The sequence below is a fragment of the Platalea leucorodia genome (genome assembly GCF_965183815.1).
Source record: "Platalea leucorodia genome assembly, chromosome: Z".
NCBI classification, from domain to species: domain Eukaryota; kingdom Metazoa; phylum Chordata; class Aves; order Pelecaniformes; family Threskiornithidae; genus Platalea; species Platalea leucorodia.
Genome location: NC_138858.1, coordinates 71921885 through 72064010, shown reverse-complemented (window position 1 = coordinate 72064010; position 142126 = coordinate 71921885). Strand labels below are relative to the sequence as shown.

General features: G+C 46.6%; 4 protein-coding genes across 12 annotated transcripts; 2 read left to right on the top strand and 2 right to left on the bottom strand.

Annotated features, from left to right (window-relative positions):
* The first annotated feature begins 56307 nt into the window (after positions 1-56307).
* On the top strand, positions 56308-63603 carry XPA (XPA, DNA damage recognition and repair factor). Of its 4 annotated transcripts, none has more exons than XR_014230642.1 (6): positions 56308-56571; positions 56939-57058; positions 59176-59281; positions 60929-61094; positions 61504-61668; positions 61772-61848. XR_014230642.1 is itself a non-coding variant. In XM_082335719.1 (6 exons), exons 1-6 carry the CDS (start codon positions 56367-56369, stop codon positions 63493-63495), a joined length of 864 nt encoding a protein of 287 aa, XP_082191845.1. In that variant the 5' UTR covers positions 56308-56366; the 3' UTR covers positions 63496-63603. The 4 variants fall into 4 exon arrangements, 3 of the variants coding, with proteins under 3 accessions (XP_082191845.1, XP_082191844.1, XP_082191846.1); XM_082335719.1 differs by lacking the exon at positions 61504-61668 and adding an exon at positions 63347-63603 and having other exon boundaries at positions 61772-61889; XM_082335718.1 differs by lacking the exon at positions 61504-61668 and adding an exon at positions 62514-63326 and having other exon boundaries at positions 61772-61889.
* A 2054-nt stretch (positions 63604-65657) lies between these two features.
* Positions 65658-101042, bottom strand: NCBP1 (nuclear cap binding protein subunit 1). 4 transcript variants are annotated; one of them, XM_082336172.1, is made up of 23 exons: positions 100836-101041; positions 100567-100652; positions 99675-99775; positions 98223-98379; positions 96143-96250; positions 95498-95619; positions 94940-95009; positions 90056-90271; positions 88938-89035; positions 87498-87561; positions 84098-84208; positions 82766-82830; positions 81957-82019; positions 80553-80627; positions 79336-79439; positions 78364-78486; positions 77021-77123; positions 75574-75667; positions 72914-73017; positions 72157-72271; positions 69517-69660; positions 68992-69105; positions 65658-68104 (listed from the first exon to the last, which is right to left on the bottom strand). In XM_082336172.1, exons 1-23 carry the CDS (start codon positions 100867-100869, stop codon positions 67991-67993), a joined length of 2385 nt encoding a protein of 794 aa, XP_082192298.1. In that variant the 5' UTR covers positions 100870-101041; the 3' UTR covers positions 65658-67990. The 4 variants fall into 4 exon arrangements, 2 of the variants coding, with proteins under 2 accessions (XP_082192298.1, XP_082192299.1); XR_014230683.1 differs by lacking the exon at positions 65658-68104 and adding an exon at positions 69270-69434 and having other exon boundaries at positions 69020-69105; positions 100836-101042; XR_014230682.1 differs by lacking the exon at positions 65658-68104 and having other exon boundaries at positions 69020-69105; positions 69270-69660; positions 100836-101042.
* A 168-nt stretch (positions 101043-101210) lies between these two features.
* TSTD2 (thiosulfate sulfurtransferase like domain containing 2) lies at positions 101211-112334 on the top strand (the record flags this gene model as incomplete). 2 transcript variants are annotated; one of them, XM_082336456.1, is made up of 9 exons in its annotated part: positions 101211-101318; positions 101570-101898; positions 102963-103071; positions 104734-104859; positions 106825-106930; positions 108259-108377; positions 109034-109192; positions 110276-110414; positions 111771-112334. In XM_082336456.1, 9 exons carry the CDS (start codon positions 101211-101213, stop codon positions 112028-112030), a joined length of 1455 nt encoding a protein of 484 aa, XP_082192582.1. In that variant the 3' UTR covers positions 112031-112334. The 2 variants fall into 2 exon arrangements, with proteins under 2 accessions (XP_082192582.1, XP_082192583.1); XM_082336457.1 differs by lacking the exon at positions 109034-109192.
* A 4450-nt stretch (positions 112335-116784) lies between these two features.
* Positions 116785-135684, bottom strand: TMOD1 (tropomodulin 1). 2 transcript variants are annotated; one of them, XM_082336459.1, is made up of 11 exons: positions 135497-135684; positions 132803-132966; positions 130747-130903; positions 127413-127532; positions 124011-124100; positions 123369-123499; positions 121655-121762; positions 120277-120420; positions 119380-119524; positions 117642-117707; positions 116785-116862 (listed from the first exon to the last, which is right to left on the bottom strand). In XM_082336459.1, exons 2-10 carry the CDS (start codon positions 132920-132922, stop codon positions 117673-117675), a joined length of 1050 nt encoding a protein of 349 aa, XP_082192585.1. In that variant the 5' UTR covers positions 132923-132966; positions 135497-135684; the 3' UTR covers positions 116785-116862; positions 117642-117672. The 2 variants fall into 2 exon arrangements, with proteins under 2 accessions (XP_082192585.1, XP_082192586.1); XM_082336460.1 differs by having other exon boundaries at positions 116820-116862; positions 117648-117707.
* Positions 135685-142126: the final 6442 nt, after the last annotated feature.

The window sequence follows — 142126 nt, the reverse complement described above, 5'->3', positions numbered from 1 at the left end:
CAGAGCTGGGCTCCCGTGCCCCTGGTTTACCCCTGATCTGACCTGCTTGTCCCTGATCCTTGTGCCACAGGACCTCCAGGTACATGATCCTTCCAGCCCGGAGGGATGCCAGGCTCTCCACCAGCTGCTGCTGGGACGTACTTACCTGCCAGCTCCCTCCTGCCTGCCCGAATACCTGGGGCTGAGGGTCGGTCCCCAGGACTGTGGACCAGAACAAGTTCCATCAGTGCACCCAGCTGGCGAGGAACGCTTGCCCAGGACTCGTACCCCTGCGGCACCCGCCCGCAGGGCTGGGGACAGCACAGCCTCCTCGCCTGCTGGCACGGTGATCCTCAGGAGCCAGAGGATAAAGGGGATGGCAGGAGGTCCTAGAGGTGGGATGGAAAGGGTCAGTGTGTGCGCAGGGATGCGTGTGCACGGGAGGGTGAGCAGGCACAGGTACGTGGGTGTGCAAGGGTACTGGTGTGGGGTTGAGGATGTGCATGAGAGTTTGTGGGTGTGCATTGACATGCAAGTGTGCATACAAACACATGTCAGCGTGCACAGTTGTATGGCTGGACTCAAGGCATGAGTGTCCACAGGAATGGATGTGGGCAGATGTGTGTGCAGAGGAATGGGTGTGCAGAGAGGTGGATGTGTGTAGGTGTGCAGGGGCTGTGCATGGCTGTACAGCTGATGCTGCCCATGTCTTGGTGCCTCCTGCCAGTTCTCCCAAAACTCACGTCACCAGTACGCCACTGAATCTATCTCTGTGGAAAAAGCTTTCCCAAAGCCCTCTTGGCCATTGCACAAATGGTGTTTAAGGGAGCAAGGGGAGGTGGGAGATGTTCATCCTAGTGAAGCAGGGCTTCCTTGGAGCTTTCCAACAACGTTGTTTCTCTGGAGAAAAATCATTGTGCATGAGGATCCATTTGCATGCAGCAAACAAACCCCAGCCCTGGTTTCTAGCTAAATAAGGGGACCCCAGCATCTTTGGCCACCTGCTTGTTTGTGCAGCTTCCCAGAGATCTGGGAGGCAGCAGAATAAACTGAAGCTAGCAGAATAAACCATGAAGTGGCACTCTCTGAGGAGCCGTGTGTGCGGTCCCAGTAGCTGGATGCAGACATGTGGCAGTATTTCACATTGCATGCTGCAGAGTTTGTGCCGAAAGAAAAACCAGCCTTCCGTACTCATGTTCTTGAAGTACACAAAACACTAGGGTGGAATTATCCTGGAGGAACCAAGAAACTGGCTCCTTCAGCATGAAAGGAGAGCGGCGAAGCTGCCTCTCCTGCAGTGCTCTGCCCTCTGGCTCATGGGAAGCTATAACTGGGAATGAATTTTCCTATCAGATTTTCCAAAAGGCAGTGCGGTAGTTCAGTCACCTCTGGGGCTGTGTCTGTCTGCGCCATGCCAATTCCATGCCTCCAGAGGGCAAAGTCAGATCATGCTTCACTTTGCACTTGTAGCGGATGGGGAATGGAAGAGGTGTGCGCCGAGGTGAGATGGCGTGTGAACAGCTGCTTTTGCCCTCCCTGCTGGTGATGAAAATCTTTTTCCAAGAAAGCAGTTCCCTTGGCAGAGCCCAGCATGTAAACAGAGTGAACTGGATACCCAAACAGCATGTGCTGGCTCTTGTCCCTTCTCCCTTCCTCATCATGCAGGTTAAGCTGTAATGCTTAACATTGTGAAGAGGGAGTTGTTTAACGTGGTGGCCTGGAGACTATCCTCAATCTGATGTTATCATCAGCCTATTTAAAAACATTTTCAGCTCTCCACTCAGGGAGCAGCAGTACGTCCCGTTTTAGGCATTGGTGTCTCTTTTGAGTACCGGTTCCCATGGGGAGGGAACTATGGGGAACATGAAACTCAGACTCACCCAGGTGGGTCTTGGACCGCAGATCTCCTCCACCTATAAAGCAAAGTGGTGCCTGTTGCTGGAGCAGAAGAGTTGGTGATTTTCATGTTTGTGAACATTTTGTTTTCTCTTTCGATTCAGCTACACTGGAGGAGGGACAAAAGTGAGTGAAATGGAAAATGCCATGCATTGATTAAACATTTGGAGTTCATAATGCAATAGAAAAAGTATGATATCTACAGGAGTCTTAGCTATACAAAAGCTATAGCCTGGACTTTCTTTTGGTCCCTGGAACAAACTGTAGAGTCAGCATTTTTTCTGTCTAAATTTCCCAGCTCAGATCCTGCCTACACTGAGCTCTCTAGCCTTCAACTGAGCAAAGTGCTCACTGATTTTTGAGACTAGGCACTGCAGAGTGCACCCTGCACAAGGGCACTGTGCCTTGGCCTCTCAAGGCTGGAGTTTGTTAGTACCAGTAGGTGCCAGAGAATTGCCTCAGCCAAAATCCCATGGAAAAAATCCAGTCCTTTAGGCTTCATTCCCCACTCAGTTGCTCCTGTATTACAAACCACGCCATTGAGACCCATCAAGGGTAAACTACTGGGAAGCCCTGCTCTCCATTAGCCCTGTGACCTGAGTGGCTTCTCCCACCTCAACCAAACCAGAGCGAAGTGGGCATTAAAGGTGTGGACAGCCCACTCATAGTTTTGGTTCCACCCTCAGAATACCTCTCCTCTTTGAAGGAAGGAAATGTTTTGTTTTGCCTCTGTGTCCCAGGAACAGCAGAGCTGTATTTAGTGTGCCCCAAGTCAAGGCTTCAGCAGAGCCAAAATCCCAGATCAGATTGGCTGAATGCAAGTGAAGTGAGATCCACAGACCCTACAGCACAGCCTGCACCCCAACCCCAGCTGCCTCTGCGATGGGACGGCAAGTTTGGGTTTTTTACTGGCTCTGTGTTTGGTACAAGGACTTTGCTGCTGGAAGTGTGGAGAGCATCGCAGCCAGACGCTTCGTGACACTTTGTGACAAAGGAGCCCTACCTGCAGCTCATGATCAAGATCTGAGAGGGGACCACAGCCTGAGTCTCTTGGAACAAGACAGGTGATGGGGACATCCTTCATTCACGTTCAGAGCATGTGTCCACAAAGAAGTGTCCAAAGTCACCGAGCTTAAGACATCTTGCACCTGACTGGAGTTAGTGGGAGACAAAAGCAGAGAGGTGATGGTACGGATTTTGGAAACACTTTATATCCAGAGCGTGGCATGGGGACCAAGGTGAAACCTCTGAGGGAGAACTGATGTGCAGCTGCCACACGGAGTCCAGCACATGGCAGAAGATGGGCTGGAAAACAACAGACTAGTGGGATGTGTCCATTACATATTTGCCTCAGATGTTCACATGCCTTGTCTTGTGGGAGCGAGATTTCACTCTGCATCAGTGGCCTGGTTGTTTATCATCTGTCCTGTTGTTCAAAATTAATGCTGCTTCTCATCCCCTGGTTGAGTTTTCTACAGCAACTTGGGGCTACAGGGGAGAAAGAATTGCTTGCTGAGAGCATCATGTGGATGTAGCCAGGTTCATGAAGGAGGCTTGAGTTAGCTGTTGTAGTCATTCTTCTGTAGAAAAAAAAAAATAACCCATAGTGGTTTTAAAGCAGGCCATGTCTCAGGGCTGTGGGAGAGAAAATTTGACTGGGGCAAGAGGCATGAGGAACCTCAGTCTCCATCCAGCATGGTTCCACCCAGGCTGCTCTGGAGGGCAGCAAGAGAGGCCGCCCAGTGTGCTTGTCTGACAGCCCAGCAGCTCCCCTAACTCATGGAGGGTGAGCAGGATCTGCAGAGGGTGTGCTGTGACAGCTCAAGGTGCACGTGGGCAAGGCAGGGCAGGCTCTCTCAGAGCAGGGCATCACCTCTGCCTGCTCCCGTGGGACCCCCTTGCCCCACTGGGGGGAATTCGGTGGTGAGCGCAGTGGTTTTCTGTGCAGGGGAATTGGCACACAGCATGGGTGATGTGCAGGGTTGGTGCTGTAGGGTGATGATAGCGCTGAACTAGAAGGGAGTGGCTGGCAGGAGAAGAGGCAGAGCCTCAACCTAGAGGGACCACCAGAAATGGGAGCACGGGACCACTGGGAAGCTCACAAAGCCCAGCAAAGGAACCGTGCCGGTGGTGCACTAGGGCAGGATAGCCCCGTGCATCCGTCCCAGCTGAGACGTGACTGGCAGAGCTGGGGCCCAGCTGCAGAGGAGCTGCAGAGGAGCTGGGGAACAGTGTGCACGAGGCTGAACGTGGGCCAGGAGTGACTCTTGCTGTGAATAAGGCACACTCTGTACTGGGTTTCCTGAGGAGGAGCATGGCTTGTCATGCAAAGCTAGGTCTGTGCCAGCGCTGCCTAAACAGCAGGTTAAACACGCAACCTCGCTGTGCAAACTGGCAATGAGAGACTCATTTAGCTAAGATACGGAGCCACAAACCGAAGCATAGAAAACACTACATGTGACATAGGCAGCAAGGAACAGACACCTTCCTGGTGGAAGTGGAGTGGATCCAGCCTAAGCTGGATGGGCCATGACACATTCATTTGTCCTCCTGCCGAAGCATTTTTTAGAGCTGGTTTGCAAGAGAATAAGCTGCCCATTCTTGCCTTTGCACCACCAAGGAATCACTGGGAGTTGAGCAGATCTGTCGGATGCTGTTAAGAGGAGGAGCTGACTTTTTCTGGGAACATGCAAAGCAGAGTTAGGCTCTCTTCTGTAAGCCAAAAATCACTTGCTATGCTTTGTTTTTTGCAGGTGTTGTGAGGTTTGCATGGCTCTTGCTCCCCTGTAGCCTGTGCATTTCAGCACCTCATGAAAATCTTCCGGATGGGTATCTTTGAATAGCCATCAGGCTCTGTTGGCATGGAAATAAGTTCTTTCTATTTTGCCTATCAAATGCCTTATTTGGCCAGTCATTCAACAGTTTTGAGAGGTTTAATCCCCTCTAAGGGTGGCCTAGGTCTTTGGCATTCACACTCTGTGTAGCGAGGTTCACCTTTCCCCTCTGAGTCTTCCCTGCTGCTCGCAGCCTCCCGTGGTCACTGCAGGCGGCTGTGTGCACGGCATGGTGTCAGCTTTGGGTATAGTTTCCTCTATTTGTGTCCCTGTGTGATAGTAGCACTAAGGCTGTTGCAGAAGGCAGAGGGTAAGGAAAACAGCCAGCCAGAAGAAGTTATTCTGCACATGGGGCCACCGTCATTAGTGTTGCTCATGCCCCTAACTTTGGTAGGGCAGGCAAAGGCCAAGCAGGTAGGACATAGTGGTGGCTCAGATCTTGCAGGATGAACGTCTCCTACTCTTATGTTTCCCAGATGCCCTGCTGGGACCTGTCTGCTCTGCTGGCTCGCAGCTGGCATCACCACCATCTGGCGGGAGCTCCTGCGAGGGGCCCACAGGGCTGACAAGACCCTGAGGCTTGTGGAAGGGAAGAGTGGGTTGTCATCTGAAGCCAAATTTTGCTTGCTGGAGCACTTGTTCATCCCTCTTTGCGGCTAGTGGTGAAACCTGATGTTTGATAGAAAACGATAGGATGCAGCAGTTTAGAGAGAATTGTCTATTGATTGCTTTGGAAGCTGGGAATTTTATTTAAGAGTAATTATTTAAGTTAATTAATTGCCTTGTTGTGAACAAAATATCTTGGCAAATATCCTGCTTTACTTCAATAAGTCATTTGGAAAGAAATGTTGTTTGTTTTCTTTTTCCTTTGTTGCGGACAGAACCACATGGGCTTTTTCTAACCAGCACTTCAGCACGGGATGGAGAGCGGACAGGTCATTTTGGCCAAACTGTAGTGTTAGGAGATTAATTTCCCGACACAGGCGGGAGAAATTTCTTGGTGGTGTTCTTTCTTGGTCATGTTCTTCATGTTGCTCCACCCAAATATGGGTATTTAAAAGTCTTTAACAAATTGGAGTGGAGCTGTCCTATAATTTAGTAACCAGTTTCCTGCCCCGTGACATCTTCTGCACTGTAGTCCTTGCAGAGGACTTTCCCCATGGTCACAGGGACTAGGTCAGCCAAGGAGGGGAGCAAAGGAAAGAAAAGGTGTTGGGAGCAAGTAGATGCGAGCAGCGGAGGGGAACAGGTGAAGCAGGGGAAAGAGAAGGAGGAGGAGGAGGAGAAGCACCACGGAAAAGCAGGGAATGTGGAGAGGAAGGGTTGGGGCTGGAGCTGGAAGAAGATGAAGAGCCGTTGCTGGAAAACTGGTTGGGAGGTTTGTTTTGTGGAGAAGATCTTGAAGGGATGAACAAAAAAAGCTGTGTCCACCAAAGTGTCTTTTCCTCCAGGTCTTGGCCAGGAATCAAAGACTTTCAGCATCACTTTGGTACAAGCAAATAAACGTGAAAAGTAATGTCACAGCTTTCTAGGACTGGTCTACACAGAGCACAAAAAACTTCTAGTACTGTGAGCTGCTGTGTTGGGTTCTTTTCGTTCTTATTTTTTCCTTTAAACCAAGGAAAATCGCTGATGAAACTGTATTACTGTGCATTATTAAATGAACCAGATGTTGCCCTTCCTTGCCTGGAAACCGCAGCTTTCAGCATGCTTTGCACAAATCTACTTGATTAACAAAAATAAGGTGTTCCAGTAGGTAGGTCCAGGCACCCAGCGCTTTTGTGTGTGAGGTTTTTGATGCTTCGAGATTTTTCTGGGGAAGTCCTTAGCGACGACGCAGGTCGGAGGCAGAGCTGGGAAGCCAAGACAGCGGGTTGAGGTCCGCATTGGGGTTTGCAAGGAAGGGTACAGGCACAGCCACAGCGTGACCCTGCGGCCAGAGGCGAAAGCCCCAGCTTGAAAGGAGCTCCCAGTTAAAGATGAGGAGCCTCACTGGCCTCTTTCCTGGCCTTGAGCACAGCCAGCTGGATGCCCAGGATGGGGACTGTGCATCGAGCCCTGACCGAGGCAAGGAAAATTGTGCTTAAAATGGTGTGTGTGCATGTGTGTGCCTGTGCAATGCATAAAGCACCGCAGAATGGTAAATTATACCTGGCTATAGGGTGAATTGTGAGTACCACTGCCATCAGTGAATTCAGATGTAGGGTAAACACTGATGAGGGATTGGTAAGACCCAGCACTACCAGCTCCTGTAATTCCATGAGTGAGGGATGTAAAGAGCCTTTACTTAAAAAACAAAATGTAAAGTGGGGATAGTTTGAGCTTATTGGCACTGGCAGACAAAATCTGAATACTTTTACAAAGAGCTCCTGTTTTTTTCCCTCGGCCTTTTTGTTCTCATTGCCACTCTCGGACCCTTTAGCAATCACCATGGTAATTACCAAGTAATGCCCTACTTACAAGTCCCTACAGAAATTTGCTGGAGTTTTGCTTGAGCCCGTAGCAAAATGTCTAGCCCCAGATGAGGAGACAGGTTATTTCTCAAATTCCAAACTTTTCTTTAATAAGACTGCAAAGGCTGTGAATAGCTGGAGTCCTGCTGAAGTTAACAGACCTGTGGGGATTTACACTAGATAAGCATCTGCCTAGCATTTAACTGAGGCTATACATGTTTCCAAAAGCGTGTAGGTCATGATAATCTGGAGGGAAAGAAGTGTTTTTAAGTTTTGTGCTTCTATTAAAAGTATACACTGTACTGTGTGTATTTCCAGGGAAAGCAAAAACTTTCAGAAATATCTCTTCATTTTGGACAGTCTGGTCTTAATTATTCTGTGAGCAGTCCGCATTTCATGGGTGAAATCTGTGCCGCGGGACAGGTTTCCCAGAGGGACGGTGGGATCTCTGTCCTTTGGGCTTTTTAAAACTTGGCTGGTCGTGGCCCTGAGCAGGCTGATCTAACTTGGGGCATAACCCTGCTGTGAGCAAAAGGCTGCAGTTCTCCCTGTTACTGTGGGAGAAACACGATTTCCAGCGGTTTCTGTAAAATCAGCTCAAATCCTGTCAACTATACAGGAAAATGACCCATGGACACAAGCAAAATGACTTCTCAAAATGCCAGGCGGTCAGATCTGATTTCTCCCAGCTGGCTCTGATCATTTTGCTTATGCAGGTTACGTCTTTATATGCAAATCACAGATTTGCCACCATGCTGGACCATTATCAGAAAACAGATCTTCCAGAAGTTATTTAAACAGTCACTTCCAGGATCATGTTTTGGACAGGGAAAGGGAAGCAGAGTGACATCTTTTTGAGGCCTTCGAGTTTTCCTCCTCTTTATTCCACTGCAAGACAATGCAATTTTGCTATGTGAGAGTGTCTTTATTATTTTAAAAAACAAAGAACAAGGGAAAGGTGGAAAATGAAACGTGAAAATAAAAAAAAAAAGTATTTTTGCCTGTAACAAGTGTTTATTTAGATATGAACGTAAGAAAAGTTCTGTAGGGCAGGAACAGGCTAAGATCTGCTTCCAGCAAGTAAGTCCCAGAGCAGAAGGCTCCCTGGCCTGAGCTGTGCGCTAAGCGCAAGAGGCATGGGACTGACTTCGGCAGTCGGCAGAGAGAGGGGGGCCTCCAGAAGGTGCCTCCACCCCAAAGGCAGGAGGACCAGAGATGGGTTCAACTCAACCCAGCCCCGCTGATGCTCAGACAGCGAAAGCCGGGGTGGTGCACCCCACGGGCCACACGTGGTGCCCCTGATCCTTCTTGGGGGTCCTCGCCGGCGATCTTCGGGGCCCCTGCTCTGGGGTGAAGAGCAAGCCAACATCCCTGCGTGGACCAGAGCAGTGAGGGGGGGTGACTCACAGGAGGGGGGCACTGGTGCATCCCCTTCGCTGGGGCTGCCAGCCCACTGCTGTCAGCAGCACTGTGCTGCTCAGGGGCTCGGTTACCCCAGTAAGACGGGGTGGTCCTTGCTGGTTCAGTGTAAATAGCTGAGCACTGGAGGGAATTTCTTTCAGTCACTTGTTACACAGCTTCATTGAATGGGGAGTGTCAATTTTTTCTCCTCAGAACTAGTCTGGGCAACACTGACAGAGCAGTTGAAAAATAAGAGCTAATCCTGCAGGAATGACTCATTCTAGCATAGGATTTGCAGAGTGGGATGAGAAGTTCAGGTAAAACAAAGGGAAATGGAGGCCATAGTAAAACTCTGTGGTTTGGAGCACGACAGTTTAACTGCTACAGAGTCAAAGTTGGAAACCCCCTCCCAACAAATTGCTGTACTCAAAACCTTGGCAGTGTCTAGAGCAAGTCAATATTCGAGCACATTTGTTCTAGAAACAGAGGCTCTTTCCCATGGGAGCTGTAGATTGGATTGCTAATTACCATGGGACTGGAAAACAATTATTATTATTATTATTTTTAATTAAACACAAATAAAACAATGGCTGTCCCTTTAAAGTTTGACTTTGAAATATTTTCTGCATTTTTTAGCAGGGGTTACACTGGCCAAGTCCAAACAGAGCAGTACTGGAGTTTTGACAAAGGTTTAAGGTTATTTGCAACCAGATTTCTCTAGCAAAGACAATGTGGTAGCTGGGGTGAAAGCACAAGCCCAGCCTAAATATCTGGGCCGGGGAAAGGGAGGTTGGATTTTTGAAGCTATAGTAGACGTAGAAATAATTTTTCTCTGCATCCTTTGGCAAGTCTTTTAACTACATTAGCTTGCTTTCTTCACCTGAAGCCTTTGCAGACACATCCAACTGGTTGCAGAGTAGTAGCTCCAGAGTGTGGATTAGAGAAGGTAATTTTTCCATTATTATTTGAAACATTTCACCTTGTAAGATAAAGTTGCTGGTGTGGTAACAGCAAAAAGCAAAAGCATCATGGAGTCACAGGGAAGAGGACACTTTTCCATCCCAGCCTTTCCCACACCTGTTTGTTAATAGAGATGTGGCACTTGCAGAAAAGTTGCACTCAGATGAGGTGATCACTTAATAAAGGTCATATGCTACGGGGCATAAAACACTAAGAAGTTTTAAAGGAAGTTACTTCTGAAATGGCCAGAACATTAGCAGAAGTGCTGCAGCCTTTCAGTAGATGCAGGTCCTGTTCTGCAAGCCAGGAGGGGAGAAAACCAGTTGGCCTTTATGGATGAGGTGAGACCTGGTAGATCTCTTGGTGCTTTGCTTACACCTGGCAGGCGGTGAAATGCTGGAGTGCCTATGGCAGGGCTTCTGCAGAGCCAATTTGTGTCTCGCCGCTCTTTAGACTTTGCTGTGAGCAGATTCGAGCTGCAAAGGAGTCCCCAGGAGCAACAAGCAGGACAAGGCTTGCTGGAGCTGTAAGACTACCCATGACTAGGGGACCTCCGCAGGTCCCTCATGGGGCTCAGGCCAGGCGAGGCCGTGCGGGCTGCGGCTGCCGCCTCCAGCCAGGCTGACGCAGCGTGGGGCTGCCGTGCATGCCGGCGCATTCCCCTGCGGATTAGCCCTGCAGGCAGTGTGGTGCCGGAGGAATGTCCTCCCGGCGCAACCTGAAACCCGTGAAAAACTGGGTGCGTCGTGGCAGCTCTGGCAGCGCCGTGACCCTTCGGTCCTGGGTCGGGGCTGTGTCACGGGGGATGCTCTCTGGGTGCCCGGACCCTGGGGGACCTGGACCGGAGCAGTGGCCTTGCGCACTGTGTGGCTAGGCTGGAAGGAGCATCCCCCGAGAGCGAGGGACGCGGGGCGAGGGCACTGCTGGCAGGCTTGGATTCGTCTCCTGGTACGTTCTGCTGATGCCTGCGGCACCAAGGCTTGCTGCCGCTACAGAGCATGGCTGGTTATGGGGAAATGGGTTTTCATTTCAAAACCCTGGGGCTTGAGTGTCCTCTCCCCTCCGTCTTACGTCCAGCTGCTTGGCATAGCTGTCAGTGTAGGCGCTGACCTAGCTCTGGAGCCACCAGTGCCCTTGTCGGTGTGGCATCAAGAGGGGTGTGCTGCTGCGTGCCCTTTCCTACAACACCCCTTGGGCAAAGAGGGTTGTCGCTGTGGCTGGGGAAGCAACATTAGCTCATGTTGCTGCTTTAAGGCCAGGTAGCAAGTCCAAAATAAAACTTGGTCAACGTCTGATGGTCGTCCCAACTTCTTCCATCACAGAGTTCAGCCTCTCCCCACAGTGCTTGCTCAGGGGACTGACCAGAGCTGGCTTTCTGATCGCAAACCTTCGCCTGGCCCCAGGCGCTGCGCAGCTTGCATGGCAGTCAGATGGTGCTGCCTCACCTCTCTGCCGAGTGATGGGTGCTTCGGCACCGCGTGAGCCTCTGGGGCCGTGCCTGGGTGTGGAGGGAAGCGTATCTTGTGGGGCCGTTGTGCACGAAGCTGTTTCCCGATGAGCTCACGGTGGGGTCAGCGCCAGAACAAGGGCAAATGGAGCGTAAAGAGTGGTTTGCGCCCACACGCTGGCCTGATACAACCCATATTTGGTAACTGGGATTTAGCTCCTGATCAAATTCCTGCTGGATTATTGCTCAACTTCCTTGTAGGGGCAGCAGCCATGTGCAATAGGTGAAAGCATTTGGCCTAAAAAACACCTGATCCAGCTACCAGGCAATATCTTCTCGGACAGCAGCTGCTTTGGGCTTTGCTCCTGCTCCATGTCTGGAGCGGCTGCCGGACGCCTCTGCGATGACCGGGGATCCTCTCCCCTTACAGGCAGTTCAGCAGGCGCATTCCTGGCAGCACCCAGCTTTGCATGGGGGTAACCCGGCAGATAGCTTGTCCTGCTGCGTGAAGCAGAGACGTAGGAGCCAGTCCAGTATTAGATATGCTGGGAGCCTGAGGCTCGGAGCTTTCTTGTCCTCTTGCTTGATGGAGCCAGGTGAGATCTGTCTCAGCTGCCCAGCTCCTGTCTGGGCAGCTAAACACCAAGGCAGAGTCCCAGCTAATAGTCTGGAGATCCCATGGGATAGAAGGCCACACATCTGGCTCGTGATCTGGCTGAAACCATCTCCAGTCTTTGTTCACTACAAAGACCTGGGGGCAGGTGAGCCTTCAGGGCTGTTCAGAAGGAGGTGGAAAGGAAGGAAGGACGCTCTGAAGGCACCGCAGAAGAGCCACAGTGAACCCAGGGAGTGCCATTTCCATTGTGGGTTGATAGGAGGAACCTTCCCTGTTACACAGGACAACAGCTGTTGCCCGAGTTTGGAGTACCCACTATCACAGGTGGCCCTGGGACCTGCTGGTGACAGGAGTGGCTGAACCGAACTGCCCCCTGAAGTCCCTGGTCCCCAAGCCTGCCAAGCACCACCAAAGAGAAACAGAGACTGACTCATACCGGTGTGCAGAACAAAGCCTGGTAGGGCTGGGGGTGCAGCCACCAAGAGGCTGAAGCAAGGGACCAGGATGGTCCCCGAGGTGTGAACAGACCTCACCCAGATCTTCCAGGGGCAGAGCGTTGCTCTTTTACTCTGCCCTCGCTCCTGCACCATTAGGAGATGGTTCTGCATCAAAAGCATGGCGTCACCTTCCCTTCTTCATCCTGCCTTCCCTCCCCCGCGAACCAACAGAACAGCAATGGATATGGGACTGGGATGAATGGTTTTCCACCTCCTGCATCTTATGCCCCAGGGAGCCACGTACATTTTCATCCCAGACCCTCGGCTGATTCCTGGCATTGTCCTGGGCATATATGCCCTCTGTTCAGCTCCTGTTTCCTCTCTGTGAACCAGGGATAATGGTATTCCGTGTCCTTCCCCAGCAAGGTCTGGCACATTTGGCAGGTACTAGGTAGGAAACATCTGAATCCAAACCTCAGCACTGAGTCATTACCACTCAGGCCCTTAAAATGTTCCCGCGCAGCGGACTTTTCTCCCAGAACCTTTCCCAGCCTTCTAGGCATTGAGCATAGATGGCACAGTGCCGGAGAAAGACACTGTGCCTTTCCAAAATGATGCCTGAGGTTCTTCTCCATTTTTTTGTTTTTCATCATATTCCATTTCTTTGATTTTTTTTGTTTGTTTGTATGTTTTGGAAGCCTAGAGGGTTTTCAGGAGGGGTCACTTAGGGAGAGAGGCACCAGAAAGACAGACATTTCTTTCTGGTTTTATTCTGAGTCAGAATAGGAGGTTTGGTGCACAGATTTACGAAAAGACTTGGATCTAAGTCTGCTGCCCAAACACCTCTCTCAATCCAGCGATGGAGGCACCTGAAGCTCATAGGCATGTCACTTCTCCTGGGCTGTATCTATACTGCTGTGCAGGGCAGCTCGGGCTGATGGAGAACAATTTACCGCTGCTTGCAGAACTGGAGCTGAGCTGGGAAAGACCACCTGCTCCCAGTGCTCATAGCAAGTTCACTGGGGGTGCCTGGCACTGGCAGCCCCCAGGCCTCTCCCCCTGAGCCTGCATGGATGAGGATGGGAAGACCCTTGGGCTCCCAGGGCTCCTGGCCCCACAGGTGGGCTGTAGATAGGATGGCTGGCAGGTCCCGTGGCCCCTGGGGTCCAAGTGGACCCAGGGCACAGGGGGTGACCAGATTAGCAGCAGTACTAGGATATATGCACCCGTATGCGCAAGGATGAGCCCAGCAACACCTTCAGCTCTTGACGTTGAGCAGGGGTGGGGGACAGCAGCTAGCACTGCTCTGGGCACTCACTGACCGCGGTGGCACTGGTGGCAGGTGCCAAGTCCCTTAAGGGGCTGGAGGGGTACAAGGGTGGCTCTCCTGGATTGGCCGGCATCATCTTCCTGACCGGTGTGAGTGTCCACTTGCAGAGGAGCAAGAGCCAGGCCATCCCACCGCGAGCCGTGCTACATGCTGTTATGGGGCTGGAGGAGCCCCAGTCTCCAGCCGAAGGACTCTGAGAGGGTCACCTGGCAGTCACAGTTGCCCCTGCGGAAGGGGTCCGTTGTGCCCGTCCTGCTCCAAGGGCTTCTGGAGTGCAGTTACATGAAACAGCCAGCGCGTAAAATGCGTAAACACTCCTCTGAGCAGGAGCACAAGTGATGCTCACCTTGGTCCCTGTTTCTGGCCCATTGATCATTAAATAGCTTAGCCTTAGCGGAAAGGGCTCAGACACCTCCTCCCCATGCCCTCCCGCTCATGGGGCAGCGTGTAGCCCGGAGGAGCAGGAATTGCTCTGCAGAGAGAGGAGGTGTGACCCCTCAGGGTCTCCCTCAGGCAGAGAAGGGGTTGGCATGGGGAGCCCAGCTCACGAAGTGCTGGGCTTGGGAGGGAGAGTGCTCTGTGTTTAGGAGACAGAGCAAAGGTGCCCTCAGGAGAGGGGGGCATGGTGTCCGTGTGGCAGGATGCGGGCTTCCACTGCAGACCTGCTCCCAGTGCTCCCCGCCATTGCCCGGCAGAGGCTGTGTCCACGCATGCCTACTCGCACCAAGAAGGGCCAAAGGTCCAGCACGCACCTCAAGCACAAGGTGACCTAGCAGCTGCAGGAAAAAAAGCCGGATTTTGGGGCTGGGCTGGACTCTGACAGGAGAATGTATTCACAGATCAACACCTAAGCGTCCTCTCTGTGTTCATGCTTCATTACCAGCAGGCTTCTGAGTAACTTCTGGGTAACAAGAAACAATATTCCCCAAATGCAGCCCTGCAGTGATTCATCAGAAGAACCCTTATCTTCCTCTTTCAAAAGCTTTAGTCATTTTAATGAAGAAACAACTTCCTGCTGGCTGGATGGGCGGCTACCCAAGACAAACTGCAGATATTCAAAGAGAAGAGCCTGTGATCCATTAGTTGGCTAAGGGCTATTCTTCGGGCCCGAGAGCCAGGATAATCCTAGGTGGGAACATCCGCAAAAGGGTCAGCTGTTTGAGGCATTTTAGTGCCTTTACTTTGGTATCTAGAGACCTGCTGGGAAGTTGAACCCTATGGCAGACCTCCAGTGACCTCTTTCACAAGTCTTAGGGGTAGGCTTCTAAATCACTGAGGCACGTCTGAAGGCTTCGCTCTCTGTTTTCTCCGTTACTGGGCTTTCAAACAATTGCATCCTTGTCACACATTTGTCAAAGAGAAAGGGGGAGATGAAGAAAGAAATGTCAATAGTCTCAGGGTTTTGCTTACAGCTGCGTTAATGCTGAATAGCACACGGAGGTAGAAGGGATATCCTGAACAATGTCTGGTCTCCGGGCAGAATCCGTTTCCCATGACAGTGCCTTTCTGAAGCAGGAATGCCAGCATGAAGCAAAACTTGTTAAAGTAGTAAAAGAAGAGGTCTCCATTGTGTCCTGCGTGACAGAATAATCTTCCCTCAAGAACAGACTGCTGTCGTTTTCCCTCCCATCTGTGAATTTTGGCTTCAGTCAACTTTGTGATTTTCACAAAGTATAAAATTAAAGTCCTAAGCCTTAAAAGCAACCCAGCCAACCCTGCAGGATCTTCCTGCAGACATGTCCACAGCTGCGGACGCAGTTTTCCTATATGGACTCTAAAATGTCTGACTGCATCAAGCTGAAATGGGGTTCCCTGTTAGGAGATATACTTGACAAAAAGAAACAAACATTTTCCACATCTCCATCTGTTCCACTGGCTCAACATCATTCTCCTTTTTCAATGCTTTATTCACAGGTTATCGTTCTCCTCCTGATTTCTCTTTAAAGCTTTCCTCTCTGAAGTACCTGTGAAAACCCACAGACAATAATTTAGGCTTATCAGATGAGTAATGCTGTCTTGCTGCTGTCTCCTTTTCTCCAGCTCCTTGTGCCCTGTGCTTGTTCCATCTTTCTCTTATGTGTTTGTACCGTGGACAGAGGTGTCTCAGCTCACAGCTCAGCCTCTTAAGTGTTGTATTAATAATTAATCACAAGCGTCATCAGTATTGTCAACATCTCTATACAGGAACTGAACACACCAAATAAAAGCAAAACAAGGGCTTAGCAGGGAAACAGGGCAGTTCCTTTCCCCCATTTTCATTCAAAAAGCTACTGACCATCACGTCCTTTCCACTTATCTTATTTTTGTAGGCACGTGATTCCAGCAACACTCATCAGAAACAGGGCGTCCCCACAAGCAGCCCTGGGAGGGCTCACCGGTGAGTGCAGTGCTTGAGACTCAGCACGGACACCATTCAGGGCTTCTCCTTCCCACCCAGAAGCAGACCATGAATGCAGCTTTGGAAGCCCCTTTGAGCTCTGAGGAGTCCTGGAGCCTCTGGCTGCAGGCTCTTCATGTGCACCGGCAGCAGGACCGGGTCAGCCGGAGCGCTGGGTGGCACCGGGCAAACCAGTCCCAACCAAAGTGGTGCCCAAGCATCCTGCGCTGCCACAGTTGGACAGGCAATCTCGGGGCCAAGGCACAGTGAGTTTCAGATAACAGGCTTTCGCTGCTGCCACTGAGGGGTACCAACAGACTCCCCAAGGCCAAGGCGCTGAGCAACCCGTTCAAGCTTTGAGGTTAGCAGAAGGTTGGACCAGAGACCTCTGGTGGTTACTTCCCACGTACATCTTCGTGTGATTTGCTGATAAAAAAATCATAACAAGACCAGCAAGCATCAGTGTGAATGCTCTGTCTTCATATTTGTGTTCTTTTGACTCAAAATACGGTATTTTCCCAGTGGCAGATGATGCTTTCCTATCGCTGGAAGCAGGCATGGCAGGTTTTCTGCATACAGTCCAGCAATTCACTCCTCCTCTACGGTGCCAGCTTCACCCCTGACGTGGCTCCTGTCCTTAGCAGGCTGGTCGCTCCTCCAGGCTCACAGATGTTGTTCCCCTCTCCTGCTGCAACCACCATCAGCCGCGTGTAAGCCACTGCTGTGACTGCCTGAAAAAAAACAATTGCAGGTAAAAGGCCCTCTCTGAGCACATCCATTGGGATCCATACGGGCTCCAGGCAAAACCCATTTGTTGTGTTTTGACTGGAATAAATATGAACTACTTGCTGTCTGTGCTGGCAATCAGCTATCTCTTGAGAAGGCAAACACTGAGAGCATTATGAAAGCAGACCGGTAAGACAGAAGTTGCTATTTATAATATGACTGTGGTCTTGCCATTAAAGGAAAATCAGTTTATTTTTTCTGGGGATGGAGAAAATCCTAATGATGGGTCTGATACTGCTTTTAAAACAGCCTTTTCTAGAGTGGAGCATCTCTCCAGGTCCCCCACCACAGGGGAAAGGACACACATAGGGGAGGCCCAGCTGGTGGGATCCATGCTCTCAGCTCAACAGACTGCATAAATGACCCTGAAGACAGGGATTTTTAACTTCATGTGCCCAGGGCAAGCCCAAGCCCTGGGCACCAGCCACCACAGAGGAGAGGGTGTCAGAGACAGCCCTGGGACATGGCCGGTCTCATGTGCGGTCCCTGTCCAGGGACCACTGGGCAGGTGGGTGCTTCTGGTCTCCTCACGTTCCTGTCTTGTGAGATCAGGTCAGAGATCTGGTCAAGCATCCTGGCAAATTCGGAGGGAAGCTACTGTGTCAAACCTCAGTGCCAGTGCTGGTGGGACCTTTGCTTTGCTGATCAATGCTATCCAGTTTTGGCTCTGGCACTGGAGTGACTTGTTACAGCCTTTGCACACAAGCAAAAGAATTCCTTGTAACTTTCAAAGATACACATCTCCAAATCTGATGACAGCTCTGCACTGTTTACTTAGGGATTTCTTGCATTTTTGAGACAGAAGTCTGTCAGCAAGGAATCAGACCATGGATGACTTGGTTACTAGTTCATCAATACTTTAATTACGCTGCCTTAAGACTCAGACTGCCTCTTTTTGAAAGATCTGCTCTAGCTGGGTTTGGTAAAGGTAATACTGTACTGCAGTTGAAGCCTGTCCATATAGTTTCACGTATAGTGATGCTCCTACACAAACTCCTTCATTGCACACAGGAACACTGTGATGGCAGACAAGCAGGGTCAGCACCATGGCTGGAGTTTCCAGATGCACGCTTCGGCCAGTAAAGGTGTGCTTTGGGGGGAAACTAAATTATTTCTTGAATTTGATCCAAACTGACAAATAGCTTTAATTGAAAAGAGGGAAGTAAGAGTTCCTGAAAGCGGAAACATGTTTTGACATTTTCCGAATGAACTCCTTTGCTTTCTTGTTTCAAGAACTTTCAGTTTGAAACTCACCTTGAACTGTTTTTGGTTTTTTGGGTTTTTTTTTTAAATGAGTGAAAACTCTCTAAAAGGAAGAAAGAGGGAGGTTTCCCTCTGGTCCGGGTGAAGTGGAACAAACACTCTGGCTCACCTTCTGCCACGCACGGTCAGAAACTTGCCCTTCCTGGGCATTTGCATGCTCTTCACAGGGAGGATGGAGATCAGAAGCAGGGTGATGGGCACACCACCCTTCAGGCAGGGTCTTGTAGAAATTGTTCTTTAAAAACCCTTTTAATTGCTAATTTCTTTAAAGTATGGAGGGATGCAGTTTCTGATTACAATCCCACAACCGTTGTAATGTTGTTAGAAGTGAGCTGGTCTGTCTGTACTAAAGAGGCAAACCATGATCCTCTCTTAATTAGAGCTGCACAGAGAGGACCACCCACTCCCATGGCTGCCTGTGACCCATTAACTCTCCCAGCCATTGCTCAGGTGGGCTGCTCAGGTGGTTTCACTGAGTCCTTCTCATGCATTTCAGCGACGCCCCACTCTCTGAAAATTGCTGACTGTCGTGCGTCCTCCATGTGTGGGAGGTGTGGCACAACACCGTGTGTTTGCATAGGTGCCACTCCAGTTGTGCCTCTATCAGCTGTAAACTTCACCAGAAATGGCATCTTCTCCCAGATATTCGGCTACTTTACTTTGGAGCGATGTGCCGAGAACAGATGCCTGCTGGATCTGCGTCAGGAATAGTCAGAAATAGGATTTTCCACAGAGAGTTATTTTTTATCAGTTGCTTGCTTTTTAATCCATGTGACAGGTACATCACAGATCTTCAAGGGATACTAATTAGGCACCTAAAATGAGATTAAGTGGAAGATGCTGGCAAAGCCTTTTGACTGCTCTAATTACCATCCTGCTGTTTACTCTGTGCCTTTAGCTGGAGTTTGGGCAGGACTGGTGAGACTCCAGCATCGCTCATGGGTGTAAATTCGTGTGAGTCACATTTCCCTGGTTTCCTGCATGGCTGCTGCAGATTTCAAATGGAAGACAGGCAGAAAGGGGAGGAAGCTTAGCACTGCTTCCTCCACCCCGGGATCTCTTAGACAGTCGAGATGTTTCAGCGTTTTTGGGGTGGCTCATACATCGAGATTGTTGTTGTAGGTCTTCACATGTGATCTGCTGGCCGCCTTCACTGCAGTATGAAATCTGCAGTTTCTTTTCAAAGGATGGGAAACCCATACCCTTCTGAGGAGTATGCGATGGCAATAACCTCAGGTAGCACTTGCTTAACTCAGTCTACGTGAGTAAAATGTCATGCATCATGATATAAGAGATATCAAATATTATTTTCTTAACAGAGTTAGCCCACTCTGACAAGGATGCCAGGTGATATGACAGGGTGACTAGGTGGAAAATGGGGTACTGAAACTTAATTAGAGCTTCCAACCTCTTTCATGCTAAGACACAGTTCAGTTTAAAAGGAGATTGGGTCGTAGTGCGTGGATACAGTCCCCATGCTACCATCCTAAGGGCACTGTGTGCATGGACAGCAATGGGATATAATTTGGGAGGCAGTTCCTAAAATCAGTGGACTCACAGCTCTTGCAAGAACAGCACAAGACTGGGGCCAAGCTCCACCTGGGCCTTGTTAGACCTGGATTTAACAGATAGATATGCGAGTCCTCAAAATTTGTCTGGTAAGGTTTGCAACTGGAAAGAGAGACCTTGAGTGGAAAAACTGAGATGTCTGACAGCCTTTTCAAGAGAGTGAGAGTACGTGAGCAAGCAGAAGGGATGACTGCACATGCATGGGTGTGTGTGCATAAATTTTCCATTTACATAAGGACTGTTGGCAAAGGCTCTCTGGGCTTTAAAAGGAGAGAGGCCCAAAAGCTCAGATGACGTATGCTGGAGAGAAGAGAAGAGAAAGGAGCTGGTGGGCAGGCCTCAAACACATGCCGTGTATTTAGCTTGTCATCGTCGTTTCTGGGGCATTTCTGTTATGGGGGAGAAATCTCGGGAAGTGGAAGGGAGCTTGTGATTGATAACATGTAAAAGCGCAAGCCAGCTAAATGTACTGAAGTACTTCTAGGTGGGCCACCACCCTAACCTTTCCCTTGGGTGCAAAACCCCTACATTTAAAAAACAAAAGAAGTGAAATAATCTGTTCAATACACACTTTGTAGCAGCAAGGATCACTGTTTGTGCCGCTGTGCTGAGAGAACTGAAGGAGAGAAACTGTCAGCAAATCTGCGATGACCAGCCAGAGCAGCAACCTGGGATACGACAGCATCCTGCCCCAGTGATCAGGCCGGGGAAGCAGGCAAGGAGAACTCGGAGTTATAAAACTTCAGGAGAGGACTGGTTACTCATTGTGTCCTGCCTCTCTGTTGTCCGCTTCCTTTGTCTCTTCTGCGATGTGGTGCCATAAAGACTTTTGAGTTTAATTTCCCTAAGCCTCTGAGTGGAGACTGAAGCCAGCATACATCAACAGTCCCAAAATCTGACCTTTATTGGTGTCACTGCAGCATCAAGAGCAAGCACAGAGATGCTGGCTGCTGGGTGCTCCACACACGAGGGTTGGGGACACCAGCTCACTCGGGCAAGGCACTGGATGCCTGGGAGTCATCTACCAGGACAGGCTCTGCTGCAAGACGACATGTGCTGAGCCTCCCTGGGGAGGTCTCCAGGTGTCCCATTCTCCTTCTCCAGCACTGTTGTATCTCCTTTGTCTGCTGCCCCCAGGAGACCGTAAAACAATCCCCAAACTACTTCTAGTTTCTGTCTCATGGGGCAGAGATCGGAACATGTTTCAGCTTAACATCCTACAGCTTTGCCTGGCCTTTCTCCCTAGGAAAAGGAGAGGAACAGACATTCAGATAGGTCTAGGAAAGCCTCAGGGGGAAGGGGAGAAACCCCTCACTTTGGCAAGAGGACAGTTCCTTTCAAAAATGGCAAATCCTTTGTTAAAAGGTGGGAAACTTTGGAGGTGTGGGGTTTTTTTGTTGAAAAATAGTTTAGAAATTTTGTGCAGGATTTGTTAGAAACCATTTACGGTTGAAAGACAAATGCTTAAAGACTAGGAAAAAAAAGAAGAGATCTTCCATTGAAAAACCTGAAGCCCAAATGCAGGCTTACACACCCACGGAGAGCTGCTTCCCGGTGGGCAGAGCTAGCTGCCACCAGGTACTGCCAGATGACATCCCAATGGAGCTGCGCTCCGCAGCGCATGGGCACCGCTCACACACACTTCTGCGTGGGGGGGATCCTTGTATGAGCCGTTCCTCCAGCTTGCTGGTGACTCACAGGCACAAAAGACAGACGTATGGAGAAATACAGCCCCGTTTACCTCCAGACCATCTCCATAAACTTCCGGAGCCTATCTGTGCCATCCCAGCCATGCTTGGAGATCTCTCACTTCCACTTGTCTGCTTGCCTCCATCCTTCCGGAGGTGTGCAGCGATGGCACCACTGGCCTGTCTGCTGCTAAAGCCCCATCCCTTCTGCATTCAGTCCTCATGGGTCCTTCCAGGAAAGAGGACTTCACACAGTTCCCTCTTGAGGAGGTAGGGCAAGCCTGGCCCCTCCGCCAGCTCCTCTCACACCGCATAAGCCCAGGAGGGGCTTGCTTCTGCTCTGAAGCAGTCTGTGGGCTCAAGGCCTTTTCAAATAGTGGAGGAACACAAGCACACACCTACCACAAGGTTTTCCATTCAGCCAGTTAGCTGAAACAACAGCTGTTATCTGTGCTCTCTGCAGTAGAGCCAAAACCTGCCCGGGCTTCCTGATTTTCATTTTCCCTTGTCATCGCTGTGCAGCCCTTAGTGCAGCATCCCACTGTAGGCTCAGCGGATCCTTCCCAAGTCTGTGGACACTGCCAGGTGATCCACACTCAGCAACTTCATCGCTGCCTTTCCCGCTCTGCAGAGCTCCCATCTGTCCCTGTTTTCCCTGTGTCCTCCATGCCTCTTCCCACCAGCTGCAGAGCCTGGGGAAATGCCAGCAGCTGAGGTCTTATCCAAAGGCTATTTTGGCCATGACATGGCCGTCCCTCCAAAGATCTGTGACATGACAGGCTTTGCTCTACAGAAATCAAACACCATGAGCATTCATGACATAATTTTTTACACATGGCCATCAGGCACATCTGGTGAAAGGTTTAGCTTTGCTTTCTGAGAATTGTGTAACAGTCGCCAGGGGGGCAATAGCTGGGAAGGACAGCAAAGGAGCAGCTTTTCCTTCAAAACACAGTGTTGGGCACATTTCTTCTCAGTACAAGGCATGTGCACACCTACATTCCTACATCTCCCCACAGCCCAGGCTCTATCCTCATACAGGTACCCGTGCAACTTATTGCTGTTGAGGCTCATGGGACTGAGAGAGGTCTCAGAAGGATCACTGTGGAACTCCTTGACGAATCACAGAAAGGTTTACATCTGATGGTCTTCAGCCCAACCCCTTGCTCAAAACAGGGCTCACCAAAGCTAGGTCAGGTTGCCCAAGGCTTTGTCCTGTCAGTCTGGAGGATCTCCAAGGACAGAGATATCACCACTTCTTTGGTGCCTGTCCCAGACCTGCACCACGCTTGTGGAAGACATTTTTTCCTTGTGCCCATCCAGAATTTTCCCTGTTGCAACCTGTGTCCATTGCCTCTTGTCCTTTCTCTGAGGACTTGTGAAAAGAATCACTCTCCTCTGTAACCCTGTGAGGCAGTGGGTGACAGCAGCTAGGGACCCCCTCGACCTTCTTTTTCCAGGCTGAACAAGCCCAGCACCCTTCTCTTCCACCCCTTACTTTTTACTAAGTTGTGCATACCCTTTGCTACATCAAAGTATTTTCTTTTTTTTGCCGCCACCTCTTTCTTGTATAGTTTCTCGTTAATGTCTCTCCCATCATGGGCCGCTCAAGGTTTGGTAGCCCAGAAGGACCACTTCTGACCACCTTCAAGAAGAAAGTGAATGCCCTATGGAAGCAGCCCAGAGAACCGGCCAACACGCCACCATAAAGATCGGCAGATGTGCTCCAGAGAAATGCTAATCCCAAGAGAAAGCCCATTTAATCTCCCTGTTAGATCTCTTCTCTGCTTCTTTACTTCTGTCCTTCCCGCACTCCTCTTGCCGGTGCTTAGCTCTGAAGAGATGCACTGCTCTCAGGGCAGCAGGCTGTGTTACCTCCCTAAGAACACTTCGTCCCCGGCAGATCCTCTTTCCAGTCTCCACTTGGGTGAGCTGTTGAGTGGTTAAGTGTGGACTGAAGCCTCCTTGTCATAGCTCTGCTAGGCAGGCATTTCACTGGTGACATGGTGTGCATCCTGCCGGAGAGGAGAAGGCCCTTGAGTCGGTTGCCGCGGCGGAGCGTGCAGACCTCAGGGATCTCTCTTTTCCACTGTGCTTGACTACAAAACGTGCTGTGGCCTCAAGCGCGCACAACTCACATCTGGGATGTCTTAGAAGGCAATGAGAGACACAGCTCTTTCTGAGCCAGTAAGTCAGTCACGGAACAAAAGACTGGTTGTCTGGAACTACTTTTCCAGGACAAACCACAAAATATAACCTAGTTAGTGAGTGGGAGGATTTATCTGGTTTTGATGCTTGACAGCAACTCCAGTTGCTGCTGAAATCATCGGAACCCCTGCTGTCACCTGGATCAGGCCTCCAAAGCCCGTGGTCCTCCATGATAAGATGCTATAACAAACCATCCTGATACATCCTGGCAGCTTGGCTACCAGGCCACTAAATGTTGCCTGTCAAAAAGTTCCAGGTACTTGCTGGTGCCATTCTCATATGTCCAAAAGCCACCAGACACAACAGTGGAAAAACCAGAGAAAGCCATTTATGTGTAAAAACCTACCCTTTCTCATCACTTTGGGATTTCTAGGCAGGTCAGATTTTGTGTTGTTTGATTGTCCAAGGAAAGAAAAGCACTGAACATTCAGTGATTATATCTAATGTGACGAATGGGATTTTGGAGGTGCTTGAATAAACTGAATAGGGACACAGAAATACTCTGCAGCATGTTGCAGAGGTCTGAGAGGGACAGTTTCTTGCACATGCTGCAGAGAAGGTGATGCAGGACTACAGTGCACTAGAAAGGGACACAACTTTTCTGATTTCCCTGTGTTTCCTAGCCTCTGTCCTCCTTTCTGTGCTTTTTGTTTCATGACTGCAGGAAGGATGCTTTCTTTGAGGAGACATTGAAAACTCAGAAGCATGGATCTTTCTAAACTTTCCAGTTAAATATTTGCTGTCCCAGACAGAAAATGCTTCATTCATCAGTTATCTGCATGCTCCCACCTGGAAAAGAAGCACAGAGCCCCAGAGATCCTTCAGCAAACAAATTCCTTCTCATTACCAACTCCGTGGGCATGACTACTCTCAGGAAACTTGAAAGTCGAGCTACTCAGAAGTGCTGCCCATACATGTTTACCTTGGACTCTAGCTTCCCTCTTCAGACTAAATCAGGTACTTTTTGTCTGGTTTGCCTAAACAAGTACAGCTGAGGAACAAACGCTGGAGCATTCCAGGGGGTTCAGCCGTGCTAGCCCTGGGTTTCTGGCACGCATTTCTGCGGGACTCCTGTAAACTCCAGGTTAACCAGCAACACCCGCATGCTCCTCAGCACCGCACATAGATATCAGAAATACTGGCATGTTTTTTTTTAAGCGTACTTCACCTTACTCTTACACCCTGCTTCAGGCTTGTGCTTTTACATGAAGCACAGCTGACATATGCAAAAAGCTACTTTTAACCCAGGATCAGACCGTGGGCTGCCCTGTATATGGAAGCGGAGTATTTAAGGCCCTCAAACTTGAGCTGCATTGCTCTGAGAGGTCATCAGGTTAAGCTGGAAGTCGCAAAAGTGTCTGTGAAGTGCAAAACATTTGTCCTACAGCCTGGACTGGTCCTGTCAAGCTTCACAGTGAGGAGCAAGACCCCACAGTGTTTTGCAGAGCTCCAGTTGTGATCCCCTGAGCATAACAAATAGGCTGAAAGATGCAGCGTTCAGCAGGAGTAAATAACTTTGCCCTGTGCTGGGTGGAGCACGTAGTTGCAGTGTGGTGAGCTTATTTAAACTTAATATTGAGTGCGAGAGCTGAAACCAGCGTGTTAGGTTAAAACCATCCCTACCCCAGCTAGTGAACCTGTGAGCAATGAACGCGCTGCAAAGAGCAAAAAGAGCTTCATGAATAGGCAAGAGTGTTAGTGAAATTCCAAAGACTGATACCAAATGTTTTACTCTCTTAGCGATTTAGTATATTTCAACCCTCAGATACTAAGTGGTATTAATGTATTTCATAGCATCACAGAGAGAACCCCCATGTGCTTTTGCTCAAATGGTAACGTGGATTCATACCTGATACGACAACTGTGCTGTTGGCACGGCTGGAGTAGCCCTTGGGAGGCATCTGGGCCACAGATTTTGCAGCATTGCTCAATAGTCATTGTCTGGAGCTTGTACCTATACCGGAAAGCCCCAGATACATGGTGATACTGAAAGCAAACAGCCATTTTCCTGAGCCATACACGGTGATACTGCAAGCAAATAGCCATTTTCCTGAGGCAGACAGGTTTCTCTTGTGGCTGAGCAGTACTTGGAGCCAGAGCCTCATGACCGCAGTAGGCAATATATGCAAGACCATTTTGTCAGGAAAAAGAAAGTAAAGAAAAAAGAAAAAAAGCCAAACTAATAAAAGAGAGAGCAGGACATGTGTAACAAATGTAGCATGCTTTATTTACACATTTGTTCAGTACTGACATGGAAAGAACCTGGGCTCTCAGCCAAAGCTGGTGCCCAAGTCCTGGGAGGAAATCCTGCCTCTAAGCATCCTAGCCAGAGGCCAGAAGGCCATCACCAGCTGACCGCAAGGTCCTGCACTGCCCACGCTCCCACTGCTTAACGCATGGCAAACAGCATCTCCTTCCCGCGTGGCTCACGATCTTCCTGCTTTCAGTCTCACATGGGAGACAACACATGCTGCAGCACCACTGCGGGGAACAACTCCAGTCAGTACTGACAGAGTGGTACACCCATATGAGCATTAAAATATCGTCAGAAGAGCGTTTCTCTTCTCAGGGCAGCTGCAGTTCCTGTGTATATGTCAGGGGTGGAGGCAAACATCGCTTGCTGGCAGACTGGAGAGAGATTAGTGTGAGGCCATGGAGATGGTCGGTGGGGCTGGTGCACCTGATGTACTGAAGAGAGATGGAGGGAAGCAGGCTTTGTCAGCCTGGAGAAGAGACGTCTCAGGGAAGACCTAATTGCAGGTGTCCACTGCCTCACAAGCTGCCTCGCACCAGCCTCCTCTCAGAACTGCACAGGGGTGTCTTGTCTTAAAACGTCTTGGTTTGTCCCTTTTCATAAGGGACAAAAGGGACACATTGCAGCATGGGAAATTCTGGTTGCACATAAGGAGAAAAACTCTTTCCCATGAGAGTGGTGCAGCCCTGGCACAGGGCCAAGAGTGGTGGTGTTCAAAACTTAGCTGGACAAGGCCCTGACAAATGTGACCCCACTCTGAAGTCAGTTGAGCGTGGAGGGTTGGAGTGAAGACCTCCAGATGTGCCTCCCTACCTCAATGTTTCCGTGATCCTGTGTGCAAAGCCTGCAGCTCCCAGTCATGTGTTAATCATGCCTTAAAAATTAAGTTCTGAGTAATCCTGAGGATTATTTATGTGACCCTGGGGCTTACTCACATGAGTACCAAGTGTAGGACTTGCTCTTAATTGAAGAGCTAAACATAAGTCAGCAGCCCAGCATGATTATTCAGCCTGCAACAGTATCTGGCAGATGGGCACACATGCTTTCCATCCGTTCCTTCTCAGATGTTGCTCTGATATAGCATTTTCTCCAACACTCTGTAGCTATGTAGGAGAATGATTCAAATAGGCAGGCAGTTATCCATGTGTTCCTGGTAGGAAGAAAGGTCATTTGCCAAACCCAAACTGCCATTTTTGAGTGTCTTCAGGTCTATTTGCAGCGTGTGTTTCTGTTTTGTTTCACTTCTGTCAGGTTAGAGAACTGCTAGAAATGAAGTTTTACATCCTTGACGTCCTGTTGATCTCTGTATTATCAAAATGTGTGGAGGCACCCACAGGAATCCATAGTTCACCTTTACCAAGGACTCAGTGCTTTGTGATTTCTTGGGAGTGGGTCTTCTCAGCACCTCTGCAACTGGTTGATCTGCCTCAGTTCTTATGGAGCAGGAAAGCCACTTTAATTTTAGGCAAAGCTGGTTTCACTCACTCTTACTTATTCAAAAATTTCCCCTACCCCTTCACACCTACGTGTCCACAGGCACAGAGAGGTGTATACCCAAGCAGTCTGGCGAGGATCACTTGGGGTGACACGGTGGATGAGGGACGCCAGGTATCAAGTTCTCATTGAGCCTCCTGGGCCCTTCTTCATTGGTGATGGTAAGCTGGGTTTTCGGCAGGTCTGGTGTACTCTCTAGGATCCAGGGGTTCCTATGGGGTGATAGTTTAGCCTCAGAACTCTGCTTACTTCAGCATCATTTCTCCTTGGTTTGGGTTTCTTGAGGCAGCAGAAAGAGGAAAGGCACAAGTGTGTTCTGGGACCTTGTGGCCATCCTCCTGTTGTCAGCATACGGTCTCCTGTTGGTAAGTCACCACCTAATCTCAGCACAGGCCTCCTGGGCATGGCATAGGAAGCTGCATTCAGTCAAAACAAATTCTCCATCTCAACTTTAGTCCTGCTACAAGAGTCCTGTGAAATGTAACTAAAGGAGCTCAGAAAAATTTAGATTGGAAAGGATCTCTGGAGGTCCCTAGTCCAACCACCTGCTCCAAGCAGGGTTCACCACAAAGCCAGATCAGATTATCTCCGAAGATGGAGATCCCACCACCTCTTTGGGCCCTGTCCCAGGGCTGCACCATGCTTGCGAGGAAGTTTTGTCTCTATTTTATCAAAACTTCTCTTGGACTGGATGTCCCCAAATTGGACATAATTCTGAATGCTGCCTGACGAGTGCCATGTAGCGGTGGAGAAGCCCTTCCCTCCACTGCCTTGCGAGGACCACCCAGGTCAGTCGGCAAGGCCACAGGGCCCCTAGCTGATGCCTGTGTCCCTTGCTGTCCACCAGGACCACAGAGCTGCTCTCCAGACAGTGGGTCTCATCCTGCACCACTGCTGGGCTCCTCCCAGCCAGGGGCAGGACACTGTGTTTGCCCAGGCTGTGCTCTGGGAGGTTCCTGGCAGCCCGTTTCTGCAGCCTGCTGAGGCCCCTCTGAAGGGCTGCGCTCCCCTCCAGCTGCTTCCCCAGTGTGGTGCCATCCCCAGTGCCCTACATCTCCTCTTCTAGGTTGTTGATAAAGATGTTAAAAAATATTGGCCCAGTACCGACCCCTGAGAAATGGCACTTGTAACTGTCTGCCAGCTACATTTCGACTGATGGACCACTATCCTTGAACCTGATGGTCCATCCAGTTTTCCACCCACTTTGCAGTTCACCTGCAAAATCCATAACTTTATCAGTTTAGCCACAAAAGCAATGCTTGAAAACCCAAAAATAACTCTTGCAAAAATATTTCCCTTCCTAAAACATCACCATTTGCAGACAGAAACTTTTCTTTCTTATCAATTTGATGCTTTGGTGTTGTCCCAACCTGGGAATCAACATGTCGGTATTGTGCCTTCTGTTCTAAATACCCTGTTATTGTAACAAAGAACACCCACTCGTAATTTTATACTGGCACCAGCAAAAAGGGTTTGTCATATGTGAAAACTAACAGGGAAATCCATCTTTTGTAAACCCCTAGAGTTAGAAAGTTCATGTATTGTTGCCCAGACAATAAAACAGCACGAAGGAAATGGACTGACAGTGCCTTGTAAACATAGTTTCACTAATTAGGAAAAAGGAGCATTGATGCTTTTATTATCACAAATAGTGAGCTACTGGAATGAGTTACATGCAGCAAAGAAACCTGGCTTTATCTGTAGGTTGGGCGTGCTTTAATCTGACGTCCTGACAAAGCTGTATGGTGAGTAATACCTAGAGCATGCCTGCCAAAGCTCTGCAGCCAAAGCACGACTCTATCTGTCACTCCAAAAAGGCCCAAATGAATAGCAGGACACTAATCCCTAGGGCACCGCATAGCCTGCAGCATCTGGCTGCTGCAGTAGGGAGCAGATGATGCTTCCTTTCGGATTGCTACAGGTGTGGAGCTCACACACACACAGACAAATGTGTGGTTGCTCTTTGCTTGGGGTTAGCTAAAGATCTGGTGTGGAAACTAACGTGCTCAAACTCCCAGGGCACTTGCAGTTCACGGCCTGCTGTAGAGTTTCAGAACAAAAACTGACTCATCTTTCTCAGGATGACCCCATACCTCCATGCATTTCAAGGTACATTTTACCATGATGAAGTATTAGGTGGGAAATTTAGACATTCTTCCTCTGCATGTTTCTCTAAAAGCTTAAGGTTCGGTGCTTTGCTGTTTTCTTAGGGAAAAGTATACTGACAAATCCATGAGTAGCTCATATAACTAGTGAACACCGTAAGTTATTAGATCTGAACCAAGAAATGCCTTTTCCAAGTGAGAGACATGAAAACTTTGATTTTACTTTACAGGAAATGTATCTAGAATTGTTCTCATACCACAATAAAGGTTAAGAGAAGAGGTTACCTCTGTACCTGGTTCCTTCTGTAGGTCATCATCAAGTTCATACCGGTGCTTACTGGGCAGGGGATCCTCTTGGTCAGCATTTCAGAGAATCCTTCACAGAAGATCCTGAGAAGACACAGCACCACCTTCCTCCTGGAGGGGTCCTTCAACTGGGCTTTTTCTATCAGTTTCTGACTTCTGTCACCTTTATTCCCATAACTAGCTGTTAGCACTGTATGAGCTATGTGAATAGCTAGGTATCCCTGCTAGTAGCTAAAGGCTGTGGATTTCACCTATTTTAAAAGACAAACACATTTGATCATACCCAGAATGACTCCACTGCAAACTAAACAACAAATACAAGCTCTTGCCTGTGGGAACTTTCTGAGTTATGTCACCATAGATACAATACTGTCGTACCATTCTCACAGCTGAGAAAAGCAGCACATTTTAATTTTGAAAAAGTGTTCACAGGCTGATAAAATGAAACAATTGGCTCAGTCACTGCATGGGTACAACAGATTTCAAATCCATTGGATAGTGACAGTTGCTGGGAGCTTTCCTGCAATTGCTCTCAGCAAAAAAGTAATTTTAGTGTGGAGTCAACTCTGGATCTCTGCCTCTTCCACTGCCTGGAATGGCAGGACCTGTATTTGTTTGGATCATTTACTTACCGTCATGTACAGGACAGAAGAAAAAAGGTGCCTTTCTGGCATGCTCAGGCATATATTTTAAATGGAGTCCTTTTTACTACCAAATCAGTTAAGTGTATATGCTATCACAGTGCAAAACATTTCGGTGAAAAGGATGAGGCAGGAACATTGCACCTGCTGTCAGGATGGGCCTCCCTGACTTGCTTTCCTGCCCAGCCAACTCCACATCTCAGGTGTACAAAGATGTTGTATCATGCTTTTGGGGTCACAGATTTGCGTGCTGCTGGTTCACATCCCAGAGGTGTAAGAGGTGTAAAGTTAAGGGTCAGCTGCAGGGCACAAACCTTGAACAGCTTACCCCTACTAAAGAAAAAGACCTCTCTGCTGAATACTTATTTAATAGATCTGAGACAGCAGGGTACAAAGGCTTTACTGGTCAGAAGCCACATTTCGAACTCCACCCTGAAACCAGAAGCACGCTATGGTGTCATGTGCATGCAGAAAAATACCCAGCTTAGCAAGGAGCTGCCATATCCTGCCCTAACTTCAACTTTCAGGCTGATTTAAGGTGGAGCACGTGTGGAGTGACTGTGATGTTGAATCTCCAGGTGATAACTGCACTGCTGATGAAAAGCAGTGTCAGCATCTGAAAGCTGTGGCTGCGGTCTGCTGGCCAGTAGGAGGGAGAAGAAAGTCCCACCAGGCTCACTGTTACTTAGTCCTCCAGGAACAACAAGGAACCCAGCTCCTTCACCTGGAGAGAGCTGAAGCTGCAAATGCAGACACCCCTCGGCTACAAAGCAGATATGCTTTATCCCCATCTTCCAGGAACCAGCCAACATCCCTTGTATCACAGCTGGATTAAGCTTTGACTTGTTTCTCTCTTCTAGGCCCCAAGCTTATGCAGGGAAGAGCACTGAACTGCCTTGCCTGTGTTTGGCAGCTGTGGTAGAGCTTGGCACTGCTGGTAGACAGGAGATGGCACACGCCATGGAGAGAGAGAAGTGAAGTGGTACGGGGAGAGAGGCGGTGGCAGCCCAGGGCTGCTTCCCAGTAACTCCCAGCACTAGCAAGTTCCCCCTAACACGGATCCCATCAGCTCCTCTGCCCTAGAAGAGACGCGACGATTTTTTCAATTATTGGCCCCTTGCAGACCAGTGGGCTGCAGCTCCTGCTGGTTTCAGCTGAGATGTGGGCTCTCCCACATGCCTGGTGACTAGAAGCAAGGAATCCCATCTCAGGCATTCAAAAGCAGAAAATATAAGAGCAGAGCTTGCCGGCCTTAGTGATCCTGTGTGTACAAGCTGCTATCAGGGAAGTGATCATGCAAAAGTCGCAAGAGATTGTAGAGGAGTCCAGATCCCAGCCAGATTCTGCACTTGGGCTGTGATAACTTTTGGGGGTACATTAACCATACCATATTCGACAGGTTTAATTGTTGTAGTGGAAATATCTCTTTTGCTTATCTATGGAAGCATTCCTCTCCCTGGCCTCCCCTGCATTTTGAAGGCTTGGGTTTCAAGTTCACTTCTATCAGAACAGAAAATAGCAGGACGTGCCCAATCATGTCCTGGACACCCTAAGCCAAAAATGAGGGAGCTGCACCCTTTTCCCCTCATCCAGATTCTATCTTTTATATGCACTTAAAATGTGCACATAAAGCCTTATCACGCCCAAACCATTTCCGAAGCAATGAGCAGTCACATTAACTATTAGAATTCTGAAGGACTGTAATTTCAGGGCTATTTTACCACTCCCTGTGACAGTCTTTTGTATTTGTGATACTGTGTATTTCTCATACACAAAACAGCCCAGAACATATCAATCAAATTATCAGCATAGAGAGGATTACTTAGGCAGGCATTTACAATTTGCTCTGTGCTCCTGGTGAGTCCAGAACAGCGAGTAGCCCTTCTTACTCTCTAATAGGATTAACACTGATGGAAAAAGTGCTAGTACCTTTCTGGTGTACCTATAACCCACTTCTCCTATTAAGTTAGAGATGCATAAAATAACAGATATTTAAGTTAGATATGTATTTAAAAAAAAAAACACACCTTGGAGTAGCTAAACCCATTCTTCATGTAAACTCCAAAGTTTGAGCTGAAATGGTGTTTTCCCTTGAGCAGTCTTCAGGACGGTACGCTAATACGGTTTGTGAGGCCACAAGTTTTATCCTCCATGTTTTTTCTGCCAGAGAAATGTTTTATTTTGGTGTATCATGGGCCATTGGTTAAAATGTGCAACAGCTTTGAGGCTCAGCACTTCTGGAAAGGCTGTTTTGGGTGCACACACACCGAGGATCTCAAGCACCAGCGGATTCAGCCCTTCCTGAATTTTGCAACCACAATGCAAAAGAGCCAGGTGAGCAACTCCAGGAGCTAAATGGTTGCAACCAAACAGGTGGAATTTAGCTTTTGCCTGCCTATGTATCTCCTCAGGTATGTAGATGCGAGCACTTTCTCAACAATGAAATTAAGCTGAGACAAAAAAGTCACAAAGACCTAGTGATTATTGAATAGTTATAGGCATGAGCCAAGCACTACCTTCCTCTCTGTCTCCAGGCAAAATTGAATACAAAAACTGCAGTGAGTATTTTCTTAGGACATGCCTGCAATGTTGCTAGACACAAGTGTCATACCCCAGCGACGGAGGTGTGTTCCTGGATTGAGAAGTAATCTTCAGATCCTGAAGAGCCCACAAGGTTCTACTGAGGTCCATCTAATAATATCATTAGAGTATTACCACGAGACCACTATGGCAGAAAGGCACAAGAAAAGAAATTTCTTGACCACGTAGCAAACGTCATCTTTGGGATAAAGCCTTATGGGGTGTTGACAGTGATCTGGGAAGTCCAATCCAAACAGCAGCAAGGTTTTCCTCAACGTGCAGAATCTGAAATGCAAAACTGAGAGCAAGAAGCGTCAAAGAACAGTTTGTGACTCCCCTCTGCCTTTCACCTTTGCCTTTCTCAGTAAGAGATCGGGGTTGCAGGTCGGCCCCTTTCCTGCTGAACACCTGAGAACTTCGTCCCCTGGGTCACCAGCAGTGCGTTTCCATTCCCTCCCCAAGGGGATTTCTGCACCTGAGGAAGGACAGGGATGACCTTGATGGTTATAGCCTGAGCCTGACTGCAGGCAGGATCACTTGCAAATGATGTCTTCTCACATGTCTCCTTGTGTGCTGGTGTGCGTCTCGTGAGTTGAGTGACTCTCAGTGGGGCTCAGTTCATTTTAGCACCTAACCCCCAAAGTGTGCTGCAGTGTTGTGGCAGCCAGCACATGGAGGCTGTGCTGCCACAAGCTCTGTTGGATTTCTCAGTCTTACATTGCTTCCATAGACATAGGATTATACGAGGATCTCAGTTTTCAACTAGAACAATAGCAGTAAAGGTGGTAGGGAAAATATGTGACACTTGAACCCAAAGGTTTTGGGAAAAAAGAATTTAACTTTCATTATTCATTAAAAATTTGCTATTAGAAGACAACACCTTGCCTTTCAATGTGTTAATACTTCATAGAAGGCAATACTGGGCATAATGCCACAATCAGATATGGCTGTGTATATATTACATTACAAAGTGAAGACACACACATCCAATTTAACTACAAGTGATTACATTATTTATAAGTGGCCACTCTGCTGGGAAGATGCATAGATCTGGAGTTCACCCTAGATGCCTTTGCTGCTTATTTCTGAAGCCTGCCTATGTAGAAACGAACTACCTGAAACACACAAGCATAGCTTGACATGACTGTCTTCTGGGCATCTGATCTGTTCCTGCCATTTTAAAGCCATTCGGGGATACAATGCACTGTCAAAGCAGAAGGAAGCAAAAGAATCAACTTATTATATATTCTTAACACATGAGCTCCTGGCATTTCAGCCATTCCTGAAATCTGTTTAATGAGAACAGATGAGTAATCTGCTATTCTGACTACCAAAAAGCTTGAAAATAACCCAGAAGTCATTCATTTCCAAAAGGTGAAATAAAGCTGCTCCGAAACTCTGGCTGCTTTGTGCAATCCTGGAAAAAACCTTGGATGCAAGGAAATATACATCAGCTTTAATACTGGAGAGCTCAGCAAGATCACTTCCAATCACCTCTGGGGAAATGCAAACTTGCTTTGCAGTGTACAGAATTTAGTCAGCTAGCAGCTTACAGGAGCAGCTTCTGGTTTTGGAGAATCGCAAGTGATGAGTCAAATCTCTTAGCTATTTCTGTTAGAAAATAAATAATTTTCTGCATTAAAAAAAAATCTTTCTGGTAGATGGAGGGGAGCAGGAAGACTGTACAGCAGACTTGATCCTTGGTTTTTTTTTTGTTTCTGCTCATGGTAACAACATCTCACTTCTCAGAGACAGCTGAATCTTCTGGAACCTTGTCTCTGCCTTGCCTTGTACTGCTGCAGGAACAGCAGTAAATGAACAGAAAGCTGTGTGAGAAGGCAAGACCCCTGTACGAAGGCTGTTTTAACCTCTTCCAACAACCTGTTTGTCACAATGTAGTGAAGCAGAAAGACCGTCTTTCCTAGACTTAGGTTAAAGAGGCAGCTATGTCCATGTACAACCTGTGTTGTAAACAAAATCCCTGATGCTGGTACGGCATCTGATGCTTTAACAGAGGGTGGACCACGCAGCTGCTTGGGGTGCTCTGCAGCCTCAAGTTGTGTTCCTCAGAGGAAGACCAGCCCAACTGAAAGCTGGGAACAGACTCCCGTGTGCTGTACCATTGTGCCCATAAAGAATCAGACAAACTTGACTGCGTACACAAAAAAGTGTATCCCACACTACAGTAGCTAAAACCAGTGGGAAACAGAAAAATGTAGGTGCAGCTATTTCTTCCCCACAACCTTTCCTAATTAAGTCTAAAAATGTCTGTAAGGCGAGCCCTGCCCCATCTTTCTGAAACCAGTCACTACATGTGCTTGTCAAAAGTACTTCGTGCACTCTGCTCTGTAAATAAATGCCAGTTAGAAATTGCAAGAACATAGAGTGAAACGATGTAAATATCAAATAATACAAAGCCTTTAAGGAATGTTTCCAAACACGGGGACAGTGGAAGTATGTCAGGCAAATTGCACTTCCACAGAGGATTTCTAAAAACAGTATTAGTTCATGTATGAGTTTGTAGGATGGCATACATGAATTGAGCAAGCAATATAGCCCTGTGCAGCTAGAGGTTTGTACAGGACTCTCAAAATGCATACAGCAAATAATGAGAGCTCTGAGCCAGTCTCGTGCTACTGTACATGAGCATACTCCACTGTCCCCAAGTCATCTAGACAGTTTCCAGCAGCAGAAGGCATACACTGTGAAGATACGCCGTCACTTTCTTTTCTGCACAACTTCTAGACCCAGCAACAGAAGATGACATGAGCACACATCTTGAAAACTGGCTAGCATGAAGCATATCCAAACCTTGTGGAGAGCGACTGTGCCCCTCTGCTCAGCACATCTGGAGTTTTGAGACAAGTTTTGGGTTTCCCGGGACAGGAGGGATGTTGATAAACTGAAGAGTTCAAACACAGGATCACAGAGATGTCCTGGGGGTGGGAGTGCAGGACGTTATGGGAAGAAGCAGAGGGAACTGGGCTTGTTGAGCCTGAAGAAAACAAGGCTCCAGTGGGATCGGTTTGCAGCCATTGCCTACTTGAGCAAGACAAAAACAGAGGTAGACTCTTCTCTGAGGTGCATAAGGAAATGGTGATAGACAACAGGCATGCATGGGTTGCAACAGGGGAAATTCTGGTTGGATATAAGGAAAAAATTCCTTCCCATCAGTGGCACAGGCAAGGCCCAGATAAGAGGTGGTGGGACCTCTGTCCTGGGAGATATTCCAGACTTGACAGGACAAGGCCCTGACCAACCTGGCCTAGCTTTGGTGAGCCCTGCTTTGAGCAGGGGGTTGGACCAGGGGCCTCCATGTGTTCCTCTTCTAATCTATATTTTTCCATGATTTTTATGACACTCGGGTGTGGATTTTACAGTTGTTTGATTCAGGGATGTAGGGAGGCTTTCAGCATCTCTGAGCTTCATAGCCTTCAAAGTAATTGAAACAGGGCCTGTTTTACACATGTCAGTGAACTCAGCCGGGGTCTGAGCATCCCTTGTGAGCCACCTCTCACTCAGCCACCATCACTGTTTGCCATGAGGCTTTCAGAGCCAGAACTTAAGGAGCAGTTCTGGACATGAGATACAAGTTTAAAAGACCTCAGCTCACTCTTTCCACTAACAGCACTAAAAAAACTAAGTTGTTTACCCTCCTCTAATCTTTCCTTAGCTCCAGTCCCTACCTTCTGTGGTGGCCCTCCACATCTCAGTCTGCCACCGTACCCAGAGCCTGTCCTGAGCCACCCTGGCAGCAGGGCCAGCTGGGGCAGGGGCACGGACCCTCGCGCTGCCTCTCACCCCGGTGCCCCCCGTCCCAGACGCTCAGCAATGGGGCAGGACGGAGGTGCACCACAGCAATGCAGGGCAGTGCCATCCCTCCCAGACCCCTCTCCAGCCCCCTTGCTGTGGGGCGTCTGCTAGCGAACCTGGGCTGTGGAGCTGATTTGGGCTGCCCAGGGAGCGACGGTGTCTGGAAGAGGGGAGGTGGCGCTGGGGAAACTGTATTTGTCTTAGCCTTTGTGGTCCATGCCTTCACCCAGGCCTTTCCCTTTCCCTTCCCTCAACCCCGCTCATGCATTTCTGTGCCCTGCTGCAGCAGAGGCACCCCCCTATGCTGTTTTCCAAAAAAGCAAAGTGGCGACCCATCCGTTGGCTTGTTAAGCTTGTTAACCCACTGAACGGCACCACTGAAAGGGACCGAAAATGAAGGTCTGGAAGGGAAATATCTCTTCCACTCGTTTGTAACTGAAGTTTTTTCAACTAAAACATCAGGCACGTGCTAGTCTCACTCTTCCTTGTTTAACACAAAGCAAAGAGTTGGAACAAGTCAGTAGGACGCGCTGCGGGAGGCTTGGGGGCACAGCCACTGGCCAGAAAGGTATGGTTTCATAGGTGTGTTTCTTTGACTTGAAACATGATTATTATTCTAGATGGGTTGACAAAGCAAACAAGCACAATTGCTTGGTAGGCAGTCGGTATGGATGCTGAAAGAAGAGTCCCTTTGCCCATCCCTTCCCCGGACAGCTAGTGCCTTCCTGCAACATTCCCAGCACAGAGCTCGTCTAACATGTTATTTTGTATGAAGAGTTCAGCCAAATGAACCGTGAAGCAATGAGACAGGCAGAAGTGAAGCAAGTACAAACCATGCCCACAGCAGCAATCAGACAGGTTGAGAACTGTCTGCTTCTCCTTCATGGACGCTGTGACGAAGACCCAGCTGCACCAGTGCCGCAGAAGGACTCTCATGAATGATTTTCTCACCAGGAGCAAAGAGCAGAATATCAAAGAAATAAATATCTTCCTTGGCCCTTCTTCTCCCTTGCTGGCCCAAACTACCTCTCTCTTTGGTTTCCAGCTCCATTCTCTTTGTTGGGCACAGCTGAAGAGCATCTCTGCCTGCCCGAGCAGCGGGACGGCACCTGCCCTGGTACAGTGCTGCACAGCGCCGTTCCTGCTGTTTAAAGGGTTGTTGGGGGCCCCCAGCAGGACTGGCAACAGCAGCAGACTGTTCTCACTGTCATTAACTTATCCTTGAGTTTCACGCATATTCCTGAAAGCTGGGACACATGGCAGAAGAGCTAAAGCTGTCTGGGAGCTGGATCATTTGTGTGGCAACTCCTATGTCTACGGAAGGCACCAAAGCTGTCCTTACCTGGGCAAGGGCATGGAGTCTCCAGACTCCTTTCCCTTTGGCAGCTGCACCCCTGTGATGCACAGCAGGGTGGGAGGCAGCAGGGAGAGAGGCACTCAGACAGGCCCAGGGGATACCCCCGGCGGGTGCACCGGAGTGGGCCATGCATTTCTGTGTTATTGCACATTGGTGTAGGTCTGTTCCCCACAGCCCTGTCAGGAACACATCCTAGCTCCTGCACAATGCTGACTGCAGGGCACCCCTCCAAGCGGCGTGTCACCTAAATACGTACAGACACTCATATCATCTGCTTAGCCAGTGTTGCTGCTCAGGAACTTGGGGCTGGCTTCAGTCAGTGAGACAAAGGGCAAAGAAAAAAGAGTGCCCAAGGCCCAGGAATGCAGGTAGTCTGGTGGGACACCTCTGCGATTGGGACCTTAGGCTTGAACTTGGCCTGACTTTGAAGGGATGCAGGTGAGGATAGTTACAGCAGCTTCCCAAAGGATCCAGGACCATTCCACGTCTTGGAGGCCAACCAGCGCAGCTCTACCCGTGTCTGTGTGGTTACGTCCCCTTTCCCCTCCACTGCACCAGATGGCCACATCCAAGCTGCGGATGGGGAGTGCTCCCAGGCCTGGGCATTGTTTGGGAGTATCTGAGCCAAAGCAGTGGCAAGGACAGTGAGGGACACTGAACAGAAGTCCAAGTCTTGTTTCCCTGACCAGTGCAGACATACTTTGGTGTTCTGTCTCGACACAGCCGGTGCATCTTCCTATCCATTTTCCTCAGCAGTGCTCTATGCCACAGTGTAAAACATGCGTACCCCAAAAACTGGGGCTTCTTTTCCCTTCCTCCACCCCAGCAATGTCCACAGGCTGAAAAAAGCTGGCAGAGCTGCTACAACACATGGTCAGATAGATATCCACGCAGATGCAGAGGTTGTATGAATGGTATCTCCCTACACCAGCCAGCTCTTCTCCACCCCGGGAGTCTGCAAGCCACCTACCCAGTGCTTCCTCTCGTGGCATGTGTTGGAATTGCTGCCAGCAGAGGCAGCTTTATCCTGCCAGGACTTTGAAAGGAGGTTCATCTCCAATGACTCCTTGAACAAGAAAACAACCTGATTCCCTCAGTGGGCATGCATTTGCTGCAAGGAATAACAGGGGAGCACAAAACCTCTGTCCATCTTCTGCATTTGTTAAAACGCTTTCTTGGGTATGCAGCCAGAGGAAGAAGCTCTCATACATACAAGAGCCCCTGCAGGATTTGGTGGAAGTTAAAGGAAAGCACAGAGATGGTATTTAGGTGAAGATTTGGGTCATAAAGCAGAACTGAGGTATGGGGAAGGACAGATGCCATGGGATTTAAGGCCAAAGCAGCATATGTCTTCTCTTATCACAGGTGATGCAGATCTCGTGGCATTACAGAGCTGCCCATTGTTGTATGTGCATCCAAAGCATCACCATAACCATTGTGCCTTGAACTGTAGGGATGGCTCGTGGGCAAGGAGACCAGGAACAATGGTTTGAAAAAATAGTTTGCAAAAATCTGCTCCTTGCTGCTCTCTAGGCTATTCTTAAAGCAGCATTTTTGCTTTTCAGCTGTATTTTATGACTTAGAAGGAGAAAATATTCCAACAGCAAGAGAGGATAATTCTGTAAAAAGCACAGGACATCTGCCTAGCATATCACTCCTAGCAGAAAATTACAGACTACTGCTTCATCTATTCTTCTGCTGCCCCCCTGAGTGCCCATTGCTACTTGAGGACAGCCACATCTGCACGAAGAGCAGCTCTTGCTCTGGCTGCCACAAGCCCTGCGCAATAAGGTTCTGAGATCTGGGCCGTGCCAGCAAAAATGAGGGCTGACTCCTAGGCCAAATCCAGACCCATGTATTTACAAATACCTGATGGGGTATTCCCGATGGGATTCATCCGAGGGCACTTAAAGAGCTGGCTGATGTCATAGCGAGACCTCTCTCAATGATTTTTCAATGTTCTTGGGAATCTGGAGAGGTCCCAGTTGACTGGAAGCTAGCAAATATTGTCCCAGTCTTCAAGAAGGGCAACAGGGATGACTCCAGTAACTACAGGCCTGTCAGTCTCACCTCTGTGCCTGGCAAAATTATGGAGAAGATTATTCTGGGAGTTATTGAAAAACACCTGAAAGACACTGCAGTCATTGGTCCCAGCCAGCATGGGTTCACAAGGGGAAAGTCCTGCTTAACAAACTTAATTTCTTTCTATGACAAGGTTACCCACCTAGTTGACCAAAGGAAGCCAGTCGATGTGGGAAGGAGGGAAGGAGGAGGGTGGAGGCACTGATCTCTTCTCCCTGGCAACCAATGATAGAACCCAAGGGAACGTCAGGAAGATACGCCAGGGAGGTTTGGGTTGGACATTAGGAAAAGGTTCTTCACCCAGAGGGTGGTGGAGCACTGGAACAGGCTCCCCCGGGAGGCAGTCACAGCGCCAAGCCTGACAATATTCAAGAAGCATTTGGACAACACCCTCAGGCATATGGTGTGAATTGTGGGGTTGTCCTATGCAGGGACAGGAGTTGGACTCGATGATCCTTGTGGGTCCCTTCCAATTCAGGACATTCTATGATTCTATGATTCTATGAAATATTTAATAAATGCTGAAAGTAGATAGAAAATCCTGCCAGCCTTTCCCCATCTACAATCCTGAGTGCTTTCCAGCCTAAGCTGAGCTTTAATGCCCCCCTCCCCAAACACACACACATACACCCCTCCTGTAGCTATTTCCTCTGCAGGAGACAACTCAGAAAATAAAATAGCTCCATTTCTTCCAGGCATGTCTGAGAAGCTGTTTTCTAATAGTAAAACCAACAGGTTCAGCTGCTTTAATAACTGTGGTATTACCTTGACCTGAATTGCTTTCAGGGCTTGAGGATTCTGCTGTGACCCTCACACAAGAAACTGCTTGCAAGGGGAATGACTCCAGTGTTACCTGCTGTGGGGCCTCCAGGGTCTGTTGCAAGTCACTGCAAGAACTGTCTTCTCCTGCCAGATGTTTCTCCAGCAGCCTCACTTCATGGGTCACATCATCTCTGAAGGGTCTCTTCTACTTTCCAGTCTTCCTAGTCCCATTGTGGAGTAACTCTTGTGGGTGCCTCTGCCTTAGAGGCCATCACTGAAATGCCCTGCCTCGTCTTGACACCTGGACCTGACAAAGCCATTTTCACACACGGGATTGGTCTGGATTCTGAAACCGGCCCCAGCAACAAATGTGGAAAACATCTCCAGATTAAATTTGTGGGGCAGTCATGGTACAATCTGTGTTAACTTCCCAGTGGCCAATGAGTGAGAGTGAGTTTTCAGATGCCACCTTCAAACAGTACCTTTTGACCATTGTAGACAGGAAAGAAAAGAGGCAAATGAAATAAAAAGGAGCAGTTTTTCTTCAAAAATGCTCTCATAAGAATACAGTTCTCGTCCTTGGGGCAGGGGAAGGGACTGTCTCTGTTTTCAAACGCATCTTGGCAGCCAGCAAATTAGGAAATATGAAAATGGTTACAACACCACTGGGACCTTTACTGAAGATGCCTAGAGGACCAGGGCCTGGACAAAGGAGAAGGTGACAGTGATGCTGGTAAGATCTTGTTCAGGTCATAATTTTTGCCTACACCACTGAGAAGCCTTCAGAAAACCAGAAAAAACATTAGATAAACAACCAGCAACTGGCCAGTTCTCTCCTCCTTGCTAAACATATCCAAACACCTCCTTTTAAGTCTCCTCTTTCACATGCCTCTTACCATGCCACTGGAGTAATATTTAACCTTTATCTCCCTGGCTCAGAACAGAGATGGAAGAACTGGAAAAGGACAGAAAGATATTGGGAGGATGATGAGAATTAAGGAAGAGTTTCTTCATCAGCCAACTATAACAAGACACATTGGTCTAGAAAAGAGATGACTAGAGTGAAAGTAGCTCCCATCAGTGGTGAGAGGCAAGGAGAAGGTCAATAGGCAATAACCACTCATGTGTCTCTCAGTATAAGACCTAAGAGGCAACAAATGAAACTGGCAGATGGCAGCTTCACATTCAGCCAGAGGAGGTATTTCCTCTTACCATACACAATCCAGCTGTGTGACCCATTACCGCCAGTTATTGCAGATCCAGCAGTTTTGCCTGGCTCAAAAACCCACAAGGCAAACTCACAGAAGCAGATGGACAAAGTAACAGGAGAAGAGAAAAGCCACCAAATCAAATATTGCTGTGGTCAGGAGGAACATACCCTGACCCAGCAAACAGGGCCAAACTGCGATGCTGAGTAATGAGGGGCATGAGACCCTCTCCTGGGGCAGCCAGCCATGGCGAACCATTCCCCGTTGCCCCGCCTCATCCCCACGCATCATTTAATCATTACTATCATCATTAAAAACTGGCCACAGTGGCTTCCAATCAGCACGCTGCCTCATGCCATCTAAAGAAAATGTGCCCTGCCTTCACGCTGCCTGTTGCCAGCTCCTGACTGGAGATGAACATGTTCTTGACCATGTTAAAGAGGAATTCTCCGCTGAAGCCATTCTGCAAAACATAGTTAATGACGTGTATGAATGAAAGTTTGCTTAGTGTGGAAAGGAGACAGCTGAGTGCTATCCTAGCTACAGTATCCCACTGCCTGAAGGGCATTACAGAGAAGACAGAGGCAGGCTCTTCTCAGAGGTGCCCAGCGACAGGGCAGAAGGCCCCAGGGCACAAGTTGTGAGAGGCGTTAGATGTGAGGAGAAAACTCTTTCTCATGAGAGCAGTGCAGCCCTGGGACAGGCACCAGAGAGGTGCTGGGACCTCTGTCCTTGCAGATATGGAGCACTCAACCGGATGAGGGCCTGAGCTACCTGACCTAGCACTGTGGTGAGCCCTGCTGGGCGCACAGGGTTAGGCTGGAAACTTCCAGAGATGCCTTCTGACATAAATCTTTGTCAGATTCCGGGAACCGTATCCCATCCGGTGTGACCAGCCTTGCAAGCCAGGACTGATCATCCATGTTCAATCAAATACATAAGTATTTTTGACAGAGAAACAACATCCTCCATGTGCGATTGAGACACGAACCCACAGACTTCTTGGGTGGTTCGGCACTTAGCCGTCAGCTCTCTGACTCACACAGTACCTCTGCACTGCTGCCTGCCCTGCAGTACTGGAAAGGATTCGTGTGAGGGAGGAGCTGTACCTGGCACACATGCTGAAGCACCTTCAGCCACTTTTCTGACTCTCTCATTGAAGGATTAACTGTAATAGTGATTCCCACAAATCTCACAGGTGTCACCTTGTCCGTGGTAATGATAGGAAGCTGTCAAGAGTCATCCTTAGGATCCTGCATGTAGCCGCCTTCACATGGTGCCCTCTGGGGAATACTTGAAGATTTTAAAGAAAACAGAAGCAATCATCTCTTTTGTTTCTAATTACACATTAAACAAGAGTATCACCTACCAGCTCTACCCAAGCTCAGTGCCCAGTTGAGCCAGGTATGCCAGGCTGTACAGCACCAGCTCCATTGCCCTGAGGAAAAGGATCATAGTGTCATTGCCTGCCACCAGATAGAAAAGGTGGGAACAGGCAATGACACTACTACGCCTGTTGTCCCACATGGGATCAGGTGGACACTGGAATGTGATTCATTTTACCCCTAAAGGAGAGAAACAGGCAGCTCCTGTAATTCAGCCCTTCCTAAGACATGAACTCCAAATCATCAGTAGCAGTCTCCCATGGACCCCAGTTAATGTCACGGGCAGTTTAAAGGACCAGCTTAGATGAGAAGCCTGAATTTTTGCATGGCTGCAAGAGGTGAGCAAAATTGTCACTCAGAGAGACACTTGTTGGAGCTCACAAAAGAAGTAGAGTATGCACATGAGAGCTTAGATCTGCAGCCTTAGCTGAATTCCTTTATGAAAATCCCCTCTATCCTCTCAGTAATGAAAACAATATTATGGCTTTTTTTCTCTCTCTCTCCCTTCTGTCTGTAAGTTGCTCTTCCTGATGGAAGGGAAAGGAAGTGTACATTTTTGCAACACTGGCAAGACCTGAATAGCATCTTCTGTCACTAACAGCAAACCTTAGGAAGCAGAACCCACATCTGACAGGGCTTTGCAGAATCTGGAGATGCTATCCATGTGCTTGTTTACTGACTGAAAAGATAAGCATGAAAGCAATTCAAAGCATGCCCCCTTTTTAATCTCAATTATTTCTTGTTACTGGCACATCTCGGGTGTTTATTAAGCAAATTCACAATTGTTTAGCACTGAATGCATGGAGATGGGCCAGATCTAACTACTCAAGCAGACAAACTCTAATGTACATTTGCCTTGCCCCTTTTGCAACCAAGGAACTCAAATCACTTGCTCTTTCTGTGCAGCTGGAGGGCCCAGGAATAATACAAACTGACCCAGCAATGTGTAGACCGCAGTCTTACAACGGTGGTCAAATGTTGTTATCTTGTGAAAGGTTCTTTACATGTTGTGGCTGGAGCCAAAATGCCTCAAGCAGAAATTTGACATAGGATTTTTCATCCTGAATCAGACTCTCACCTGAGGTAATGATGACATAATAATCACTAACACGTTTGTAGAAGGCTCCCATACTTCTGCCAGATGACATCCCAACACGTACGTGTGGCGCAGCAGTTCCACAGTGAGCACTACGTACGCACGCTGGATTTACTGAGCACACAGAGAGGATGATTTACGGGTGTGCTCAGAACACCCAGGACTGGTTGAGAACAAGAAGGTTGACCACAGAAATCATGGACGAAGGTTTTGAAGCTTTCAGGTTGTTTTGGATTCACTGGTTGTGTACATTAAAAAGAGGTCTGCACACGCATCGTGGTTGCCATTCAGGATGCCTGGATATTGACCGTGCATTCGGAGATATTTGTTGCTGCGTTACACAGTGCTACTGTTTGAATAGACTACCAGACACTCACAAATACTGGAAAAAACATCCCAAATTCTGGGTTTTGGCCTGAACAAAATTTCTGCATGGGAAAAAAGGGGACTTGCTTAGGAATTCTGGTTCTAGAGTGATTCCCCAGATTCCTCCAAAATTTAAGAAAGGCTACACTTATTTAGTTCGTCCTGAGTGGTTCTCCCCTTCTCCTTCCTAGCTGGACTACACACTGCTAATCAACACAGCTAGTGCATGAAGAGAGACAAATGATGCGTGGCCATCCACCCGGGAGCCACTTTCTATAGAACACGATTTTAATGTAAGGATTCCAAGTGCTTTAAGATCCTGTGAGCCAGCAGGAGGACACCCAGAACAGGCTCTGTTTACTTAATTGGTGCCTTGCTTCTGGTAGGTGTCCAGAGATTTTTACTAGAACTGTGCTCCTAATCCTTTACGTGATCTTGTACCATCTTGCTAGCAGCTGTCTTCACCGGTGGTGCTAGACACTCCCAATAGAGAGCACACTGAAGAGATATCACTGGGGACTTGAGGACACTGTAACATGTGCCCATGACTTACACGTGACTTTTATGCTGACTAAAAGTCACATTAGAGGGCAGAATCAGACTAGATATAAGGAAGAAATATTTTACAATGAGGGTGGTGAAACACTGGACCAGGTTGCCCAGAGAGGTGGTAGATGCCCTATCCCTGGAAACATCCAAGGCCAGGCTGGATGGGGCTCTCAGCAACCTGATCTGGTTGTAGATGTCCCTGCCAATTGCAGGGGGGATGGACAAGATGACCTTTAAAGGTCCCTTCCATCCCAAAGCATTCAATGATTCTATGATTAAATACAGAGGAGCACACCACTATTTGCCCTGAGGGGTGCACAGAAAGGATGCACTTTTCTTAGGTGTTTGCCTTAAAGACCTGTATTTTTAATCATTAGTAAGAAAGTCTAGGAAATACGCTTCAACAAACTAGAGCTGAAACGGACAAAAAGTACCAATTTCAGTGAATGGGCATTTTGGAGTAGCGTCAGGTCAGCAGGGACATCTCTAACACAGCAGAGCAACTCCGTGCTGCTAGCCCTAGCGCAGACACGGCCGCTCCCGGCAGAGGCACCCCGCTGCTGCTGGAGGCCCCCCGGTAAGGGTGGGACGGAGCCTTCACTGCGCTGCCATGCTGGGTGGCAGTCCTAGCGTGCAAACCAGCCCCTGGACTTCCGACTCCAGAGTGACATGGCTGTGGTTTGGGTTAATTCAGCAGTACAGCCCCCGTCGCCTCAGTTGCTGTGCCTCTCAGGGCTGCCTCCTTTCAGTTTCAGAGAAAGAGAAAAAAGAATCAGCCAGAAGCTGGCTGCTTCATTCAAAACTGCACAGTGTGACTTACAGCGGGAGTAAATCTCATCAGCTTCAGCTTCTACAGAGGCGAAATTCCCTCCTCTAGTCTCGATGCTCTTTTGTCAGCAGCACGAACACACAGAAAACTGAACGTTGCTACCATTATTTGCATCTATTGTTCTACAAACGACAGATTCAGAGGAACAGGATTTAAAAAAAAAAAAAAAAAGAAAAAAAGGAAACAACCCAAAGGTCTGTCAATTGTGTAAAAAGCATTCCTGCACTGCAGGGTGGGTGGTCCGCTTGCAAGTTGTTATGGTGTCAGCACAAACCGGCACAAAAGATCAGTGATGTGCGTGCAAATACAGCAGTCTGGTCATGGCATCTGGAACCAGGTTAGCCAAGCGGCTTACCCGTGTCCTGAGTCACGTTTGACACATGTACTTCACCAACCGGCAGTCAAATGGGAAATGCCCCTCTGCCATTGCATCGACTCACCGTTAGGAATGTTAAGTGGCATTTTCAAACCAAGATGGATACACTCTCGTTTTACACACAGGGGAAACGGAGGCATAAAACTCACCAAAAATGATAAATTCTGGGACGTGGAAAATGAGGTGTCTTTGAAAAGAGAGCAGTGCATTGTTTGTCCGGCTTCACTGAATAAATCACGAACAAGATGGAAAGAAAAATCAACTCCTTCTGCAGAAGGTTGTCCAGTGAAAAAACTTGACCGCAGGATTTGCAGTACCAAACACTGAAATTTTTGGAAAAGACCTCTTGACTTTTGTATCAAATATGAAACATTTTAATATGTACTTTGTAGGTGTGAGACTTCTAACTACAGTAAATGAAAATTCTTGCTATTCTTACAGCTGTGCTACTGTAAAAAACTACAATGCATTAAACTGAAGCTGTGTAACTGAAGATATTGTCTGTCTTAGTGTCAAGTTAGAGGAAAGAGTATTTGGGCGGGGATTATACAACCATGCATTATGGCTGATTTCAGATAACTTAGCAAGATTCCTCTTATTACGAATTCACTGAAATTTTTGTAGTGTTAAAATTAGTTGTCCCATTAGCTCTGCGGATGGAAGTCCAACGGCACTCATGGAACAGTAATAAGAGTACCCTCTAGTGGTCATTATCACAGATATTAATTAAACCCTTTTCAGTAAGCCGTTAGTGTATCATCTGCTTTCTCAGGCAAACAGGGTACCCAAAAAGTTTATTAAAATATGCACGTGAATACGCCGTACGTTACTCATGCTGCATCAGTCCAACAGACACAACCGCAAGGTTTTATTTTGTTTATTCACCAAAAAACGCTATGCATTTAATAAAAACAGTTTAACACTTTCTGTAGCTTAGGGCAAAATAAGTCTTTTATTTGCAATTTTTAAAAATTGTCAAGGAAACCCGCAGGAAGGATACAAGAAAATGACAGAGAAGTAAGTTAGGTCTCCATACCAGAGACCTTAGCAGAAACTGAAACAGAGAATGGAATTAATGTACAGCTGCATAAAGATGATCTGTCGAGAAGAAAGCAATGTGGCTACTGTAAAAGGGAGTCATGATTTACTGATCTTTACAGATCCATCACAGTTCTCTGAAGCAATCATGGAATGTGCAAGCTTTCCATTTAATCATAACTTTTTAAAGACGCCCAAGTAGAGAATTTACTGTAAGATAATATAGAAATTAGTATCTGATAATCCTTAAGCATAAAACCAGAATCAGAACCTAAGTACTAGGTTGGAATGTATGAGTAACTTGCTGGCAGCTTCAGTCAAGTTAGCTTTAGTTAGACTAAGCAGGAGTTAACAGCATCAGAAACTGTCAAAGGTAAGGGACAGATGGATTGAGTCTTTCCAGAAGCAAAAGATTAGGAAGAATAGCTTGAATGCCAAGTAGCCAGCAAGCTTGCTTTGCCTGCATTTACTTTCCAAACACACCTCCTAGATATGTCCCACAGCACAAGAATTTGCCAGAGCATATTAGTATCACACTGGTCTTCATTTAATCATTATATTGCATGATTAAGTTAGTAAGTAAAGTTCTTGTTATCTGCTACCACGAAAGCATATTACTTACGGGGTTGGTCCTCTGGGATTTGCTACGTAAACATATGAGTCAAGAGAACTGATGTCCTGTGTGAGGAACTTTGCAACCAGGATTCTGCCTAAGTTAAGATGATTTTACATTGTATAGAAGTTTGCTGCAGTGTGTAATTCTGAGCGATCCCTTTGGGAAAGGTAAGAAGTGGCAGGAAAGCAAGTTTCACAGTATCGAATGAATTAATGAAATGATGAAAGAAAAATAAGGAAAGTATTTAAATTATCAGGGTACTAGGGCAGAAACTGAGGTTGTACGTCACAGCACTAAAATGTTGCAGAAGACCACTCCTATGGACAACAGGAGGGACAGACTCAGAAAATAGAAAGAAAATAGAAAAGAAATCGGGATAAAACATTCCAGTTCTTTTGAATGTACCATGAGAAATTGCATTGCTCAGAGAAGAGATGGAGTGGCTAGTGCAGATAAATGGTCTGAGTCCATGGATGTTTGAGGTGATTTGTACAGGCACTTCCAGACTTTGTTAGACACCAAGGTAGAAGTTAATGAATCCATGAGATGTTGCTGGGACTTCACCATCTCTGTTTTTTCTTGCTTTCTCAGAAAAGCCAAAAAAAAAAAAAAAAAAAAAAAAAAGACTTGAAACTCTCAAAAGTACCTCAAACATAACCTAGGAAAATGCACAACATTCAGAACTTCCTGCAAATCTCAGGGTGATAAAAAACACAAAAAATGCCAAAACTGGAAAAACAAGAAGTGAAAAAATGTGACTTGAGGAAGATCCAAACCTTGACAGATCAAAATCCAAGCTGACTGAGTTTAACACTAGCGACGCTGACACACCCTAGAGGGACAGAGCACATCCAGACCCATGAAAAAGTAAGACATCCCTGCCGGCATGGGACTGCACCAGTGGTGCATCGGCTGCAACGGCTGGCTGCTGCATGCCTCAGGTGTCCGACCAGGGAACAGCCAGATGCCAGGCAGGATGCTTTCCTAGACAGGTGGGGATGCTTTCATTCAACGGTGAACCATTTCATTGCCTCCAAATTCAGAGAGGATGCTGAAAACCGGGAGCCTTTGACCTCTGTTATAATTAAAGCTCTGGCTGAGCAAAAACCAAGGAAGTGCAGTCTCCTGCAACAAAAGTGCCGTGTCCGTAGATCACTAACGAAACCCCAAATATGGTCAGGAAGAGAAAAAACTCTTCCCCCCCGCCTTTTTTTATTTTTCTTCACAAATTACTTCCCAAGCTCTAGGCAATAACTGGACATACCGCGCTCCTCAGAAACAGGGTTCCAGCAAATGGCAAAGCTCAGCGTAGCTATACCACAAAGAAAACCAATTCTGAAAGAGAGCAAACCAATCTCAAAAATAAATGGTAGGACCTGGCTTTACCTTGCTGCTGCTATGCAAGAGTTTGATTTGAACAGATTAACCAGGAACATTTGGGTGAACACAGGAATGTAGTATATGTCTCAAACCTGTAAGAAAGGAGTTAGGGGCATCAGGAACGCTTTTAATTTTCCTTCACTCATGAACAGTTTCAACTAAATCAGGGGTATTAAAACCTTTGGAACTCATTTTATCCTATTCCAAGAGAGAAATCAATTAATGTTGTGTATTAAAATGCTATGATCACTGCTCCTCCTTCTGGCCAGGCAAAGCTAAGTTTTCCCCTAGGGAAAAAAAAAAAAAAACAACCAACTAAACAAAGACAACAAAATCAACTAACTGAAGGCATCCAGGTAGCAAGTGAAGACCTTGATCAGAAACTATTTTCTGGTCGTGCTGAGAGGATACATTCAGATTATGTTCAAGATTCAAATGCTGCAGATGGCATAGTCCCTCAGAAGCACCTCCCACTGGTCCTGCATTCCTAGGAGGCTTAAGGCATATGTTGGCTCCATATTTCTCTCACAGGTAGGTTGCTGTGAACGTAAAATGCATGGTCCAGTCACTAAGATCAAGTCCACGTCCTCCTCCTCCTCCCCTGCTTCAATGCACGGAACTGGCCGCAGCTCCTGGTGGCGTCTGTCCTGAAGAGCCCAGGGCAGGGGCCTGGAGGTGCCCGTAGCCAGCACTGTGAGATCAACCCCTCATCACGTTTGCGGCATTAGGAAACCAGATTCTGGAGAGAGATCTGATCAAACCTATGGACAACGGCACCAAAATGTTTTGCAGAGATTTGCAAGTACTGGAAGAGACACATCTTGCTTAAATCCTGGTAACTGAGACATGATTTTCTTGCTACAGCAGACTTTGTCAGCTGTTTTATGGTTTTCTGTTCCAGCTACTCTGCACACAGGAGCAAGTCAGGCTGACTTGGAAGTGATCATAAAAAGAATCTCTTTATGGTATGGCTTTAAAAACAAAAAGGTGTAATACATTGCACGATATAAAGCAGAAATTTGAAGAATTTCTTTTTAAATACTTACATTCTCAGTCACCTTAGATACTTCAAGAAGACCAGAATTTTACAGTTTTCTCCAGAATGCTCAGCCTTTCACAATCAATACAGCTAGATCTCACGTCTCGCAGGTTAGTATAATAGATGATGTACTGATTTTCCGTCTCCGAAATGCCTGAGATCCTCTTAATAGAAAGAAAAAGTGAGGAAAGCATTAGGCAAAGTTTCTTAATGTTGCTAAGTTGCTATGGGAAAGGTTCTTTCATGGATTAAATAACTGGCCAGATAGGAACACTGAGAGGGGGGGAAAAATCTGCCAATACACACATCCCTTTTAAATGATATGCAAATAACCCTACACATGATAAGCCTTGCACATTTGGAAAAAAAAAAACCCGAAACCTGAAGAGTTCGACTTCATGACAGTTGAGACAGGTCTTCAAACCCATTTCCGTAGCATCTCCTCTAGCAGCCATTGGTGGGGCAAGAAAAACCTCCCAGTACCTTAGTTTCAGAAAAAAATACATCGTTTCCTACTTTCCTGCAACGTTTTTACTCTTTGTATTGAAGATACCAAATCGTCAAAGGCTGCTATGCCGCAGTTAGAGAACACGTGCGTTGCTTTGCCACGGTTTCCCATTCTTGATGTGCATGGAAGAGAAAGATGACTTTCCTGGTAAAAGAGTGAAAGAGGATTTCTCTTTCTGGATTGCCAATCAACGACAAAAGTGTGCAGTCAGCTTTGTGGCGACCTCTGAAACAGTAAAAAGCAGCATTTTTTCATCGTGCCTTGACATTTTCCTGTTCACAGATGTGAAACCAGTGTTTTCTATTGATATTAAAAGCAAACATATTAAAGTCCTATTCGGTAAAAGTAATAAACCAGAAAAGTCATGTACAATGCTAGCAAATAAAAGAGATTTACATTGTAATTTCACATTCTGTCATCTTCTGTAACAAGAAAATAATAACAAACTTGCATTAAGATCTCCTGTCAGGGAAGAATGCCAATTTTTGTCTTTAAACATTTGCACTTCAATTCTTGCCTACCTGTTCTTTTCAGATCTGTTGCTCAAGCATTCAACACTTTACGTGTTTCCTCCATTATCTATCTGTTCAACCAAGATTATATACATCAATTGGGAGATGAGAAATGGAGCGTGAAGACAGGTCACATTACCACGAAAATCCCCTCCTACAGTAACGAGCAAATGAGAAAATCTCACAGAGAGATGACAAACTTAATTTACTCTGCGTGTCCCATTCTGTCCAACAGGATGATTCACTGCGTATCTCTGATCCATGAGCTGTGGCATAGGTGAACTCAGAAAGAGAACATACAAATCCAAGCAGGTGCACTCTCCGGTTTTAACAAGTTCCCTTCGTTTTTCACAGGTCACGTGCTTCTTTTTCTCCAAGAAGCCAGCAATGCTTCACCATTTATTTATTTAAGGTAACATAAGAAATGGGTGTATCAAACTAAAAACCTGATGGAAATATCATTGCAAAGGGCACGGTATTTTTTGCTTTACATCCCTAAGGATGCAATTGAACTGTTCTCTCCCATAAAAGCATTTGAAGTCATTGGACAAAATCCAATGCCTTAGTCATGCTGAGAGGCAGCAGCCAACAGCCTGTGTGCATTGGCTGGTCAGCTGCCGGCTGCAGAATTCAAATGTGGCTAAAATTGATGCGACCACCTGAACGGACACAGAGAGGGAGAGGGGGGAAAGCGGTAAAGAGATTTTTATCCACAGCCACTCCCTTCAGAAGAGAAACCCATAGAAAAGTAAGACTTTGTTAGATCTGTTTCCCACGGAACGAATATATTTACTGAGGGAGGACGAAAAGGTGGTTTGGTTGTAAGTATGCAACTGCAATGCAACTGTATGCAGATTGCTGTTAAGACTTTGTGGACACATAGAAATAAGTACATCATGAGGGAAAATGGAAATACACAGCACAGCAGCTGCTCTGTAAGTAACTCCTGGTATAGGTGAGCACTGAATCTGGTTTGAAAGACCCCGTCACACAGGCCTACTTGCTATTACGTGGCTCCAGGTGTTTAAGTATCAGTTACAGCATGATTCTCCGTGAATACAGAGGAAGGGGCGTACTGCCTCGGATGAAGAACCCGTTCAGTCCAACATCCTGTTTCCACCACAGGCCAGAGGCGAACAATAAGGGAAGAGGAAAAACAAGGCAAATATACCATACCTCCTCTGCAACTTTCCTACAGCCTCCAACTGCTTTCAGCTCTGGGGATTTCCTCAGCTTGAGCGGGTGTTTGTTCACCAGCTCTCAACACAGGCCTCTTCCAAATACTTGGCCAATCTCCCCTGCACCCCAGAGAAACACCCTGTACCCAGCGTGCCATTCAGAAAGGCACTGCACACATCCACCCACATGTCACTGCGCCAAGAACCATCCCCTCCTGTTTGTTTAGAGCCTGGCTCCCACTACCGCACATCTGATGGTTTGTACTCACAAAGTCAATTGCCATCCACCCTCTCCAAGTTACTCAGGATGTGACAGGCCTCAGGCATATCCTCCCTCAGTAATTTCTTTTGAGTGAAAACTCCGAGCCTACTCAATTTTTCCTCTCAAGGGACACAAAGCCAGACAGCCGAGCATCCTTGTTATCCTTTTCCAGTTCTCGTATTTCCTCTCTAAGAAGTAGGAAACGCAACCGGGCACGCTGGTCATGGTGCGAGCCCACCACAGATTTGTGGGGTGCCATAAATATGTTCCCTGTTTTGTTCTCCATCCCCTTCCTTAAAACGTGCCTTGCTTTTCCAAACACCAAGCTGGTGTTTATGCAGGCCACACATACTCAAAGCCTCACTCTTGAGTGGCAGCAACCAATTCGGATATCGCTATCATTTATGTAAAGTCAGGACTAGCTTTCCGCACGTACGTCATCTTGCATTTATCTACCCTGTACTTAATCTACTTTTTTCCTGCCTAGTCACCCACAATTCTTTACAGATGACCCTCACCCTTGCTAACTTCAAAAGGTTTTGCACAGTCAGCAAACATTCTCATCTTGCTGCTCGCCCTTTTCTCCAAGGGAGTGATGAGTTGACAAGCCCTGCTCAGCTGCCTCCCTGCACTCGACTACTCACTGATGCTGTTCTCGGTGGCTATGAAATAATGCATGTCTACACTTGCCAATTAACGACAGCTACTTTTTTATACATGGCTACCAGCAGCCAAGTAATATCAAGTATTACTTGGCATACAGCACCTGAAGAACTATCTAAACCACAGATATCATTATGATTATTAACTCATGTGCACCCATTAAGCCATGTGTGTTTAATATAAAACACAAGTATTATCCCATGACCAGAGAAGTGCATACGAGATAGTTTGTCACCCCTTGCTAAAGCATAACTATTAGTTTTATTACCTTCTCATGACGGTGAAAGTTAGGAGCACTGTATTTGATTCATTCTGGTCAGAAGCAGAGCTGGGGAGAATATTCTGCTGTGCCTGCCCAGTCAGACTGACCCTGAGAGAAGGAAAAAAAACCCCTCTACTATATGTTTCTAAAACAGATTCACTTAATAAAGCATTAGCTGCATTGCACGGATAGTTGCAGCCTACAGCCAATTTTGTTTGAGTGCCTTGCCTCTGAATTTGCTTTTGTTTATATCTTCTGATTTCCTTTTAATCCTAATTCCGGTTTGGTTGCATAACAACGTCCTTCTGCCCTTAAAACCCCTACACAGGGTCCCAAACTTCACTTTAACGCGGTTTTGTTTTGTGAATGATACAGAACTATTTGTTAACCAGCAAGCACAACTCAAAAGTTCACTCTTCCCTAAATTTCTGCTCCTACAGAAAAAGGAAGAGAGTGACGTCAGAGTAAAATAAGGAATTTCATTCCTTATAAAGAATCCAAACATACATGTGTTTGCTTTTCAAGCAAACAATTCCATTTCCAAGTCATCTAGTAAACGCTTTGCTTCAAACTACTTTTACTTTACTTGCTTGTAATTATTTATTCATCTCTTTGTAAGCCCACCGTCCACCAGTCCAAGGGAGAGAGTAATGAGGTTGCAGAAATGAAATGCTCATGGGGTACCATTCCGTAAGCTGCTTGCTGTAGGCCAGGATCACGATTTGTATTTTCAGCTATTAAATACCTCGTATTATAGACCCTTCCCCCCGACTGCGAAAGCTATTTGGACATGTTCACGGTGGCACTTTTCCAACTTTGCACGAACAGTGAAAAGCAAGCCTGCTGAAAGCGGACCCTTTAGCACGACTTCGTCATGAATTTTTAAGGACGAGGCTCTGTGATCTGTGACGAGAGAAGTATTTAATTGACGGGAGGAACTACCTACCCCTCATGCAAATATCTGAACCACTTAAAATGTCTTCATCCGCGTTTAAATATATATATAAAAAAAAAAATTTCCCAGAAGCAGGATGTTCTTTTCACAGCGTTTACAGCACACTCTGCCGGCTGCTGTTGAAAGTTAATGCCCGGCACGGCCGACATGCCGAAAGGGAATAAAGTGTTTCTCGACACCGCAGAAAGGGAGCCTGTGCAGGTAACCGCTGCGGGCGGGCAGGCAGGCGGGGTGTATTGCGCGGGCGGCAGGGAGGGGGCGGCAGGGAATTCAGGGCGCCTCAGGGAAGAGAGGGAGACCTTTGCGGGAGGAAGGCTCCTTTCCCTGCCGTAAGGTCAGAGCCGCGGGGGACGGAGGCAGGGAGCGAGCGCCTCCATTTCCGCGGCGTCAAGGACAGGGCAGGCGCTGCCGCACGGAGCAGCCAGGATGACTGGCTGCTCGGCACTAAGCTGGCTTTATATCAAAGTGGCTTAGAGCCACATTTGCATGACAAAGCCATTTGCGCGGAGCTCATCAGTACGGCAGGCTACGGGCTCCATTTATTCTCCCCTCGCTCTTGCGCGCAACCAGTGGAGGCAGCGATGGGGGATTTGGTGAGGCGGGCACCGGCCCCCGTGCCCGGCGCGCTGCGGATCGCCCAGGGCTGCGGGCGCCCGCGGCTCTACCCAGGCACCTTTGTCAGGGAAAAAAACCCAGACGGTGGCTGAAGCGGCTCTGCCGGCCCCGGCGAGGTGGGGCGGCACAGGCCGCGCCGGCCTCGGGCAGGGGCAGGGGCCGCAGCGGTGCACTGCCCGCCTCGGGAGGAGGAGAGGCCCGGGCAGCCCTGAGGGAGCGGCGCCCGGCGCAGGCCGCCCGGCGGGCGTTGCCGCCTCCATGTTGCGCGGCCACCCCGCGGCGGGGCCGGGCCGGGCCGGGCCGCCGCACGCCTGCAGCCGGGGGGGGGGCGGGCGGCGCGGGCCGCCCTGGGCGGACAAAAGGGGCGCGGGGCGGGGGACGCTGTGGAGGAATGTCTGCGCGCGGCGCGCCGCCCCCCCCCCCCCCCCGCGGGTTGCTCAACGCCGAGGCGCTGCAGAAAGCGCTCGAAACGGCACACGCGGCCCAGCGCGGAAATCGCAGGGTCATCGCCTCCCCTCCCCCGCCCCGCCGGCCTCACCCCCCCCACCCCCGGCCCCGCCGACACCGGGACCCCCCCCGGGACCCCCCGCCGCGGGCCGGGTAGCGCCCCCCTCCCCCCCCCCCCCCGCCGCCACGCGGGCCGCAGCCCCCGCCCCGCCGGGCCCCGCGCGCCCCCTCCCCCCGCTTCCCGTCACCCCCCGCGCGCCGGCGGGGCGGGGCGGCCGGTGGCGGTGCGGGGCGGCGGTTGCGCGCCTGCGCGGGGGCCTCGCCCCTTTCGCCCCCTCCCCCGCCTCCCGCTCTGCGCAGGCGCAGTGCGGCGGCGGCTCGGCGAGGGGAAGGGCGAGTCGCCGCTGCCGGAGCGGGGGGGATTCGCGGGGCTCCGCCGCCGCCATGGCGGGCGCGGCCCCGGCCCCGGCGCCGGCCTCAGCGGAGGAGAAGGAAAAGGAGAAGGAAGAGGAGGAGGAGGAGGTTTCGGCCGCGGCGAGCGAGCGGCCGCCCCTCTCGGCGGCGGCGCGGGCGAAGATCGAGCGGAACCGGCAGCGGGCGCTGGCACTGCGGCAGGCGCGGCTGGCGGCCCGGCCCTACCCTGCCGCAGGTCGGATGGCGGCGGCGGCGGACGGGCCCGGCCTCGCCGGGCGGCTCCCCGCGCCCTTTTTTCTTTACGCGGGGGGGGGGGGGGGGGGGAAATGAGCGCCGCGCCGCCCTTGGGCGCGAGGCGGCGGCGGCGGTGGGGGAGGGGGGGAGCGGGAAAAGGCGCGGGGGGGGGGGGGGGAAGCCGCCGCCGCGGCGCGCGAGGGCCCCCCCTCCCCCCACGTGGGGGAGGGGGGGCCCTCGCGCGCGCGCGCCGCGGCCCCCCGCCTCGCGCCGCGGGGGAGAGCGCGCGCGGGAGCGCGCGCGCGCCCCCTGCCGACGGCGGCTCCCGCCGCGGCGTTAACGCGTCGTCTGGCTCGTGTCTTCCGCAGGCGGCGTGCGGCTGCGGGCCCCCCCCAAGGTCGTGGACACGGGAGGGGGCTTCTTCCTGGAGGAGGAGGAGGCCGAGGAGGAAGAGCCCGGCGCCGCCGAGAAAATCGTGCATCCACCCGGTAAAAAGAAAAAAAAAAAAAACCTCAACCCCTCCCTTCCCTCCCCCCCAAAAGAGGAAAAAAAAGGAAAGGGCGCGGGGAGGGAGCGGCGGGCGGAGAGCGGCGGCTGGGCGCCGGGAGGAGGCGGCGCCGCGTGCGTGGAGCTGGCGGGGGAGGGCAGGAAGGCGCGGGGGCGACAGTGAGCCGCCATCGGGCCGAGCGAGCGGGGCGGGCTGGGCGCCTTTTTTTTTTTTTTTTCCCGGGCTTTTTTTTTTTTCCTTTCTTCCTCCCCCCTCCCCCCGCCCCCTTTTTTTTTTTTCCCCCTTCCTCCTCCTCACGCGGCTCTCTGGATGTGCTCGATTTCTGGCGCCTTCGATTCTTTCAGCGTTCGAGCGACCATCAAATACGCGGTAATTAAAACCGAATAATTTTTAGCCGCGGAAGTGGGACGCAGTCAGTGCCCTTGGGTATCGCGGTTTTTTTCCTTTCCCCGATAAACGCTATTTCTACTCTTTTTTTCGGGAATTTGAATTTTAAGACCGAAATAAGTGTAAGTCTGCGGGGCTTAGTCGGTTCTGGGAATTTTGAGGTTGATACCGTTTATGCCAAGACCGGAGCACTGCAGCAGTGCCAGCTTTTATCGTTATAAAACGTGCTGACGCCAAGTTGCTGATCGTTTGGTGGAGGATTTCGACATATTGGCTTGCGATATTCTCCCTCCAAAAAGCAAATGGAGAAGTAAGGATCCCAAAATAGATTCACTTTCTTCTGCGGGAATGTCTTTGTCTTGCTTTGTTCAGCTCTGAATCAGCTGCAGGGCTGTTGGTGCAGTGTATCTCTTTGTTAGAAATCGCCACCAGATTTCATTAAGAGTGTAAACAGCTAGCAGCCCCACTTCTTTTGAGGGGCTAATGTTTAACAAAAATTGAGTAGATCTGGGATGCCTTTGCGCTGGGGGTATTTTTGCTGTGTAATTCATAACGTCATTGTCTTAATAAAACGTCTTTATGTTCGGGAGGGCTGCCTTAAATGATGAAATGTGATGTAAGAGTATGGCTGTGCAAAGTACTGAGCATCCCACTGTCGCTAGTGGGACTGAATTGGCATAAAATGTCGTCTTTGCTAGATCGAATCTGCTATAAATGCAAACGCAATTAAAAATGTATGGTGCTGCATGTCAAGCATTAATCTTCTCTTTCAGGTATTGTTAATATTCTGCAGCATTACCTCATTTTCGGCTCGTGAAACTGTATAAAAATGTTAATTTTCTGTTAGAATTACAATGTTACTGTGAAAGGACCTTTCCTTATAGCCGTGTTACCTGAATCAGTGTTTCTTGGTGTCACGTGGAACATAAAGCAGATGGCGATGGCGGTGATCTACCCGGCGAGGATGTGGCCAGAAGTGATGGCCGGCACTGGGATGAGTCTGGGCTTGGAGCAGTGCTGAGAGGGCTTGGGGAGAGGATTGTAGTGGAGCTCCATCCCCATTCCACTCCTAGCAGCTCTCTGGCCATCCACCTCCATTTCTGCCGGCTGCAATGGACAAGAGCCTTGCCAACCGCCCCGGGCCTGCGTTGAGCTTTTTTAGGGAGAGGCAGGTGTGACCGAGCTAGGAAAAAAACTGGAGCAGAGCTGAGAGGACTATGATGCCAGTGCGGCTCCAGTATGGCTTCCTGCTCTTGCCACCCTCTTCGGACTGCATCCCCTTCTCTGCTTCCTCCCGTTCCTGCCTGCGCGTCCTCTAAATCAGGACGTTTTTTGGAGGGCCGGAACAGAGGAAGCTGTAGGAGGGGATATGAAGCACTTTATGGGGAAATGCGAGGAATTTTTTTTTTTTTTTTAAACAATGGCTAAGTCGAAACAAATGTGTGCATTTGAATGTTGAAACCCAATACTTAATACAGTGAACCTTCCAGCAAGAACAGAAATATACCGGCAGAGATGGGATTGCATGATCACGGGTTTGAATTTGTACTGTATCTTTCTGGAAAACTTGAATAGAGGAGTGAAACTAGTCTGTAACAAATACTGTTGAGAACTATAATGTAAATTTTAGTAAAATTGCTTGTAATACCAATTCCAGATGCTTGTTTTTAACTTGGTAGTTCCTAAAAAAAAAAAATTTCTTTCCATTAGCACCTGTACTAGAATTTGACTATCTCATCTGTGGAGACTGTGGCAAAGAATTCATGGATTCCTACCTTATGCAGCACTTTGATTGGGCAACATGTGATAATTGCAGGTATTACAAATAATCAGGCGAGGGAAGCTTTATTTTATGTAAAGATTGCTGGCTATAATTTAGTTAATTACGATCATTCTGTTTAATTAAAAAGGCTGTCAGCAAAGAGACATTTTTCAGTAACTTAATACTGAAAAACTAAGTGGAAGTTGAGTGACAATCTGTATTTTCCATTACGGAAGGGAAGAACAGCAGCATTGTCTCGTGAGCCTGTCTTGGGGTAGGGGACGTCAGTGGATTTTTACATAATGTTAGGGAAACGTGATGTCTTGAGAGCAGTTAGCGTGTGTGTCAGCATGGAAATCAACGTCTGGTCGCAGACGAGAACTATTAGAAAAACCGACAGAACAGAATCTGTGTTCTGAAGTAGAGCGGGGATTAGGAGGGTGTTTGCTGGCCTGGTGAATTCACCCAGGGGAAGTTGGTACTTTGGTCAGCAGGAGCGGGCTGGGGGCACGGCAGCCAAAGGGCAGGGCCCCCATGGGAGGTGACCGCTTGACCTGCAGGGTAAGCAGGAGTGTGACCTTGAGCGGAAGGCAGTCTCTACGCTCTCGTATCTGTAACACAAAACGCTCCAAAAGCCATCGAGATAACCGGGGCAATGAAAGCAACTCTGAAGGGGCCAACCAGCCATAAGTGCAAGAATGAATGGGTGAAGGATAAAAAAAAAAAAAGCTGACAGCTAGGAGTTTGTTCTGAGCGCTTCCCCGCTTGCCGCAGGGAGGGTCGGGGTGTGCCCGTGGTGTAGGCAGTTGGCAGGCATCGGAGGCAAAGTGCTGTCTCTCGGAGGCGAGATGGGTGGAAAAAGGACGTTAAGGAGGGGGCTCCGAGCCTGAAGAGTGGTTTTCCTTCTGACTAAGTAGCTCTTGCAGCTGAAGGCTTAGAGATTCCGTGGTGCATTAGCTTTTGCCGTGAACTTTGAATTCGAGTCGAGCTGCATTTACAACAGTACTTCCTGGATGACCGTTGCTAGCACTTACTGTTAGGCAAATTGTTCCGGCTCAAGCAATTCAAGTTACACTTCAGTCAGGATTGCGTAAATGTAATTTTTTTTCATTAACTCATAAGTGCTGCTGTGGTTACACAGTTTTTCATTATCTGTCTGGTCAAAGTTACAGTCTTTCAAGGTCTTTATTTTACCGTTCCTCTGCCTGCTGGCTTGCATTTAGAAACAAGTGCTCGCTCTGCGTTGCTAATCTGTTTCTGGGATCTAGAAGCATATGGAGTGTGTGTATTCTCAGGTGATCTGACCTGTCTCACATTACACATTCTTTCTCTCTTGACCACGTGTCAGGCTTGTACTTTTGTCCTCTTGAATTGCATCTGGGTTAGGTGAAAACCTAAAATTACTCATACTCCTTTTAAGTTTCAGTTACTCCCTCTTGTAAGAAAAGAGAAGAAAAGCCTTTCTAGAAAAACAGGCTTCTCAGCCTACGCTTGCTTAAGTGGGAGAATTTTTAAACTTAATTTCAGTAAACCTGTCCTGGAGTTTAGCTAGATTGTTGGAATCCAAAGTTACTTGCGTACATAAAAACTGGGAGGGTGAGGGCTGCCTGTTTTTCAGGAATGTTAGAAGGGACGGGGACTTAGATGTTAATAATGTGGTTTTCAGGTGTAGCTTTCTCATCATTATTTTACATCTTCCAGAGACGCTGAAGATAAACATAAGCTTATAACAAGGACAGAAGCAAAAGAAGAGTATCTTCTTAAAGACTGTGACTTAGACAAGAGGGAACCAGTGCTCAGATTCATTGTGAAGAAAAACCCTCATAATTCGCGGTGGGGTGACATGAAACTTTATTTAAAACTACAGGTATAGAAACTGTTGGCCTATTTCAGACCTCTTTTTGCCTTTGTACAACTTCGGTATCCCAAATGGTGTCACTTGGGTTCTGATTTCGGAATCATTTTCTTAAAGCTGAGTATATTAGTGTAGCTTGTGTAAATTTTCTGTATATTTGAAGAGCTGTGGTCCAAATTCATGAACATGTCTGAGGGCATTTTAAAGAAAGATGTTCATGGACCACAACCTCAGTGGTTTGCACAATTACAGGTCATGAAGCGCGTGGCCCTCCAGCACTCTGCAACGCGTGGGGCAGTTGCTGCTGCGTGTGGCCCTGTGTAGCTGTGGCCTCGGATTCGCAGCTCTGCCCTCAGAGGCAGCAGGGAAGGCAAATAGAGCTTCCAGGGCTCTTGTCGCTTCTTGTTTGCTACTTTTATAGGAATGCTGCTGCTTTAGTGGAATATGCACAAAATTAGAGCTGGGTTGGACTTTACCGAATAAGCTACATCTAGCAGATACTAAAAGTCCATGTTAACTCTTACTGTGGAAGGAATGCCATGTTTGCCAGTCAGGAGCAGAGAGACGGATGGGAGGCAGAGGCAAGGTAGGGTTGACTTGTGTACGTGTAGGGAAAAAATTAAATTTGTGAGTTAGTTTATTTTTATCGTTTCAGGGGAAAAAGAAACACATTTATGTCCATCCTGTAGGTAATCAAGCGTTCCCTTGAAGTCTGGGGTAGTGAAGAATCATTGCAGGAAGCAAAGGAACTCCGCCGTGACAGCAGAGAGAAGATGAAACAGAAGAAATTTGATAAGAAAGTTAAAGGTAAAGGGTTAAATTTACATACCGCATATGTACATACATATCTGAAGTACAGTTCTGTTTGAATTTGTTTCTGCATCTGATTAAAGTATTTAGAAAATCTTCAGTGTGGCAAAATGGAGGTTTTCAAGAGCTGTGTGGGTAAGCCCGGAGCAGTCTGGTCTGACCTCATAGCTGACTATTTTGGGCAGAGGGTTGGAACGGAGATCTGAGGTCCCTTCCAACCTGAATTACCCTGTTGTGCCACGGACATGATCTAAGTGACAGAAATCAATCACAACTGTTCATTATGCTGTCTTTCAGTTTCTTTGGTATGACCCAGAATGTGCCATAGATTGTTCCTGTTACTTTTCCTGACTTGCAGAGGACATGGATTTTTGTGGCAGTGGGCTATAATTCTGTCATACATACGCCTTCAGGTGGAGTAACTGTAAACGAAGGTGGAAAATGCCTTTTCCCACTGTTCACAGTATTCCCAGCTGCAGTTTTTACTGCTCGTTTATCCTTGTTTTTTCCTGATAAACTAGTATTTAGGAGAGTATTCAATGGATAGAGCTTCTGGAAAAGACTTGAGCGCAGACAGGCTAGTAATCTTAAAAAAAGACTGCACGTTTGTTTCTTTGCAAGAGCTGTGGCTTGCCGTGACCCCTGTGTTGCCCATCGTGCCCATGCTTCCCTTTGGGTCAGCGTTCACAGAGGCGGAAAGCTCAGGCTGGCCGCGCTGGCGTTGTCCGGAGGAGGCAGGAGGCGAGCCTGAGCGAAGAGCCCCTGCCCTGCCCGTTGGTGTTGGGCGCGCAGAGGGGCTGGCGGCAGCCTGACGCCCAGATGCCAGAGTTGAGCGTGAGTACGGGCTGTAACATGACAAGAGTTCGCAGCCTGAGTGGCTTGGCCCGCAACGCGACTACGCTGCGTGGCTCAGTATGCTTGCCACCCCCTTTCGGCATCCGGATAATACCTTGGGCTCAAGCGCCAGCCTCTGCTCTTGAAAACCCGCTGACTTCACTGCGGCTGCCGCTGAGGCAACGCACGGTATTGGGCACGAAGCTTAGGGCATGCCAAGTCATTTGGGAGGCTTACTGTGACCGGAATGAAAAGTACTCCTTCTTGGTCATGCGAAACAATGAGGTGTTTGAGAAAAACTTTTCCTCCGTGTGCCACCTGCCCCTTTTAGATACCTTTGAATGGCTTTGTGTAAAAAGGCAGTGGGCAGCACGTACTTAGTCCAGAGGGAAAGTCTTCTCCTGTGAGATCTGATGGCGGTGTAGTTCTTATCCTTTAAAATATGCAAACAAGGTGAAGATTGCAAGGCAAGTCAAAGCTTGTTCTTGCAATACCAGATTCTCGCCCAAATTCTGGAAGGCAGGCAACAAGCAGATCGTCATCTGTAGTCCTCAGAAAGGTGGTTAGCTTGAGTTTTCTTAATTTTAAAAATCTTAAAATTTTCTCCTGTTTCTCATCAGAACTCCGCCGCGCTGTGAGGAGTAGTCTGTGGAAGAAAGGAGCTAGTATCCATGAACATGAGTATGGACCAGAAGAAAACATTGATGAAGATACATATAAAAAGACTTGTACTGTATGCGGCCATGAATTAACTTATGAGAAGATGTAGTGTTAATCATGTGTTTTTTTTTTTTTTTTAATTTCATTATCTTTTTAATGGTCTTTTGTATTAAAGTCAAATAAATGCTAATTATGAACAAGCTGTTGCCAAATTCTGTGAAGAATGATGTTCCTCGCTTGTAAGACGCTGTGTACAGAACAATAAGCTTTGGCTTTCAAGCTAGATTTTAGGGTAGAATAGAACACATTTTTAACAGTGCAATAAACTGGTACCTTGTAGGCCACAAGATAAGCTGGTATCATTCATTCTCCTTCATAGGCCGACGAAAGGAAGGTGAACTTCTTCCCCCAGGAGGAGGAAGGCTCCGTCTTCTGTCCTGCCTGGGCTCCAGCTGCCGCTGCTGGCGCTGGGTGGCAGAGGGACACTGATAGAGCACCTCCTGGGGGGCCGCGGACGCCGTCCCCGGGCAGGGACCCCCTGCTTGGAGCCGGAGACTTAACGCCATTGAAGGGGAGTTCTGGTTGGGGAAGGGGAATTCTCTCCCAAAAGGAAAGCTGCGTGCTCCCGGGCGGGTTCTGACACGTTTCACAGGGCAGAGTCCTTCAGCGCGTCCTCTGCTGCGGTTTTTTCCAAGTTTCGGACTGGAGACTGAGGCGACGGTTACAGCTTCACCCTTTTCATTTGCACATTTCTGACAAATACCCGTCCCCGGGGGAGGGGGGTGGCACTCCAAGGCCCATCTCTCTACGCGCACCCAAACGGCCTTTGCTCTCAGCGGAGGGGGGAATTTGCTGTCCAGTCTCCGGTCTCGGAGCTGTTGTGGTATGCGGGTGGAAACGGCTGCAGGGAAGGGGCGGGCTCGCGGCAGCAGCTCCGCGTTTGCTGGCCGTGGCAAATAGGGCAGATCTCGGCGAAGGCTCCGGAGGCTTCTTAGGGGAGCCCGGGCCGCCGTGGCCGTGCAGAACGGCAGTGGTACGGGAGGAGAGGGGCCTGGGAGGGCGGACGATGGATCATCCGCTAATGGGCCGTCACTGCCCCAGCGCTCTCCCGTGGTCTCAGCCCACGGTGACCTGCCTTATCATAGAATCACTGAGGTCGGAAAGGACCTCCGAGATCATCGAGTCCAACTGTTCACCTAACTGCCAGGTCCACCTCTAAACCATGTCCCTAAGCACCACATCCACACGGTTTTTTGAACCCTTCCAGGGACTGTGATTTCACCACTTCCCTGGGCAGTCTGTTCCAGTGCCTAACTACCCTTTGGTGAAGAAATTTTTCCTACTATCCAACCTAAACCTCCCCTGGCGCAGCTTGAGGCCATTTCTTCTCGTCCTATTGCTTGTTACTTGGGAGAAGAGATCAACCCCCACCTCGCTACAGCCTCCTTTCAGGCAGTTGTAGAGAGCGATAAGGTCTCCCCTCAGCCTCCTCTTCTCCAGGCTAAACAACCCCAGCTCCCTCAGCCGCTCCTCCTAAGACTTGTGCTCCAGACCCTTCACCGGCTTCCTTGCCCTTCTTTGGACACGCTCCAGCACCTCGATGTCCTTCTTGTAGTGAGGGGCCCAAAACTGAACACAGGACTCGAGGTGTGGCCTCACCAGTGCCGAATACAGGGGCACTGTCACCTCCCTGGTCCTGCTGGCCATGCTGTTCCCGGTTCACCACGCACAGCGGCCTCGGGGCCCTGCGGGGCCTGGGAACGCGGCAGCTGGGGCTGGCTGGAGGCAGGCGCTGGCAGAGCTGTGGGAGGCAGCCCTCCGGCTGGTGCTTCCACAACCTGGTGTCATCCCAAAACTCCTCTCCGGGGCGGCTGGGTGGTGCGCGCTGGCTGCCGAATCACTTACCCACGGGCAGGCTGCGGCAAGCACCACCGGCCGCCCCTGCCTCGCTTCCTGCAGCAGCACCGCCCCAAAGGCAGGGGGTGGCAAGGGAGAGGGAGAATTTCCACACCAGCAGCCTCCTGGCACCCGGCGGCACGCACGCTCGCCTCATTTGGCTGCACGGGTGGGGGAAGCGCCTTAGATCAGCCCATAGCGCAAGGAGGTGCAGGCGTGCGAGTTAGTCAGGCTACCAGCCACAGGGCGGGGGAAACGAAACTGCTCCAAACCCGACTGCGCTCAACGCCAGCGCAACCCCGCCATGACTGCTTTGCTTCAATGGCCCCCAAAAGAGGTAGGACAAACACTCTCAGGAGTAACCTGCTTCACCTTCATTTATTTTTGTCTTTAATTGTGCATTTTTTCCAACCACATCACATTTCTACAGCATCTTTACGCTATCTGCCACCTCATGCTTCAGCAGTTCCAAGTTTCTCCGGTGAGCTGCTGGTATCGCTAGGCAAGCGTCTCGTTCTCTTCCCTACAGACCCAACCGGTTTCCCAGTCAAGTCAGGTGTAGGCCGCCTACAACGAGGGGAAGGTTTCCAACAGACTCGAGAAATGTAATCAAAGCCCATGCTCACCATGGCAGTCAAATCAACTTTGAAAGTCATTGCTATTTGGTTTTAAATCATAGGATTATGCTCAGGCATTTGCAACTGGATCCCCAGCACCCGTATTTGTCAAGGCTCAGAGGAAGTTACAGGTTTGCAAGTTGTAACTACGTTATCAGTTTTACAGAAGTCACATTTATAGTCAGATCCCCATCATTAGTTAATATCAGAACTCTGATATTGATCCGAGCCAGTGAAAAAACTATTAAACCCCAATTAAAACCTCTACAGTATTAAATGTTTCTTTAAAAAAAAAAACGCTAAAACAACAACTATTTGATTACTCAAGAACATTAACAGAGAGAGATTTGAAGCAGAAGTCTGTGCATAACTGACAAAACCCTTGCGTAAAGCAAATTTACAACAATTAACAGTATATACCCTGAAAGAATGGAGGGATCAGTCAAACCAGAAAGGGTAAGCAGAGAGAGCAGAAGTAACTGATCTAAGTCTATGAGGATATATCGGATTGCTACAGGCCACACACAAACTTATGTCAACACTCAAAGTAGAAAGTTCCATTTTTCACCCTCCTCTCTGGATCAGGAGGTCAATTGGTCAACGTACGGATGAAATGCATTACTAAGTATAATACTTGAAAAAATAATTTGCACAGGAACAAAATTACTCAAAGCTCATCACTTTCTAAGCTTAAACTGAATAGCACTGGGTATGAAATTCTTTTAAACATTCATCTGCAAAATGAAGAGACCATAAACAGCTTGGAAATACACTTGCGCACTGACGGACCCGAGCACCTAAGGCAGTGTCTTTGCCATTCATCACTGCTTACCGTAATACAGACCACTCTGGTTTGGCGTTTATGTACGTAACATTATTTGCATAACTCAAAACTAAGGCTACTCTATTTTCAGGTTGTGTTTTCCCAGTCTAAGTCTCCTGTGAGATATCACTTAAATGAGCATTAAAATGCTTTCTGAAGACACGGGAGCCACGTGCTGTTGTCACACTTTAAAGCAAGGGAAGGGTAGCAGATGTAGCCGCCGCAAAGCAGTTGTTACTAAGCCAGACGAGGTGAGGGCACTTGGTTCATCCACCGTCACTGCCAGAAGAGATTCCTGGCACCACTGCAGGCCTGCAGGTCCAGCCCAGCGCAAGCTCAGCAGCCCAACTAGTTACAGGCTGAAATAAAGGAACAAGCTGAACATTGCCCTGCCCTCTCCCCTGGCACCTGGGGCTGGAGTTCCCATCGCCCAGGTAAGGCGGCTTGAAGTACAGAAGTCGATGGTTTGTTCTGCTCCAACTCTTGCTTACTGTCTCTATTTACCAGCGAAGACTGCTGCCAGGAGCAGCCCGTGACTCTTTGACTATGCTGCAGAAAGGACTGCGTTTTTCAGAAGTTGTCCATGAAGTTCCTCTACCAATTGTTTATAGCTACGGTAATAAGACACTAGACAATACATTTTAAAAAAACATATTTCAATTGTATTACAACCATGTTCTTTTGAACAGTGAAAATCTAGCTGGCTTGGTAATAAACAAATCCATATGCTCTATACTACTTCGAAAGCTTAAATCAAGTGTTTCACATGCCCGAAGTTAAGACACTTTTCCTGTGCCATACTAGAGAGCTTACCACACAGCTCACTGAGAAGGTGCATTCCCTTTCATACTCACAAAACACTATGAACTCATTTCTGCAATTCCTTTGATTTAAGGGCCAGGCAAAGGTAACAAATTCTACTGTTTGGGTGGTTTTTGTTTGGTTTTTGCCTGATTTTTATTTTTATATAAACAACAGGGCAGAAACAAAAATACTGTCATGAAGTCAAGAGTCAAACCAAATTAAAAGACAACAAAAAGAATCCATACTTTACTTCATGTCTATCCCCTATCAGTCATTTCTTGTAAGGCTTATGATGCTTACACAGTTTGCTGTTGGTTAGAGTACTGTATTGTTTTATCTAGGAGCACATAAAAGCCAGTTTTAGTCAAAAATTTCTTTCATCCCCATGTCAAGTTTTACCATTAAAAAAGAAAAAATGAAATTCATTAAAGTCCTGCAGACAAGACTCTGCCTGTGAATAATCCTCAGGCCTGCAGAGCACAGAACTGCTGAAACACAGCCAGTATGTGGTGGTCCAGTTCAGCTGTAAACAGGAGGTTCTCTAGGGTCACCATGTACTGCTGGATTATCTGGTGATGCTGGCAGATAAAAAGAAAAACACAAACCTTTATGTTTTCATTTATCTTTCTATAAGAACAGGCAGAGAAGCCAAGACATGTAAGAATCACAGGTCAAATGTTTTCATCAAAAGCGTTAAGCACATCTCATTTCCACAACACAGCAGCCACTGACAAGAAAAGCATAACGCAGAGCCACCACTGATTGCAAGAAGAAAGCATGTGCTGAAATCCCATCTTGAGAAGCACTGTGCTCCCTGTGGACCCCGAATTGTGTGCGGGATATCATGCAACTGCAGAGATATCCTAGGAGAATCGTGATGTTTGCTTTCCTCGGAAGCCACATTGACTACAAGGGAAGGGTTCAGCCCAGGGGAGAATTATACCACCACTCCCATTCTTCAACATATCTTCTACTCACACAGGTATAATTTTCTATTACTATCACTTTCATCCAGCCACCTGTGCTTGTTACCTGATTTAATACAGAGCCAAGAATTCGAAAATTATTTTTAATATATTAAAATATATTTATGCATCTTATTAAAAATAATTACGCAATATTGTAATGCACTTATTTAAAAGACATCTATTCTTGTTCACTCACAACTTTGCCCTTATATGAACACACAGTTAAGAGGAGCTCAGCGAAATTAATAATCGCATCTCAGTATCTTTTTGCAGTACGCTCACAGCGTTGGAATTAATCAAGGACAAGTCACTCCACCAGTCTGTGGCAGACATGTGGCCAGAACCAGAGTTATGGCCTAGCCCCACACTAGCCCTCAGAGAAGACCTGCTGCTGCCACCTACTGCTACTCCCATGGAGCGCTCAGTTCTCCAGCCACAAAGCTTGTCTATCCAGCACGTGCTTGCCCACGGCCTTCCAGCTGGGAAATGAAACTTACCTGTAGGAAGATCTGCTGCAACCTCTCTATACAGCTCTTGTACCAAGGTGTAAATACATCAATCCCACCAGTTTCACAGCGCACTAAGTGCTCAGTTAACAACATAATGAAACGCTGCAGGAGAGGAAAAAATACACTTATTCAGTCTCGTCAAAGGAAAGCAGGATCCTAACCTCAGGTGAAAGGATCTAGGGGACAGAAGCTTTGAACAGCAACGTAAGAATAATTATTTTGTTTGGCAAACACTGAATTTAGTAAGCAAATAAAACTCAAGTTACCTTCTCCTTCAGGATACTGTATGCTAGCGGAACTCCTCTGTTCCTGAGCGCTTGAAATCGAACAGATCTTGCTCAGAAGCAGTCTTTGCAGGGGATGATCTGGATTGACTCTAACCCATAGTAAACCCATCAACCCCTTCCCATATTCTTATTCCAAGAAGATGCCTGAGATACAAGCGAGACTGAAAGCTTATAAATCCAGTAACTCTAAAACCTGAAAGTGAGGAGAGGCTTTGCCCATCATTACCTGGAATATAACAAGGAAGAGATTCTTCTGCTCGCTCTGGGCTGACTCTACTTTCTCCTGCAAGCGCTCTATCTGCTCTTCTAGCGGCCCATCTTCCCGATCGCTGCTTCGGTCATCGTCGTCATCATCATCATCGCTGTCTCGCTGCAAGTGACAACAACGCAAGACTAACTAGCAACCTGCCTACCTGTGGTTACCATTAATGCCCTCCGGTTCCATGTGTGAAAAGGTCTGCAGAGCAACTGCAGAGCAGCAACTGAAGCTGCTCTGTAGTTTGGTAAGTTTTGTATTGGGAAGGATATTTACTTTGAATATAATTCAGGAAAGAAATTTGGAAGAAAAATGCCAATATGGGAAAGCCCTGGAAAAAAATTAAGGTTTCAGAGAAACCAGAGCAAGCTTCAAGATTTACTAGTCTTTTATTTATTGGAAACACAATAAAAGGTAATAACCCTGCTGACTTTATCATTGCCAGATAATGAACAGCTTTTTTTAAAAACAAACAAACAAACAAACAAACAAACAAACAAAAAAACCCAAACAGTGTAGATTTTTTAAATTGTGTCCACTGCAGCAGGGCAGGTAATTCATTTAATGAACAGTTCAGAAATCTCATGGCTCCAAAAAATAAAGCACTTCTGTGCAAGAACGCAGATGAAACCGGCTGGTTAGCACAAAAGGAAGACTACAGACTGTAGCCCGTGGTGTTGGACCGGGGACTCCCTATATTTATGATCAAAAGGCATGCTCTCAGACTAGAAAGGGTCAGCATAGAAACCAAACGACTAACTAGGACCATAGTATGTTCTCATTGCCTCAAAACCAAAATAACATAACAACAACCAAACCCACAAAACACCCATAAGTACCAGGCTTGGGAGCTCAGGTAACAAAGTCTTACATAAGACTACAAGGGATACAGGAGGAAAGGCAGAATCTGATGCATTACGGTACATCCAAATATAGCTATTGCTTCAGTCTCATAGGATTGTTTCTGTGCAAAACCACCCATAAATTAATGGCTTAAAACTTCAAGTATTTGTAAAAGGAGCATGTGCAACTTGTGACAAATACAAGGCCATGTGTTAACTCACCTACCGCATAGCAAATGTAACTCACAATCAGAAGATAGTTACAGCTCTGAATAAGCGTAAAAAATAAAAACAACTTACCAGAGCAAGTGAGAATTTAATTTTATTCTCTCTATAGGAACTTGCTTCTTCCCCACCTACAGAGGTTTCCTGAACTCAAAATGCTAAAGGACCAATAGGACCTAAGGGAAAGCATGTAAGCCTTGGCCTCGTTCCGTAGTAAGGCAATCCACCTCATGCTGGGGACATCAAAACTTGCCAGCTTACTTCCTCTAAAAGGAACCGTCATGCAGCACAGCAACAGCCTGCAGAACTATTCACTGTTGCATACAAATGTTTCTTCCTGGCACAATACTCATTTAAAGTACTCAGTAACAAACAGCTGCAGCAAGAGACAAGCACAGAAATGAAAACACTGGTATATTTGTTTAGAGATGCCAGAGAAGCTCTTTGGCTCACAGTAAGATCAATGACTGCATCTAGCTCTTCAATAATCATGGGCATTTATTAACTGCTGATCAATGTAGATTGAAGATGCAAGCAACTAGGATGGCTGTTGCTGGGAGTGAAGGAAACAAGATGAAGGGGCTGGGATGAACCGACACTGGCAAACTGCGAGGTATTAGTGATCTCTCAACAGAAACTTCTGGAAAAATGACTGACTTGTGCAGATTTCTTCAAAAACCATCAGCAGCCCCTGTGCCATGTGCCAAATTCTGACATTAACTTCTTCCAAAGTTTTGGAGCTAGCTAAGGGTTTTATGCAGGTAATCATACTCACGGACTACACACAAACATGGAAATTCTCTCTTGCTCTCTGCAACTCTCAACATGTTTATAAACTCAGTTCATTCTATCACGACTAAGTATTGCATTCAGCCAGGCTTCCTTGGGCCCTGTCTTTTGCAGCTGCCACAGAAGACACTCTCTCACCTGTCCCATTTGGGACAACAGAACACAACAGTGGCTGCTTGTTCATCAGTTTGTTGTATACAGTAACCCAGAGCATGCAAGGTACTCCGAAAAATAAGCTGGAAGAAGGAAGTGACAGATGCCAGTGTCAGAATCTAGCAGCATCCATCAGAAGAACAGTAACAGCCAACTTTTCAATAGCAAATAGCTGTTTCCGTGCACTTCTGCATGGAAGCCACAAGAGTACTCTTTAACAGAACTTACTGTAAATAATTTGTAACTGTTCTTATTGTTATCTGACAAGGTAACTGGAATCCAGATTAGAAGGCAAGTGGAAGACATGCTCGTATTGGAAGAGGAACTTGTGAGAGAGAGCTTGAACAGAGCGAATACATATGAATTCCCTTAAAGATTCTACTGAATTCTTAGGTTATAGCTGCCGTTAGGAAGGTGAACTGAGAACATGCATCCAGCTTTTTATGTCTTAGTGCTACAGATGGCCACATGTCTGCAGACATGCTTCCTGATAAACATATTTATTCAGTCCTTCCCAAAACCAACTGTGCATCAGTCTGACAGCATGCAGGTTTGTATAACTTAGCATAAAATCATTAAAAATTACAAACAAATTACTCACTCTTTTGTGCTGCCTGGCCAATCTTGCCTTAGTCTCCTCCAGTTCTTTGTGAATCTTCAGAACGTGCTTATTCATCTTACGAATTGTGGAATGTAAGATCTCCCAGATATAAAACCTAGGAAAGACACAAAGCTCAAAACACTACATTACACACTACTTACAGAAAAATCTGTCTGGGGGAATTTAAAAAACTTAATATCATTTAAGACACCTACTAGAGTGAGCAAACACTCGGCATATAGGAAAGCATACCTGTAATGTAAGAAAGCTTAACAATCATTTCTTTCCCATTTTTTGCAGTACGCTTCCAAACCAGCATTGTATTTCATTCATGTACTGCAAGACTACCAACATCAAACTGACTTCTCAGACCAACATTTCTCCTGTTCTCAATTAGCAATGTGTCAATGGCGGTACAAGTTACATACCTCAACCAAAGACCAGGACCACACTAAGCTAGCAGCTATATAATACGCAGCAACAGACTTTGTGTAGAAATAGTTCTGGTGTTGTTCTGCTTTGGCAGGCCTACAGACTACTCGCAAAATGACGTGCTAGCAACATTCTTGCACTGTCACACAAACATTCATACCCCAACTCAGAAACAAAAATGCTAAAGTACATATTTTGTAAAAGGAGCAAAAACTTAATTGTACCTTTTTCTTCCACCACCCAGTTTTCATAGATGAAACGCTCTACTGGCCATTTAAAATAATAATTCAGAGACAAATAACAACCCAAGACAAAATCTTGTTACCTAGTAAAATCATGTGCAAGCTCTGAAGAGAAGATCCAGTTTGCTACTGCAGCACAGTCAACAATTTGTGTCCGAATCATCTTGTCCACAAGCACAGCAATCATCTATATTTTGTGAAAGACACGATAGTCATTCAAAATAAGAAAAGGGCTTGCACACACAATCTGTGTAAAGTGTTCCAGCCTCAGATAGAACCAGAGGTGGTTTGGTGCAGCTCTACGTTAGTGATATTACTGGGTAATTTCAAATACTTTTAGGAAGCTGAGTAGTCTAGCCTAAAACTGCTCAAATTAGGGGATCTATATTAATTACATAAAGCGTTCTGATTTTGTTTAACAACCTTTTCTACTTCTTGTGAAAGTGATGTATCACTCTTTGTTAACATCCGTATTTCCATACAAAAGCAAAAAATACAAGCATCATAGCTGGAAGTGACGCCTTAGAGACACAAGTCCTAGTATTTGACATTGAAGTACTCAAACCAGAGCACATATACCTGCCAGATCACCATAATGAAGGAGCTACTGTTAGCCTGCTCTCCTTTTTGTTTAGAGCTGCAACAGAAATAGTTCTGCAACAGTCTTCAAATGTGATAGTAAGCTCTTCTCCACAGGACCTATTCATTTCAGGACAGAGCCAGTGCTGTGTAGTCAATGGAAGTGCTTACTTGCTACAGGCACTGCCATCATTCCGGGGGGGTTGCAAGCTAGAGCAGGCAACTGCAGAGAGGAGCTACTGACTAAAGCAGTTGCAAGCTGTTCAGAAAAAAGGCTTATCTTAGTTACTCCTGTGCTTGAATGCCACAGTATCTAAGAACCACAGCCTGCACTGTATTTATCCTTACAACCACCCATTGTCAAATAAGGAAGTGTAACAAAGCTCCTTTTAAGGAAGGAAAATTAAAATAACTGAATGAATCATACAGAAGACTCAGCACTCAACTTTCAAGTCCCAGGATAGCATCCTATGCTCTATCTGTCTTTCTGTATTGCCAGGAAGAATTTCTGATTACTGAGCCTGATCTTCCAAGAAACACAGACCTAGGATTTTGGGAAAACATTTCATTGCAATGTTACCATTTCTCTTTATGAAGTCACCACCACAACCTTACTTATAGGTCCAGTGACTACTGACTCCTATTGCTAAATCACTATCTGCAGCATAGATCACTCATGAGCACTATATGCCTTGCGAATACTGCTGATAGTCTGAACCAAATCAAAGGATGTTCCCATAGACATGGGAGTAGGGCGAGCGGCGTGAAAACAGACTCTGGACAAGTGTCCTACTGTCCAGGCACTATTTCTTCCGTCTGCCAGGGAGGTTGTGGACTCGGGAGGAAAAAAAAAAAAAAAAAGTGCTTGACCAGAAGCAAAAGACTGAACTGCAATAAATACAAGAGGCAAAAAATTAAGTTCCATGATCAAGCAGAACAGCAGACCTTCATAACTTTTGCACTTGGTATTTTCTAAAGCAATCTTGATTTATTCATAAAAATCTAACATGACTGTTTAGTCTGGGTTTGAAACCTCCATCTGTTTGGTCATGCCGCAATACAAAGGAATGAAGAGGAACAGGATATGGATATTAGATTGCAGTAATGTAATTTCTCCTGATCCAGTTAAATGGCAGTAAAAAGTAGGTCAGACTGTAATCATCACATTTTCAAGGTCAGTAATTTGGGTAGGAAGTTTAATGTATTAAAAAATCCTGCTTTTTTGATGTGAGAGGTGACATCTTGCATAGGTATCTTCTAGGTGCTCAGCTTTTCCCCTAGGGAATGGACCACAGGTCCAATAGCAGATGCAAGGATTACCCCTTGTTCTCAGTGGCATTGCTTCTGAAAGTCTGGGCTACACAGCTGTGAGGTACAGTCCACTTTCAAGCACAATAAAGTGCAACACAGACACACCAGTAAGGAATACGTGAAATAATTAATGCAGGCAAATTCAGCTTGAGTTCCTTATCGATTTCTATTTATAGAAGAATGACAGCTGAGGGAGAAAACAACTGCTGTGAAGAAACTGAACAGCTTAAACTGAGGCATTTTTCATAGGTCTTTTGGGGTGTTATTTCCTCTGGCTCAAGAATGAACATAATCATGGCACTGTCAGACTGATCTGTTCTGAACAGCCACTGACTGCAGCCCTACTCACTCTGTCCATGCAGAACACTGACTCCAACATGAGCATTGTGGAATAACTGCATGGCTTTCACTAGCAACTGGAAAAAAAAAAGCCATAAAAAACCCCAGGTTTCCACACTTCTAAGAATGTGGCCTGTTTTGATAGGAGGTCTACATCTTATTTCAATTTACACATCTACACTGTTTTCCAATTTTGAACAGAAACATGATTTTAGCAAAAGTTATTCTCTCGTACGACAAACAGCAGAGTATGAATCCAAGTCAGAATGAAAGCCTTTGCCCTCCCACAATGAACTCTGAGGAAGAAGTAGCCTTACTGATGGTATATATTTTATGTCCAGCCTTCATTTTAGGCACTAGTAACAACAGTAAATACAATTTGAACTTTCCTTCAAATAAGATGGCAATAGACAAGTTATTTTTAAAGGATATAAAGCAAACTGTAATGTTTTTTATTAAATACAGCCTCTGTGAGTTGAAACTCACAAAGATGCTTGACACTGCAACCTCTTACCTGTGGATGATTCTTCCAAACCTCATACACAACCCTCAGAACATGGAGTTTCCCCTCATCACTTTCAGCAAGTGTTTTGAAGACTTCATGAAACCTTTTAATACATGTAAGTAGTCAGTGGAGGGGTTGGAATCAGGTCAAAAGAGCAGCAGATACAAGGCAAGTGGTTTAGATTGTCCAAAAGAAAATTTTGTGACTATCTGCAGCAATTCTTGAACAACTATTCCCTGGAAAATATAACCATCCTGAACCGAAATAGGCTACAAAGACATCACAGCCCCTAAAAGCAACTTAAATCTTAGTGGTGAACCTAGTCCCTGAAGCTGGGCTACATTTCTTATATTCTTAAAAGCAGGAGGCACTTTCATGCTTCATGTGCTTATCTACACACAGCTGGAGCAAAATTTGCTGCCTTTTGAGCCTTAGACCTTCCTCTGATATGTGCTTCCATAACTTTAGACACTTATCCAATCTGCCTCTTTTTGAAGGAAACGCTGCTAAAAGCCTCTACTTTAGCAGAGTTACGCTGACTGCTACACAGCATTCACAACCCAGCTTATTGTAATATAACCATAAAGTGTAAGAGGCTCTTTTTGATCTCATGGCTGCCAGTGTTGGTGTGCAGCAGTGAAAATACCATGGCTCTAAGTATTCATATCACCCTGCCTCTTGTCCTACTGACTGCAGGTTACCACCTACAGGTTCTTATCAACATTGCCCCTATAAAAGTTCCCAGGTGCATGTTTTTGGAAGGGCTTTATATATCTTTAAGGACAAACAGAAAAATAACTAATTAAGATGCATGTGACTACCTTCCATGTAACGAGACTACTTAAAAGCAACTCCAAAACACACAGGATTAAAAATTATTTTTAAATGAGATAACATTTTACTAAAAAAGGTGCAGTAAATTCTCTAAAAGTTAAAGCATACCTTTAAGGGATGCACTCTTAAGTATTTTAGAATGGATTTCACTGTGCTTTGGTAGATAAAGGAAGTTTACAGGAGACTGCTTTGAAGTTTCGTGTTTTCTTTTTCTTTCTTCATTTTTATATGGATGTAACTGTTCTAGAGTCATAATCATAGTACAAGATATTGCAGTGGGAGCTACCCAGTCATTCAAATGTAAGAAGAAACCCTTGTTCCTCACCAGAATCAGCAAATGAGTAATTCTAAAATGGAGTAAAGTTCCAAACCCATCTCATTTGTTTGATTTATATCACATGGCTGTAACGTACAAGTTTCTGTTAATTCCATTCACATATATAACCTAGCATTTACATTACCATTCCTTCAGTAAATAGCGTCATTAGTTCTCCTAATCGTATTGCATTGTGGAGCACCTAAAGCATTGCTGAAGCTTGCAGTCCAGTTCTTTTATCATGCATTTCACTGTCAGAATTAAACAGTTCTATAAGACCCAAAATAATGCACACATTACACTTACTTGGCCAGGGCACTGAAGGAGTGGCTGAAAGACTTTGCAGCTAGATGGAGCAGAGTCTGAACAAAGACTTCTATTTTCAGAGGGTTGAAGGTAAATCCTTCATCTGCAAGTTATTTAAAGTTGAAACTATAAGTACTTCAAGTAGAGCACGTAAGCTACTCATAAAACTGTAGAGATAACTTATGGTTTTAACTCATTTCACAAAAAAGAGTTTCATCAATAGGGTTTTGCAAGGCTGAGCAGGGAGCTAGTAAAGACTTTCTAAAATACGCGGATCTTCAGGCTCCCATTTTGCCACGAGGAAAACGTGCAGAAAAAATTCCAGGTCAGTGAAGAAGCCATTAGAGACACAGCCACCCTGCCAACATGTAAGAGCACTGACAGACAGCAGCAGAGAAAGACAGCAAAGGAAACTGCAGAGTTATGCACCAAGCTGAAGGCCTGACAGACCATAAAGAAGGGAGAGTGGATGAGGAGAAGGGAAGGTAAGGATGATTAGGGTACAGTGGCTGGCTATTTATGACATGAGAGAAGGGTCCAGCAAGTGTGCATAGCAGATATGGGTACTAGGGGCGCACGGTGCCAAGTCGCCTCCTGTAGCTGCAGCTACCTGCAGCTGAAGACAGGCAGGAGGGAGAGCACTCATTAGTGTGTGATGCCTAAAGCAAATTAGGAAACATGACAGTGGATCCCAGGGCAAAAACAGATTGTTGCTGCTCTCTGTTTGCATAATAGATCACTTGCAAATATTACAGAAACATTGAAACCATCCCCATTGTAAAGACCACTTCTTAATTCTCTGCCTCGCACACTTTCTCACCCTCTAAAACACAGAGGCTTTAGGAATCAATGCTGTCCGTCGCTGCAAAGCTAAAAAGAACGAGTGGAGTCCTATCATGAGTTTGTATCTATAGAAGACTACAGCCAGCACGCTGGCCATCTTATCTGTCGTGGAACTGCACCGAGGGGAGGGAAGCTCTCAGACAGGGCACAAGCACTGAATCTCAGGCGTGATGATAACAGCATGAGATGCACTCTGTTGCTGAAGGCAAAGGAAATGTTAAATTCTTTCATGCCTCCTCTGTCAATAATCACAAGAAAACACATCTCAAGCACCAGGTTACTTCTGTTAAGAAAAACAGGCCTGCCTCTGCATGCAAGATGTTTACAACAAACCCTAACAATGGTGTATTATTTCCATATACTGATAAATTGAAACCAACTATTAGAAGGAAAAGCATACAGTTCTATTAACCACCACACCCATAATTCCAAAGGATAGCAGATCAGTCTACACACAAAAGAAATTACAGCCTGCCAAAGCCTAACAGCATATATCTTACCATCATCATCATCCTGGTTTGGATTAGGCACGTCTTTTAAAATGCTGAAGATTTCATCATTGCTGGCCTTATTTTTAATTGCGATTGTTAAACAGAGTGCCACAGTATATCCAGGAAGAGACCCTAAACAAAAGCAGAGAGGTCAAAAATATGTAGAAAACAAGTGAGTACTTTTAACATCAGTTTGCCTCTCAGAGAAACAAGTACACTTCCCAGCTACACCTAAAACCAGCTGTTTCCAACATCATTGTCTACATCACTATGCCATAAAACTGCTCACCATGTTTCCTGGTTTTCACATTAAATTCAAAACTTACAGTAGAACCTTTACAGCTGAGGTCAGGTCATCACTCTCCTGTCTAAAGCTCTACTTCAGCTTCCACCAATTTCCTAAAAATATAATACTTCCTTGTTTTTCCTCACTGTATCTTTGAAGATGACACTTTTACGCTTAGGATGGTCTTTATATTGAGTAAAAAAAGGAATAACAAGGTATCTCTCTACCTCAGTCTTCACATCATCTGCTGCCTCTGTGTGCTTCACTAAACAAAGTTTACTGGCAAAATCTTCTACTGTTTCATGAAGTTCAAAAAATAAACCCACATTATGACTTCATATGCTGACTTTTGCATAGTATTGTGCCCAAACACGGGAAATAGATGAATTTTCCAATTTTAGACTTCTGGCAAACAATGCTGCACAACACTACAACCACTTCAGCAAGAGTAACTTCATGTATCTGGATTTTCTTTTCTTCATAATGTAACAAAAACGATTGTATTACAGAGATCCAGGCTTAATATATATTACTTGCTCACGTGAAGCATATTTACCCATACAAAAATCATGCATCTATATTTCAGCTGTATTCTTCTTTATGAAGACAACTGATATTACAGTCAATCTAGTGTGCTGCCTTGCTCTGAAACACTATTTTCTTCAACTTGACCCCTCAGTAACTTTAATACTTACTATTACTTTCATCTCCATATTTGTAAATGCACACTGGATTAGCAGGACTGAGGACAGAAAAACTTGCAGGAACAATGTCTATTATTCGCTGATGGTAGGAGAGTCTGGAAATAACAAGTTTCACAGCAGTAGAGTTAAAATGGAAATAACACCAGGGTTAATTCTGAAGTGACTGCTTTATCATGGTTTTCCTGTATTTAACTTTAATAGAACAAAAATCAGGGTGTTTATACAACAGAATGGTAGTTTCTGCTGGGTAGTAAGAGCTAAGTAAACCAAACTTACTAGTAGATGCTTTCTATCTGAACTCTTTGATGTAGAGTTTCATCCTCATACAATTAATTTAGCTTGTGAAAAGATTTAGAGGCTGCCTGGTAGGATGTTTTATGCAAAAGCCTAAGATGCACTGCAGAAAACTAGTAAGACGTTGGTATTCAAAGCAGAAAAAAAATATTAAATTGGATGTCTTCTTTTTGCTTCCCAGCTTATTTCACTCCCACAAAGGCTTAATTTTGCTACCAGAGTTTTCAGTGAAATGGAACAGTGCCACAGAAAAATTACATTCATTCTGCAGCATAATACTTTCACACTTCCTATACTGAATTCACCCCAAAACGGATGAATGTTTTCATGTAGGATGCTGAATAACACAGGCTTTTTGAACATCTTGCTCTTTCTCCCTCCTATATCCCTCTATCTCAACAATTGTAAGTTCAGCCCTGATTGTGTACTCCTGTGGTTGGGTTTGGAGTTTTTTTTGGAGGGTTGTTTTTTGTTTGTTTTAAGGTCAATGAACATCAGAGGCACCTAGAAGAATCAAGATTAGATTCTCAGTTTTTAATATAACTAATGATCAGTTCCCTCCATTTCTGTGAATGCCGAATACTTTCCAGGAATATTGCCTAAGCTCTATTTTACCTTCCATACCTATGGTGAAGGATGTCTTTTTTGTAACTACAGGTGTGCATACCTGGGATAGACAGCTTACTACCACCTGCTCCACCTGTTTCTCCCTCTCTCTAAAGTAGTGTCCTAAGTGTCCTACAACAGGTAAACCAGATTAAAATCATACAAACAACAGACTCATCTCTTAACTGAAACCGAACTGTAAGAACAGATGTGCCTAAGACAAGACTCAACTTAAAACGAATTTGACAGTATCCAGAAGCAAAGATAAAACTTTACCTTGAATGCAACTATCAAAAGATCTTACTTACCGCATGCACTTTTCCAAAACCTCTCTCACAAATTTGGGTTTGGGCTTTTCAAGGTCCTGAGTAAGACAATCTGACCTATCAAAGGGCAGAATGCGATAGCTTTTAGCAAAAGAATTTGTGCTTTAGTCTCTTTTTTTGCTTGGTCTAATAGGTACAAAACAATCACGGTCTAAGGACAACTGGAGTGCTTGACACTTAGTTTTACAGTGTAGGCAATTTTAAGACAATGAGGTAAGTTTATCACCATTTCCTTATTGGCCGTTAGCATTCTTGGAATCTCGTCTCTGTGTGATATATTTTCAAGTATCTTCCCTTCCCCCACCAGATTAAAAATAATTTGTGCTTACAGTTAGCTGGCTTCCCCTTTCCTTAGGAAAGGAACCTTATGTGATTTCATAGTCTGTTCCTCCCTCACAGGAATTTTTGAACTTCTGGCTGATTTCAAACGCACTTCAGATAAAGAAAAGTCTCAAATACAGTCACTTGCGGGATTTGTGAAAAATGGCAGCTTGTGAGAGAAACCCACAGAAGTACTGCCATCAAGGAACATCCAGGCAAAGACAAATCAGCTCTTTGAAGACTGCTGCCTGATCAGTCAACATGGATGTATACTAGCATAGCCAGCAAGCACTTAACTCCACATGACGACAACACAAGAAACTTAAGTAAAGCCACAAAAACACATCACAAGAAGGGCTACACCCCTCTCCACAAGGCCACTTGGGCAGATCAGCTATGGAAAGCATGTACGGTAGCAGGCTGTGGAAGTTCCTGTAGGGATGACTTAACGCCGAGGTGATTTCTCTTGCTACATGGGTGCCTGGAATGGAAAGCTCAGGGGAACCTGTGATTAGACACTGATGGACTCCAGGGAGCTCCTGCTAGAGATGCGAGTTCAAGATTTGGCACGGTAAGAACAGATGGCAGGGCCAGCTCTGAGGGTACTTTGGGTGCTAGGATTTGGCAGGAGGGAAACAGATTGCAAGGCTAAAGGTTATAATGAAAGGTTTAGGGTAGGACAGAGAGCAAGATTACAGAATGAATACAGGATACAAAGAGTCAGGGCAAATCATTAAAAGTAAATTGGGGACCCATTTCAGAAAATTTGCTAGCAACTGATTGAGGGTGCAGGACAAATTGAAGAAATCACGTTTCAACTTCCCCTGTGTAGGGAATGCTTACACTGGCTTGAGATTTATCACAAAGTTCACCAGGGACAATACAGCAACTAAAGAGATTATCAAGATAATCTACCACTCAGTGGTGGCAAACAGATTAAGGAAGATCTCTGGAGAGGTGGAGGAAAGCAATTAACAGGGCCACTATGCCGCGATACTTCCTGGGTAAGTCTGAAATTTTAAGGTTTTGCAGTATCAGGTTCAAATCAAAAGGAGAGAAACTTACCAGTCTTCCCAGCTCCAACGGAACTGGAAGTTGCTCAAGTGGTGAGAAAACCAGTTAATAAATCTTTATTAAAAAGAAAAGAAAGCTCCATTAAATGCCAGAAGTGCAGGAAAACTTTCAGTTGAGATTTTCTTATAAATGCATTCCACTTTTCAAAGGCAAGCTTAAACTCTAAAGCTATTACAGCATTAAACAGGTGTTCATATTGACAGATACAAAAGACTGAGTTCAGAGAGTCAGAAAGAAGCTTTTATGGACAAATAGACAGCCTGTCACGTTCTCTTGTTTCATACAAAGAAATGACCTATTAAATTAACACTTAAAATGTAAGCTTACTGTGAATATGCAACTTTCCCATTTTTGATGAGTAATTAACAGCTCTCCTACACAATGCAGACTTCACTCAAATGGCAAAATCACCACCACTCTCCTCCTCTGGGTAGCACATACGCCATTAACTCCACTTCCAGCTTGCCTCCCAGACCACTAGGGAGCAGGCATAGTACTAGATAATGGAGTACTATGCAACTATGAACAGCTTTGAACATGGAAAAGTTGTCACCAGTTTTAACTGTCCTGTACAGACAGTTAGAGTTGTAACCTCTGGGGGAGTTTTTCTGGGAAGGAGAGGCAAGCAGTCAGTCCTCCACCTTCTCTTTGGGTTGCTCAAAGCCAGAGCCCAGAAAGCATTTTGAATAGCACCAGGAAGTTCTAACAAGGATTTTTGACTAATCTTTCCATAGCCTCTTCATTTTTCCTGTACATTGGATATTGAGGAGTATTTTCCATTGTCTCCAAAACACATTTACCTGTCCACACATGTTGTATTCATTGTATCCAAACGCATGTAGAGCATTTCTGTAGCTTGTGCAAGCTGAAAGTTTCTTATTAAGGTTAACTGAACAGCACTAGGTAAGTCAGAAATTACTCCTTTCAGTTTGTGACTGAATGTCATCAACTTTTTGTACTGAAAGCTCCCTGGGTCTACTCCAAAATCAGGTAAATGACAGTAAATCCACAGCAGAAAAAATGAAGCATATAGTGAGTTCTACCCTCTAATCCCAGTCTGTCTTTTTTCCATTATTGCAATGGGACTGTTGGCTTCTTCCATAGAAAGCCAGAATTCACATCATGCAACAAGCAAAACTGCACTGATACAACCAGACACCAACCTCCTTACGGAGTGCTTCTGTAATCTCACCAGTCTAGCTTCATGGGCTGCTGTTGATGCTTATCCACAATCTTTGATCACCACTGAAGGCTTGAGAAAGTATGTCTACACTGACTTTACCCAACAAGGGCTTTATCCTTCTTACAGTGTCCCTATTAACATTAAAAACTTTCTGCACGGATGTCCGCCCAATTCTAGAAATAGACTTAGCTCTAATCATTGAGATTATGTGATTTGCAAACAGTGAGTGGTATCATGAAGTAGAACGAAAATTTGGGCATGAAATTACCAGTGGATAGACATCTGTTAACCATCCTCCATTCTCACCATCTGTAGCTTGATCTAAACCGATGATCTAACATGATCTAAAATGGCAGCAAAGTAGGGGCAATGTAATAGCCAGAATTAGCTGGGAGTCATGCCTCCTTCCTCAGCATTTAGCCACTGTGTCTCAGCTGACAGATGATTATTGACCTTTTGAATGCTCCCAGTGGGAGCACTGAGTGGGAACTCAGGCAAGTTCCTTTAAATCATCTGCTACACTTCCTACTAAAAAAAGAGTAGGAGCACTCACACAGTTGTTAGAACAAAAGATCGAGTCTGTCACTTCCTTTCCTTCTCAGCCTTTAATGTGTCTGTGACCATGCCACATGTTGCCCAGACCTAAATGGGCTGCAGTGACAAACAGGAGTATTGTATTTTATCTCCTCACCCAGACAGCCCTTCTTGGGAAGGCCAGAGGAAGTACCGGAACATTATCCAGAAAGCTGAAGAGTCTTGCCCCCTCGGCAAATCTTGTCCTGTGCTAAGTGGGCTGTGCTGTTCTTTCATGTGAGTGGTACAGGCAAAGTTTCATGCAGCTGCCGTAAAATATTATACTGCCAGTATTTATTGCTATCCCATCATCTACAGAACAAACAAAACAAAGACTGCATTTTATAAATGCTCTCCAGAAGCACAGAAAGGATACAACTTGTGGTAAAGAGCCAGGCTGAAGCTTGCACAGTTCAATCAGGAGCGTTGTGTACATGACTTCAATGTGTGGTGGAGATGGAAGTTGAAACAATTCTGCAAATATTACCTGTAGGAGAGGAAGGCACAGAATCAGAGCACAGTCCAACATGGCCTGCACAACCCTCAGCTTTGCAATAGTGGCCATCAATCTTGAACAATTACATACACAAAAAGGCCCATACTATTCTGTCAAATGCATGTTCTGGGAAAAAGAGAGAGAAACTTGCACAGATAGTGGTAACTGTACACTGTACTGATACGGTCCACTCTAACCACCCTTATCATTTTATACTATCACAACACCAGCATTATCCATCTATTATGTCTAATAAATATACCACATAATTGTAGAAATGGGCATAGTTATAATATGACCTACTGCAATGCTACCACATGATCTGAGGAAAGCAGAAATCAACCGGTCCTGTTAAATAATAAACATAAATATTTAACAAAGTAAATGAAGCCTAAGCTTTTAGTATGAAAGACTATTGCATTAAAATTACATCTATATCTTTTCCACTGTGTTCTCCTTTCTCCTATACAAAAAGTTACACAAATAAAGCCACGACTTTCAACTGAAAATTACAACCAGCATTTCAATACAACAAAAATGTATGCTCAGTACCCCTCGGCAGAGGATCCTTCTAAGAAAACTGAAAACAATCCTGCAGTCAACACTCATGTTTTTATTTTCAAGTTTGTCTATAATAACAGCATGTCAATCTTTAAGGGCTACGAAAAGATCATCATTGTACAACATTCATTTCTGAGTTTCTGTTTATTTTGCATGCCATTCTCAACTAGATTTAAATTACACCAAAGGAATCAGGAAACTTTGATTCATTATGGTTCGTCAATTTCCTTTTCCACTTTAAACTTCTGAATGAACACGAAAGAATTGAAGCTTAAAAGAGTTAGCTTTAGAAAATCTTCTTACTAGTGTAAGAAATCAACACCCATTTACAGACTCCACAAACAGGACATGAAAACACATTGACTAGAACTTGTTATTCTAAGGAAGGACTTGAAAGCATGAAGAGGCTAAGGAGCTGGAGAACCTTTCTGTGACAGTATAATTTGGACATACTGTTAAGACAGATATGGCAAAAAGGTAGGGGGGACCCTGTTAGGTAGAAAACTGCTTCTTTTCTCAAGATAGGAAATAACAATAACTGGATGATCATTCATTATCTGTTTGAGATACTGAACAAAACTATATCTGTGATACTCATCACAGGCTCATTATCAAATGTTCAGATTAAGTGTTTCAAACTGGCGTACCATACTTTGTGAAAATAACAAGGCCACAAGAAAGATCAGGACACTGATGATCTGAATGTCCGAACTCTGTCAAGCCTAAGTTGTACCAAAAGCTGTAGAAGCACAACAGGGCACAGCAGTCCAACCACCCAGTGACGCTGCCCAGACACCCTCTGTTCACAGCTACCAGAAATATCCACATATGCATCTGCTATGAAGAAGCTACTGAGAGAAAGGTGCCACATTTCAGTGTTTCGCACAGATTCCAGGTAGCATAGAGCATTCTGTGCTCTGCCTGACAAGCTACGACATGGAGCCTCAGGGACCTCAAAAGTAGGCATGCTTGGGAAGGTATTGACAACCACTTTCAGGCTACATTTACTTCTGCCTAACTGTTATATTCTGAACCTTAAATAACACTTTCCTTTATTTGTTAGACCGTATTATTTCTACAGTTCTGTGACTTACTGAAAAAGTTAGTGAAATTTCACAGATTAACCTGTTAAACTGTTGTTGAAAGCAATATATCACCAACTTGACTATTAAGACAGACCTTACAAGGGAGCTGTAGTAAGCAGAATGAATGGAAGCCTGAAAAAAGCATGCTAAGCCTTAAAAACTCTGTAGCTTCATTAAAAGTAAGCAGTCATAGACAAGTAATGAAGTTAATATTCTAAACTCAAAATCGCAAGAAAAAAGAAATTATTATAGTAATAGTCAAAGAATTTGTACACCAATCTTGCACTTCTTTCCAGTAATTTCATCTACACAAACCTTTGCTGTTTTCACATCCTGCAAGTTTCTGAATCAAATAACTTCCAAGGGCCTTTAGGTAACTGATTTCATAGGAATTGCAGTAACAATTTGTTGGCATTAACGTACAGCTGAGCATCAAGCACACAGCCATATAGCCATATACAGCACCTGAAGATACTGAAGATAAGACCACTGAAGATACTTTGATGTTAAGGCAGAAAATTATTGCTAATTTTAAGACTCCTCTGTTCTGAATTCAGAGTACAAAAAGAACAAGCTGACCAAAAGTACTGTAACTTTACAGCATTCGGAATATTCGTCATTTTGGTGCCACGAAGAATTCTCAATCCCACTTTTATTAAGATAAATCTTCTACGTAAGGTTATTTCTTATTATAATTAGCTCTGAAATTCCTACTTATAGTTACTTCTTCATAAAGCCTTTATATGAGAAGTTGCCATTATAACTGAAATCTCTTAATCCCTTTCAGCTTTTGATGGAAATTAATGAAGTTTTATACAGCTCTGCATCTTGAAAACAGACCTTTGGAAGGACGTAGCAAAAGAAAACCTACGCTGCTCTTTTGATGCATATTACGGTTATTCAAAATTCTCTAATATGGAGGATGCCCCAGAGGAAACACATCGCTATTTCACTGTAAGTTCTTTTCAGGCCCAGTAGAACAAAATCATTTAGAAGATCCAAACATAAACTCATGCAGAATGGCTGAGTCTGGCTGGAGATCATCTAGACAAAAGCCCCCTGCATAAGGCAGGGTCACCTAGAGCAGGTTGCTCAGGGCTGTGTCCTGTTAGGTTTTGAACTTCTCCAAAGATAAAGACTCCACAACTTCTCTGGGCAAACTGTTTCAGAGTTTAATCACCTTTGCAGTAAAAAAAGATTTGTCTTATGTTTAAATGGAGTTTCTTGTATTTCAATGTGTGCATTTCCTCTTGTATTTTAACTCTTTTTTTTTTTTTTTTTACAGTAAAAGTGACTCAAATGTAACCATCTCTTAGACTGTGTGATACATTAGAAGCATAATCTGTAAAACTTTAAAAGTTTGAAAAATGCCAGAACCTGGATTGCTAGTGCAGTAAGAAATTTTGGTACTTGACCAAAGCTCCTATGCACAAGTTGAAATGACAACAAAAAGCACAAAACTAACACTCAACTGTATATAACCCACTCATTTAAAAGCCATTGGTTGAATTCAACAAGGTTCTGTTTGACACCCAAACCAAACTGTAATTTAATGGACCTATCATGGAACTAACTGGGACATGTTACTTGTGAAATAACAGAGCTACAATAGAGGTTATCTATAAAATCCATACCTCTACTATGTGGTAGTTCAAGGGGATCTTGTTATTTCCTGGATAGCTCAACAGCTGTGCAGCACTGCAAAACCATAGATACCTTTAGTTCAGAACATAACACAGCAAATGTGATGTAAAGATTAAGTAACAAAGTTACAGAAAATGCTTCATCCTGGGCGAGAGTTCACGCAAAAGCAGCACAAACAAACCAACAAGCCTTCCAAAGTCTGTCCATAAATCCGCAGAACACTTAGAAACAGCACAAGAAAACACCGGCATTGCCTAAACTATGATTTGTAATTATGTATTTTATCTCTATGTAGTCACACCATTTGAACACTATACTGCTACGCAAAATAGTTTTGCATAAAGAGTCGTGGTGATCTGTAGTTCTGGCATGCATATACTAAAAGGAAAAAAAAACAACCCAACCTAACAACAGATGTTCAAAATGGCTTGAAAGCACAATTAAGCTAATGGGTTATATAAGGAACTCTCAGGCTTCAAATGCTTCATCTTTTAATCAGCTTATTATCACCTAGCATTATTACAAAGCAAACAACTGCTACTTCCTTGATTTTATTTCTACCTGTCTGGCAAATCTTGTACCTCCCTCTAGTCTTTTGCTTTCCTCTGAGAATTAACAAAGACTATCCCAGTAACTGCAACAACCATGAATTTCTAGCTTCTGCTGAATCAAGCAGCTGCAACCAAAAAACTTCATCACGTGCCATCACCAAAAACATTGTTTCTGCCCGTTTTTTGTATACTATACAAAGTTAGGTGGTTTTCATTTGGAAGCATGACACCTGTGGCAAACCATCTTGGTTATCAGCTACCCACATTAGATACTGCTCAGGCAGAAATGAAGAAAAGTGCCCTGACTGCTTCCTGGCACAGACGAATTCAAACTAATTGAACCTGCTGGCCCTGCAATGACTCCCAAAAGCAAGCTCAATTATCTCTGCCATGTAATCCCAAAGAGAAGAAGGCAACAAGGAGGAGCAGGAAGCAGGAGCGTGTTCATAAACACCAGTGCGCCGTCAGCTGCAGATGAGCCAGCCCAAGGCCCACTGTGCCCCAACAAATTACCTGCTTCAAAATTCCAGGAAGCATAACAGAACCCCACACTCCACAGTGCTCCCACGAAGAGTAAGGTGTGTCTGCGTATTTTTTGCAGCACATCCTGTATTATCAAGGAATTCCCTTCCCGAGGAGCCACTGTCCCCCTGGATCATACAGATTCTCCATCATCTGGATATTACAGACCCACAGTATTCCAAGCAACAGTTTTAATGCAGTTAAATGTAGTAAATCAAGTTTCATCAAATGCTCTAGGAAACGTTTAATCTTGAGCTCTTGTCTAACCAGTGCAAGACTCTGCATATCCCTGATGGCACCGAAACCATGGTAGCATATAAAAAGTGCCAGGGCCCCATAATGCTAAGCTCTTCCTACCAAGTCTTTCTCTCTTTCCAGTGGGATTTGATGATGCAGTGAAGGTTCTCTTCTATTACAAATCGTTCAACGGAGTGGCTGCCAGGCATGACAGGGCCCTGGTAAGAAAGAATTACAACTCATGAAAGATCACTGTTAAGGCCACAGGTAGCAAGCTGTCCTACATACATTTACAGGTGGAAAAAATAGTCCAACTTCCACATAAACACAGTGAGGTCTCAGCTGCCCCGTATCCTTCAGGACTGAGAAGCTGGTGTGACACAGTTCCATGAAAACCTCAGACTGATGTTTAAAACAAAATGAATACTAGGACTCATTACAAAAAGAAATGGGAACAAAATTAGAGAACATGATTGTAAGTTCATGGAGCATCCCCTTCTTCCTTTGCTCTGCAGAGCCATCAGGCAGGCTACCACCATGCAGCCTGGAAAAAAAACCACAGTTGAGCTGGAATATGACAAAGATATAAAGCCAGGAATGGCCAGGATGGAGTGGAAAGTGTAGGCAGTCACGGTCTTGTTCATTGCAAAAACCAGGGGCCAATAAATGAAGATGAAAGGCAGCAAACAAAGCAAAGGGAGGTATAAAAGCACTGCGGGAAAGCGGTATATATTCTTTTCCTATTCCTATACAGTTTTGTCTATATATCTGCTGTTGACCAATGCTGGAGTCAGACTGTTGAGACAGATGGGTCTTTCACCCACCGCAACTAAGCACTCCTTTGTTCCACAACATACACCAACAAATTTTAACAGATGAGTAAACAACAGTCTTTAAATATTACAGTAAATAGCTAGCCTGGAAAAAGACTCAAGTTACCAACTTTATGGAAGGGAAGTCTAACTCTGTGAATGTAGTTTTACTAGAGGCATTAGAGAATTCAATCAACGTCATTCTAAATGAAAGCATCACAACATCTAACTCCCTAAATTCTGCTCCTCACAGATCTGTATGGTAACTTGGTCACCTAGTTAATTTCTGCAGAAGTACCAAAGCAGAACTGCGCTGGTCTTCAAACCACTCACTATCCTGGGAGAGGGGACATCACATTTTGACCAATAATGCCCCAGGAACCTAACTGTGAAACCCGCTCACCATCCCCCACAGCAATCACATACCTCAGGGTCATCTGTGTAGTCAAACATCCTAAAAATAACCCTTGGCATCGGGTACACTGAATCTTCGGTGTGAGGCGGAGGAGTGAACGGAGGCAGATTGTGTTGCAGCGCTTCACAAAGAATGCTGTCAAAAGCCAAGTAGGGCCTCAGAATGTGTCGTTCTTGCCAACGGTCTTTTTTCAACTTCTGAATCTGAGACCAAAGGCAGTCTAAATACTGAAGGAAAAAGGTGAAAAACATCAGATGCACTGAATCTCGTAACAAAGCTGGCAGCTCCCGGAGCTATCAGAAATGTGTTTCTTAAATTCCATATTCCATTCAGAAAAAAACAAAGTTTCTTATACTGCTGATTTAGTAAACCAAGAAGTAATCTAAGAACTCTAAGCGCCAGAGCTGCTCCTAATTCCACACAACATTGTGTTAGTAAAATTTAACTGCTGGCAGGTTTTCAAACACCAACAGGCAGCCCAGGAGATGGAGCGTGACGGCCATCATTTGAATCTGCCAGCGAAACTACAGCAGTGAATGTTACTTCAGTCACTGCTCATTGATGGTATTAAAAAAGACGCAGTATCAACATTAAAATTGGAAAGACATTCTGTAGGACTGCCATGCTGTTCCCAGAGCAATCAAAACTACCAGCTACTGCATATTCAAGACAAATAGAATACTACAAAACATTAAATACCTTTACCATGGTTTTCAACACAATTGTAAGTCCCAGCATCCTCCCAGAGATGGCACAGACACCAGTGCAACTGGCAATAGGCTTGCTTTGTTTAATTACTCTCTTGCTAAAAGCAGTCCAAGAACTCTGGAGGCCTGTGGCCTTACTGAACACAAGTTTCAAGTTATAACTGGTGCCAGAAATGTCTTTACATGGAAGTGCTTTGCATTTACTGAAATTATCACACTACAAAATAGGAATAAAACTAGTAACAACTAGCACCTGAAGCGAACAGTCATGTTTATGGTACACTGGGTAACACATGGTCTCAAACACACTCTGCTAATCTCTCCTCTATTGAACTAAATAAGGAAATTCAAATATTGGGCAGGCAAAATACTCATGTTGACAAATCAATCATCATCAGACAGCCTGTCTCTCCAAATTATGATTAACGAGACAATTGTTAAGACTGTGATTTAATCGGAACAGTGAACAAAATGTAAGAGGGCCATGATCCAAAACTTCCCAGATCAATTTAGATCTCACTTTCCAACTAAGTTTATGCTCAAACTTAGGGGAAAGGAAAAAACCCAAGAATATCCAAGAAGGCAAATTCCAACCCAAAGTAGCCAGATGCCACCTCTCCCCTCCAGTATTTTTGGCTTAATTGTGAAAGATGGCATGGTAACTGCTGCCTACAGTTTCTACATACTTGTTTAGCACTTCCTGGAGCTGAGAAAGCGAAGCCACTACCAAGGTTTCTTTCTTGCAAGATGGACGTCGTCAGATCCCAATGGATGTGATCAACAAAATAACAGCCATGTCTCCACCAACCAGCAAAAAGGAAACACAAGCTTTCTTGGGCGTTGTGGGGTTTTGGAGAATGCGTATTCCAAATTACAGTCTGATCGTAAACCCTCTCTATCAAGCCTTCTCTATCCGGAAGAAGAACGATTTCAAATGGGGTCCTAAGCAACGACAAGCCTTTGAACAAATTAAAGAGGAGACAGTTCATGTAGCAGCCCTTGGACCAGTCTCGGCAGGACAAGATGTAAAAAATGTGCTCTACACTGCAGATGGGGAGACTGGCCCTACCTGGAGCCTCTGGCAGAATGCACCAGGGGAGACTCGAGGTTGACCCTTAAGGTTTTGGAGTCAGGGATACAGAGGATCCGAGGCCCGCTATACTCCAACTGAAGAAGAGATATTGACAGCACGAAGGGGTTTGACTCGCTTCAGAAGTGGTTGGCACTGAAGCACAGCTCCTCCTGGCACCCCGACTGCCACTGCTGGGCTGGATGTTCAAAGAGAGGATCCCCTCTACACATCATGGAACTGGTGCTACGTGGAGTAAGTGGGTCGCACTGACCACATAACGGGCTCAAAGAGGAAACCCCAGTCACCCAGGAATCTTGGAAGGGATCACAAACTGGCCAGAAGGCAGAGAATTCAGAATATCACCAGAGGAGGATGTGATGCATGCTGAAGTGGCCCCACCGTATAATAAACTGCCAGAAAATGAGAAGCAATATGCCCTGTTCACTGATGGGTCCTGTCGTCCTGTGGGAAAGCATCGGAAGTGGAAGGCTGCTGTATGGAGTCCTATACAACAAGTCACAGAAACTGCTGAAGGAGAAGGTGACTCGAAGTCAGTTTGCAGAGGTGAAAGCCATCCAGCTGGCTTTAGATATTGCCGAACGAGAGAAGTGGCCAATGCTCTATCTCTATACTGACTCATGGATGGTGGCAAATACCCTGCGGGGGTGGTCACAGCAATGGAAGCAGAGCAACTGGCAGCACAGAGGCAAACCCATCTGGGCTGCCGCATTGTGGCAAGATATTGCTGCCCAGATAGAGAACCTGCTTGTAAAAGTATGTCATGTAGGTGCTCACGTACCCAAGAGTCAGGCTACTGAAGAACATCAAAAACAACCAGCAGGTGGATCAGGCTGCTAAGATTGAAGTGGCTCAGGTGGGTCTGGACCGGCAACAGAAGGGTGAGTTTTTTACAGCTCAGTGGGCCCAAGACACCTCAGGCCATCAAGGAAGAGATGCGACATATAGATGGGCTCGCAATCAAGGGGTGGACCTGACCATGGACACTATTGCACAGGTTATCCATGAATGCGAAACATGCGCTGCAATCAAGCAAGCCAAGCGGTTCAAGCCTCTCTGGTATGGAGGACGATGGCTGAAATATCAATATGGGGAGGCCTGGCAGATTGATTATATCACACTCCCACAAACCTGCCAAGGCAAGCGCCATGTGCTTACAATGGTGCAAGCATTGTAGAAACCACTGGATGGCTGGAAACATATCCCATGCCCCATGCCGCTGCCCAGAACGCTATCCTGGCAAGTCCTATGGTGACATGGCACCCCAGAAAGAATTGAGTCAGATAACAGGACTCATTTCCTAAACAGCCTCATAGACACCTAGGCCAAAGAGCATGGCATTGAGTCCCCTATCACATCCCCTATCGTGCACCAGCCTCCGGGAAAATCAAACGATACAATGGACTGTTAAAGACTACAGTGAGAGCAATGGGTGCTGGGACATTCAAACATTGGGACAGGCATTTAGCACAGGCCACCTGGTTAGTCAGCACTAGGGGATCTGCCAATCAAGCTGGCCCTGTCCAATCAAAACTTTTACATACTGTAGAGGGGGATAAAATCCCTGTAGTGCACATAAAAAATATGACAGGGAAGACATCTGGGTTACTCCTGCCTTGGGCAAAGAAAAACCCATTTGTGGGATTGCTTTTGCTCCAGGACCTGGGTGCACTTGGTGGGTGATGCGGGAGGATGGGGAAGTCCAATGTGTACCTCAAGGGGATTTGATTTTGGGTGAAAATAGGCAATGAACTGAACTGTATAATGTTAACTGCTATATAACACTGTATGTCATCACTATATGGTGGCTATATGCCATATTAACAGTATTACAGTAAGAATCGCCCAGATTAATGAAGAGTTAACTTTGATGAACCCAAGCAAAGTGCAGCAGTGATGGAACCAGAACTGGCTTCAGCATGCAACAATCCAGCACCGCATACCATCTTTGCTGCCCTGAAAGGCTGTTATGACACATGGAGCCCAAAGTCATGGACTAAATGAACTCAAAGGACATTTCAGAGGGATGGCCCATAGACTAAAGGAATGATATCTGTGTGCATATATCATAAGACAGGGAAAGAGGTGGTGATTAATTGGAATGTATTGGAAAGTGTAAGACCTGGGCGTGACATAGATGGCATAGCATGAGGGGTGGATACTGCCCTGGTTTCAGATGGGGTAGAGTTAATTTTCTTCCTAGTAGCTGGCATAGTGCTGTGTTTTGGATTTAGTATGAGAATAATGTTGATAACACACTGATGTTTTAGTTGTTGCTAAGCAGTGCTTACACTAAAGGACTTTTCAGCTTCCCATGCTCTGCCAGGTGCACAAGAAGCTGGGAGGGAGCACAGCCAGGACCAAAGGGCTATTCCACACCATATGACGTCATGCCCAGTATATAAACTGGGGGGAGTTGGCTGGGAGGCAGTGACCTTCCAACCTTAACGATTCTGATTCTATGACCGCTGCTCAGGGATGGGCTGGGCATCAGTTGGTGGGGGTGAGGAATCGCATCATGCATCATTTGCTTTGTATATTATTATTATTACTAATACTACTATTCTACTTTATTTTATTTCAATTATTAAACTGTTCTTATCTCAACCCACGAGTTTTCTCACTTTTACCCTTCCAATTCTCTCCCCCATCCCTCCAGTGGGGGCGGGGGGAGTGAGTGAGCGGCTGTGTGGAGCTTAGTTGCTGGCTGGGCTTAAACCACAACAGGAAAACATTAAGGGATAAGTAAGGAATTACATTCTGCTTCTCACAAAGGCCCTTTTAACACAAAGCCCTGTATCAGCAATTCCAAAACAAATACTACAATTTACAACCATTCCTCACTTTGTAATATTTTCTCAGGGGCCTGTCAGCAAACAACAAAACAGTCTCCTGCTCACCCCATACAACCTTGTATTTAGGCCCAAGCCTTAGAAGAGAATTCCTCATGTAGAACTTGTTAGAATTAATGACAAACAGGAGACAATTCAAAGCATTAATACTTTCAGAGGTGCTTTTTAATTTAATGATAAAAGAACACCTTACCAAAAAACTGTTCTTCAAACTTTCTGAAAGAATGCAATGTAAAGTCCACTCACCTCTTCTTGTGGATGTGGTTTATCAGCAGTCCAAACTTGTAGCATGGGTACATGAATCTTCTGGCGGCGTCTGTTTACACAGGAAAGAAAACCTGACCTTTAAAAGACTAACTTAGAGCAGGAATTTTTTCTTACTGCAAGTGTACTACTATTTGATCTCTTCAGCTGATGAAGTCTACAGTACATAAAAAGCAGGTCTGTGATTACTTAAAATATCTCTGTTATCTAATCTTGACAACAATGTTAACTTGAAGCACCTAGACAGAAAGCAGTCACACTGCAGAGCACTAAAGCAACAACCTATCAGTATTCACAGCACACTCACAACTGCAGCTGCTCCAGCATCAGCGGAACAAGACCTTCAACATACCCTAGAACTAGACAAGACAATAAAACTTTTCAAATCTCTCCACCTATTCTATTTTCAGGGTTTTTTTCTCCCCACCGAATGGTCCAGACCTAAGACTTTAGAATACTTTTAAGTGAGCAACAATCAAAGCTATTAATCTATACTTGAATAGATACTGAAAAGAGTATTTTTAATGGGTTACAACTTACTTCAAATAGCTTTCTGTCTGAGACAAGAGACGATCCATTTCAGCATCTTTTTTCTCATACAACTCCTTTCCAACCCAAGGCAAAGATGACAGAAATGCAAACATATACCAGTCACATCGTACCTATAGGAAAGAAATATACTGAAATTTAAGTATACAAGTAAGCTCTTTCATACATACCCCCCATTTTAATCTAAATTAAAACACTAGCAAAACTATTCTTTTGGGAGGATGTAAAGACGAGCAGCTAAAGATTGGATTGGCAAGCCATGAAAAAAAAATATATTCTTGCTTCAAATGTGTAATTTTTAACTTGAACCATGACAAGCAGACTTAAAAAAAGGTATCACTTTCACAGTCCTTCTGCAGATTATTGGTATAGCAGAACAAGCCAGACACCATGCACTTGCCAAAGTAAAATGAATTCACTTCAGCTACCTCACTATAAAGGACCATACTTTCTTACTGTATGCTTGTATTTTCTAATTGCCACAGGCTCCTTTTACTCAAGCTAAGGAAACTGCACATGACAGTCCATTTAGTGTGCTAGCTCTAAAACTTCCCTGTTCTAAGCATAAGTACAGAAGCAACAGCACAGAAAAATTGTGAAAACAGCACTAGAGGAGCCTACAGATCTTTTGCTTACTTGGGGTACGTCTTCCTCCTGTGTCACACTCACAAAGTTCTCGAACATAGCTACCATGGAAGGTGCAGCTATTACATGACAATTCACAAGATCAGATAGAAAACGAACCTAAAAAAGACCAAAAAAATTGTTTTAAATGAATACTTTTTAAACTGACTTTACAAGAACAAATAAACTTTACTTAAACGACTAAAACAAACCATCGATAAAAGTACAATATTCATCCAGTACTATTAAGGCAGAAATACTGCACACTGTACAGACCCACCTTTCAACCCTGGAAAACAAGTACCATAAACACTGCCTCATGTACTGTTCATTATAATGTCTGTAGTCTGTTTCACTGCAATAACATTGCAAGGATACTATACCTAACTAAGAAAGGGTGGGAAACACCAGTATGCATTCAAAGACAGACATGCAAACTGATACTACAGAAAAGAAACCCTGTGCTTCTATCTACTCTAAATGGTATCAGATCACTAAAATTACAGAAGTAGAAGGAAAAAAAACTTCTAAAAAGCTGAAGATGGACTGATCCATTGCGTCATGAGTCCAGATGTGGACTGGGAAACAGCAGTGCTGAATCTGTATGCCATTATACATGATTAATTTCTATAATTTATTCATAAATACAGATAGTTACACAGAAAGAGTCTACGTAAAAACTGCTGGCATTTTCAGGCTTCAGAAATGTGACAGACTGATTGCGTGCTGGGAATCAAATGGCCTTATTTGCCTGGGAAGAAAAAAAATCTTCACGGCAGGAATATATCCTTGATTTGGCTGCACTCTAGTAAAAAATCCAGACTGACAGAAATGGGAATTCAAGTAGAAAACATCTGGGGCAGAGCAGTGCCCTTTTTTTTTTCCCCTCTCCCCTCTCTTTTGATTTGTACCCTGCCTTCAGACTCAAACAAGGCACTAGTAGGACCCAAGCTCTCCCAGTATCACCACAATCTTAACAGACAATATAGGTTAAAATTCTAGCAATTAAAATCTCGCATATTTTTTCTTAAAGGCTCATTTTTTCTTAAGGCACATTCACAAAAAGTAGTCCAAAAAAGCAACACAAGTATTTTGATCTGAAGGCACATCATTGACAAGAAGTCTTGGGAAAGCAAATTGGGCTAAGCAGACAGTTCAGTAATCAAAGAGCAACTGCAATAGAGAAAAATACCAAAGTCTTACTTTCCAGATATTCATTGCTCTCAACGGTCTTTGAAAAGTCTTTGACAAAGCTGAGGAAAGTTTTCCACTGCCACTCCCTTAGTTGTTACTCTCACAAGTCATTTGTGTATGAGCATGACCAGAGAAGGTGAAGCTGAAGCCAAGGGACAGAACATTCAGAGTTCTAACGAGGATCTTATTAGCAAAAGTGTCCCACAGCTGAACAGCAATGCCTTGACAAAATACATTGAAATACTTAATTTTCACAAGCGGGCTTCAAAAGAAGCTGGGGAGCTTGGCACTGGACTTCTAAATCAGACACCGCTGAAGCCCTAATACCTTTTTGCAGACAAAATCTATAAGCTGCCAGAGCTGAGCAAATGGTTTCAAAGACAGACAGCACTTAAAACTGCCCGCTTGATCTTCGATCTTCACCCCTCATTAGCAGAATGACAACACGGGCCTGATAAAAGCCATCAAATACAGCTTCCAAGAACCAGACTGTTGATTTTCTTTTCAGTTTTTTTTTTCCACAGGAGCCACAAGAACATCATACATCTCTGAACACAATGAAAGTGTAAGACTTTCATCTGTTACATTTGACTGTAGAACAGGTGGCGGGGTGAGCACCTCTGTTTACTGCAAATTAATTTGTCACTGGGAAAATATACAGTTGGAAGTCAATTTTGCAACTGTAATACGATTTCTCTCCCCTGAGGAAGGAATACTTCTCATCACATAACACACATTTCCTCTTAGTGCGTCTACAGTGCACTGCACGTTGATGCCAGAAGAGACTGTAATACACACTGAAAAGCCCAGCTCTTCTGGAACAAAAAGGTGAAAGAAGGAGGAGGGAAAAAGGATGAGGAAAAATGTAAAACAAGCAAACAAACAAAAAACCACTTACTAAATGCACAGCTTCGTTATACATATTGACTTTCAGACATTCTTTAAGCTGACGAATCATGGCTTCTACAAATTCCCCACCAAAATTGTAGTTCCTGGCATTCAGCAACCCAACTAGTGTTGTGTAAACAGTAAGCTTTTCTGGTAACAGACGTGCACTGACACAGAAAAAGAAACATGGAGTTAGTTGTTTATTCATCATGTGCCAATGGGCAACCGCATAGCATCTTAGAATCTGCTTACTCTAAGTTCAACTTGTCTCAGAAGGAAACAGCAAAAAAGTGCTAGAATGATCTTACAGTTCTATCCCATGGTTGATATTTTACAGAAAATCTTTTTTTTAACTACAGTCACTTAGAAAGGCAGGCGCCACTTTCAAGAACATTTAGGGTATTTGCTTTTTATTTATATCTAATTGCTGAGTATTCCAGAGGGTTGGCAAAAAAATATAAGTGACAGAACCTATGCAAGGATGTAAGAAGTTGTTTTAAGTTTGCAGTTTAGAATTCTATTATGCAGCATCAGCAAGATTACACAAGAGGCGTACACATTTTACGCTATTAATTTTGATTCCAAATTTCTCAAGTCAAAGTAACTGATTTTAAGCACAGCACGGAGAAGGCCAGGTCCTGCTGTAAGGAATTAATTTTCCTCAACCATTTCTGCATGCACGTAAGCTAACCCTGTACTTTCAGAAGTGCCTTACTGCTGTAGGAAAAAAATGTACTATTTGCCTTACATTAACAAACATTGCTACAAAACGGATTCAAAGTATCTGCAAAACCACAGCATAAGGTAGGGCTGGAACACTCTCCCCCTTCACCACACCCCTCCTTCACACTTCTCCTGCCTGCTAGGGCAGACCCTGCACAACCTCTCCCTCCGGCACCGCTCAGTGACCCTGACACAGGGCACCTCTGCTCCCATGCTTTGCTGAGGAAAGGAAGGAGAGACGGCAGCCACTGGAGAGCTTGCTTTCAGCTCTTTCTGTTCCCAGCTCCCCTCCTCCAGAGGACGGGCTTACAAAGACACGAGCATCTCGTTGCCAGAGAAGAGGAACAGGCAACGAGAGAACAGCACAGATAACGACTAAATAAGTGTTAGCAGCCAATAGCTTCAGTACTTTTAAGCATTTCATTGAGAAACAGGATATTGCCCAACATCACTGTGTTCTCATTGCTACTGAAGAGCAGCTCTGCGGTTTCTTCTATCTGCTTTAAGCCTTTGTACACTTTTCAGGCCAAAGAAATGTAAAGAGGTATTTTCCTTGACTTATACGTAGTACGTAGTAAGCTTATTCCTCTATGTCTTTTGTTAGTAGTAAAACAAACTCTACGCTATAACAGCAGTCAGGATCAAAAGCTGTTCTTGGCATTGAAACTACCTTAAACACTTAAACTTATGCACAGAGAAGAAAGCGCCTCCCAGATTCCCAGACCTCCTGCATACGTACACAGTACATAGTATTCTTAGTATCTTGCTTTTGTAATTTGGTAGATCAGCTTCCAAAACACCAGCTAGGCCTTCCAAGTTGCTCTCCAAGGATGAATTACTCTAAAATACAAAAAATTTAAAAAGTTTCATCATCAACCAGGCAAAACAAACGAGCCCCAGACTCTGACGTGGAAGACTAGGAAGTTGGGCAAGAGCATCCTTTTATGTCACCTCCTTTTTAAGACCAACAATTCAGTTCTGTTAGCAGTAAAGAACCGCTTTCATTTGCCTGAAAGAAGGAGCAACTACGACTCAGAAGAGCTGCACCCAATCACCCACCTCCCCCGCAAGGAGCTCCAGTGCTCCCCTGGGATGCAAGACCTAACCCTGCCCCAGGGACACCTCGGTAAGGCGACTGAGCAGTACATTAATGATACAGCATGAAAAAAAAAAATCTTGTTTTTACCTTACATAATATCAGTGCGCTATCATTTTTATCCTTTTCCTTTTATCCCCCCCTTTCGATTAGCCTCAGATCCTGTCAGGTCCTGAAGGTCATGCCACAGGCAGACCCAGTTAACTCCTCCACACCCTTGGCAGAGTGGAACCAGCAACAATATCCACAAATGCGCAGTGATAACAACTCGCTGGCCGTTTATCATTGCTTGGAAAACACAACACTACTATTGAAGCACAAGCCCGTTTTAGCATAAGGTTTTGCAACACCTGACAACTTTCCAACTATCTCATTAAAAAAAAAAAAAAAAAAAATCTTTTCTTTACGGGTGTTTGTTACAGACGAACCGCTAACACACCATACACAGAAAGCACAGGGAAAAAAACAACTTTAACCGTCTGGAGCCGCCGCCCAGGCCCCGTCCCCGTCCCCGTCCGGCAGGCGGCCCGCCTACCTTCTCTCCCACCCTGCAGATGAGCGATTCGAGCCTCTCCTCGATCTCCGACGGCTCAGACGTCCTCCGCCTCTTGTGGGGCTGCCCTGCTCCAACACACCGACCACACCGTTACCGCCGCAGAGACCCCGCACCGGCCGCCCCCCGTCCCGCCCAAACCCCCTCCCCACCCTCCCAGGGCGGGACGGTCCGGCCCGACCCGGCCCGGCCCGCACCGCCCCCGCCACCTCGGGGAGCGCGGCGGGCGGGAGGGCTGCCGCCGCGCTCACCGTCGCTGTCGTCGCTGTGCCGCCGTCGCGACATGGCGGGAGGCGGGGAGGGGACCGGCGGGGACGGAGGAGAACGGCGGGGACGGGAGCAGCGGGGACGGGAGCGGCGGCGGGGACGGGCCGCCTCGCGCGGGCCAGAGAGGAGCGCGGTCCTTCCACCGCCCGCTTCCGGCCCGCCGTACTTCTGCTTCCGGGACAAAAGGCGGGAGGCGCGACGCCTCTCTGCACGCCGCTCTATGATGCGCGGAGGACTTCCGGGGCAGCGGGGCCGGCCGCTGCGGGAGGCGGGGGGGAGCGGCGCCGAGAGGAAACCGGGCCTTCCCCGGGCGGCGGGGCCCCGCCCCGCCCCGCCCCGCCCGGCCGCCCGAGGCGGAGATGGTGCCGGGCGAGGCGCCGCCGCCCGGCCCGGGGTCTCCGCGGAGCAGCGCCGCCGCCGCCGAGGCGGTTGCCGCCAGGAAGCAGCGCGCCTTCGCCCGGAGGAAGGTGGGCCGGTGCCGGGCGCCCGGGTCTGCGGCCCGCCCGGGTCTGAGGCCCGCGGCTGGCGCCGCCGGCGGGAGCAGCCGCCCTCGGGTGGAGGGGAGGGGAGGGGAGGGGGTCGGCGTTCCCCTGCGTGTGCTCGCTGCGGGGCCGCGGCGGCGCTGGGGGTGGGTCGGTGTGCCGGCCCGGGGGGCGGAGGGGGGTCCCGGGCAGCGGCGGGAGCGCCGGTAACGGGTGGCGCTTGTGGTGCGTTTCAGGCCTTCTCCCTCTTCGTCAAAGCAAAGGAGGTGCCGGCCGCAGCCCGGGGTCCCGCCGGCGGAGAGGGCGTGCGGTGGCGGTGCTGCCGGCAGGCCTTCGGAGAGCTCGCCGGCATTCACCGGCATGTGGCCCTGCAGCACGCCGGAGACATCGGGCAGCAGGCCGGGCTGGCGGAGCTCGGGCAGCAGGCGGCTGCTGAAGTGAGCCCTTCGAGCGGCCCGGCTCCTGCGGGCAAGGCAGATGGGCTGAAGGGGCGCTCCGGTGGCACTCCCGAGATCTCCTGTGCGCTCCCAGACACCAGCCACGTTAGCTATGATGATCTGACAAGGTAAGAAAGTCCCTCAGGGCTTTGGAGGACCAGTACTAGCCGGGAGCGGGGTGCTGGCCTGCTTACGCTTTATATGGTCTTCTGCCAGCACTACTTTTTATTTTCATGAAATGCAGTCAAGTGACACTTTAAGATACAGAAAGAGTCTTCCCTGATATTCCTGTAGGTCTTCAGATGTTTCAGATACCTTCCTGAGATACTTCTTTAGATCAATAGGTGTAGGTACCCTCTAGGAGTCACTTGGTTTATTTTAATTCCTTTTACAACTGCTCACGCCTGTACAAAACATGCCAGTTACCACTGTGCTGATAAAGAAGTAGATATGCCGCATTTTTTTTGATGGTAAAGGTGGGAACTTGGGAGGATTGAACTATCAGAGCTGTATCATCCCGCCTTGTTAAAGCTGACCTGTACAGGTGTTACTCGATGGCTTAGATCTATAAGGAGGGACTGTAACAGCAGAGAGCAGAACGGCAGGGTATGCTCTGCGCAGGTCCCTTTTCTCTGCTCGTTCAAGTCCCTTAAGGGCTTCTTAGTTACGAATAAATAGGTTCATGAAAATGTTTCTCACTGTGAGAGAGTTTGGCTTGTGCTGCTCAGAATGCAGGCACACATGATCTCACTGAAAATTTAGGCTTTTTAAGTTTGGATAGCTCAAGTGCTTGAATTTTCAGTGTGCAAGTTTGTCAAATTAAACATTTAATGGGACACTTGTGTGGACAGAAAACAGCAGGTCTTGTGCCCTGTGTGTTGAGAGAAACTTGAGTAGAGTGCGCTGTAGGCCGCTGGCAGACATGTCGCATGCAGCACAGATGAGTTTGTTTTGTAACCAGTCCTGAAAACTAGGAATGTGGGAGCTTTTTTTAATTCATATTCTTTCTCTTTGAAATAAATCAAACCCAGCAGTGCTAATGCCTCCAAAGTTTGTTTTGTTTTGTTTTTCTCCCCACGTCTGCCAGAAGAAAATTGCCTGCTTTTTGAATGGTTACTGCCAATAGTGTGTTTTGTGCTTCCAACGCTTACATCCTTTTCCTGTTTGTTCATCTTTGCCATGCTATGGACAGCAAGGTGGGAGAAGTACTTCTGTATTACTGTTACTGTGAGGTGAAGGATCCAGAGAAACTCTGTGCTTGGCAAAAGGATCTGTGCCAGCATCTGCATCTCACTGGCAAGGTAAGGTTTTAAGCAATGGTTGTATTCTTAACAAAAAAACATCCTCTTTGTTTAGTGCAGGATGATGTGGCATGTGGAGAACCAAGTGTTTTGCTAGTCTGTTATGATCCCATTAAGAAAGGCACTGAGACACTGTAAAGTATCATTTAAAATGCTATTTAAGAGCTAATGCTACAAAGAAAAAGAAAATAATACAGATAATCTTATATCCCTTTCGATTCTGGGAATCCTGAGTTGTTCAGCATTGAGCGAGCCTCTGATCCACGCACAGCATACGGTGCAGACCCTGTCCTTGCAAGGGTTACCCCGTTCCCGTCATTCAAACTGTTACAGATTTTTTTGTTTACAGGAAAACAAGTCTTTTCATCACTCCTACTGTCAAACAGAAAGAGTATTCACATGAGAACTTCATGATGCACTTTTAGATAAAGGCGAGGACACGCAGGTGGCATAATCACTGGTATCGACAGGGAGCTGCATGCATGTGTCTCTTTTAGGATTATTGGGCTGGCTAAAGGATATGTGCAGCACAGCACAGCCTGAAGGCCAGGCTGGAGGTGCAGCCCTGTGCGGCATGGGTCTGGGCTTGCTCCTGTTAACTGTTACGTGCATCACTAACTCCTCAATGCGCAATGGTCTTCCAGTCAGAATCACTACCCCAAGCTGTAATCCACACTGTCAGGAATGAGATGAGAGCAGCGGACACCTTAGATCACACCACAGGGATAGCAGTGCTCATTCCTGCATAGAGTCTTTGTTCTTTTCTTTCCTGGCAGGCTAGACCAAAGAGGTGAGTTGGCTCATCTAGCTGGCCTCTTGAGGCTGTGGGTAAAGGTGAATTTTAGCCTCGCGAAGCTGATGTTCCTAGGCTATCTGTGGGGAGAAGGATTTTTCAAGAGGGCAACTCAGAGCAGGAGGCTACTTTTATCTTTGACTTGTCTTCCTAAGTAGCTTCTTTTTCTCTGCCAATGGTAGGCACTTTCCCTGTTCTACATCAGCACAGGGCTGGGGGTGAAATGTCCTGATGCATTCACTCCTTTTTTTGCTCAGCTATTTTTTCTGGTGGTTGGTATTTTTCTCAATTAATTTTTTTTTTTATCTCCGAGATGGGTACAGCATTTGCCTTCTCAACCAGTTGTTTTTTTCCTTGCCTCTTAATATTCAACCTTTTCTTTTTTCACTGCTTCAGAGTTTTTGTTCATTTGTCAGTGCTGGAGATAAAATGACTCACACTGAAATTTAATATTACATGCAATATTATGCATATTCACATTTTCTTTTTAGCTGAGTGAGTCATTGGGCACAATCCCATTGTTCTTCCTGAGGCAGACTTCCAGTGGGGATTTTAATGGTGACTGCAGGATTTGCCTGTTAACCAGTTAGCATGTCTCTGTTTATTGCACAGACTTTTCTGACTGTCTTGAAGTCATTCTTTTGAAATGGCTCAAAAGTGATTACTGTGATTTTTATTGCTATTTTATTTACTGTCTTCTTTATGTTCAACTTCAGTATAACCATTTTTTCCTTCCTTGCTCAGTAGTCTCTTTTCCGGAGATACTTCTGTGTCTGCCTTTTGTCACCCACTCATATTTTGCTAATTTCACTGTGATCTGTTTTTGCTGTTACTAAGCTTTAGCTCCAGCTTCTCCTCTTGCCTTCTAGGTACGAGTTGCTTCAGAAGGGATTAATGGGACAGTTGGTGGAAGCAAAGTAGCTACCAATCTCTACATTGAAGTTATGCTTTCCCAGCCTCTGTTCAAAGACATTTTGTGTCAAGAGGATTTCAAGGTATGAAAAAATAATTTCTACATAGACATTGTTAATGCAGGACATTTAATTTTTGAGAAATCAGCACGTTGCTTCTTGATAGTATTAATTCTGCTCTAGCAGTTCTGCTCTCCCAGCACTGATCTAAGCCAAGGGTTCCTAACCTTACTTTGTTTAGGTATCTGCTGGTTTTCACCAGCAGCAGCAGCTATCATGAGCAGTGACAGCAGCTGCTATAAGCTTCGGCAGCTATGGGTGCAGCTGCAAAGCCCCCCATATGGGTGAATGAGGGAGTGTGCTTCAGCCCCGCCATTCTTCAAGTTGCTCCAAGTTGACTGCCAAAACCAAGGCATCACAACATACAGTTACCCAGGCAAACTATTCCCACACTCTCCTCTTCACCCTGATTTGAGATCCTTGCCTAGAAACCTACTGGTTTAGGTTCATGCAGGCTTTGGTGTCCTTACAGGTGCACTCTCAGTTCTATGAACTGCATGTCTTCTAGAGAAAATACACAGGCAGAGCCAAGAGGTTTCTCCCTGCTCCAGTTAGTGCCTGCCTGGAGGGAGAGTGAGGTGCTAACTTCTGCTTGAGCCTGAGCATATGTGCTGATTGCTGCCTTCAGATGGTGATGGCAGCTGTGGCTGGCACCGTATGGCATTCTGGTAGGCTTTTGCTGCCCCAGTACTGTAGGTACTGGTTTCTCTGTGAGGAAGGAAAGCTGCTGCTTTTATAGCATTTTTCTTTTCCACACAGTTTTATTTGCAGGGAGTACTATTTTTTTTCCATAAATAACTAGATCAAACGAGTTAGTGAAACTTGTGAAACTCAAATCCCATGTAGAGCTGCAGTGCTGATTCAGTCTTAGCTTTTTAACTGTCTGTTGTGCTTGGCTGAATTTCAAGAGTAAATGTGACGTGTTAGTTACAGTCATGTGTAGATTCAAAAACTGAACAGGGATGGAATTTTACCTTGACCTTAACAAAACCTCCAACCCTGCATGATCTCTCTGGGCGTCAACATTCATGCGTTAGTACATGATGGTATTTTCTGTCTCACAGTTCCTCTGCATGCTGTATATGCAAGTAAGTGGGGGTTTCAGGTCCCCGTGCCATGAAGACATGGGCATAGAGGAGTGGAAATTGCGCTTGGGGCTATGAAAATACTCAGTGGCCACTGTAGTTGCTGCAGACTGATTTCCGTGATAGCTGGGCCAGTGCTGCACAGCTCTGCACTTCTGTTTGAGTGATTATATGCTTGATAGTGCCTAAGCCATGTTTGAGGCGCAGCCCTGCAGAAATTCTCACTCAGAAATTCTTGCTCCCTGTCTTCTGCAGTGGGGGTGCCTACCAAGAAGGGCTTGCTGAGACCTCCAAAGGGGAAATCCTGCACTTGGGTTTAGGGGGGCGGGGGGTGTCAGACTCCACTGTTAACAAATCTTGAGCCTAGCTGACCTCCCATGTGTCTCTCTGACGCCCATGAACCACTGCAGTTCCCATCGCACGTGTCGTGACTGGAGGCCTAGCTGTGCTTGTGTCAGGCGTCAGAGGCACTGAAGAGAACTGCAGGGCCCAGATGTGTCAACATGATCTGTTGCTGGAGGAGGCTATTTAATATTCCTGTCAGGGTCGGCATGCTCTGTAGGGGCCTTGACTTTCTCATGAGAGGTGCTAGCGACATTGTTTCTGACTAAGATCTGTTCTCCTTCCCACTGCTGGGTGACTTCGCACCTCATGCCAAATGGTGCCTGTCTTGCCCACAGAGTACTCATGGGGCCTAAGACACATCTCTGCCAGGTCGCGGCAGGGGTCCGCTGCCTAAACCTCAGGATTTAGAGTGTGGATTTCAGCAGGAGAGCCGTTTCTTTCCCTCAGCCACTGAGACACTTTCATACTCTAGTGCGTTGTAGAAATTTAAGTGAGTGGGTAATTTTAATCTTGACACCTGGGAAATTTTGGTGGATTGTTTTTGTGTTTCATTTCCTAGAGCAGTGCAGGAGGAGCTCACTGTTTCCCAGACCTTCGAGTTGGAGTATTCAAAGAAATTGTACCTATGGGCATTGATCCAAAGATAGTGTCTTATAAAGAAACTGGTAAGTTGATTTAATGAAAAATAAAGCCTCTTGCCCAAGTGAGAGATAAGTGAAGAATAAAGCACCTTCATCAAAAACATTTCTTTCTGCACAGTGGCCAGGACACAGGAGAAGTAGATATGGAAATTGATTTCTTACTGGTAGTCGAAGGTTACTGGTGCAGGGAATTTGCTGGCCCAGGTTCTGGTTTGCTAAGTGTTTAGCTGCCTCAGAAAAACATTAGAATTAACTTTCTGTTTTGTGGGAAACAGTAATACTTCAAATGATATCAAGCAGTTACCTTGTTTTGGGGTAGGGACATACCTTGTCCTTTAGTCAGGGACCAAGTCATCGGACACCTGCTAAAGGCAGATGTAAGGTGAAATGATGTATGATGGTTAGGAAACGCATTTCGATGCATGCATATATCCATATTTGTTTTAAATATTCTGTAGGTGCTTGAGACTGCTCAGAAATGATACCATATAAAGAGCTCCAATGCTCTCTCGTTGTGGTTAGCTTGCAGTAAGAACCAAACTGTATAGGAAGAGCTTTCCGTGGTGTCTTCTTGTGGATCCAGTGGATTCTGGTGCTGTGGATGCTGAGAGGTTGTTTTTTTGGTTTGTTTTTTGTTTTTTGTTTTTTAGAAAATGCTAGAATCCTGCTGAAGCTTACAGTTGAGTATCTACGTGTTCCTACGTTAGGGACTGCTGACTTGGCTTTACTTGTGTTGAAGTTAACAGCCATGCTCCTGCCTTCTACACTAAAGCAGAGCCAAGTTCTGCATCACGTTCATGCCACTCCCCTAACTCAGGCTGCATTTGTTTTCTGCTACCTGTAGCTGCTTAGTATGGATTATGCCTGAGAAGATGTTACTGGCTATGCATCTGTTATGAGGACACGTATGTAGGTGGTAAGCAGGAGCACAGCAAATAGCAATTAACAGAGCAGTTTGGGGCTTTTTTGTCCACTTCTGTGCCTCCAAATGTAATTGAAAGATGAGCAAAGGGAAGGGAAACATCTTTCACTCTTTCTTTTACAACTCTAAGAGTTGCCAGGGGGACGTGGCAAAGATCATAGAGACAGGCGCCTGTCTGCTGCTTCTTCTGTCATGTGGAACAGTGTTGTGTTTTCTTTCATTTGCCAATAGGAAGCCAGACATGGATAAACTTGGCTGGTTGAGTTGGGATGAAAAGTCTGTGAACCGTCACAGAAAATTTTTGTTTGGAAACCTGAGGAGAATCTGGATCAGCGAGATCATACATAACATTGTTTTGTAGTTCTGCTTCTCACTTCTTTCTCTTATTTTTCTTTTTCTTTTTTTTTTTTTTTTTTTTTTTTTGTTAAAGGAATCCATTTATCCCCTCAGGAATTTCATAGAGAAGTAGAACAGTATTTGTCTCAGGCCAGTCAAGGACAAAGCGATACCATCTTGCTGGACTGTAGAAACTTCTATGAAAGTAAAATAGTAAGTGTTGTTTGCCTGCTTCTTGCAGTGTGTTACAGGTGCTGGGGGGAAGCATTTCACATTGTGAGGGTGTAACCTTACTGGAAGAAGAGATTCCGTGTTCCAGATGGACTGTAATATGTACAAAGTTCAGTTTAGTAATGAGCATTAGACACAAGCAGCTGAGGACCTGCTCAGCAGCTCAGCATGGAGCCTGCCCAGCTAAGTGCTTATACAGCTTGGGGCAAGAAGACAACAAATTAGTCCATGCAACATTAGCAGTGAATACCATATAGTTTGAAGTAAAAGTAGCATAATTTGTAAGGATGTTTTCCAGCATTTTTGCCTTGTCCCATATGTCAAAAAGAATAGGGGCATCCTGCTGTCACACCCACCAGCCCTCCTGCACTATTGTGGTCCGTCCTTTCTCTGACAGTTATGTTCTGCTTAGCTCCCTCTTTTATGTTTGGATGAAGAGACATGCTGTGTCTGGAATCCTCTTAGAGATTTTAACAGGTATTTTGATGCATAAATGCAGCTGAGGAATTGCCTAAAGCAGCTGCAGTGGGCTGACTGTTATCGCCCAAAGGTTTGTTACGTCCTCTAGTTTGAGGCACAGACGTTACCACGTTAAGACTGCTTGTAACCAGTCGCATGGCCGTCTGTTGTTACTGCAGGGACATTTCCAGGGCTGTCTGGCTCCAGATATCAGGAAGTTCAGCTATTTTCCCAGCTACGTAGATGAAAACCTGGAGCTTTTTAAAGACAAGCGTGTCCTGATGTACTGCACAGGAGGGATTCGTTGTGAAAGAGGCTCTGCTTACCTACGGAGCAAGGTGAGATGTCATTCTGAGGGCACGAGGGTCGGGGAGTTGAGACTGCTTTAAGGGCAGCTGTCTTTTCTTTTGCTGGTAGATTCTTACTGAGCACAAACTGCTCATTGAGCAGTTAGGGAGATGAATGTCTCTGACGCATGCTTGCCTCGTGCTGTCTGTCAAGGACGTGGGTAGTTTAATGCAGCTCAGGATTTTCTGTCTTCTGCTGGTAGATTCTTATTGAGCACAAACTGCTCAATGAGCAGTTGGGGGGGTGAATGTCTCTGACGCACGCTTGCCTCATGCTGTCTGTCAAGGACGTGGGTAGTTTAATGCAGCCCAGGATGATCTGCATGGACTAGTGTCACAGCAGTGATTGCTCTGTGAAAATAATTATATAACCCATTTGCTGAGAAGAGGTATTTGTAAGACTGCTCTGCCCACTGTAGCGGTGTTTTAGGAGGGCTTGAGAGCATTCTGCAGTGTTTCCACAAGTTCTGTCTAGGTTATGCTCTGTGGTTATTACTGCACAGCCTGAGCATCTCAGTGGTGAAAATCAGCCAGTCAGTGCTTTCCCATTGTTGTGGAATTAAATCCAGCACACTGCATTGTTCTAATTGTGCTTTCCATCCCACTCTTCTCCTGGATCCTTCCCTCGAGCAAGGGAACAGCACACATATGTGTTCTCTAGAGATTTAAACCTTGATTTTTTTTCTCTGCTGCACCAATATGAACCCTGAGAAATTCTGCTCCTGCTAACAGCTCTCTACATAAAAACAGAATAAGCAGTGGTTCACAGAGGCTCAAAAGTGTTTGATCTCTGATGCAGCAAACCTCCCTCAGCTGAGAATGTTACCCGCCTTTTTTTGACTGTAACATTAAATGCCATTTGTGTTCATGTCAACAAGCCAGCATTGTGGAGCTGCCCAGTAATCCCTGGTGGCACTGCCGAGAGTTGTGGGTGCACGTGGTGCCATCTGATGGTCACTGAGAAGCTGCTGCTTTTTGTTGACCCCTGGCATTTACAACATTTGCTTTGGGTACTCTGGCACACCACCACTGCTGCTGCCTCCTTCAGCTTTTCTGCTAATATGCTCTAAACAGGCAGTGTGCAGAGAGGTTTACCAGCTAAAAGGCGGAATTCACAAGTACCTGGAAGAGTTTCCAGATGGATTCTACAGGGGGAAGCTGTTTGTATTTGATGATCGTTACGCCATTTGTTCCAACGAAGATATCGTCTCAGGTAGGACTACATGATGTAAGTGCAGAAGGCTGGGAAGCTATTGCAATCGTTTCCACAGAGATGTGCAGCACAGGGGCAGCCAAACTGGTCTGTGTAGTTCTTCCTCATACTCGCTTTGATCTTTTAGTGCTGTCACTTTTCATGATGATCATCAACTCTATGGCTTTCACACATAACACAGTAATGAGAAAAAAGGGGGTCACTAAAACTGGAGCAGGAAAAGGAAGCATCCCCTGCAGAACAGCTGCAGTTATGAGGCATCTGCAGCTATGGAGATATATGTCAGGCACTACTGGTGTTGTTACCTACTTGTTGCCCACAGTGTCGACTGGACTATGGTTGGCCAAGTGACCGAAGCATTCAGTAGTTCTCCTGCTGTTCTCTCTCAGCTGTTCTTGGCTCCCGTAATCTGACAGAACATCAGCACAGGCTGCCAGGCACTGGGATAGTGGTGGCACTAAGCTCTGCAGCACTTTGTTATTTTCATGCCTTGAAAGTTTCAGTAGCCTGTAGAATTTCAGTGACCTCTAGCTGGAGTTGTTAAGAACACTTCCTGGTCTTCTGGCTGGGGTTGCTCTTCAGATATTGCAAATGAAGTACCTGTTTTCTTCTTCTCAGTTGCCAGGTACAAATAGATGGAATTTGGCTCTAGCCTTTTTTAGGAAGCAGTGCTGGTTTTTCTGTGAGTGGGTAGCTTTTTGAGAATAACTTCCCATTCTTCCTCTGCAATTACTGTATACGTGTTGAAGGTGCCTGGCTTGGTGTGGAAACAGAACACACTCTAGATACATCATAGCCATCCCTACAGAGGTTTCAAGGGGAAGTGTTGGGGTAGGCACGTTCTTGATGGTACAGCTAAACTGCTGTAGCTTTCAGTTAAAGGGTTAAAAGGGTTAAAACCCATCTGATGTGGAACGACTCTACCAGGACTGCAAATGATACCCCATCTGCACAAGCCATTGCTTTTAGGTGGAAGGAAGTCTGATGGCACCCCCTTCCCCAGCAGGCAACGCTCCTGCGCACTGGCTTAATTACCACCAGCATATCTTTCTTCTTCTCCTCTTGGCAGCAAGAACCTTTAAATTTGTCTAATTGGAACTAGAACAAGCACTAGTGAGCACTTTTTCCTTTTCCTGAGAGACAGCTGTCCTGAGTTTTTTACATCAAAATCAGAAGTTTAAAAATTAACTAGGTTCTAGAAGATCAAGCTAAAGCAGGAACTAAAAACCTGAAATACAATAGATAGATAGCCACTTAATGAGAGATTGCACCCCCCTGGTGCCACTGAGAACCCTCTGCAAGGGGGACAGATGGGGCAATATGGGTGTTAACTTTTTCTTTTCCTCCTCCTTCCAGCATGCAGATACTGTGGCACACTGTGGGACCAGTATAAACTTTGTTCCAGCCAGCACTGCCGGCAGCTTGTCCTGACGTGTCCAAGTTGTCGTAACAAAGGTCTTACAGCTTGCTGTCCTGTTTGTCAAGAGAAAGAGCTCAAGGTGACTTCAAGGGCTTCGGGACAGACACTTAAGGAGGAATGTGAATGTACAAGGAGACGGCCAAGGGTACCTATTGAACATGTCTCACAAAGGATGCTGGACACAGGAAAAGATTAAGCTGTTTCATTAGCTAATCTGACATGTGCTAGTGCGAAGGGCTTCTATAACCAGATCCCAATCTGTTATTCGGTTAGGTTTGGAAATCATGAAAATGTGTTGGCTTGGAAAGTCTTGTTCATATGCTGCCTTTAAGCCAAGAGTATGCCCGGAAAACAATCCATTACTTGATTGTAAATTACCAGAGTGCCCAACCCATCACCAGCACTACAGGATTCCTCTCCTTGGGTACAGTCTTGTAGCGTGGCCTCTGCCATGGGGATTTTGGAGCAGAGTATGTGCGATGGGACACAGCTGCTCACAATTCAAAAGAAACTAAAGGGACATACAAACAATTCCATTCTTTTCCTCCTGCATGGAGATGGATCCATCCAACCGCTCCATTGATCATGGATTTGCTTCAATAGCTAGTGCTAGGGTATGAAAACAGCAGATTTATCAGTTGGGTGTGGGTATGTGACCGGATTAGAGTTGAAAATATTTTCCACGTACCCACCATCTGCCTGCATCTCTTGCTTTCTACCAGTGAGAAGCAAGGTGTAGTTACCTGAAGTCACTGACTTGACTCCTGTGTAAAACTGGCTGAAAGCATTGTAAGGACCCCTCCTGTAACTGGAGCAAAGGCCCACAGATCCTGTCTGCCCAGCCATACTTTTTGTGTGTGACCTGTAGGATGAACAGCAAAAATAATCCTCATTCCAACGCTCTGTGTCCCTGGGAACTGTTGTTTCCCTCAGCTTGTCAGTACGTGAAATATCCAGGGCTCAGTTCTGCTTGCACTAGGAAAAAAAAGACAGCTTGAAGCATGTTGAAACCGAAACACAAAGAGAGGGAAGCACAGAGACACTCAAAATACCAGCAGTATGGCACTGGAAGTGATGCTGACATGTGTGCATAAATGTGAGCAACAGCTATAAGGAGACTGCAAGATCCTTTATCCAAGTTAAATAATTCAGGATTTGGGGAGCATTTGTGCTTTGTAAACATGGATTGAGTTTTTCAAAAGCTGTGAGATGTTTATGTGATTTCCAGCTCCTATTAGTGGAGAAATTGTCTTTGAATTTGAAGGGATCCACAGCATATGAGCTCAGAATACTTCGCTGCCTGCTGCTTTGTGTGCCTGATGCTGTAGAATGTACAGAAAGGTTTTATTAATAGTGTAGAAGATGCGTCTTGACTGAAAAATGTCTTTGCAACTTACTGTCATTCTTGGTACTAAATAGTAGTTAGTCGTTAGGAAATCAAAATCACTTACTGGTTTGTTGGGGTTTTTTACTGGCAACTGCTTTTAAAAGCAAGAAAACAGTTTACTCAGGTTTCTGCAGTTGCTTAATGACAGTTAGGGCAATGTTATTATCATCTAGATTGTAACTTTTTCCTACAGTGCTATGAATTCAGCAAGGCCTCGTTGGCTTGACTAGCAACTTAAAAGACATGGGCATTGGTTCCATTAAAGCCATGGCAAGCATTTCTTCTTACTTCCAGTATTGCTACCGTGAAATCAACGGTTCAGCAACTGTCTTTATGGCCATTCCTTTCATGAAGCAAAACTTTGAAACTTATGAATGTCTCTTTTGGGAATCTTTCTAGGATGATATTTAATAGTAAATCTGTGCACAAGCCATACTGGAGAAGAAGCTGGAAAACTCCCATCAATTAGACATCTTCAGCAGAAGTCTAAGCAGTACCCGTGGTCCCCTGGCATCTTGCCTCCCAAGCTTTGTTGGCCAGTTAACCTCTGTGGTTTTGAGGACTGGAATATTTGTGGAAAAACACGCAAGCTCTACTTGCAGGACTGGTCTAGAGCATTGATGGGAGTGCCCCAACTTGCATATTATGCTCTCTCTTTTCTTTGTGTATTAGGCTAAAAAGAACACAATTTTATAACTTAGTCTGTCAGCAAGTCTGGAACGCTGTCATCTATTTGGAAGGCTGTTTCTATATCACTTATCAGTACAAAATGGCAACAACTATATTTTATATGTAAATTTCTGAAACTCCTATGGTGATAAATAACCTTTAGTGCTTCCATTGTAATTTTTAAAGTACTGCACAAATACACTTCACCTGTATGTTGGAGGTGCTTAATTCTGCAGAGGTAAATGCTGAAACCTAGCTAGCCGTTTGCCACATGGTAGACCTGGCTACAAGGTACAATTCTCCTGAGAGCTCCTGGCAGCTGGAGATTCTACCTCAAAGGCAGAGGGGAGCCATGGGGCCTCTTCTGGTCCTTGCTGCACTAAGCAAGGGAGGAGAAAGATTTGAGATGTACAGATGGAGGCCCATAAAGCCAGGTTTCCTCTGCTGCAGAGAGGGGAGGCAGGGAAGGAGACATCCTTAGCCTTCATCTTGCAAGTTAGCCCATGAGCCACTTCTGGCTTCTGGATTAGTTTTGTGAGATTAATACAAATAAGGACTTGCCATGTGAAAATGCTGTGTGCCGAGATCCAGGCACCTCAGTGGTGATTCCTGAGAGAAGGCACGTCAGCTCCAGGTGAGGCGAGTTAAGCAGGATTGGCTGTGGCTGTGACTGCCAGATGCTGCAGCCAGCAGATGGCTTTCTTCCCTTTTCCTGGAGAGGCGCCGGGACAAACAGTGATCCGTTTGCTCCTAACTATCACCATTTTGTAGCTCCATCACTGCACGGCTTGATGCCTTTCACCACAAAGCCTGATGCCTCTCCGTACAGCCTCTCTCAGCTGCACAGTTCTCAGCTTTCACATGCATCTTGCAGCAAAGCGGCTCTATCGGGATCAGCTGAGGAACCTGCAGTGATCCTGCCAGCTTAATATACATTTGGGCTGCATGGTTAATTTGGATGCTGCTACAGTGAAACACAAGACAAGGTTCTTGCTTTTTTTTTTTTTTTTTTTTCCTTTTTATTTTAAGGGCTATTTTTTTTCATTCAGGAAAAAGTGCTGTTGTTGTATCCATGGTAGTGCTCCCTGCTCTGCAGATGCATCTCCTTGCATGTCTGGGTTTCTTAGCGCCATCAGGATTTCCCAGGGTAAGATTCATTTATGTTCTTCTGAAGCCAGTGGAAGACCTGAGCCTGTACCATGCAAAGCCGAGTGGATGGCTCAGCTGATGCTTTGTGGCTCTGGTTTGATGATTTAGTTGACCGTTTTGAAGTCTTCACAGTGCATATGGAAGAAATAGGCTCTCTGCCAGTTTCTTTTTTTTTGTTTTTTTTTTAAATGTGTTTTCAAGTATTTTTCTTCTGTATTCTTTTCATTTTCTGATATGGAACTTGCAGGGTGGGGGGAAGAAGCTATAGTGAAGCATTTTATTTGACACCACTGGTGCATTTATTAAGATTTGAAGAGCAACAAATATGTTTCCCACATTGCTGAAAGTGTAATGTTTCTCTGCTTCGTTGGTCAGAGCTAAATCATGGGTAGTGTTTGCGCACAAGCTCTGAAGAAATCTGTGGGACTCTTGCTGGAATATGTGTAAAAGGCTGCAAAACTCCACTCTTAACAGATGCGTACAGACAGATTTGTAGCAAGTGAGAACGTTTTCTAGGACAAGCTGTCATCAGACCAAGGATAAGGCTTCAGTATGGCAGTGCTTCTGCCAGGAGACTCTTCCTACTGAGCAGGATCCCACCCACGTTAATAGCGGGAGATTTGGATGGGATAGTGCTGGGTCCGATCCACTGCATGTCTGGGAGCTACGCAGGCCTGTGGGGAATTCCTCCCAGGCTCGATGATGGGTAGTAGGCTGTCTGACAAAAAGCTATCAGACTGTATGCAGAGTAAGTTCAGAGTTGGCCTATTTCACTTATCAGCTTTTCTAGGGCACAACATTTATTGTTGCGTTTATGCAGACATGAGGGACAGCAGTGAAAGAAACAATCCCTAGCAGAACAAAATTTAATTAATGGACATGGTCGTTGAGACAAAACAGCAAAGAGAGAGAATTTGACTTGTTTCCAGTGAATATCTGGACACACGCTTTTAACATTAGGAAACTGAAGGCAGTGGGGATTAGAAGAGAGGGCTCTGGTTTGCTGATTAGTTTGGCTATCTCTGTGGGGTTAGGATTTGCATCGCATCTCTAAAAGTGACCGTTTTCTTCAGACATGCATAGGATAGAAGGATATTAACCCATCCTAAACTGCTCAATTTTTGAGACTCTGTTTTGTAATTGGTGGCCTTAAGTTCCATTTAATCAGGGGGTGGAGATCAATTTTTTCTAAGAAACACAGGGATGCATTTGAAACAGCATCTCCAGCTAACTGACTCAGCAAAAGTCGGTAAAAAAACTGTAATTCACAATTCTTGAAATTAGCCATGTCTCCAGGTAGTAGAAGTGCTTGTTAAACTAGTTGCTCCTCTGTAGTTACTTGAGATCAATTTGGAAAAAAAAAAAATAAAGTATTTTTTTAATACTTCTATAATTTGTGTGCAACAGTTGTATCTTTCACTCATGCATACCACATCCTAACTGTATGAAACACCGTGCAGGAAGTTTATAGAAAAATTAGGTCCCAGGTTAATTAAGAGTCACTTTTACACTGGGATGTACTCTAAACTGAGATTGCATAAAATTGGCAGGTTATTACTGGCTTGAATAGTTTCCAACTCTACAGAAAACATCAACAGTCCTACTGGATAAAATCTTCAACTACAGCCACTAGTTAATTTAAACTGTTAGTGCATAAAACAGAACCCAGGCACCACAAATGCTCTGTCAAGGCACTTTTCGCCTTCAGATTTCCACGGTGCAGCACAGATCACCGGGAACGACCTCCGTAGCCAGGAACTACACTCCAGTTCTGCACTTGGGAAAAATAGGCCCGTTCAACTCTGCAAGTCGTCTCTTCCTCACTGAAAAAGAAGAGGAAGAGGAGTCAGTCACAGCAACAGGAAGATGTGGATGGCAGGCTTGGCTTACCCGCTGTGGAAAGGAGCTGAGAGATGTACTTTCTGCCAGGAAAGAAATAGGATAGCATCAGCTTCTGAATTCCTGCTTTAAGCCATACCCAGTTTAAAATCAAGGAAGGTAAGGTGAGGTTTCTCTCCCTATGAATTTTTAAGGCCAGAAGCTACTTTCGGCCTCACCTCCCTTATTCTACAGTCAATTATATTTCACACAGTTTGTCTTTGTAATCTGACTTTGGCCAAAGCATCATCTGATGCTGACTGAGGTAAAGACAGCAGGAGACGGATGCCACAGTTTTTCCTTTGCTAGTTTTTCTCAATTGCCCTTTCAAATAGAATTTATTTTACTTTTTTTTTTTTAATCTCATTTCTTATCTTAAGCCTTTAGCCTCCAGCCCTCTGATCATGGTTAATGTGGTCAAAGCTACCTCGTATCTACTCTTAAAGTTGATTTACAGCTCTGACAGCTACAGTCATGACTTTTGAAGATATATGTGCGAGGATGAAAGAGAAAAAAAAGAGGTATAAAGAGGATGCAGAAGTTAGCTCATGAGGATGAATGTAAAAGCCTTCATAGTTGGTTCATAGAGAGCATCTTAAAGAACAGAAGCTGTAGGACCAAAACCAAGTTCTGGTAGCATCAGGTGACGGTAGGCAAGAGCACTGAAGTGGAGCACAAGCAGAGAGCTATTGCTGACAGGGAGGAAAATAAAGTTTTTCTGTACTTATACATTGTCCAGGAGTGGAGCTGAGACGCTATTGCCAGGGACCATCAGACCGATGAATACGAGCTGCAAACAAGAACCAAATCAGACAAAAAATGCAGATCTTGATGGTCAAAGAGGCAAAATGCACAACTGTTACATGGAAGGCAAGTTGTGAATTCCTCTCCTTAACAGCAGGAACAATTACAACACTAGATTCAAATCTTCCAGCTGATTACTTTGAATGCCAGCTGCTGCATGGTCATTAAAACCCTTGCTCTGTTCCAAATATAGAAAATAGCAACTCTTTCCTGGTGCAGCTCTCTAGTAACTAGGAATGCAGCTGCAGGCAGAATAAATATGCAGTGAACCGTAATACTACGTATTCTGTGTCGTCCTTGAAGAACTGGTACATACCTCTATGCTTGGCTGTGCTTCCTAGGAGCACAGTACTGGCTGAAGCAAGCAGATTGATTTTTTTTTTTTATTTTTATTTTTAAAACACAACATACTTATCATCTGTCTAAATAAGGCAGCCACTTAAAGCTGGTTTTCTGTGGCTTTTAAACCTGAAGTTGATTCATGAGGGGACAGAAGACCCTGTCTGTGGTGAACCATATGCAGATTAAAATACATGGTTCCAGTTTTCCACCATTTCTTCATGGCTAGCGTTTGTACGTTAGGCCTTTTCTCAGCCCCTGCCTGTTAGCCCTTGCTTTCTAGCTGTGTCTGGCAGAAGGCAGCAGTGCTAGCGGTGGTGGGGGTGTCCCTGGGAGCCTCCAGCCCAGCCTCCCCCTCGCAGCAGGGCTCTGCCTAGCACTGGGTCGGGGCAGCCACCGGCTCTGTCCCTCTGCGTCTTGCAAACCCCCACTCTCCTGGGGAAGGAGTTCTCCCTAATGTAGAAAAAGGACAATCTGCAAACTTTCGCTTATTCCTCCCGCGTGTATTGTCTGCCACTGCAGAGCAGGAGTTCGGGGCTGTCACATGTGTAACCACTATGCAGTTAGGAGCCACCGAGCACGGCGTGGCTGGTGCGCTGGCTGCGTTCAGTACTGCTCTGTGGGACTGATTTCCAGTGCTCTACAGCAGCTTGTAGCCAAGCAATAGAAAGCCTCTGCCGCATGCATGAGCTGAAATGGCAGTCTGCAGCCTTGCCTACATTTTGCTTCACAAGCACTTCTGACCACTTCATTGAGGTATAAAGATAACTCAAAGCCATGTGGCTCCCCACCTCTCCCTAGAAACACTTCCAATTCGTTTTGCTGAAGGGGATGGGCCAAGTCCCACTGCCGTTCAACTCTACTACTTTTCATCTCCTTGTTAAAGTGGGAATGAAGCTGGAGGAAGACAAGCAGTTGGCAGGAATCACAAGCGCTGGCAGCTCACAACCCATGTGCCATATGCTGTATCACGCGCCATTCCAAAGCACGTTAGCAGCTCTCGCTCCTTCCCGACAAGACCTGCTGTTACTGCCAAAAACGCTGCCTCTTCTGAGAGTTTTAGCTGCCCAGCGTCTCCAGGTTTGGAGCACAACCCATCGCCTGCCCAACAGCAGCTGCGTTAGGGAACCTGTCAGTGAAGGCTGCTTTCCTCCTTCAGGAGAAAGGCATCATCAGGCCCTTCAAGAGGTGGTTTCTAATTCAAGCACATCCACTGGAGCCTTCAAGTGAGCAGTTCTGCCTTTCTGCCACTAGGAATTGCCCACAGGCAGAGGGAGGGACCTTCCCGTGCTCCCTGGCTTGCAGCCAGCCCCACTCACCTAGGTCGTTGTTATTCATCATGGCATTGGAGGCGCGGAGCCGGGGACCTTGCTGCGTGAAATGGTACCCGAACTTCAGCAGGGAGGTGTTTTTTTCCAACATGTTCGCGATCTCCATTTCTACTTTGTTGCCCAAGGGCTGGCTCTTTTGAAAACAGAAAACAGAAAAGCAAGCTGGTCAGGTCACAGCGTGATTCAGAGCCAGCACTTAGATCTGCCATCGCCACCCCTTCTCTCCTTCTTTGGACCTGATGGTCCGTTTAGCATTTCTGACTGGAGTTGGTGAAACAAACCTCTGGCCTGTTCCTGGTACAACCGAGCGGCTCCAACTCCTCCAGCAGACATTCCCACAAGTCCTCTGGCCCAAAGACTCTATTTCTTGGACAGATTTGCAGCTAAGAGACGTCTGGAGAAACTATGATTTTGAACTCCCAGTCATCTGTCCCTGCGCTCCCCTTAGCTCAGCGGCTTCACTACTACCCCCTGGGTTTCTGGGGGAGCTAAACTTGTCACAGTGCCTGTACCACTGCACACTCTGGAGCTCTCCTTCTCTTTCCCTTGCATTGTAGCAAAAATTTTCAGTTTTCCTAAATAGGCATTATTATTTAAGTCCCCGCAAGAGCTTGGAGCAAGGCGTAATATTGGGCAGGTGCATCACCGCTCTCCAGGGCAGCACCAGGAACACAGAAAGCTGCTTGCACTGCCACAGCCTTTGTAAATTACTGTAGGTAGTAGCAGATACTGCCCAGGAACTGTAGCAGAAACACGGGGCTGAAACCTCTCCAAAGCAACCTGGCAGCGGCGGCAGGCTGCCACCCTCCACCTTGACCAGCTACTCAATTTCCCGCAACCAGGACGCCTTCACTCGCGCAGAGCTCCCACTCGCGCACGCTTTACCTGGTTGTCGATGCGCAGCTCTATGAGCGACGTGTTGCCCTGGAGCGCTTCGACAACAGCCAGGATCCCTGACCCAGAAATGAAGTTCGATTCCACGTTCAGGCTCTTCAGCGTGTTATTGACCTTCAGCATTTCTGCCAGTGCCTGTGGGCAGAGGCAGGTGGGAAGAGCTGGCAGACAGACAGGCAGGGGCAGAGCACCCCGGAGCAGCGGGGCAACTCCCCCGAGCAACTCCCCTCCCCTCCGGAGGACACCGGGAGGACCCCATGAAAGGCAGAGAGAGAAGCATCTGTCTTGAACAACAAGGGATTCTCCACGTCCAAGACATCCTCCCAAGCAGCACCTCAACCATAATAATCACTTTTGCTTCCCTCAGTGCAGAAGACCAGAACCCCGCTGACCTTATCTGATGATCTCATTTCATAAGCTGCATGGGAAGACCTATCTACATCATGAAACAGAAGGACCAGAAAGTGATGCCCAAGCGGCAGGGTTGATCTGCACCCACTCACACAAAACTTGGCTCCGCAGCTCCCCTGCACAGTGCCCCACAGGCCCTCAAACAGCAGCAGTGCTGCCTGCACAGACTTCTTCCCCAGCCCAGAGTGCCTGAAATAATGTGAGTGCTGTACTCACTCTCCAAAAAGAAGCTTTTTTTCCTAACAGGAAACTGGTGTGCACATGTGTGTGTGGAGGTAGGTAGGAGTGGCCTGGGTGACGAAGAGCAAAAATTGGTTGCAGTGGTGCTGGAAGAGTGTGCAAGGATGCAGCCTGGAAGGCAGCACGAGGGCCAGGCAGAACAGCTCAGCACCTCTCTGCATCCCCACTGATATTTAAGACCGCTTGCAGCAGCCAGGAAGACCATATATCACCCACAGAGACCACGCATAAGAAATGCAGAGTCCTCCTCCTGCACAGGAATATATGAAAGAGAGGCAGAGTAGACGTGTGCAAGGGGAGGGATGGGTGGGCACAGAGCAGCGTGTGGCTTTGTACCGACAGGAACAAACAGCGTGGCCCTGATGTAGGATAAATCAAGGGAGACAAACTGCTTTTACAAAATGCCACTAGGACGTCAGTTCTTGTCTCCCACTCCTTTTCCAGGAGATCCTTGAGGATGAATGTGAGCCCGAATGGGACTAAAGGATTGTGTCCTGAAATCTCTGCAGCTGAAAAAGGAAGCAAAGGAACCGAAGCCTGTCTGTCGCTGGCTTTCACTAGTGCTCCTGAAACTGAAGCACCTGCACCAAATGCCAGAGGTGCAGAATGTGCCAAATGTGACGTAAGGTGCAAAAGCAGTCAGTCAGTAAGTCCGAAAATACCTTGCCCAAGAACGGCTCCTGCCACAACTTTATGACAGTGAGCCGACAGTACTTACGAAAGCAACAGGATCATTGCTCCGTGTCCCAACTATACTGAACTTCTTCACATAGGTGTTATTTTTCAGTGCTTCTGCAAAAGCTTTTAAAGTTGGTATGGGAATATTCTGTGAAAAGAAATGCAGAGAACCTGTGTTATGCCATCATCCGTATAAAGGAACATGCAATACATTTAAACGATACTTTAAATGTCTTATCAAGGTCAAATCACCAAATGCACTGAAGTAATTTAGGAAGGGGTCGACAAATGTTTTTACGAGTTCTTTTGCTATAATCAGCATGGCCTAAGGAGCATGACAATGTCTTCAACCTATTTCCCACTCTGCTCATAGCTCACTGCCTTGATTTGAAGCTACAATGTCTCTGCTGTTTAACTGCCCAGAAACTCAGCTACTTATGATCGCAGGCGCTGTGGGGATGTAAGTAACTAGGATCCATGAGCCTACAAAGCACTGCTACTGCACTTTTTAATGTGAATGACAGCATTGGGCAACATTCATGTCATGTTCAGGAAAATTTCCACCTATGGGGCCTGATCCAGAAAGACCTGGAACGATCTCCTTGCAGTACAAACCACAGACACCGCTGACTGCTTTATACAGCATCCTTTAGGCTAACATTTGCCCTGCTAGGTCTCAGCCCAGAAAATAAATCCATGCTGTTTATTCTCAGTACCTACAAAATGAGTATTTTTTCACTTATCAAACACTTTTTAGATACCCTTTTCAGATGCAGAGATTTTCACCCGTCTAAAATTTTAAGTGGTATCCTTAGCTTGGACTTCTTGCCACACCACTTGGATCCCACCGTGTGGAATCATCTACAATCAAAGTCATCTGCAAAGCCGTAACACAGAGCCCAGCAGCTTACCATCTCCACTGCCACTCCCCAGTTCTCCAAACCGTGTCCCAAAGTCATGAGTCCAACACACAAAAAAAGTGCCTGCCTGCCAGGTCCTCAGCCTGGTGTCCCCAAGGGACATTCAGGATCACTATCCAGCATCAAATACATGAAAGTAAAAATCTTTCTGTTATAGAAAGGTGCAGGCGGCATGGCACAAGTGTTTTGAACGTGCAGGAGCAGTTAACCATGCTCTTGCTATTTGAATATGTCATCATTCAACAGACCCCATGGGATGGGGGTCCTGGAGTCAGGGAGGGCAGATGGAAACTGTATTTTTTTGTATGTGTATGTGTCCCAGAGGCAACATAAGAAGCAGTCCTGATTTGCTTTCTACAAGAAGTAAACAAGTCCCACAGAAGGGATGGGTGGGAGATGCACAGGGCTACCTGCAAGAAGGGAGGTTTCTTCATATTTTCATGGCAAGTGTCAGGATTATGAAGCCTTTTTCCTCCCACCATTTGATCTTACATGAACAGCCCTTCCACCAAATGTGCCTGACTAAGCCATTAAAGCAACCTAGAACACCTTTAACCAGACAGGCTGGAGACGGGTCTCCCACACCACCCTCAACACAGCTTCGCTCTTCCAAGCATCTACAGGAGTCCTGCTGCTATCAACCCCGCACCACTGCCCCACAGCAGGTAACAATGCCTATTGCCCAAAACGGAGACGGGAAGCACTGGTGCTTCTCATCTGGCTACATGCAGTGTTATTATGGTATTACTCTGTGCAGCAAAACAGACTTGGTCTCTGCCATCTGTCTATCAAATGTTTGGTCCTGTTATTAAGAGAGTAGAAAGGAGCAAATACCATAATATTGTTAAGGTTGACTTCCTCAAGGTCAGGATCGTTGCTTTGTATTCGTTTCAGAGTTTCTTCCACATCCGTTGAGTTTGGTTCCTCATCAGGAACTGGTTTGTACTGCGTGGGCTTAATCACACCTGCAGGTGAAAAGCAAGACATGTGAAACTGAAAGCACCCTGGGCAGCAGCATGTTCTCTTTGGGTGTGTTTCTCCTCTTCCAGAAGCAATGTTGGGAGAGTGAAGCATGACCTGACAAACAGACTCAAGATGAAAGACCCAGCAAGCACTCAGCAGCTCCGTCTGTGCTCATGCGTGTCCAGAAATGCTGCCTGGCAGCGGGGCCAACCAGCACTGGACAGCCAGTGCCTGCTGCTACACGCTCTCAGGGTCCAAAACTGGGTGATGGAGGGCACACCGCCTGTGTGGGGCTGTTCCCTGGGCTGTGCTAGCTCCTGGACAGTGCCAGGGCAGTGGCTCAGACCACGCTGGCTCGCACAGGGCAAGGATGCACCAGAGACGGCCCCAGCAATCACAGGGTGCTCTGACAGTCACAGCTCCCACCTTCAGCCTAAAAATAATTCCCACTTTGCCCCCGCTAGCAGCTTCAAAGCCAAACACTGCAGCCTGCTAACACTCTAAATCACTCACTGTTGAGCCCTTCTTTGTTCACGATGGTGCTGCTCCCCAGTGCCTCATAGTACTGCTGGTTACTCATCAAGGTGTGCATGCCAAGGATGGCTACAGAAACAGAAAAGGAGAACACAACTTGAGTTATTGCAGGCTCCAAAGCCAGGAAAAGATGCATACATGCTGTGCTGCCTGGGATGGGGTTCCGCAGTGCATTACCTTTCCCTGTGCAAGCACAGAACAACATACAAAGGTGGGACCAAGCACCTCAGCTGTCATAAATATACAACAGGGCTCAAATGTGCTCCCTTGTTTATTCCAATTTAGCATGATTAATAGGAGAAGAGGAACGTCATCTTGCAGACAAACAGCCAAGGCTTCCCAGTAGCTGACTTGATTCAGCATCATGAAAAAACAGAGAGGGGAAGACAATAAAAGAAAAAAAAAAATCCATTGGTAGGATTTAATCTAAGGGGTCCAGTCCAGCAGGAGCCTGCACATCCTCATCACCCTTGCTCACCTGGGCACGTGCCACCACTGCGACACTCCAGTTTTTGAGATGAGCTGTGCCCCATGCAGAACAAAATCGACCCCTCGGGCAGCAACCTACGAGGTGGCTGTCATCCGAAGCGTGGCAACGCACATCACGTTTTTACTCAACAACAAGTGGTGGTGGTGTGCTTTGAATCGATCTTTGTATGCTTGCAAGTTGACATTGTGAGAAGCTAAAGCTCTGCTGGCTCGGTTGAAATGCAGAAAGTGATGGTATGAACAAAATTCAAAGACTGTAAGAGCCCAAAAGCCAAACTTCTGCCAATTTGTGTATCTATCTCAGGCTCATCACTGCAAAACCAATATGCAAATGCACATAGAAACGTGCCCAGGGGGATCTGCTGACTTTCTTGCCAGCTGCAAATGAGCAGTGGGAAGCCAATGGCTTAGAAACATTTGGGCAAAGATTCAGTTTATAAAAATAACCCTGCTACTCACAGAAAGTTCATGTTTGAAAATAAACTGCTTTTTTAATCAACTTTTTTTTTTTTAAATAGCTATATGACTTTCTAAAGAAAAATGCAGACACGTGAATACTTGTTATACACAGACACATTTGAACAAATCTTGACCTCCAGATGGGCAGAGTGATTAAAATAAATAAAGGACAAATCTCTCCCTAAAATTCAAGCATGCCACCACAAAGGCACTTTGCTTTCCCATGAGCTGCTCCTCTTATGCTTGGCTGGTACCAGTCCATCACCATTTGCTCGGTGCTTTGGCCAAGAAGGGCTGGGAGTTGCAGGAGAAAGCTATCCGTGAGGCCCATCACATGAATGGCATCTGTTACGGTGACAGCTCACCGTGACTCCAGGTCTGGGTTGCACAGGCAGGACAGCCTGCAGCAAAGGGTGTCAACAAACACCACCATCCACTTCCCCACACCCCCCAGCACATCCCTGGTTGGATTGCACAGAGCCGAGCAGTCTCCATCTGAAAGTCTGAGTGAGGTTGGGCACTTTGAGTTTGCTTGTTTGTATTTTAGCCCGCCCTCTTCTCTGCCATGTACTCACAGCTGAAATTTTCAGGAGTGCCACACAGCTCAGAGAAGTAATTTGCAGGCTCAGCATTTTGGGAACACACATACACCCCAAACACAGCTTACTCTGACAATGAAATCTCTCCACCAGCCAAGACTGTGACTATCTGGACTCCAGATAGAGGGAATGATCTGCTCTTATGACCACTTGGGGTTTTGGGGGGCTAGAGTTTGTGCTGGTAGACAAGGACCTGCTGTTTGTAAGTCTGGTGCTTACTGTTTATTATCCAAAGGAACTCAAGCAGAACGAAGGCATCCCATTTCTGCCTCCCCCAGCTGACCAAAGGCACAGGAGCCCTTCCAGGACTTGCTGGGAGCCACCCACAAGAGCTATCCTACTGGTCTCGCCAAGGAAGGGATCCAATACACCACGGTTGACAACAAGCTCTGCTAAACAGGCAGGAGCTGTTTCATAGCCTTAGCAAACTTGGAAAAGCAACGCTGTCACTGTCAATATTGAGATTTCAGCACAGCTTGTATCACATCAGTTCTGCTGCCACTTCAAGTGTATTCTCCCAACAACTGCCGAACAAGCTGCCCTGAACAGCATTTCTCTGTGAAAATAATTCCTGCACAGATCTGGAGCTTAGAAAGGCAGATTTTATAGGACAGGGCTTTATAGGACTCTAGGAGTACAGTAAAAAAGCAAAACCCAGAGATACAATGCTTGGCCAGGGTACATATGTTGGAAGCCTTAATGCAGAAACACATTTCTAAGCCAGAATATGATATTACATAGAAGATGTCTAGTTGGTGTGGTTATTCAACAGGCTATCTTACATATTTCTGGCAAGGAAGATACTGCTAGGGAGTATGGAATTCTGAAGGAGACAGAACTGAAGAAGAAGCCAGTAGCACTGAAATAGTCATCGTCTGCTAGACCAGCAGGAGACATGTGAGCTCGGGGTGTTCATACGCTCCTTTGGCCAAGGCATATCCTACCCCAGTCACAAAGCTAAGCCCATGCCACTGGCTTCAGCAAGATATCAATGTTGTCATCTCTGAAGTGGCAGAGCAATGAGGCTTGCAGGGGGTCACCTCCACTCAGACAACACTGACTGAAAAGCAGTAAGGGAACGCTGCTTGACCTTACCTAGCATGGAGGCGTAAACCCCTCAGATCGGGATCATGCCTGTCCTCCTCGGTTTGCACGGGGCTTGTTTAGCCTGGTGAAGAGCATGCTGTCGGGGCCTGATCAGCACCTGCAATCGCTCTGTCCCCCTCTCCAGCTCGCTATGCATTCCAACCTGCTTCTCAGTCATCGTGAAGTACACCAACCTTTTGCTGGATTCCCCCACCCCGGAGCTAACACTCACAAAACTGACCAACTGCACAAATTGCAAGAAATCCGTAGCCTTAAAATGTATTGGAAAAGCTCTTTAACAAACAGCAGCCCTGAGCATCCATTGAAAGACTGCTCTAACCTGACAGCTCCTTTAATAGGTTGCACAAGAAATCCACATTCTCACTGGGTCTGCTTGATTGTTTCCTAGAGGTTTGGCTTGAAGAAAGCTGTGCTCCTGAAGGTGACAGGCTGCAATTTGCAAGATTCAGTGGAAGAGACAGGAGAAGAGATCAAGCAGCACACTCTGTTCCTTTGATAAATCCTTATTCTCCCTCCTCAGCTCTGGTCCGTGCTCCCGATTAAATCACATGGGCCGAGAGTAACTTCAAATATATGCTTCTTTTTTAACAAAGAAATAAATCCTGTCAAAACTGACAGCATTCAGATAAACAGCAAAAAGCTCAATAGCTCATTTCCCACAAAAGAACAGACAAAAAGAAACTAGTAGTTGAACAACTTGAACCCCCGATTCATGTGAAACTTTTACCAGCAATGTCACAGAGCTCTGCATCAGAGGCATTAGCAAGGGCTTCCTCCAGTTCCGGCTCCAGAGTCACACTTTCCAGAACAGGATCCATTGGCTTCTGCTTGGGGATCCAAGCTTTTCCTATAAATGCAAAGTGAGGTCACTCTCAGTACAGCTATAGCACCTGTTTCACAACTAGCCGTGCAGATGCATTTCCATGGGGTGAGATTTGCACAGTGGAAAGGACAGCGAGGGCACAAGGACCTAGAGAAAAATCAGAGGAGACACTGAATCCCTTCCCGTTAGCTTGGTCTGAGTCCTGCCACGATGTGAGCCAGCAGGCACCTGCCAGGCAGCTCCAGCTGCAGAGCTGGATGCTTTCACCAGCGCAGAGGGCTGCATCTACAAAAGCCCAATACTACGTTTGTACAGGACGATGACTGTTCAACATACAGCGCTCAGAAAGCCACACACTGCCTGACCCTGCAGGACTTCACGTCTTTGAAGGCTGCATAAAAGGGATGGAGATTTGCCAGCGCTCACACGGACCAAGAGAGGCCAGTGGCCCAGATCCAGCACTGTGCAGGATTGGTCCTGCCACTGAGACAGTTCCTGCTGCTAACTCCAAATGCATGGTGGCAGGGCAAATGGCACATTAGTCAAAAGAGGGTGGAAAGGAGGTGGTGGAGGGGGTCTGGCAGCAGGCAGGGACAGCAGCCGGTCATCCAGCGAGCACACGGGATGCAAGGAGGAGCAGGCTTGGGGCAGCTGGTCTGGCTCAACGTTGCTGCAGAGGACAGTAGGGCAGGCGGGAGAGACACAGAGGGCAAGCCAGATGGAGACCTCTGTGCTCTGTCTCCCAGGACAGCAACAGGCCAAGGAACATGCCTTTTCCTTACAAGTCAGAGGTGCAAAGCAACAGGTACAGGTGGTAAGGCAAAGCTGCCATCTCAGCTGTTCCCTTGTGGCCTTTTCCTAACGGGGGCTGCCCACGTGGACAAGGGGCTGTGCAGCGAGTGACGCAGCTCCGGCCCAGCTCCGAATGCTGTGGGCTCCCCAGCACTCCCCCATCCCATTGCCCAGGATGGTCACCAGGCAAGCCACAACCCTTCCTCTGCCGGAGCCGGCTGCGTCCCAGGGAGGCGTGGGGCAGTAGATGGGGTGCATGGCACTGCATGGCTGCTCCCAGCTCCTAGCTGCTCACACCAACGGGTGGGCAGATCTCTCTGCAGAGGCTGAACGGGTCAGGGCTGAGATTTCACAACGGGGCACCTACCTGCAACCGTCCCTGCCACCAAAGAAAAAAGAGAGGCTCGTGGTGTTTTAACACACCACAGCAGGGAGCAGTCCGTTGGGTAAACCCAGTGCTGCTGCAGGACGGGAGGAGGGGAGGGATCCCACAGCATTTCAGAGCAGTCCCCTCCCCTGAAATAGTCCAGGATCGCTGCAGAGAGATAGCGAGTGCAAAGCTCTCGGCCCAGCATGCCAGCCAGGACTATTTTTGTCCCTCCTCTGAAACCAGAGTCAGCGGCACCAAAGGGGAGAAACAAAGATCCTGCTGCTCAGGGATGTGCAGAGACAGAAGGGGCTAAATTTAGCCTCAAGGAAGAAGCAACTGCGCTTTGGGCTCCCCCGGTACGAAATGGAGGCTGCTATAAACAGCCTTTTGCAAAACGGCCCATCTCCTGCCTGCGCGCTGCCGCCCTGACGAAGAGGGCAGGAATCTGCCTCCTGGGACACAGCTGCTCTCGCAAAAATAGGCAGAGCGTCACGTGTGCCTGCACGGCCAGGCACCTTCTGGGTACTCTGCAGCAAAATGTCTGGGGAGGGCTGGCCCCCTCAGCCCTGGCTTGGTGCGCAGACCCAAAACCCTTGTCCCACCAGACACACGGCTCGGCAAACCGTGCGCACCATCTGGTCAGTTCAGCAGGGAATAGGCAAAACAGGGCGAACTTAATTCCACCGTCACACAGTAACTCTTTTTGACACCTCAGTGTCATCAAAGCTTCTGGGTTCTGATTCTAGAAAGTTTCATATCTCAGTCTGGCTTTATTACAAGTTTGAACTTTAAATTAAATGGCGCATGCAAACACATTATATATCATAATACAGCATGTATGCACACACCAACTCCCACCCTGTCCAGCAGCATGGCCAGGGAGAGCACCTCCCATGGCAAACTAGTAAATCACCCTCTGAACTGCAAACGTGGTGATTTATTTCCAGCTCTGCCACAACTGTGAATACATAATTTACCATCTCTGGCTCAGAGTCAATGTAAGTAGGGCCTTCACTCAACAGCGTATTACAAGTGAAAATATGTTTAATGTGTTTGAGATCACATCAGATTGAAATATGATTAGCTCAGACCAGAAGCTGAAGACTTAAAATGCCTGAAATACCTCCATCTCCTGCGGAGCACAGCTACTACCTGCTGGGCTAGCCAGGCGGGTAGCCAATGCTGGGCTGGGGTACATTTGAAGTTGAAGCTTCTTTTTTGACATGGGGCAACCAGTAGTGCGAACAGCATACAACCAGATCTGCTGCTGCAGGGGGACCATGGTACAGAGGGAGACACAACAGCAGAAAAAAGCTGCTGAGAAGCTCCTGGAACCCAGAGGCAGGGACTGACCGGACCATATTCCACATCAGATGATATTCAGAGTGCTGATGGGAGCAGAAAAGTCCTTTGGATAATGGCACATGTCCCAGGAGAAAAGGAAAAGATGCCAGGAGAGGAAAGAGAAGAGGCAGAGCAACCCCCCTGCTCACAGGCCCCAGGGCCACGCAGAGCAGGGGTGCAGCAGCCGTCGCAGGGCACAGTGCAGGAAGACAGAAACATGCAAGCTGCAGGAGACTGCGCAATGGGGCTGGGGTTGTCAAGAAGGGATGAAGACTAGATGGGAACTGTTGGGACCATCACAGCTGAGCGGAGCTGTGGAGTTTCTCTGTACCATGAAAGGCAACGGTGGAAGACAGAGTACAGCCTGCAGAGCTCACAGAAGGACAGGGCAGAAGAGGAACAAGAAAGTACAGAAGATGATGTCCTCCCCAGAGCCTGATACAGCTGCCGTGGGATGGGGAGGGAATGAGGCTGCACAGTGGTACAGCCTCTGTCCATCATTTAACGACATACCGGGTGGGACGCAAATCAGCAAGCGCATGGACCTCTCGGGCACACCCCAGTTTAACAGCCAGCCTGGGCTGCGGCTAGACAGCAGAGAGAGCAGATCCGCCACCCCAATGGTGTCAAAATGAAGTTGTGCTCAGTAATGCGGGTCAGATACAACCCTTCTGCTGTGCACCCACTGTGCCTTTGTCATGAGATACTCAGCATGGCAAAGGATGACCATACCTCTCTTTTCACCCGTGAAAGGAACCAAGTCTTCTCTGTCTTTAACGTCCTTTGCCTGCTTTTCTAGGTGGGCCATGAGTTCCTCCCTTTTGAACGGGCCGGTTGGTGGCTTTTGCGTCTGATCCCGCTGCCTGAGCCCTGCTGGCAGCAATGCGTTCTAGGCACAGAGAGGAGAAACATGGGTTATCTGTGCAGGCCATGGTCCCCATCCATCAAATGCTCTCCCCTCTCCACTTTCCTCATTGCACTGTCTTTCTTCCACACTGCTGGACAATTTGCTTCTCCTTGTGCCAGAGGTTGTCTCCATCCAACCCCACTGATTCCCACATCATCTAAGACACATGATGCTCCTTCTCCCCTCCAATTTCAAAAGCTGGCTCCACTACAAGATCTCCATGCTGCCAAGTGGATATTTCTCTACAACAGCAGCTCCAGCCCTTTCTCTGGGCGCTCTCAGCCATGACCTCCTGCTCCTCCTAGCCTCTTCCCACACCCTCACCATTTCTGCTGCCTCTTCGCAACAGTCGCAGCGCCAGAACCAAGCTGCTAAACTCAACTATCTTCTCCCTATACGTGTCCGTCTGAGTGCCCGCACGCCCCAAGTGTCCCAACAAGAATCAGTTCAGGGAAATCCCATGGTCTTTCACAGGGCAGATCAGAGAGCTGCGGTGGTCTCTTCTGCCTTTCGTGATCCATCACGAAACGACAGGCAGGGTCTTGCAGAGAAGGTCACTCCGTTGCAGAACAAAACCCCTGCGAACCTCAGCCCTTTTTCGAACAGCCTCCTTGTTATTCAGTCACATTAGCCACCATGGGAAGTTGCTTTGTGCCTGACACATACGGCACGTAAGCACCTGCTTATATTTAAATATAGAACAGCCTTAATGCAGTAAGACAGACTATTCCCAGATTTGACACTAAGCATGTTCTTTAAAGCTTGGCTGGATAGAAGTCAACATTTACTTTTCAAGACATCCAAGGTGATTTTGAACAACACGCTGATTTTTCCATGCCCAACTAGTAAAAAGAATTCATTACAATTTAAATCTGTATGGGTGAAAAGCCTGGGAAGAAAAATGACTAATAGGAAGCAATTAGACTTGGGCAGCCTTGGAGGGCAACAGAAAACTGTGCTAATGCACAAGCAGGGAGGCATAGGGAACAGCTTGCTTCCTCAGGCTTCGTGCTGTGAGAGGTGACCATGAGATCTTCATGCTTTAACTCCTGTACTCAGGCTACACCTGTACTGACAGATGTTTGCAACTATTTTACCTTTCTGCACCTTTCACAGAATGCTGCCTGACTCTGTGTCTTCTGAGGCAGCTGTGACCAGCCCATCAGCCCATACGCTTAATCCCAGGAGCTAGCCTGCCACGTCTTAATTATTTTCCTGTGTTACAATTAAAAATACTGCTGATGCAACCTACACTGCCCATCATTTCCCCCAGAAACACTAACTGCACGTTGCAGGAACAATTTCTCACTTGGCAGTGCCTAGCCTCATCATCTAATGTTGCCGTAACCCAGAGGCCTGCCAGTTGGCTCTGCATACCCCCTGCTAGGGCCACAGGACAATGTTGCCTCCAAAAAGCTTTCATTGCTGGGCACCAGCAGGCCCAACGTTTGCATACGCACAGCTCCGACTGATGTTAGGAGGTTGCTAAAAAGCAATTGTCCCATTTTGCAAAACTCTGGGATTTGGATTTCTACCTAAATGGAGGAAAATACAGACCATTTGCAGAGATGCAGTTTCTGCAGCTTTACTGCCCTGCACCAGCACTGGTTCACATTGGTGCTGCAAATCACAGTGCTCGTCACACTGGAGCATGCACGCCAGGGCAAGGGCATGGGAATATCAGAGAAACAAAATCCCACGTGTAGCCCGTGCTTGCAATGGCAAGACTGCTTCTGCTCATCTGCAGACAGTCTCTTCCATCCTTGCACAGAGTACAGGCTCTGCAAAGGATCCCACTTAAATACAGATTATTAACGCAGCCAATTCCCCCACAATTTCTGAGATTTACCACCTAGCAAATCTCATGTAAAAATGACTTACATCAGGATCCAGCTCTTCCAGTTCATTCTCTAACTTCCTGAGCTCCTCCTCTGTCAGAGCTCCAAGGATCTTGTCTTCATCCAGGTCTCGGTATTTTTCTAGCTCCTTTCTGTAAGACATCTTAGAGGAGTCTCGTGAATCTCACTTTTATGCCGAAACAGGACCTGAAATGAAAACAAGAAGCGTAACACTGAATACATGAAACGTGACACTGCAGCGCGGCTGGTCAGGGAACGCTGAATACCACGTTGTTGCAGAAGATTTATGCTTAAAGCGTGGCTGACTTCAAAGCCAGGTCAGATTGCTCAGGCCCTCCCCGTCCACATTCTACATGCAAGTAACAGCCCGTGGTCGTGAGAGTGGCACAACTTCAGCAGCACATTGCCCCATCACGGACTCACAGGGCAGCACTGAGGAAGTGCTTTGTACAGGACCCTGGCTAGGGATGTCTTTCTCCAAGCAATGCTAGATGTTAAGGAAGCGTCCTATGCATTTATTTCCTTGAAGGACAACAAACCACAAATCACGAAGTCTGCAGGTCTCATGCCCTTACAAGCCCCCAGTGACACTTTCCTGCACATGGCACTCCCCATAACGTCACCAGGTGGGAAAACAGATTTGTAGCATCACTGATCACCTCTGAGCCCTGCAGACCTCCACGAGGCTACAGAGCGTGGCACTCCTTCCCGTGCTTTAAAGCCACAAGGAGATCAGGAAGTATTATCCACTCGTGTTCAGGAGGCTGCCAATTAAAGATGCTGTTTAGTGACCCACCTTCCCTGAGACAACACGTGTTTGCACTGCTGCAAGCTAAGCAGCTGACCCCGAGTGTTACCGTATGTCTAAACCAACCCTTCAAGAAGAGAAGTGGGAGTAACACACTAAATGACCTATCCAGATAATCCCTGCTGACCCAGGGGTTTGTTCCATGTCTCCTAATATGAAATGCCATACACAATCACACGCACGTAACTGGACCTCTGCCAGCTCTAAAAGACTATAGCAGACCTTCTGCGAAGGTCAACTTGTTTAAAATAAGCAGGTGGGTTAAAAATACACTCACTACAACACACAAGAGTGTATCCAACTCTGCTTTTTTGCTGAAAGTTTCCTTCTGTTCCATAGCACTATCTGTATATTTACATTTTTTTGGCTCAATTTTTGCAGAGAATATTGAACCAGCATAGATAACTTAAAGTGACTTTTCCTACGGTTTAAAAAAAGTTTTGCTATTCTCTCAAGTGGCATTTACATTAAAATAACAGCAAGGCCTGTGCATTTTTCAAGGAGCCAAACATCTTTTGAGTTTCTACAAATAGCTTCTTTTCAGCTTCTGTGGAGCGTCAGAGCCCTACCCCGAGTCAGATCTCTCCAGTTTGCTCATCTTCTCAGGGCAGGTCATGCTTTTATGATCGCTCTTCATTAGCGGAGAAGTCTCTTTATACAACTTACAATGCAGCTGCTGTTCCAGATAGGAAAATTATCTTTAGCTTGGTCACAAAAGGGCACATTAACGCACACATGGCTCGACAGCAAGCCCTTAAATTTAGAGCCGTCATCTGGTCGGACGTTCGGTTTCCCACTGGTGTGATGGCAATTCCTGCATCACTCGCATTCCTGCAACTCGCCACGTCGGAGGTGGAGCGCCAGGAGACAGTGCCTCCTTGACGGGAGGAACAGCCCCCCAGCCTCCCACGGCCGTGAGCCGAGAGGGTGAAAACCAGCTTTTCGTTGGGCTGGTTTGCTCCGCGCGGCGACAGGCAACCTGCAGGCACCAGGGCGGAGGGCAGCAGGAGGGCGAAGGAGGAAGCACGGGCTATGGGGCTCAGTGGGTTTGGCTAAGTGAGGTGGTGGGGACCCCAGCACTCCTGCGCTTTACCAGTCCCCTGTGGCAGCCAGTGCAAGGCATCTCGAGATGCGAGGCTGATGCACAGCAGCCACGCAACCATGCACCGGTTAGGCCAAGAGCCACATCCAGCAGCTCAGCCCCAGCAAGGCTGCCCTTCTGGTTGGCATAGAAAAAAGCAGAGTCTTTATCACAATTACTCACAAAGACTTGTCATTACAGCAATTATTATTACTCTGATGCGAGAGATCCTAGAAAAGCATCCTGGACCTGGATCTGGAGACGTGCTGTGCTACTGCGACCTTAGCTTGAAGTGCATGAACCATGACTAGTCTGTATTTTATATTATATTTTCAGTTTTGACTATTCTGCCGTGGAAGGAACTGGACCTAAGAGCAGGCAGGAAGGCAGAGAATAACCCACCCCAGGTTGCTAAATTCCCTGTAACGGCTTAAAATACCCACACTTGCTGTGCACGCGGCAATCTCTGTCTTGGCTACGTGGGGACGACTGCTCCCAGAGGCAGCCACAGCCCCTTCCCAGCAGCCAGGGGCAGCCTGCAAGCGGCGGCTCGGCTGGGACCAGAGCGCAGCCTTTGCAGGGCTGACCTTGTTGCCTCCCGCCAGAAGGACGGAGACTGTCAGCACCAAGAGGCGAAAGGCAGGACAGACGTCGGGTGTCAGCGTGCATGGGCAACGCTTCTGGAAAGCGCTCCAGGTTTCAAAGCATCTTGCAGAGATACGAAGCAGGGGCTGCATATAGCAAAGGCCTTGAGGGTTGAGGACAGGTGCAGAGCCTGCTGAAACACAGCTGAAATCCCCGCGGGGAGAATTTCGTTTGCTACGTACCCCAAGCAGAGCTGCTGGGAGGGGACAGTGCCCTCACAGCCTCGCCGGTGCAGCCGGACGGCGTTGACGACTCGTGCGGCTCCCGTGGGGAGTGCGTCGGGAGCGCCAACCGTGCCCGCGGCGGCAGGACGTTTTGTACCGCTCCCTGGCCCACCAAACGAGCCACGCAGGTTTAGCGTCGCATCCTCCAGCACAGCCTCCAGGACCCATACGTTCACTGGCTCTCCCTTATCTCCACATCCCAGGCCTCTTCTACCCTATCTTGCTAACGAGTGCTGGGAGAAAAAGCAAATAGGCCGTCTGCTGTAAATGGGAAGAGGGCTTTGTACTGCCAGAAGTAAGAAAGCAGGTAAATTCTGCCTAAGCATAATTGTTTTAAATTACACAATGTGCTGAAACACCCACCTCCACAACCAGCTCTCCCTGACCCATGCTAGGGTTCAAACATGGTTTAACACAGGTCCCCCCCCCTTAACCTGCACTTCAAAAATAAGATCCTCCAATGCAACTGCAGTATTATATTCAAATTTTAAATCCACACACTTCTGGACATTCAGGAAAGAGTTAACCCTAATTCACCACAGATCTCCTCCATCAAATCTATTCTCAATGCCTTCCTAAGATGGCAGCTTTGATTTCTTGCTGTTTTTCATTAAACCTACCAATACACTTTTCATTAAATCAACAAAGGAAGCATCACAACAATATATATATGTAATATACATAAGCTGAACAGGACTAACACTATTACAATTTTAAGTCCTCAAAAAATTGAAATTTAAATTGACTACCAAGATAGCAGGATATTAGGTCTCATTGTCCAAAATATTCATCAGACACATTAGAGGACAGCCCAAACACTTGCACTCAATAAAAGAGCACACAAGTTGGTATGCATGAAGACCAATAAAAAGGTTCAAGGAGAAAAATGAAATCGGATGGGAGATGAACATTCACCATAGGTTGTCTACAGGGAAGACTGTTCCTATCATGAATATAGGAAAACAAAATAAAAAGGCAACATTAGTGATTATGCAGGGGATGGAATAGCTTCATTCTGAAAACTGCTGAACAAACAAATGGATGCTGTAGAACAAGTGAAAATGAAAAGCATCTCATACGACTCTGGAAATACTCCTTTCACCGCTCTGTACCGATACGGCCCCGCTGCAGCACTGTCTCCTTTCTGGGGCACCAAAACCTGAGAGCAGCACCGACCTCCGCGCAGGAAACCAGTGGAGACCCAGGGAAGGTGGCCCACGCAGGACCACTGTGTCCTGTCCACAGTGGAGAGCAGGCACGGGGACGTGGTCATGCTCCTCAGGTGGGTGAGCAGGGAGGCCAGGAGCGGGGCAGCAATGGGCTCAGGCTGCAAGAGGCTGCTCGGGGAGGCTGCGGAGCAGCACAGGTACCGCCGAGTCAGAGGATCTGCAGGATCATCCCTCAATGCTCTTACAACCCCAAGAAAAAGAACAAACGAGAAAGCAGAACTGGGTAAAGCGACAGAAACAGCAGCGAGCAAGACAAATTCCAAGAAAATACAAAAATGTCATAGAGAAAACACAGAGACTGAGTTCCTCTGGGTGCTGTGTAACGCGGTGTGACAACGGTCTTGCACGTACTCATGCTGCAAAGCCCAGCCTCTAATTGCACAGCCTCCCATGTACGCTAGCATGCTAACAGCAGGACATTACGGAAAGCCCTTTTATGTTCTTAGATACACGGGGAGAAAGAGCAACTAACCTCAGTGAAGATACAGGGCTTTTAGGTGATAAATTCTGTTATCAGTCCAATCCGATCCCAATTTCAGCATTTTGCAGAAGGCTGCAGCACGCAGGTGTCATTTCCACGGCCGCAGGGACTGCAGCACGAGGGAGGGTTTGGTGCATCCCGAGTCACCGGCCACACCGAATCGCCAGCAAAAGGCAGAGGCCAACGACAGCCACAGCTGAAGAAATGAACATCCCTCTCCCAAACAACCCTCAGACCTACCAGGAAACTTTTTCAGTGCTTTGAAATGAGAAAGCAGACCAAGGGCTTGGTTTCTGAGGTAAGGAAGTGGCCAATAAGCGTCATCAGCATAGATATCGATGATTCTTGGAAAAACTGCCAAGTTTGAAGGCAGAAGGCTATTCAGGATTAAAGCTGCTTTTAAGCAGCACCGGAGGCAGGAGTTAACCTCGTGAGGGATAGCCTGGCTTGAGATCAGTTCCTGTTTGACTCATGCAGGGGTTTGATTGATGAGATTTTTTCATAGCTTAAGTATAAACCTGAGTAAAAGTTCAGAGCTATTATTTCTACAGTATAAAAATAATAAACCAATGTCAACTAACCCTTCTGTAGTTGCTACAATTTCTTTTTTCTTTTCTTTGACTTCTAGCATAACTTTAAAGATAAATGCCACAGCTTTTTTTGAGAAACTAGACATATCACAAGTGATCATTTCCTATAAACTCCAGAAAAGTTAAGCACTTTCTGTGCATACACTTAGACCTCAGTGAATCACCCAGGTGTAAATCCAAGACACATGCTGTGCAGATGAGAGGAGCAAATCAGCTCCAGTTGGTTTCCTAGATGAAGACTGTAGTTTTATGTGGCTTCTCAGTCCTCTGATAGACCTTAAAGCCATTAGTTAACTCCAATGAAATCTCATAGAGGACTCAAACCCTAACTTCTTGTCAAGCTGCACATGCATGCAAAGGGTCCGTCAGTGCAGGTATAATGTGGAGCAAGCCTAGGCACCTCCTTTGGCTGACAGGGAATGAAGGAGAGAGCTGGGGCATTTGCAGGGAGGTCTAGAGGGAGGGTGGGTACCAGCAGCACTTGGAGAAGGGGAGCTGTTACACGTGGTGGAGCTGGGGCAGACACAGTGGGGATGCAGGGATGAAGGACATCTATGTCCAAGAAAAAGTGAGTCTCTGCTGGTCCTGCAGCTCATGGGACAGCTTGCAAACCCTGGGCTTGCATCCCAGCATACCTGGGTGCTGCTGTGCAAGAGCTTGACTCCACAGCCACCCTGCTGTTTGAGTCACTGAGCACCCCAACATCACCAGTTCCCAGGAGTTTCAAGAAGGGACCAACAAATTAGGGCCACATCCAGTAACAACACAAGGAAAGATGCACATCAGCTCCTTCTGAGACCACATCTAAAAACATGAGTCTGTGCGAATTTTGCAAAACCCAGTAGCAAAGCAGAGCAGAGCACAGGAGGAGCTGGATCTGCCCCCAGTGTCATCACACAGCCTTACACATCCAAAGTCTTGACCGCCAGCTGCCTCCTGTCACTAGTTATCCTGGTCACGAGAGACTCAAATGCAAGTGTGCTGGAAGGGGAATGCTCTCCTCCCAGGGCACAGGTACAAACATCACACCTGGAGCCAGCAGTCCCTTCTCTGGCAGACACAACCAGAGCCCAACGGTGGCCTTGCAGGTGACCACATACCCCATACCTGCAGTACAGGCAGTGAGATGTTCACCCCATTTCAAGTGAACAAACTTCATTCTTGCTAAACGTCAAGTCTTTGGCTTGGAGAAATGAAAGGAAGACAAATACCTTTAGAGGGGAAGGCTGCAGTGGGATCTAACTGCCATCAGTCTTCTGCTGCCTAAAGGGAAAGGATTCCTAGAGAAGACAGAACGAGGCTTTCCTCAGAGGTGCACAGGGGAAGGACAAGGGGCAACGGGAACAAGTTGCGGCAAGAGAAATTCTAACTGGACACCAGGGGAAAACTCCTTGCCACAAGAGCGGTGCAGCCCTCAGACAGGGACCAGAGAGCTGGTGGGACCTCTATCCTTGGATATTCAATACTCAACTGGACAAGGCCCTGGGCAACCTGATCTAGCGCTGGGGCTAGGCCTGCTCAGAGGAGGACACTGGACTGGGAACTTCCAGAGGTCCCTTCAGATCTAAACTTTCTGTGACTTGGTCTCAGAAGAATGCACAGGTCTGTCCAGCTGTCCAGGTTCCTCCTCTAAACACCAGGAGATTACACAGGATGGGAACTGGGCTCCAAGCTGAACCCCTACATTTCACAAAAACTTGTTTTCTGCACTCACTTAATTCATTCAGCTGAAGCAAAGTCCTCATTGCTGTGATTCAAGTTTGAATTCTGAGTCTGGTTCAACACAAGGGGGTTTAGCTGCCTTCATCTGAAACCAACTGTTCAAACCACCATGAGCTCAGACATGGTTGAAGGTCACCTTGGCTAAGTCCCTTGCTTCTGCAGCACGAGAGCATGTCACTCAGCCTCCAGGAGACCATCACAGTATCTTGCTTTGCAGCTTTCTCACGCTGAGAAGCCCTTGTGCAGCTTGCAGAGTAGCCAAGCATCATCTTGAATGATTCCCAATAAAACAGAGCATACAGGGTAGTTGATGTCCCCAGCCCCTGCTCAGCAAGCAGTGCCCATCAGGCGTATCTTTATCCCTTAGCCTTTCCACAGCAGAGCCAGCACATTCATGCCCTGGATGAGACAAGTGGACAGAGAAAAGACAGGTGATGATCCAGACAGTGAGAAGCTCTGTCATGTCAGATGCAAAAAGCAGAGCTCAGCACACACTCTTAATGCTCCAAGGCAAGCCAGCCATCAACTAGAAAGACTGAGCCCCTCTCAGCCTCCCTGCAAGAGGCTCATGCCTAATGAAATCCAACGGGGAATCTGCTGTCCCTTCAGGAAACTCAGACTTCTCCAAGGAAGGTCTGGATTTCCTCTGGTTTGATAAAAACCTCACAACCAGCAGCTGTTAACCTAAAACACACTGAAATTTGTATTTGAAAAGAAACATCTAGAAGGAGGCATGTGGATCTACCAAAGCACACCGTGACTTCTGCCTTTCTAAATGAATGCCGGCCATGCAAAACACATAACGCTATCTGGAGTTATCATCACTACCCAGAACCCTACAGCAATGAAGTTCAATGTGCCGTAGACAACACTTACTGATGATGATGCTTCATTCCCATGGGGACCCTCACGCCAGAGCTGACATTCCCACCCTTGCACCTGACAGCTCCACAGCAAACGGCTTATTGTCCAAGGTCACGCACACATTAGGGAAAGCTCCCTGTGCTTGACCAAAGTGACCTCTCCCTTCATCCACTGGTGCTGAGGAAAGTCTTATGCTGGTTGTGCTCTCCTGGACCTTCCTCTCTCCTTGCGTGCCAGGAGGTGCAGCTCACCCGGTTCCTAACCCGATAGTCAGAAACTGCCTCTATCTCCTGGCCCTCCTCTCCTCAACACTCCTGCAGCTTGCAACCCACACAACTCAACACTGGCTCTTGCCAAATGGTCTTTCTTACCAGGGCCATCCAGCAATAGCCTGGACGTTTGGTGACCAGCAACACGTAACGGGGTCAAACTCTGCCAAAGCCCAAATACAAACCATCCCAGCTGTATCTCCCCTTTGCATATTTCTAAGGCATACACTTGTAAACACAGCTATGTGTTCTCCTATTTGGGGTGAGGTTCTCTCATGCACCTGGCACGTACCTAATTGCTTAATTACTAATCCCTATGAAAAGCGCGTGGACACACTTGAGCCATTAGTGACACCGTGCACTCAGTTCCTGCTCTGTAACTTGAACCCTTGCACTTGGAAACTTCACGGCCAGCACAATCTCCTCTGAAACGGGATCCTGGGTTTCTTGCCTGAAGTTCTGTTAGTCCTTGGATAGACTCCTGCTGCTCTGGCACACTCTAGTTGCAGGGAGCAGCTGAACCTGATGGATGCTGTGTGAACACAGGAGCAGAAAGGCTCCCGTCTTGCACGGAGCAGTATCTCAGGCCCTTTGACAGGCGATGGCAATGTCCTGTAAAAGAGAGGCCCTGCCAGACTGCCCGGAGCAAAGCACAGCAAGCTGTTAGTAACAGACCTACCCCTGCACGTTCCTGATCCCACCCCGCTGCTAGTGTGGCTGAAGCAGAGGAAGTGAAAGTGAAATGCTCCATCAAGGTGCAGCTCATAAGGCCTAGATAGGTTGATGCTTAACAAACACCAAAGCAAAATGAGTACTGCCCCAGCAGCAACGAGCACATGGTCTACGCTGTGCACCAAATCTGAAGGAGACATTTAACAGAGGTGGGACCCTCACACAATCCTCCAAGGCCTGAAGAAACAAAGATACGACCTCCAGCTGGGAAAGATACTGAACCAGAGAGTGCTAGAACAGGGCAGAGCTCTGCAGAAGCATCGCTGTAGCCTTGCTTCCATGCTTCTCCCAGGGCATCTGCTACTGGTTGCTGCCAGCCAGAGTATCCTGGGCTGGACGGGCTTTGGCCTGACCCAGGATAGCCTCTGATACGTGTTTATCTCATTCCCCATGAATGAGCAGGAAGAACTCCCTCCCAGGAGGGTGATGCAGCTCTGAGACAGGGCACCAGGGAGGTGGGGTCTCCATCTTCGTGGGTTTCTAGGCATAGGCCATATGAAGCCACAACCCCCCTGGCTGAGGAGAGACCTGCTGTGAGCAGGGGGTGGACTAGGGAACCGCTGAGCCACCGGCAGTGCTGGGGTCCTGTGACAAAAAACACGTGGCCGTTCAGCAATGCAGAGCCATGGAACACAATTTTTATCTCCTATTTCTTCCAAGAGTCTGGTAATTTTAAAAAGTAAACCTGTTTTGTCTACAAG

Coding starts and splice junctions, on each gene's coding strand:
- XPA (XM_082335718.1), top strand. CDS start 56,367: ATGGCGGGCGCGGCCCCGGCCCCGGCGCCGGCCTCAGCGGAGGAGAAG. Junction 56,572..56,938: donor CCGGCCCTACCCTGCCGCAG/GTCGGATGGCGG, acceptor TGTCTTCCGCAG/GCGGCGTGCGGCTGCGGGCC. Junction 59,282..60,928: donor GCAACATGTGATAATTGCAG/GTATTACAAATA, acceptor TACATCTTCCAG/AGACGCTGAAGATAAACATA.
- NCBP1 (XM_082336172.1), bottom strand. CDS start 100,869: ATGTCGCGACGGCGGCACAGCGACGACAGCGACG. Junction 84,209..87,497: donor TGAACTACCACATAGTAGAG/GTATGGATTTTA, acceptor CCTCTCCTACAG/GTAATATTTGCAGAATTGTT. Junction 79,440..80,552: donor GTTTTGGAAAAGTGCATGCG/GTAAGTAAGATC, acceptor TGTTATTTCCAG/ACTCTCCTACCATCAGCGAA.
- TMOD1 (XM_082336459.1), bottom strand. CDS start 132,922: ATGTCTTACAGAAAGGAGCTAGAAAAATACCGAGACCTGGATGAAGAC. Junction 127,533..130,746: donor TTTCACGGGTGAAAAGAGAG/GTATGGTCATCC, acceptor TTGCATTTATAG/GAAAAGCTTGGATCCCCAAG. Junction 120,421..121,654: donor GCAATGATCCTGTTGCTTTC/GTAAGTACTGTC, acceptor CTCTGCCCACAG/GCACTGGCAGAAATGCTGAA.